Source organism: Podarcis muralis, chromosome 1 (assembly GCF_964188315.1).
Source record: "Podarcis muralis chromosome 1, rPodMur119.hap1.1, whole genome shotgun sequence".
Taxonomy (NCBI): domain Eukaryota; kingdom Metazoa; phylum Chordata; class Lepidosauria; order Squamata; family Lacertidae; genus Podarcis; species Podarcis muralis.
Genome location: NC_135655.1, coordinates 38,545,103 through 38,689,281, shown reverse-complemented (window position 1 = coordinate 38,689,281; position 144,179 = coordinate 38,545,103). Strand labels below are relative to the sequence as shown.

Below are 144,179 nucleotides of genomic sequence, written 5' to 3'. Positions count from 1 at the left end.
ACATTTCCAGTTGCCTTATTGCAATGGTGCTTAGCTGACCTTGAATGAGCACATTGCTGGAAAACATAGACCAAGTTGTTTTAAACATGGAACATGAAGTCCTTTTGACTTCTGAGGCAACTATTGATCTTGGGTTCAGCTCAGTCAATATTCACCTCTTAACATCAACCATTTCCATCTGTTAACCCCTTCCAAGCAATGCAATATCTGCATGAGAAGGCCTTGGGCAATGCTCTAGTCTCGTAAAGCTGTTAAGTAAAATAATAATCACCAGCATCAGCATATCGTCTCTGAATGGCACAGGTTGTTGACAGCTCTGAAATCGTAGGGAAAGAATAACATTTTCTGTATATGTAGCTAAGCTTTGTAATGTTATGAAACACTGCATTACTACAATTGCAGTATTGTAGAATCTGACAATGGGAGACCAGTTGAAAGCCAAATCTAGCATCTTCCCCCCTCCCCAGTGTCCTTCAGATTTGTGCTCTGCTGCACAGAAATAGAAAACATTTTTAGCCACAAAAATGCAACATGGCTTAGTAACTACCACTTTTCTTAAAAGGATGCATTATGACTTGATTAAGAAAAGGAGTGTTTCTTGCAATTACTTTTCCATCATTTTCTTAAATTATTCTCGTACATTATTTGAATGAGCTGGATTTGTGGTAAATCTAATGAAATCTATTAATTAGCCTATGGATCTCAGCATCATGAAACATTGGAGGGGCAGTCATATTTGCCAGCAAATAAATACATTTGTTGAAAAACAGTCTTGAATTGAGTTCTTTTAAAAAAAGTTTATTAAACAATACAAAAAAGAAGCAATACAATATAGCACCTAGTTAACTGTTGACAAAATGACATTTCACATTTCTACACATTTAAGAAACATTCATATTGAGGCTGCAGTGCTATTTGCACTTACAATTAATTCCAATGAGCATTGGGGGTTACTTCTAAACAGGCACATGCCTGCACTGTAAAAAAAGTCTAGGAGGAATTTTTTCCGGAACTCGTCTTATTTCTTTGGATGTGAGTGTTAAAGATAAATCTGCATTATGGTACTGCCTTATTTGCTCCCTCTTCCTTATTAATTACCATATTTTTTGCTCTATAAGACTCACTTTTTCCCTCCTAAAAAGTAAGGGGAAGTGTGTGTGCGTCTTATGGAGCGAATGCAGGCTGCGCAGCTATCACAGAAGCCAGAACAGCAAGAGGGATTGCTGCTTTCACTGCGCAGCGATCCTTCTTGCTGTTCTGGCTTCTGAGATTCAGAATATTTTTTTCCTTGTTTTCCTTCTCCAAAAACTAGGTTCGTCTTGTGGTCTGGTGCGTCTTATAGAGCAAAAAATACGGTAATTGGATACACCACACCTTCATTACTAATCTGCATTCCTTGTATAACTGACAAGAAGAATAAAAATACAAAATTTGTCTCATTCTGAAAACATACACAGCACACCTGAAAACAATGAAACAGCAGAAGATTGCAGAAGATTGCAGAAGAGTGCAGAAGATTTAAAAAAAAACTGCAATCAGAATAAAAACCAAAATCTGCTGGAAAGGGTTTAAAAGCCTAGCAAAATATTTGCCTGCCTCTGAAGTAATAGTATTTGGCCCCTGGTGATGATGAGTGTACCCAGAGAAGAGCCTCGGAAGACGATCTCAGTGCGTGACTGGATTGGTATAGGACAGGGGTCTGCAACCCGCGGCTCCGGAGCCGCATGTGGCTCTTTTACACCTTTGCCGCGGCTCCGGGGCGGATACTAGCAAGGGGAGGAGGCGCATTGTGCGCCCCGACACTCCCCACTGTGGCGGGTGCTGTACTTGCTATGATGTCGCATGGGGGCGGTGCGTGCGTTAGTCACGCACTGTCCCGACGTTACCTTCCCGCCCGCTGTCAGATCTCGGCTCCGGAGATATATTTGTTTTAAATGTCGCAATAGTTTTGCGGCTCCCAGGGGTTTTTTTTTTCTTCGGAAACGGGTCCAAGTGGCTCTTTTTGTCTTAAAGGTTGCAGACCCCTGGTCTAGGAGAACCAGTCTCATAATAAAAGACTTGCACACAAGTATTATCAACATAATCCTAAGCATATAGAAATGCAACATATTTAAAGAAACCAATAATAAACCAGTAAATAAGAACAAAAGCAGAGTACTAAAAATACACAGTACACAAATAGGAGAAAATTCATAAATAAATGCTAGTTGGCATCAAAGCTAGTTGACTGCTTTTGTCTACTGCCAGAGCTCATGTCTCAGTCTCCTGTCCGTGCTTTAAAAAATCAGATGACAAGAACTATAAATGAGGATTGTTTACTTCTACATTAATTACATAAACAGCTTGCATTTGGAGCCAACGTGCAGGTTCCAAGTTGTCTTTATTTTATTATTTATTAAATCACAGTACCATTTGTGTGGTTGAGGCAGTTTCTGTGTATAGCACATTATAGAAAAGAAATACTGGAAATTATGATATTACCAAGTTCCTGGCTTTTCAACCAACAAACTAGGATGAAACTGTGGGGAAAGCTCTCCTGCATTAAGCCGCAATCTGAACTTCTGCATCGAAATGTCAAAGGAGCTGTGCTGAATCATACCAAAGGGATTTCTTTATTTTAATCAGGCTGTTTTTCATTCTTTTTAGACAAATACACTTATTTGCAGCATGTGGTTATGTTGTTTTTGAATGCTTAAATGAGTTGAAAGGTATCAGTGGATCTGTTTATTTATCTTGCAGGACTCCGAGGACATCTCAAAGAGCAAATGGGCAGGAAACCACCAGCTCTAATTATGGTACCTGTGATGGATTTACCCGGTAACAAAATTATTCACATAGTGTGTTGGCTCAGCCAGTAGCTAAACACTGAGCATTGGCCTATTCATTCCACTATAAAAGCAAGAACACATCACGTGACTGTATTGAAAATGATGGCGGCGCATTAACAAGCAAGCCTGTCTGTACCTGAAACTTTTGGCAAAAGATACCGTTTTCCCAACTTTTCACCATGGGAGTTTTGCAATATCATCTGGTATCTGACAGGGAATTTAAATGTCACATCGAAAACTCCATAATCTCTCCTGCCTTGTATCTTTCATAACCAAGATCAGATCATTCTCCATTGCTTTAACATAACCTTTATAGAAGACTGCTAAGTTTACGTGGAAAATCCCTTAATTACATTTATACATCCTTTGATAGTTTTGGGGAAGATTCTCAACATGTTGCCTTTAATGGGTAATTTCCTCATACTGGTGTACCTTCTGTTGATCAGAGTCTTGTTTCAAGGGAATGCACTATTTATGCTGACACAGCCCTGTTAAGCTTAATGTACTGTACTGTCATAAGTACAGTAAATGGCCCCATATTGCCTGAGATCCAGAGTCCTGTACACACATGAGGATCCCATCATTAGCTCTGAGAGGAAAACAGCTGCCAAAGCTCAAGGGGCTCATTCATGCCCCATAGCAGACTGCAGGAAAACCTAACTGAGTACTCAGAATGGATCCACTGCCAATTTGTTGTAAAAAATGAAGCCTCCAGAGAGTGCCTATTAGTATTCATAGCATGCAAATACAAATCCATCACCGCAGCTTCAGCATTACTGGTACAGCCTTCCCTAAATAGACATTTCCGGGGAGGGGCATCTGCAAAAGGTCATCTCCTGCATTGCAGACAAGATGGGAGAGCTTTACCAGGCAGCAGTGGCAGCTTCAACTCAGCCTCCTGGCTTGGTGGCAGATCTCTAGATTGGGATTACCAAATGGAGCCTCTTGACTCGGGGACTTTTCCTCCTCCGCTGCACCCTTTGCCACATGTGGTGGTAGTGGCAGCAAATGCCCAGGCAACAGCTTCTGCCTGGGGGGGCATCATCAGCTAGATGTCTGCCATTGAAACTAGACCTTCCAGCGGCATGCCTTCAGACAGGGATTAACTTCTCAAAAGTCATTTGGACAATTCTGGACTGCAGTTGGTGCAAATGGAGTTACACTTGGTGTGGTTACAGAATATGGAAGCCACTCTGTTCAGTAATTCCACAGAGAAGCATTTTGCTAAACCAAGGTCTGAATTTTGCTCCCATTGCCTTTAATGTATTATTACATGACTTTCTTATGGATCTGGCTGCCAGGATCTTCCTGCAGCCATAAGATAAAACTTTTGCCTTGTGCAAATTTCTGATTAAATTTATCCTGCTTTGAACTGAGCTTCTGGCTGTGTTTTACAGCATTTTACAAGCAACCCTTTCCTCACTCCCAACAGCCAACTGTTGAGGGCTGGATGTTCCCTATAAAATTTATGTGAGTGAATTATACTCGCAGGCTTAATTTGCCAGTATCTGCAACAAGCCCACAGCTGAAAGCCACTTGGTTTCGGTGAGGCTCTGCCCTGCTGCTGTGAATGTATTAAGAGGTTTCTCCATTGCTTCATCCCATATTGATTATGGCATGGGGACATTCCATCTGAAAGCAGCAAAGCAGCTCTTTATACTTCTTTGCATGGAGAAGTTTTCAGCACATCACAGAATTGTAGAGTTAGAAAAGGGTTGTGTGGGCTATCAAGTCCAACCCACTAGTTCAGTGCAGTAAATCTGGAGCTGCAACATTCCCCACATGTCTGCCCAGTTTCTGCCTTATGTCCAATAAGAAAGAGGACCCACCTCTCTAGCTAATTTGTTCCACTGTCAGACTCTGATCCCTTCAAGAATTTTCTCCTAATGTTCAACCCAAATCTACTCTCCTGTAGCTTAGGCCCATTCAATCTAGACTTTGTCCTAGTCTATGTGGCAGAATGTTATCCAGGGCAGAATACAGCTAAACACTTATCCAGGCAGTTTTGCCTGAACAGAGGAACTTCGCCTTCCTATTTACTCCCTCTGTGTTCCTGCTCCAGAAGGCTGGGGGGGGGGGGACCCAGAACTTACTTAGGGGGCTCACTAGGAGACAGGGTTGCACAGCCAAAAGTGCTTGCATTAGTGGAGCTGTTAAGTATTGAAGACCTATGATGAAAGCATTTTTAGGTAGCATAAGACAGATCTCAATGGCTCAATTTCTATTATGAAACTACTTGCCCCACAAGGTATGGCTGCCCCCACTCCCTCACTGTTTTCCATTGTTTACTAAAGACCATTTCATTCTAGCAGACTTTTCTAGTATGTGACAGATAACATTTTTTGCTTCATTTTGACTGCTGGTTTTGTCTCCTTGATCTATGTGTTTTCTATACTTGTTCTCACAGATTTGTAATATTTTAAGTTATGAGCCTGCATGGTGCTGCTGCAGTGGGAGTACAGGACTTCAACATTTTAATAAAATAAATTGTTGTTGTTGTTGTTGTTGTTGTTGTTTAAATTTGTATACCACCCTATACCTGCAGGTCTCAGGGCAGTTCACAGGATAAAATCACAATATAAAAACACAAAATACGTAATCAAAATAAAAGCAAGGACAACCCAATAAAATAAAAATGGTTTCCTTCAGTCCTCTTTTCTTTAGACCAAGCATGCACAGTCCCTTAAGCCTCTTGTATGCCTCGTTCTCTGTTCTATAGCCCATCTTCGTTGTCCTCCTCATAATCTGTTCCAATATGCCTGAAAGTGCAGCACTGGGTCCAGTACTCTATTTCACAGGACTGGAAATCTATGGGTGATATCCAGTGGTGATCATATGCTGATGGAAGGGAATCCATTAGCATAATGGAGAAGAAGGCAATTTTCGGTTTACCCCTCCCTATAGTGCCCTACATACCCCCTAAATCTGCTCTTGGCAACCCCCAGCACTGTGGAACAGATACAGAGGGAATCACAAGGGGGGAGGAAAATTGGCAAAAATTGCCTCCCCACTTCCTCTGACAGATTCCAGCCATAATTGGATACCACTCTACGGTTTTATTAATGGATACCTAAATCGCATTAGACTTTTTTGCAGCCTCATCAGATAGCTGACTCATATTGTAGCTTGTGATTGATTATAATCCCAATATCCTTTTCATGTGTGCTACTGACAAGTCTTTTTGAAAGAGGAAGGCATAGGCGTGCTTAAAAATTGTCCCAGCACAGCCTGAATGTTGGAGGTCATATTTCTTTTTCTTTCTTTTTTTACTGAACAACAAAGTGCTGTCAACCAATGTAATGGCACATCGGTCATAAGCAATATTTATTTTAATCTCTACAACTTTTTCATAACTGGCAAATGACTGGGGTATGTTAGTTAAACTTTTTAACCCTAGCATCTCTCTCTCTCTGTTTATCCCCACCCCACCCCCTTTCATATCTTGTGGCACTGAAATAATTTTGCAAATGATAGAGGCTTTATATTTATCAAGACAGTTTTAATCGCATGTTTTTATCTTTTGTTGCTTCAGAACAAAGAGTGAGCAGGCAATAAGTTAACAAACAGAAAATGGGATGAAGGTCAAAGCTTTCAAGTCTGTCAGTGCTGGCTCACAGGTACTCCTGAAAAACGCAGAACTATGATCTGCACTAGGTCCACATTTAAAGCAGCATTGGTTAAGGGTGCTGAGAGTTGTTAGGAGACTCCTAGTCCCTTCAGAGAGCTGCAGTTCCCAAAATTATCTGAGAAAAGAGATGGATTATTAACTCTTGGTACCTTTAACAAACTACTGCTACACCTGCCGAAAGTCTGAGGGCCCTTCTCCTGCCTCTCTCCACCAGGCCTGGGACTGATAGACTACAAAAGGACAGCTGCTGCGCTGCCCAGCAGAGAATACTGGTTACATTCTTTTAAACTGCTTTTTAATTATCTGTTTTTAAAATAATAATAATAATAATAATAATTGTTTTTAATTGTTTCTAACTTTTTGTGTGTGTGGAGGGCTGTTTCTCTTTATATTTTGATTGTGTATGTTGTGTCTTTATATTGTAATTTTATCTTGTAAACCGCCCTGAGACCTACCGGTGTAGGGCGTTATATAAATTTAATAAATAATGATGATGATAATAATAATACAGCTGCCAGGATTCTTTGGAGGAAGCCGTGGCTGTTTAAGGTGGTATAATACTGCTTTAAATGTATGCTGCAGATGGGGCCTGGTTTTTTTGCACAAGCCAGCTTCATTTCCATCTTGGGGAACCTCCTGCAGATGCAGAACGGCGAATCACCAAAAAGAACAGAGCAGCAACTGCTATCAAAGAGCTCTAGGGTAGCATCATAAAGGAACTGGGAGGAGTTCCTTGCCACAGCAGCTTCAACTCTCCCAGATCTAGGGCATTGCTGATGTGGGAAGAAGCTGCATCATGGGCAACAACGCCCTATGGCCTGGGTGTTACCCCAGTGGTCCAGGAAGAAGCTGCACTTCTGCATCTCCCACATCACTTGAGTAACATCCCTATGTTGGATTGCACCCCATGCGTGTATCTGGATAGCTCAGTGGTTTCCATCACATCCGAGGAGCCTGGAAAGTGTTTCAAGCATATTTTCTCCTCTTACTTGTAATATTGCTTTCATTTTAAGAGAAAGGTATCAACGTACTATTTATTTGTATTACCTGCACAAATGATGCCAGACTTTCAAATATGTCAATATGTGGTGTGGTTTTTGTTGCTGTTTTCAAAATAATAATGCCTACTGTTTGAGTTTCAACTCTTTCCCAACCATTTTTAATGTCCACTTATAATTTTATATTGGATGCCAAAACAACAACAACAAAAAAACAACCTGGTCTAGGCAGGGGTTGGAAGGTTGACAACTGAATAAAAGGAAACTTATAAAGGAAACTTTATGGGAAGCCTTCTGATAACACTGACTTTTTGTCTTTGGGATATTTCACTTTTGTTCCCTGTTGTATATCAGCCAGGTTTGCTGAGTTTTTAAACAGGAACAAGGCAATTTGTTCAATATTGATATGCAAGTTAGGTGCTGCTTCACTTAGAGACCCGGGACTTACACAACAGAAGAAAGCGTCTTAACACCTTTTTATCTTTTTTTAACACTGAAATACTTTCATCATAACTACCTGGCCTGCTGGAAGAGAGAAATTTCAAACAGCACCCCTTTTTCTCTCTCCTGGTCTCTTTGTAACCAGATTGTGTGTTCTGACGTGGGAGGAGAAATGGAGTAAAGAGGTTTAATATTTGAAATTTATAAATGCTAAAAAAACAAAAAGCTACACCAGATTGACAGAGCAATAGATTTTACCTAGACAGGTTTTGATCTCAGGAGTGTAAATACGAATGCCACAGTAAGACATTAGTTTTCAGGGCTTAAAAAAATAGATATACAAACAAAAGAAAATTTTTCGGTTTCCTTGATTTGTATTAAACCCTCAGGAAAATTTACAATTTATTCATGTTATGACTCACAAGGTACGCCAATGCTGCAAATGCAATCTTGAGAGAAAGAGCACTTCAATCCAAAAGGGAATCTGTGTTAACAGTATGCAACCTGGAAATTCTTTCTTTCTTTCTTTCTTTCTTTCTTTCTTTCTTTCTTTCTTTCTTTCTTTCTTTCTTTCTTCTCTCTCTCTCTCTCTGTGTCTCTTTTTCAGTGTATCAAGAGATGAATATCAAGACAATATATTAGTAGTAATAATAACAACCATTACATACAAACAATTTATGTAATCGGTAACCGACCTGAATAAACTTCCTGGATGATTAAAGCTGCAGTGCTATCTATACACACTTACCTGGAAGTGGTTGTTGTTTAGTCCCACTAATATAAATTAGACTTACTTCTGAGTAGACATGCATCAGCATGTGCTACAAAGTCTTTAATTACAGAAAAGGAGATTAAACGGAATGATTAAGCAGGACGACAGGAGGAAAACTAGTGGAATATAACTTTCTGCTTCTCTCTTCCTGAAAGCTGTCGAAATGATAGCCTCGATGCTAGCGAGCCTTTGCAGTACACATGGCTGAGCTGCCATAAAAGCACCAGAGCCGATCTTCCTAGATAGGTTAAAAGATGACACTGTGGTATTTTAAGCAGGGATTATTTGATTCACCCCTCCCCAAGTTTTATAGGGAGGTGAATCAAAATCTGATTTGTTGCACCAGGTATCACTGGTGCATCTTTCTGCCCAAGCTTTGGAATTTGGAAGCGGAATGTCTCCTGAGGAAAAGAGAGGTGATCTGAAGCAAGTGATTCTCCTTCAAGGATGCTCTGTTCAATCCATTATCTCGCGTTGGTGTGCTATAGTCTACTCTATCAAAATACAATGATTGAATAAAACACTTTATCTCAAATAAATGAATGCACTGATTTAATAAAGATTCTACTGTGTGGTATTATAGTTCCCCAGATGAACACTGAAATTTGAAATGTGCAAGGTTTTCAAGTGTCCAAGTTAAATCATGGCGGCCTCTCTAAAATCGAGATTACTTCTACAAACCCAGTTAAAATAAAAACTGCCCTCCGCTTTTTGATTAGACTCTGGCACTTATTTTTAGGTAACCTGCTTTTACTATTATAACTGTGTCTGGCACTGGAGATTCATATTAAGAAGAGTTGACAATTTACTAATTTATGATCTCTTTCCGTGTATTTTAGTGTTTTTGGCAGGCTAGCCAGTGTTGATGTATTAGCTAAGCATTCAAACTACAGACTTGAGATCTTGAAAGCTTTTTTGGAAAAAAATATAACTTACTTTCATCTGAACACTGAATTTTTTACACATATTTAAAATTTTAATTTACAAAAAAAAGACTGGATACCTGAGAAATGAACCCTTATGTTACATGCAAATGCCCCCCTCTTTTTTTTTGTTTTTTTTTTTGTTTGTTAATATACTCCTTCATCTTTTATTCTGGTTTTGGGGTGGATTTTTGTCAATTGTTGTTTTTCAAGTCATTCTTTCTCCATTTCTTTGAATTGTGTAGAACTGCTTATTGGCAATACCTAGAACAGAGGGAAGGTGATGCCTTCCCATTGTTCTTGGCCTCCATAGTCCCTGCTCATTGGCAATGCTGATTAGGGTTGATGGGAATTCTAGACCAAGAACATCTATAGGATACCACATCAACATACCCTCCAACATTTCTCTGGTGAAAATAGGGACGTCCCATTCCATAATAATAATTTTACTATTTATACCCCACACACCTTGCTGGGTTGCCCCAGCCATTCTGGGCACCTTCCAACATATATAAAAACATAATTAAACATTTTAAAAACTTCCCTATACAGGATTGTCTTCAGACGGCTTGGGCGTTGGATAACTTCATACCCTCCAACATTTCTCCAGTGAAAATAGGGACATCCTAAGGAAAAGTGGGACATTCCAAGATCAAATTAGAAACCGGGACGGCTTCTCTAAATCAGGGATGTCCTTGGAAAATGGGGACACTTGGAGGGTCTGCATAAGCTACCCCTGGCCTAGGACCTTCGTTCATTTCCCTGGCCTGTTCAGCAATGCCCTCCATACTTTAAAAAGCCTCCTTAGGCTACCTGCACCACAAGACACCTGTTTGATTTTTATCTATTTTCTAATAATGGGGTTTTCTCTCTTTTGCTTCAGTCCTTCTTCCCTAAAATCTATTTAACAGGCTTTCATAGGCTTCAGACAGTTGTGTATTTTCAAAAAGTGGATATTAACTATCCTATATTAATAATAATAAAAAAAATTTATTTATACCCCGCCCTTCCCGGTTCAAAAACTGTGCTCAGGGCGGCTAACAACAAATTTAAAACACTTTAAAACACTTAATTAGAAAAGCAACATAAAATACAGTATAAAAACATGAATAACAATAAAATTCAAAAATCAATTAGATAATCCCCAGGGCTAGCTGGCTGAAATGGTCCTACTTGGGCCAGCGAGGAGGCCAGGGGAGAATTAGCTGTGGGGTCTCAGAGTGGGCGATCTTCATAAAAGGGGAGGGGGAAGGAAGAGAATGGAAATAAAAGATCAGGCTGAATTCAAATTAAAGGCCAGGCGGAATAGCTCTGTCTTACAGGCCTGACGGAAGGAGGTTAAATCCTGAAGGGCCCTAGTCTCATGGGACAGAGCATTCCACCAGGTCGGAGCCATCACTGAGAAGGCCCTGGCCCCGGTGGAGGATAGTCTGACTTCCTTAGGGCCCGGGACCTCTAAACTATGGTTATTCATGGACCTTAAAGTCCTCTGCGGGGCATACCAGGAGAGGCGGTCCCATAGTTACGAGGGCCCTAAGCCACAAAGGGCTTTAAAGGTCAAAACCAGCACTTTGAACCTTACCCTATACTCCACTGGGAGCCAGTGCAAGATGTGTGATATGAAAAGACAATACTTTGGGGTCAGTCATTCATGGATAGGGGGCCAGTAAACTGAAGCTGAATCCTGATAAGATGGAAGTGCTGTGGGTGGGTGGTTCTCATGTCCAGGAATCCAGTGATCATACAAAATGATGCATAATTTGGTGAAAGTGGGTAGAGAAAAGTTCTTTTCCCTCACAATACTTGCTGAAACAGCTCAATAGGAAGAACACGAGATTCAGGGTTGTGGATTCGAGACCCACATTGGGCAAAAGATTCCTGCTTTGCAGGCAGTGGGACTTGTTGACCCTTGTGAGCCCTTTCAACTTTGCAATTCTACAAATCTAGAACTCAAGGCCATGAAGCCGAGGATTAGAAGATTCGGGACAATCAGAAGAAAGCACTTCTTCACACAACGCACAGCTAAATGCTAGAATTTGCTCCCACAAGAGGTAGCAACAGCCATCAAGTTGGTTGGCTTTAAAAGAGGATCAGACAAATTCACGGAGGACGAGGCTAGCAATAGCTGCTAGCCATGATGGCTGTGCTCTCCCTCCACCCCTGGAAACAGTAAGCCAGGAGCTGTTGCTGGGGATCACAAGTGGGAAGAGTCCTCTTGCCCTCAGATCCTGCTTGTTGGCTTCCCATAGGCATCTGGTTGGCCACTGTGGAAACAGGATGTTTGACTGGATGGGCCAGTGGCCTGATCCAATATGCTTCTCTTATGCCTTTAATGCACTCTATGTAGGGCTGCCTTTGAAGATGATCTGGGAGCTGCACCAAGTGCTGAATGCAGCTCCCAGGATGTTGAGTGTGGCAGTTTGATAGAACCATGTAATGAGAGGACAGTAGAAGAAGAAGAATAGATGAGCCTTCTTGTGTTTTGGCTCATCTTCCTCTTTTTCCTTTTCTTTTTTCTTTTTTTCCCCTCTCACCTCCTCCTCTCCTTTTTCTTTTTTCTTTCCCATAATGGCTTATGTTTTATGCCATGTACTTCGATATTTTTTGTGGTTTTTAAGCTTTTTTCATCATTATTACTATTAAGGAATTTTCTTTTGTAATTTTGGTTGTCTATATTTATATGTATTTGTTTAAAGCAAAATAAAAGTATTTAAAAAAAATTAAAAATGAAGAAGAAGAAGAGTTTGGACTTGATATCCCGCCTTTCACTCCCCTGAAGGAGTCTCAAAGCGGCTAACATTCTCCTTTCCTCCCCCACAACAAACACTCTGTGAGGTGAGTGGGGCTGAGAGACTTCAGAGAAGTGTGACTAGCCTAAAGTCAACCAGTAGCTGCATGTGGAGGAGTGGGGAAGCGAACCCGGTCCACCAGATTACAAGTCTACCACTCTTAACCACTACATCACACTGGCTTTCATTGAGCTCCCATGCCCAATTTAGGGTGTTAGTACAGGGACTTGGGTCCTAGCCACTCAGAGGCTTTGTACTCAGGGACCCAAGTACTTAAAAGATTCCTAACCTCACTATCACCTTATGATCACCAGGGGAGGCCCCATTGGTGGTGGTGGTGGTGCTGATCAGCTGGCATTGACCCATGGCTTTAAACATATATTTGTATTGTTTTTATTGTTCTGCTGCTGTGGCCTTGGGCTCTTTTGGGAAGGGGAGGGGGATAATTTCCCGAATAATTATGGAATGTGTTGTAAGTTTCATATTTAAAGATAAGTTTTTGCGTGGGCTGGGTTATGATTCAATTTGATATCATTGTTGATATCTTGGGCCAGCCTGTGCTGTCATTTTGTGCCAACTTCACCTGAAAGCAGCATGGACCTTCTGACTCCAGGAATACTACTCCAGAAGAAGGACCTGGTGCTTTTTATGGGACTTTCTATGTGTCACTTTTCTGAAAGCGAGAGAAAGGGAGAGAACTGCTTCTTGGATATATTTACCGTATACAATATGGCACGATCAAAAATGCTAATATTGAAGTGGGACTTAAATTGCATTTTCACCTTCCTTTATTCCTCTGAGTTCCTTCTCCATGTCTGATTAACTCGTGTCCTGCTGTTTGCACTTCAAGAACGGGGCCTCCAAATCTGCTGTGTATAGTCACTCTTGAGTGGTTGGCAGGTAACTCGCTGCCATTCCTTTCATTTAACACAATCTCAAGGAATACGTGGGAATATTTACCTTGCAGCCAAATACACTGATCATAATAAATGAAAGTAATCATGGACACCTCAAATGAGTCATTAGAGTGTTTCCTGCCTTTGAAAAGCTGCTTTAATAATGTTGATTGCCTTGCAAGGTAAAAGGCACGGTATAAATTAGCTCATTGATGACAGCATGGAAATCTCCACATGGTGGTCCATGACAGCATCTCTGTTCTTGATGCAGGAATAAAAGATAGTGGCTTTCAGAGCCAGGCGTTTAGCACTAGTCTGCTTTCAGGTGTGTGGGGGTAATTATCTACATAATATAACTATTTCAATAGCTAAACTAGTTACCCCCCATTGGTGTTTGGTTTCCGCAGTGCAAGACACGACACTCTTTATAGCACAATCCCCAGTGCAGACAAAAAGCTTTCCTGGGGTTGAGATCCTGCCACTCACGTAATTATTTCGAGACAGACAGCTCCATTACTTCAGTGCCTGCACTTCAGAAGAGGAATGGAAACATTAGGAAAAGTTTTTTTCTTTGATGTAGAATATGCTGCCACTTTTTTGTTATTAAAATAGGAGCTAACGTTAAATAAATAAAATCTTGCCTGGAGGCTTCTGAAAACTAATGTTGTGTTTTGACAGTGTTGGGTCCCCCCCCCCCCATTCCTGAAAGCATTGTGCGAGTTAACTTAGGACTTCATGATTTTTGCTTCTTGCTACATATACTAAACTCTCTTCTTTTCATCTTCCCCCTCCCCTTTGCATCCTCTCCCAAGCTCATGCACAAACTCTTGGAACTTTTATTTATCAACTCCATTATTAAATGCTTTCTCTCCCCTCCCTCCTGCCTCATATATGTGCAGACTTTTCTTCTCCTAACCAGGGGTACAAGCACTCATACCAAGCGAAGGAAGCAAGGGCTGCTCTCCTTTCTTAGATAAAGGACTCTTGAAAAGATATTGAAGGTTGCAATCGTATACACCAGGAGCAAATTATACACCTGTGGCCAGTGTTAGAAACTCAGATATATAAGCTAGTTCCCAAAATGGAATGTCTAGTTGCCATTTTTGGGCCAGACGGCTCAAAAGTCATATTTTTCAATACGACTCTTTGGTTCCTCAAATTCATTCTGATGGTGCAGATAAAATATAGCAGATAGGATTCTGCAGGATGTGTTGCTAGTGTGTGAAAACAGTCGAGATTCAAGGATCCCCAGGCACGCACCTCCAGGTGATGGAGACGTCAAGCGCCATCCTGGCACCCAGGCATCTTCACTTGGTCACAAGTGGTCAATGGCCAGGTGAAAAATGTGCTTGGCGGATTTCAAACGTAGCCTTCCAAATGTTGTTGGACTTCAACTCCCATCAGCCCTAGCCAGCATGACCAATGGAAAGGAAGAATAAAATTGTCATCCCAAAACATCTGAAGGGCCAGTGTTTCACTGCTCCTGCTATACACACTTGGAAGTAAATCCTGTTGCAGGCATAGAATTGTACTGTACATGAAACAACCTAGAATTACATTTTTTGGGGGGGAGGAACCTACACAAAGAATTTCATCTGTATGTATAATGGATAAGCTGGAACTTTCAGGGTGGAGGCCCTTAAAATTAGCTCTTAATATGCACTGGGTTGAAATTGGAATTCCTCTTTACAATGTGGTATCTTGGCAAATGGCAGCCAGGATCCATAATAAGGCAGAAATTTAATTACCAAATATGGTGTTCAAGCTAGGGTTGCCATACACCCCATTAAGCAGTGTCTGGCCAGACATCACTGAAATGTCCAGGAAAATCGGTGGTGTAGATTTTGGTGATTTTCATAAAAAATAGCTCAAAAACTCATTTTTGTTGGTGAGATCAACAACTTTGGGCAAAAAAAGAAAAGAAGAAAGCTCAACAATCAAAATTCAAGCTTCTGAATCAACACTAAGAGTAGGCAATCTTGTAGTCTAAAAACTTGGAGTCAGTTTGAGATAGGCTTGCCATACGACAGGAAAATTCCTGACAGATTTTTGGGTGTAAAAAATGTCAATGTGGTGTAAAACAGCTAAACAGCTAAAAAAACTTGAATAGAGCTACAAAACAGCTAAAAAAAACTTGAAATCTTTTTTTTTTTAAAAGCTGAACAATTTTGGGGTCTTCCTAAAAAAAGCTCAATAACTTTGTGGGTGTCAGGAATGTTACTTTTTGAAATATAGCAACCCTAGTTTGAGAGAGCAAGGCTGGCACAGGCCTAGGGGCAAGAGACAGAAGAAGGAAGCAAGGGAAATATAGCCGAATAAAGCCGTACATAAATGAGGCAAAGTAGCTTATTCCCTGTGGTGTTCTGGTAAAACATGGATGGAGGTGGCGAAATAAGCTCCCACTTAGTGGGCCATTCAACCACATATCATTTTGACTGTTTCAAGTATGTAACAATATGTGCTAATACACATACACAGGACCTCCATATGTATATATGAAAAAAATACATGCATTCAGAATTTGAAGAACCATAAAGTTTAATGCACTGTGAACAGTGCTAAGGCACATTGGCTCCAATTCAGCTCCGATCTTCTGTAAGAACCGGGTGGGGAAATGCATATCCTGTTTTTCATCTAAATGTGTATATTCAGACTGTTCAGTAGGGGCTGCGTCTGCATTGTGGTTCAGATGTGAAACAGTGACTGTTGAAACCTGCTTCCAATACAGTTCTCCCTTTGCTTTACCAAACACACTTCTTGCAAGTTTGCTGGTTGTTAGCATGTACCCAAATGAGCCTTGGGGATTTAGAGGACAGTTGTTACGATTTCCTTTTCCTTTTGGCCAAGGGTGGTGGTAAGGATACATTCCAAATCATCACCAAAATCTGGAGTCACAATGGCACCATTCTTCTTCGTAAAATCTGATTGCATCCCTTTTTAACTGGAAACAATGGATCTGCAATGTAAGCCGAGGGGTGTACTCTGAACGCTTATGCTGCAGCAATTCTGTTGAAATTTGGGTCTGGCTGATGGGAGATGGTCTGGGAATCCTGTGTACAACCCACTGAGCTTGCTAGAGAAAAGAGCGGGCATAAATATAAATAAATAAAAAAACACATGAGTCCAAATTACCCAATATAAACACAAGGGATGGGATTCAGCTAAGTATTACTCAGAGTAGACCCACTGAAATTAATGAACATGGCTAAGTTACATTGATATCCTATGTTTCCTAGAAGCAGCTCTAGGTGATGTACACCTGTGAGGCAAGTTAGGCCAGAAGTCAGTGCTGGCCCAAGATCACCCAGTGAGCTTCATGGCCGAGTGGGGATCTCAACCCTGGTCTCCCAGGCCCTACTCCAACACTCTAACCCAGGGGTCCTCAAACTTTTTAAACCGGGGGCCGGTTGGGGGCTGGACTATATTTTGAAAAAAATATGAACGAATTCCTATGCAACCCAGTGCGGTGTTTCATTGTCAGAGCCGCCGCCACTTGAGGTGCTTGTTCCCATTCAACGCTTCAGTCAGTCCCCACATGCTGAGGTAAACTCGGCGCGGCGTTTCAGCTGGATTTATGAGCCTGGCGGGCCGGATGTGGCCTGCGGATCATAGTTTGAGGACCCCTGCTCTAACCATTACGCTACACTGGGCCTCAAACTCTGAAATAGTTGGCCTTTATCTAGGTGTCAGACTTAGGAGCAAATAGGAGTTCTGCCCGTGGAGAAGGAGTGCTACACAACTTGACATGTCTGACTAGGCAGTACTTCATAATGGGAATTTGACTGAGCTGCCACACTTGATAGCAGAAAGGAATGAACCCCCCCCCATCCCCCCCCCCATGGCTTCTTATTTCTCTTTCAGGAGAAAAATCACAAGCCCCGCTCTGAAGACACATCAAGGATGGAAAAGATCAGTCATAGAAATTGATCCTCGCGGTGTATTCTTTTTACTCAAATAGAGCTACTGAAATTTCCATAGGTTCCTGTGCTTCGTATGCCTCATAATCTTGGCTTTATTTCCAAATCCTGGGTGTTCTGGTCGCTTTTTGAAGCATTCACTGGGCAATGCTGCCTCCAAGTGTTCAAGGTGAAGAAGGCCATATTTAACAGTTGCTCAGAAAACTTTACCGCATGTCAGCATTCTCTGCCGATTCGGAACGATTAAAATGCTTGTTTCTGGCACCCATGTTATTAAAAGTGCACTTTGTTTTTGCCCTAACAATGTGCCACTCATGTGACCTAGAATAACCCATTTATGATAAGAAACTTTGGATTTTGTGACGTAAGGCAATTCATATTCCATGTAAAAATATCTGCTGTGAGTTACTTAATATACTCGGAAAAACAAGAGTTAAGAACAACATTTACTGTCACAGGCACAACAAAATGAGGAAGACCACTATCTACAACCCAATTATTTTAAAGAATTTCCTTCAATTTTAAGCCAACTAGCTCTAGACCAACTGGATTATGGATTGCATTCTGAAAAAGGAACTAAGTCAGTGCTGGCTAACCTATGAACTTTCAGCTGTTGTTGAACTAAAGCTTCCACCATCCCTAACAACTAACCATTATGCCTGGGGCTGATGGGGTTTGGAGACAAGCAAAATCTGAAGGGCCACCAGTTCCCCATTCCTCATCTAGGTCATTCTCTCATTGTTTTCAGTTGTTTCCTTCATCCTGTAGCTTCTTTCTCTGCCAATTTGTCCTTACCCACAACAACTTCAAATTCGGTGATGACCTGTTCCTTCAGATCAGCGGCACAGCAATGGGCACCCGCATGGCCCCACAGTATGCCAACATCTTCATGGCAGATTTAGAACAACGTTTCCTAAACTCCTACCCACTCAAACCTCTCTTGTACCTGCGATACATTGACGATATTTTTATCATCTGGACACATGGTCAACAGACCCTGGACACCTTCCACCAGAAATTCAATGATTTTCACCCCACAATCAACCTAACAATGAATCAATCTATGCAAGAAATACATTTTTTGGACACTACTATAAAAATACAGGATGGGCGCATAGACACCACCTTATACCGTAAACCAACTGACCGACAAACATATCTACATGCCTCTAGCTACCATCCCAAACATACCAAACAGTCCATTGTATATCTACCTATCTGTAACTTCTTTCTATGTAATTGCATCAGCTGCGCTAGCTTATTCAACATGAGGTCAGATAGTTAGCTATACTGCCGGTGGTGCTAACTGCATCACTTGGAAGTCTGTCAGTTTTCTGGCTTTTTGTTTCTGTTTTGTTTTTGTTTTTTAAAAAGGTAGCAGATGCAGGGGCCTGTGACAGCAATACATCGACACCATGTGCTTTTTCTTACCTGATATAATCTCAAGAAAATGTATGATTTTGCACTGGGAACAATGGAAGGGCAGATAGGGGTTAAACATTATCTTTTCATACCCAGTGAAAATGCTCCTTCCTGGCACTTACTTACTTACTTACTTACTTACTTACTTACTTACTTTATTTGCTTGTTAAATGTGCAGCCCATCTTTCTGCCAAATGGTGCCATAAATAAATAAATAAATAACCAACCAGCCAACCAATGGGCTATCACATGATATGTGATTTGGCTCTACCTTGCATGCTCTCTTTCAAATAAAGCAAAAGAAGAGTTTGGTTTTGCTTTTACAAACCCAACAACAGTTTCCTACTTGGTAAGTATTAGAACTGAAACACCCTGCAGAAGTTGTAATCGCTTTTCTTTGCATCTTTGATTTAGTTAGTTTTAGCAAGACTCAGAACAGCAGAAAAGGCTTATACATAAAATATAAAGAAATAAGTGCATGCTATACTGAATCTTTCAAAAAGGAATTCCTAGTAGATTGCTTGGGCATGGAATGGGAAGTTACCACAATGCTTTATATGGATAAGAACACAGAATTCTTTGACAACTTTTACAAGTTCTCTAAACACTGCTCTGATCTTACTGTTGATGGCGAGAGCGCACACACCAAACTGCAGTTATGAGAAGTGATGAAGGTGGAAGGAAACTTGGGGCTTAACTTCCATTGTGTGTGATTCTGGTAATTAAATTTAAGGCGAGAACAGATGAGAAAGACACAGACCAACTATTTGAAATCTTATCTGAAAGTAATTAAACTGGATGTGCAAAAAGGGTAGAAGTTTTAGAGTTGAAGTGGACTGCTTCCGAGGGCTGTTTCTAACTGAGAAATACTTCTACTTGCAATGTTTCTAATGGTCTGAATCATCATTCAGGTACTGCGTAATGTTGTCTAGTAAGAGAACATTTCTGTCAGCCAGAACACTCTGCTACTGATCTTACGGTGATCACTGCTAGACAAAGGAATTTCGATAGGAGGTTCAGAAGTGGAACTGCTGGAACCAAGAGGTTTCATTCTTTTCATTTTGGCCTGAATAGAGACAATGGGACTCAATGGGACTCACAGGCGGGCATAAAGTTTGAAGTTCCCCTGGGTTACATTTGTGTTTGAAATGATGAAAAACGGCCACAGCACCACCTCTTTCGGATGTGAAAATGGCCAAGTTGTATTCAGTGACTTATTCAATAGCCAAGAATGGTAAGAATCATCTGGAGGAAAACTCTGTGTGTGTGTGTGTGTGTGTGTGTGTGTGTGTGTGTGTAAACTCTTGTGGAAAAGTAGAGAGAGGTGAGTAACAAACTTGTGAACAAGGAAAACTCATTTTTGTACTTTCTGTTCAGAAACCACTGGAGAACTGCTGTTTGTGATCCAGGTTACTGAGGGGTAGCTTGTAAACAAGAGCTTCCCTGTCAGCTCACTCAAGGACAGAAAAGGGAAACCAGGCAGAGAAACAAGCTGCCTTCTGGAACAATGAGAGGCATGGTTTGGCAGCCCCAGGGGCTCTGGGCTCTGATAAGATGTGCTTCCTTCTAAATATTTTAATGAGCTAAGCAGCGGGCATTCCCCGTTGAACACTCTCTTCATGGCTGTTGCTAAGCAAAACCAGTGTAAACATTGTTTTTAAAAAACAAATTCTTCTAAATCTTAAAGCTACTCAGGTAGCTTTTCAGAAACCACCCCGAGCAGGTGTGCAGCTGAGGTGAAGCCATTCTTCAGCAAACACAGGGCCACCTCTTCACCCTGCATCCTTTCTCATCTTCCATCCACGAGGATTTTAAAAACCAACATGGAGGCATCACTATCCAGTCTGCTGCCTTCAGGGCAATCCTACATTTTTCAAACAAGTCTACCCTGTTTAGGGCCTGGTCCACACACATTCCGCAAAACCCTGTGGTGAAATACGTCTGAGAGATCACCATTTCCGACTGTAGGCAGAAGCTCCAGGTCTGAATGTTTCCTCATAGGACACCGTAAAGGAGCACAGCAGGAAGAAGGCTAAACTGGAATTTTACTCCCCTAAATCTTTGTTTTCTACATGCAAGGAAGGTGTTGTTTACTTACTGGTAGTTACTTACTTACCACATTACTATCCTGCCTTTTCTCCATTTGTAGAAATGTTTTTATTGTTTCTAAGTTTCGTAGAAATTTTATTGTATTTTATTTTATACTCGGTGGAATGCTATGCCTTGCTCTTCCAATTATTCCGTCTGAGCATTGCAGCTTGCCAGATGGAACAATGCTCCCCCCTCTCCAACCCCCATGTTCTGGAGCTTCTGCAAACGCCCCCCCCCCTCTTGAGCCCATTTTGCACAGTGCAAGGGGCACATGTTGGAGGAGAGAGGGGTAAAGCCTCATTGTGCAAGGAGACGTCCTCATTCAGGGCTTCCACTGATGGGGCTGGTTAGGCGAGTTCCACTTCTTGTTTTTCAGGCTGGGAAGCAGTTTAAACATTTGTAAAATAAATAAAATATTGACAGCAAACATTGGTTTCTCCTCCTCTTGCCCTCCCCCCCCCCCCATTTTATCCTCATAAAATAACCCTGCAAGGTATGTTGGGCTGAGAGAGCGACTGGCCCAAGGTCACCCAATAACTGTCATGGCCACCTGGAGGTTTGAACCTGGGATTTCCTGGCCTTAGCCTAACACCCTCATCCTATACAACTCTGGCTCTTTAACACGCAGAAGGCATTTCACAACGCAGTTCCTCACAGCAATCTGAACTGGGTTCAACCCTTTCGTCACAGACACAAATGTGGGGAGGATGAGCTGAAAGAATACTTCTGATGTGTGACGATGTGGGCTTCAGGACACATGGTTAATAGGTTATGAAGTTCTCCCCGCCACCCCAGTCCAGTCCCCACTTTTTCTTCAGCCACTTTCTCTCTGCTGGATTCCCACAGCATTTGGAGTGCAGTTAATCGCTTGCACAGGAAAGGGACTTTCATAAATCACAGAGGCAAGCAGTCAAGGATTTTTCATGCATTCCTTTCCTATGTAAATGATCTGTAACTTTCTTGTGAATCAGGCCCATCGATTCTCACTCGCACACACGCTGCCCTTCCCCTCCTCCCCACCAACCTCCCTGCACGATTCGCCCCCCCCTTCTCCCCCCACTTACCGGATTCTCAGAATTGCAATCTAAATGGCCCTGAAACATTTGAAGACGATTAAAGTTTAGCTTTGCATATCAGTGACCTACCAGCAATTCCCACTAAAGCTCTGATGTATATACTGCATTTGATCTACAGCTAGATGATTCAGAAAGAAGTGATTCCAGAAGTGCTTTCTTCCCCCACAGAGTACTGGAAAAATGCCCTCTGGAGACACAGCATAATAGCAGCTATTTCCTATGAGCATCCTACAGGCCAGGGACACTCCAGTAAGTTGCCAGCCATTGCCTTTTGGCTTCCTTCCTGTTTTGCACAACACATAAATCACCAGGACTGATTTCTTCTGTCTTATTAGCAAGATTTAAGAAGCTTAATAAAATACATTTGGCAGGTTATACCATTGCTCCTCTTATATCCAGCCACTATACATTTTTTTTGTTCTTTAAGAAAAAACATAACCCCTATTTCCTCTGGCAGAAAGCAAAGGTTTATAACAGGATCTTTTTTCTTTTCTTTTTTTTGCAAGTAATAATAATGTTATTTCCTTTGCTTAAAAAAAAAAATGGGAAGCAATTTTCTGAAGGCAACGGAAACCAGCTTAAAATCTGTGGTGTCTCTATGGGAGCCAAATCAGGGCAGGGGGAGGGAAGCTGTGTGTTTCGTGGAGGTTCTCCGTGCTTGGACATGGTCAATGCTATCAGTGAAATGCTTGCGGTTGAAATAGCATGTGCATGTTGAATCCTTCATAAGAACATGGGAAGGACTTGCTGCATCAGGCTAGCACACCCTCCAATGTTTCTCTGATGAAAATAGGGACATCCTAATATCATTATCATTATTATTATCATTATCATTATTAGAATTAGAATTATATTTAGACCCCACCCTTCTGACAGGGTTACCCCAGCCACTCTGGGCAGTTTCCAACATATATGAAAACATAATAAAACATTTAACCCCCCCCCAAAAAAACCCTATACACTGGTACCTCAGTTGTCGAACGGAATCCGTTCCGGAAGACCGTTCGACTTCCGAAACGTTCAACAACTGAGGCGCAATGGGCGATTGGCAAATTCCATTGAGGAAAATGGAGAAACGTGTCTCAGAAGCCGTTTCGACTTCCAAGGTGTGTTTGAAAACGGAAGCATTCACTTCCAGGTTTTTGATGTTCAGGTTCCGAATTGTTCAGCTTCCAAGATGCTTGAAAACCGATGTTCCACTGTACAGGGCTGCCTTCAGATGGCTCGGGGGGTGGATAACTCTAATAATAATAATAATAATAATAATAATAATAATAATAATAATAATATTTATACCCCGCCCATCTGGCTGGGTTTCCCCAGCTACTCTCCAACGTTTCTGTGATGAAAATAGGGACGTCCTGAGGAAAACTGGGACATTCTGGGATCAAATCAGAAACCAGGACGTCTTCTGTAAATCCAGGACTGTCCCTGGAAAATAGGGACACTTGGAGGGTCTGGGCTAGTTAGTCCTCAGGTTCAGCATGCTGTTATCACAGAAGTCAATCAGGTGCCTATGGAAAGCCCAAAAGCAGACCCAGAGCTCAGCAGCACTCTTCTGCCCTGCAGTTTGCAGCAACTGGTATTCAAAAACATACTGCCTCTGACCAGACACAGACTTCGGTCTTTCAGATTTCAGTGGTGCCCTGTGCAAAGCCAACATTCAGTGCCTCCTCGCCTCTCGCCTTCCATTCTGCTCAATTCACTATGTCATTGTTCTGACGTCCTGCCGCACCCCCTAGGTTTGGTGCCCGGTGTGGCAGAACTGGCTGTGCTGCCTTAAATCCACCTCTGCTCTGGCAGAAAAGGCAGAACATAACCTTCAGGATTAGTCTTTTCCTCCACAAATTGGCCTGTTCCTCTTTTAAAGCCATCCACATTGGTGGCCATCAGGGCATCTTGTGGGAGCAAATTCCACAATGCACTCTATGAAGAATTACTTTCTTTAGTCTTTCCTGAATCTGCCAATATTCAGCTTCATTGGAGACTAATATTATGAGAACGGGAGAAAAACTTTTCCCTATCCACTTTCTTCATGCCATGCATGGTCTACTATGTCACCTTTTCTCTAAATTGAAAAGCACCTAGGGTGGTATTAAACTAAAGTTTAACTCAGATGAGACAATGAGAGACTGGGATATCACCCTTTCTTAGATTTGGAACATCTTTTTTCCCCCAATATTTGGGTGAAATCTTATTTCTTTTTCCTCTGTGGAGAAAATGTATTATTGTTATTATTTAATTGCTTTAAAAAGATTTCTAGGCAGGTTTTCATTTTAAAAAAAACCCCAAAGCAGTTTGCTACTGTGGATGAATACAATCATGGGGAAAATATATAAATACTATAAAGCAATAATGGTAAGACATATCAGCACAATAAAGCATCAACGAGACAGAAGGCAGTTTAAAATGGTCAGGGGACCACCGGGGTCAAAAGGTATCTTTTTAATGAACGACAGAACACAGCAGTGCCACAGCAGTACCCACCTCTGTTTTGCCACAAGGTGGAATACTGCAAGTCATGGATCCTCTGAAGATCGTAGTGATCTGACAGGTCTACATTTTTCACCTATTTTAGTCTCCAAGAGAGATTCATGTGACCAAATATGGGTGCTCAACTGGATGAAACTGGTTTATACTATTTAAAATTTACTTTGGGACTGTCCGATGAAAGAACCGCAAGGCCCAGTCCTGTTTTGGCTGGAATTGTTCATCTTTCCAAACCAGTCATTTAGAATGATAAATGATGAATGGTGAACAAATTGCATTATATTAATTCCAATGATAAAACCTCAGTGCAAATTGATTCTGCATTACTCAGCATTGTGTCCATTTGAAAACAGATGTAGGTGGTCCCAGCAATGGGAGGGTGAATCCAGACCTGCCCAATGACCTTGTGGGTGTGTTGTTGTTGTTGTCATCCATTTGTCTTGATAGACAATGGAGTGTGTCTCTGGGGATGCAGTCAAACTGCTGCACTAGCAGCACCAAAATGATTTCCTTGGGGTGCAAGCCTGAGCCGTGTGAATGGAAGTCCTGGGCTTCCCAGTAGACAAGACCACCTCCCCCCTCTCTGCCTCACAGATGTGGTCCATAGGAAAGCAGAGCAAGATGTTTGACACCAGCTTGGCTTAAGGAGTTGCCAGGAGGAGGCATACAAGAGAGTTCTTAGGGGCTCCACTCTGGATTTGTGTAGGGCTTACTCCTTAGCCTTTTAGAGCCAGCGTGGTGTAGTGGTTAAGAGCAGTGGACCCCTAATCTGGTGAACCGGGTTCGCGTCCCTGCTCCTCCACATGCAACTGCTGGGTGACCTTGGGCTAGTCACACTTCTTTGAAGTCTCTCAGCCCCACTCACCTCACAGAGTGTTTGTTGTGGGGGAGGAAGGGAAAGGAGATTGTTAGCCGCTTTGAGACTCCTTAGGGTAGTGATAAAGCGGGATATCAAATCCAAACTACTCTTCTTCTTCTTCTTCTTCTCCCGAAGATGTCCCAGGATGATGAGCCCATCTACCCGTCACCTCCCTCTACAACACATGCAGAAACAGTCTTCTTTACCATCGGACCCACTACTGGTCTAGTTTGCTCAATCCACTGGAGCCTGTCTTCACAAATGTCTAAGATTTACCCTCTGGCCCCATGGCTGCAAGTAGCAGCAGAAGCAGAAGCTTTGGAGCAAAACCAAGATGCTGTGTCATCTAGACTGCCAGAAACCTCTCCAACAACCTGTTGTGTGCCAATAACAGCACAGAAGTAGATAAGACATCAGAAGAAGAATATGACCCTGTGGCTGGCTGTAGTATTTATGGGGCTCAAGGGTTCGAACAACAACTGCCCTCCAACCACCACTTGGGAAAATAATTCCCAGTTCCAGAACTTCCAGAATTACCCCAAGGATCAAAGGCACAGTGGCCAGCCTGAGGTCTTCTATCCTTGTTCCTTACTCAAGATGAAGATGCTTTTCTTCTTATGTGCTTTAAGTTAGAAACTTGCTGACATGCCAGAAAGGGGTGTGGCAGCAGAACCAGCTGTAAAACTCCTCAACTGGGGCCTAGCAAGTGCTGTAGCAAGTCTGTACCCTTCTCTGCTCTTTATTGGACAACTTCCCATATTATAGGACTGCCAACCATTTTAGGCCAGCAGGCACGTTTGGTATTTTGAGAGAATGTTCTGCCTGCCAGTCATAAAAAGGATGTCATTGGACGGGTGGCATAATACAAAATGGCTGCAGCAAATAAAGGAGCAAAAAAGAGACAAGACCACAAAATCAAACATAAAAACAGACAGACAGGAATACCCTCCACCCACCCATCAAAGGGGGGGGGGGCACCTAAATCAGCCACTGCCATACTCACTCACAAAGAGAAACTCCTAAGTGAAAACAATTTGAGTGATAGTTTTTCTGCTTTTTGTTGATTGGTGTTCCTAACATAGATCCAATGTGATTGATTTGCATTTTGTGATTTTCCCTCCCTCTTATTTTATATTGTTTAAATCATTTCTTGTACTTTCATAGTATTTATAGTATTTTTGTTTTGTACAGTGGTACCTTGGATTAAGAACTTAATTCGTTATTAACCTGAAACTGTTCTTAACCTGAGGTACCACTTTAGCTAATGGCGCTTCACGCTGCTGCCGCGTGGCCGCACAATTTCTGTTCTCATCCTGAAGCAAAGTTCTTAACCCGAGGTACTATTTTTGGGTTAGCGGAGTCTGTAACCTGAAGCGTCTGTAACCTGAGGTACCACTGTACTAAGAAGTGATTTTGAAAAAAGTTGTTTTTTTATTGTTGTTGTGAGCCGTTTTGAGCTCAGCTGGGTTGCTGGGAAAGTGACAAACCAAATCAAACCTTTCCCCTGCTCCTCTCTCCAGTTTTGGCATCCAGTGAAATGTAGGCCTGTTTATGAGTAGGTGGTGTTCAATACAGGAGAGGCCAAGCCAGCGCAGAAGGGAACTGGGCAAGAAAAGCAAATGGTCTCTAGTGCACTGTGGATTTATGAGGGGACAGTAACCTTTTGTGGACACCATAGAAAGTCTTGGTGGGCACAGTGGCACCTGCAGGTGCTGCCATAGGCAACCCCTGAAAGTATCTTGATCACTGACACCCTGAGAGGTTCCTCAGCCTCTCAGGTAAGACAGAACTTTAAGCCACAAGGCAGAGGCATGACTATGAGTGCTTATCATACCTTACATAGTCTGTCAAAGTGCCCATTTTAGAGGAAGAAAGCAAACAGGTGAGGGATGCAGAATAGTTGCTTATCAGTGCTTGTATTTCTTATAATTCTCAGCTTTGAAGCTTCACCTCGTACTCTTGCGAGTTTCTCCACCACCACCACCACCCAACCATCCCTGTTTGAGGGGGTATCAACATACAGTTGTCATTGGTCCTTTGGATTTTATTGCTTTGGACATTTTCCAATGCAGAAGTTGCCGAAGCTTTCATGTCAGTCATGATTAACCATTCTCTCAACCCTCCCCCCCCCTTTTTCTTTTTTGCTTTCTTGCATGCTGGTAGGTGTAGACAAGGCTCTGCCTGTCAGGATACTGCTGTGTATGATAGGTGAAGAGCCGCGGTAGCCTGACAAACAGAATTATCACAAAGTCATTTTCCACTCCTGAAGACTGGATTCCTCCTATCTCCTCAGGAGATGGAAGACGCTTTGTGATCTTGGGATCAGTTGCTTGATTAAAATGACAGAGCTGGTGCGAGCAGGTGGCATTCTCACCTTATATAAAGAACTTCATATGCCCCTCAGTTATGGGACTCAGCAGCAGTGAGTGTGTTAACCTGCAGCTGCTCCATTTCATATGCTAGTATTTAGAAGAGGAAATTCTCCAGTGTAGTTTATCAATCAAGATAAAATGCTTTTGTCTCTTTATAACTCCATAGGGCATCATTGATACTGAAGACTCAGAAGGCTTGTCCACAACAAAGCAAAATGTGGGTTCTCACCAGCCTGTCTCCTCATTACTGTATGTATGCATTCCACAGTATGTATTCCCTATCCCGGTGTTGTCCCATACATTTCTCCCTTCTAATGAGGAGCTTTTCAAACCTAGGAAAGTCTGAAAAAGAAAAAAAAACACCACACATTTAAAGTGAGAATGGAAAGATCCAGGGCAACACTGAGATGGGGTACATTTTATTCCAGTGTGGGCAATCCCAGGGGTTTATCCAGCAAAGTCTTGCAGAACTCCAGTGGCAGCCAGTGATAGGACAGCTCAAAATTATTATTATTATTATTATTATTATTATTATTATTATTATTATTACTACTACTACTACTATTATTACTATTATTATTACTATTATTACCCCGCCGATCTGGCTGGATTTCCCCAGCCACTCTGGGCAGCTCCCAACTGAATATTAAAAATAGAACCAAACATTAAAAACTTCCCTAAACAGGGCTGCCTTCAGATGTATTCTAAAAGTCAGATAGTCGCTTATTTCCCTGACATCTGATGGGAGGGCGTTCCACAGGGCAGGCGCCACAACCAAGAAGGCCCTCTGCTTGGTTCCCTGTCACCTCACTTCTTGCAGTGAGGGAACCGCCAGAAGGCCCTCGGACGCTCCTTCAGGTATACTGGGCCAAGGCCATTTAGGACTTTAAAGGTCAGCACCAACACTTTGAAATGTGCTCGGAAGCATACTGGGAGCCAATGTAGGTATTTCAGGACCAGTGTTATATGGTCTCGGCAGCCGCTCCCAGTGGATTCCTTCATCAACACTGAAGATTGAGGGTTCTAACTTGCATCCAACAAAGGCATTGCCCTCTCGGAACATCTTCCACTCAAACAATGGAACCTTCTGTCTGGAGGGTTTGGAACCTCCCAGGGTAGATTTAGGGGGAAGGGCACAGGAGAAAGCGAGGGAAGGAAACTTCCATTGCACAAACACAAGTCATTCTAGGATCGCAACACAAGTCATTCTAGGATCACAACAAAAAAAATTCCTTCCAGTAGCACCTTAAAGACCAACTAAGTTAGTTCTAGGTATGAGCTTTCGTGTGCATGCACACGAAAGCTCATACCTAGAACTAACTTAGTTGGTCTTTAAGGTGCTACTGGAAGGAATTTTTTTTGTTTTGACTATGGCAGACCAACACGGCTACCCATCTGTAATAGGATCACAACGGCTTTGTTGGATGCAACCTATATGATCATTGTTGTTCATTAGAGAAGATGGAGGAGAAGTAGGAAAAAAAGACAAATGGGGTCCTTTTGGGGAGAGCCACTCAACAAAAGTTCTTGCAGGCTAAACACACACACACACACACAGAGAGAGAGAGAGAGAGAGAGTATTCTTTTTACACCCTGCAGTCTGTCTGCACTGGTTAATATTGTCAAGGGAGTCCTTGCCTGACAGAATATAATTTAGGATCTATTAAATATGATTACTTGGCCTTGAAAATGATAGATATTGAACAGAATTAGAAGATCACTTTACAAAAGAAAGGTTCCTCTTGCAATCTTTCCTACGGGCATAAAATAAAGCTTGGGGAAAATCCCAACGGAATTGTGGCACTTATGGGTTACATTTATGAATACACGGATTGATCTTCATATTTAAAAAAACTGAGAGGGGGAACCCACAAAAAAATGAGTAGGATGATATAGCAAGTACCTGGACAGCTCTGAGATGCCTGAGACTTGAGTGGCATGTTTGCCATGTTTCACTTGCTTTAATTACAATGGGGATGGAGGAAAGTGCAATTAATTTAAAAGTGAACCTTCACATTCTGCAATGGGAAATTAATCCCTAATGGCATTCTCAAGTTTTCTCTGTTTCCTACTATATTAGATTCTGAGGCTGATTGTACCTCTGTGAGCCATTTGCCTCTTTCCCAGGTGCCCTAATAGTTGCTGCTTCTATCTATCATGGTCCTTGATTAGTACATAAATGATTTCATCTGGGCAGCCCAGGTGGCATTCACACACCGCTTGCATAGTTATGCTGCCATGTGCCCTTTGTGGGGAAGGGTCCATGCCAGCTTTGCCTTGGAGAGCATGGCTCTCAGCCTCCGCTTACACTGAATAAACACCCCAAAATCCTCTTTAATCCACAGGTTGTTCTGGGAGGAGGATTCGCTTTCTCATTGGTTGGCTTCAGTGACTACGTGACTAAGAACAGGACGCAGTACTTTGCACATTGAACCCTATACAGACATTCTGAATGCAAGTGAAATCTACACATGAGCAGGCAGATGGGCTTACTAGGCTCTGTCCACCCCTCTAACCCTGCTCATACTAGGCTCTGTCCACCCCTCTAACCCTGCTCATGAAAGGTCTGATGTGGGGAATTTATTCAAGAGCTTGGAAAGGTCCTTTTTAAAAACATCTGTCCATCGTGTCCAAAAAGGAACTCATTATAGTTCATGTTAGTACAGTCGTACCTCGGCTCCTGAACGCCTTGGGAGTCAAACGTTCCAGCTCCCAAATGATCGAAAACCAGAAGTGAGTGTTCTGGTTTTTGATCGTTCTTTTGGAAGCCGAACATCCAGCGGGGCTTCCACAGCTTCCGATTGGCTTCAGGAGATTCCTGCAGCCAATCAGAAGCCTCACTTTGGAAGTCGAATGTTTCGGAAGTCAAACAGACTTCCGGAACGGATTCTGTTTGACACCCGAGGTACGACTGTAGTTTGGTTCATGTTTGGATCACAGTTCAGTTCAAGTTCATCCAAATGGTCTTTGGCCAAAAAGTAAAAATCCAGCATTCAGAATACTACTAGCTGCTGTGCTGAAGTATGAAATACATACCTAAGAAGACTAAGAAAACAGTAAGACACACATACAATTCAATGTGAATTGCTGGAATTGTTTCCCTCAGCAATCACCATTTTTAAACTTAAAGGCCCAAAGAGTCTGAAGAGAGTGAGCGAGAGAGAGAAAAGTGTACAACACGGGCACTGACGATGAATAAGAAATCGTTGAAAATTTTACCACAAACAATTCGCCTTCAGCCTGCCCAACAATTGTGATAACTACTTTCAGATGTAGTTCAGAGACGTTTGAACTAATTCAGTGACCTTCTAAATGTGGAAGCTCCACACACAGTTGATGACCCTTCACAGTTATTACAGGAGCCGCCTGCTTCATCTCTTTTGCCCTCCAGTATTTGGAGGGTGAGGACAACAGGGGCAACACCTAGCCCAATTGCCTCCACTCTGCATTCTTGAATATTTCTGCAACTTTGTGTAGACACCTCAGGGACTGTCTTCTCGCATATGAAACTTTCTACTCACTTAGATCAGGGGTCAGCAAAGCTTTTGGGTCCCAGGTGCAACATGGACTGGGCATTGCTGGAGCTGGACATACCTAATTTTTTGCTACTGGTGTGGATAGTTTATTTTAACACTATTTGGCTTTTGTTGCTGGATTTTGATGACATTGAAGAAAACTGCCTCTGTGCGTGTGTTTTTAAATGCAAGCGTCCAAGCTATCTTATGAGAAAAGGCAGTGCGAAAACATTTCAGATAAGTAAGTATTAACACAATCTTTGTCACTCTGTTGTAAAGTTTAAGGGGATCGATTTTACTTGCATTAAAAAATTGTCTTTTAGTATCTATATTCCTATTGATGCAGTTTCTATATTTCCCAGCAGTCTCCAGAAACTGTTGTTTGGATGAGATACAGCACAACTGGATTTTCCTATCCTCCATCCTTGAGGCCTAGGTCAGTTAGGTAAGCTGCATACCTCTGAGCTGATTGTCAATTTCAGGAAGGTGTGCAGAGCAGAACCGGGCTCCCTACCTGTCTCCCAAAGCCAAGAATTAGCTAGAAGGGGTGGGGGGAGGAATTAGATTCCACACCTGCCTTATTGAAGCTGATGCTCAGCTGGAAAACATGTTCTGTTTCATAGCGAGTCTTTGAGTATGGGAAAGCCAGCAGGAATCCAGGTTGGTGGTATAATTATGCTCCCCACTGGTTTCCCTGAAAATTTCAGTACCACTCAGCTGAGCATCACTTCAAAGAGGGTTGCAGAAATCCAGATTTTGGTGAGAGCAACACATCCCTCTTTCTCCCCAAGCTACCTACCTGCCTTTGGTCTTAACTAAGCTGGAGGCATTATTTCAGTACAGAAGCAGATTTTTCACAAAGACAGCATCTTGTCACAGGGACCAACACTCCAATGGTCTTTCCTTTGAATGAATCTTGCTTTGGAAAAGCTGATCTGAATATGGAGGAGTGGGGAGATGTTATAGTGAAGACAAAGCGTCTTTTATGATTACAGTCACATTCCCAGTGCAAATCTGTCATGGGAATCTCCCATGCAGCCGTTGTTTCAGACAGCCTTCCTCTGATATACAAATATATATACTCAAACATAAGAAGCTTTATGGTAATGCAGACGGTGTCTAGCCAAGTTGGCAGCTTTGTAGGATATTTCTAACGGAAAAGACAAGACCATGCCATTTAAAAATTAGGTACCATAAACGATACAGATCCTCAGTTTATGTAACCGCTGATATAAAGCTCAGAGAGACTGATGAATGCCGCAAAAGAGACAAGTAAAATGGCCTATGTCACAAAGCTCACTAAAATATTTTTATATGCTAATGGTTTGTATGAGCACTACAAAAGGGCATTCTGTTCATGCAAGAACCCTTTGCACAAGCAACACTAGATTGAGCGATATAACCACTACTAGAGAAATGGGCCTGTTGAGCAGGCCTCTCCAAGTCTTGGCATGCCCAGCAAGAGGGACATCAGAGAAACAAAGGGATATCAGTGCCGTGTGCTCCAGTGAAGTCAATGATTTCCCTCCCATGCATTCTCTGGATAAGAAACCCTGTTTTAGCCTATACATCAGATTTTCATTGCTGACCTCAAACAGGACCTTCCTCAACAACAGCACCTAACCTGAAGTGAAATATGAGCAGCCATGCAGCCAAGCACATGCGTAAGTGTTCTTTCAGACTGATATACCTGAAGGCTGGGCATCTGCAGGACGAACCTGCATCTGTGCAAAGATGGGGTTTCTTCAATATTTGATAGATTTTGAGTGCTCTCATATCAAATACAATCACACAAGTGGAATGGGACGGTGTATGGTAATTTAAGTACAGCATCTCACTAAAAAAAAATACTTCCTTAGACAGTGACCTTCAATACCAAGACTGAGTTTTACACGAGTGACATAAACCTCTTTCAGTAGGAGCTTGTAATGGAAATGCCGGCATAACCTTAGCACTTTAGGTATGAAGGGAGTAATTGAATTTTGTAACAATGTAACTCCTCCATTAAGTCATTAAGTGGATTGCGTCAGTCTGTCTGACACATTTGGTAAGTACTCCACGAGTGGTTAGGAATGTCGTGAAAATAAAATCTTTTTTTCCCTGTGATTAGCAGGTTTTATATTGTTTGCCAAGCTGCATAAAATTATTAAAATTTCCTTCAATGTTGTGTCACTTTCTACATGCTTATCTAAACATGAAGCTAAATTTCTCTTATAAAATTTGATGGCCACTTACCAAACTTTGAAAGTTGTCCTAATTAAGAATCAAAAACATTTATTTATTTTTTAGGTGGGGGGGGAGGTAACAAAGTAAAATCCAGCCCTTTGCTCTTATGATTTGCTACCACGAAGGACCACATATATTTTGCTGTTGCCTATAAAACCTCAATTGTGTCAATAGTCAATAAGAGGCTCTTTCTTCTCACACCGTAAATTTGGGGTCAGGGACCTGTCAAAGGTTGGATGCCAGCCATAGGTAGGGTCACATCCAGTATGGGGCAGGACAGCCCTTCTTTCACTCTTCATCTGCTCCCCTTTTTCCTCCCTCCTCCCCTCTTCTCCTAGGAGAGGGTCAGATCACTGCTGAATTTCCCAGATGCTTGCCTGACCTGAGCACTGTCGGAAACAGAATGCTAGGCTAAATAAACTTTGGACCAATCCAAGAAGGCAGCTTTTATTTTTAGGTTCAAGTTATCTGCACATATCAAATCCTTCCTTTGAAATTGAGTGAGGCAGCCCAAGCACACACAGTTGTTTGGACTGAAAGATGACATCACAAAACACCCCAAATTTCACAGCGGCACAGCACCCAGGACCCCTTCATAGCCGGTAGTAGTTGCAGATCCAGAGCCCTCTCAAATAGAAGAGTTTCTCCTTTTTACATACTACTTGAACAACCATGGGAAATGATTAAAGTACTGAAGCAAAGCAAATGAAAACATAGACTTATGCAGATTTCATGCAAATGATACACTTCAGTTAACAGAATGATGAAACCCCTCCTGGCAAGTCAACTCAGGTATTGTGGTTATTGGGTATAGATAATAAAAAACAGTCCCTTATGTATTAAACACTGACAAATTGGTCTCATTATGAAGTAGGACTGGAACTGATGGCATGGACTAATTAAATTGCTAGAGCTAAAAAGTATTATGAGGAAAGAAAGGTAAAAATAGCTTATTTGATTCTCTAGTGTCAAATGTTGCCCCAGGAATATTTTATATGGAATGTTCTTCAGCTGCTTATATGCTTTGCATTTTTCTGCCAAACTAATTTTGGGGCCATGAGCCCAGTTAACATAGTGATAACGATCAGTGCACACTTACATAAGTCATACATACAATAATTTTTATGATTGACTGGATTACTATCCTGCCCTTCATCAGGAATTATCTCATGAAGTGCTGCAACAATTAAAAAAAAACCAGACCAACAAAATACAACATATAATTAAAATTATCCAGCATAAGAAGGTAAAAGGTATGGCAAAGAACACCTGACTGCGATTGTGGCGCTCATCTCACTTTCAGGCCGAGGGAGCCAGTGTTTGTCCACAGACAGCTTTCTGGGTCATGTGGCCAGCATGACTCAACCACTTCTGGTGCAACGGAACACCAGAGCGCACAGAAATGCTGTTTACCTTCCCGCCACAGTGCTACTTATTTATCTGCTTGCACTGGTGTGCTTTCAAACTGCTAGGTTGGCAGGAGCTGGGACTGAGCAACGGGAGCTCACTCCATCATGGGGATTCAGACCGCTGACCTTCTGATCGGTAAGCCCAAGAGGCTCAGTGGTTCAGACCACAGCACCATTTGCATCCCTGATCCAGCATAATACAATCAATCCATTCAACTGTCCCACCCTAGATGCCTATGACTAGGAGGCACTTTAGAAGGCAGTGATAACAAGTGGCTTCCAAAAAGGATTAGTCAAATTCATGGAGGATAAGCCTATCAGCGGCTGCTCACCATGATAGCTATGATTGGCCTCCATGGTTGGAGATAGTAGGCTTCGAAATACCATTTGCTGGGAACCACAGGAGGGGAGAGTGCCATTGTACGGAATGCCGTTGCACTCAGAGCCTCGTGTGAGCTTCCCATGGGCATCCATTTGGCCACCCCGATATTCGTTCCGGAGGTCCGTTCTTAAGCTGAAACCGTTCTTAACCTTAGGTACCACTTTAGCTAATGGGGCCTCCCGCTGCCGCCGCACGATTTCTGTTCTCATCCTGAGGTAAAGTTCTTAACCTGAGGTACTACTTCCAGTTTAGCGGAGTTGTAACCTGAAGTGTCTGTAACCCAAGGTGTTTGTAACCCAAGGTACCACTGTACTTACTTGTTGTTATACTTCCCCCAAAAAATAAGCAATACGAGATGCTGATGTGTTATGCTAGACAAATGACTGCCAAAATAAGGGCATGTTGTTCTGTGCTGAGTAACACAGAACTGTTCATCAGGCAGAATCCAAGCAGAGAATTCTTCAACAAGCAAAAAGTGTGGCCAGGCACCAGGCAGGAATATAAGATATCCTCTCTTGGGGCAAAGGGCTACCACTGGATCCCTTCCAGCTCAATGATTCTAGGGCCACATAGTACTCTCTATTTGTTTTAAGCAGAAAACAATGGATGCAGGAGAAGAGCGCTAGAGAAACTTATCACATTTACTGCCAATGGGAGATTAATTAATACACTCATTACACTTGAAAGCCTGGATGTACCTGGGAACACTGAGATACCCACAGTACCATCAGTGGTAATTTAAAAATCAATTTCTCTTCTGTAGTAATTAAATGTGTCCATTTAAACAGATATAATTGATAGTGCCTGCAACTAATTTCAAAGCAGGAACCCTTCAGGGATTCTAGCGATTAACGGATACGGCTTCTGCTTTTTCCTTCAAGAACGGAACAGACATGGCAACTAAATTGTTGATTGTGGACTGTTAGTTGAACTGTCTGTGACAGATGCCACACATTAAAATGCATCAGGTACTATAGACCTCCTTCTGGAAATAGACTTCCATTAGAGCAAAATGCAACAGACTAAACAGGCTACCCAGTGCTCCTATCCATCACAGGCAACGTGCTCCTCTTTCAGGCAGTATTTACTGCATTGATATCCTGCCTTTCCTCCAAGGATCTCAAAGCAGTGCTCCTGGCATTCCTAACCTCCATTTGATCCTAGTGAGTGGGCCATGACTGAGTGGGGATTTGAACCTTGGTCTCCTCTGTCTCAGTACAACTGCGTAAACATCTTCCAAGACAACAATGCCCATTTACACCACAAAGAACTCATAACCCACCTACTTTCAGCAGCCAGAAACACCATAACCAGACACTGGAGAGACCTGTCAGGAGTAAGCATGGACCAATGGTACCAAATAGTATGGGAAACAGCCCTACTAGAAAAATTAACCAATAAACTGAAACTGACACGGGGACAAACAGAAGAAGACGCCTTAACCCTGGTATGGCTCCCCTTTATCGCGTACACAGCCCAACAAGACAATGACAATAATCCACCAACAGCATACAAATCAATATGGCTAACCTGTTCCAAAACACACACACACTCCACTCACACACGAAAACAAAGATCACCCCAGCCAATCACAAACAAACAACCACACCCAAGGCCAACCCCAACCTCTCTCACCACCAAAGGAACACAAATGAACAGCACGAGCAACGCTGACACCAAACCCTACATACATTAAGCAAAATAGAAACATCACCACCCGAGCCCCCCCATCTCTCCCCCCCCCCAATGTCTCAATAAATGAAACTGATTTGTAAAAATGTTACATGGAAAAAATACGAGAGACGTTACACATACTTCTGTAAAACAAGAAAATCTTTAATAAAAAAAATAGAAGTTAAAAAAAAAAAACGCACACAAAAAAACCTGTGTAACCAAGGTGTGGGGAACCTGTGGGCTAAATCTGTTCCCCCAGAAACAAATGCCCACCTGCCCAACCTGGTGCCAGATCTCATCTCAAGCAGTTGTGATTCCTGCATTGCAGGGGGTTGGACTAGATGACCCTCGGGTCCCTTCCAACTCTACAATTCTGTGACTCTATGATCCCTTTGTGGGATTTTAGCTTATGTAGTGAATAAATTATTGACTCTGTCTCTGTTTATTTCAAACATTTATTTCTCACCTTCAGAGTGCTCAGGGCAACTAATGACCAAAATAAAACCATAAATTAACAATTAAAACTAAGCCTAGTTTGGCACAGCATAACCAAGACAAGGGATGAGTAAAGAAGGCATGATCTCCTCTCTGGGAGCCTGCACGCTCATGCTAACAAACATTGTGTGACATGTGTGACATGTGAACTGAGTCAGCATCATCAATATATAATAGTGTAGAGATGTCAACCTGGCGTTGCTAGCAACCAGCTGGCAGAAAAACTTAAGCATCTTCCAGAACAGTATTTGTATTTACCCAACAACTCTTTTTATAGTCTCATATTTGCTATATTTGCTCCATACGTTCTCCTACTGACATCTGTTATCTCATAGGGCAGGGGTCAGCAAGGTTTACCTCGCCTGGGCCGATTCACTCCACTGGAGATCCCTCCATGGGTCAGATCGTGCGCATGCGTGAGCATGCACGGCCGCAATTTTCGGTGTCTCCATCTGCACAGACACAATTTCCAGCATCTGCGTAGATGCAATTTCCGACATCTGAGCATGCGCAGACGTGATTTCCAGCACTGTGGAAGCGAGTCCCCACACCACACCGCACCACACCTGTTTAGTACAGCGGGCGGGGACTCACCGAGCGGGCGGCTCAGTTTGGGGGCAGCTCGTGGGCCGGTTAAACAACCCCTGTGGCTCACTTGTGGCCCATGGGCCTTAGGTTGCCTACCCCGGTCACAGGGGCTTGAATTCATCCCCTAAACCTTGTTGAAAGATGTCACCACAATGCATAGGTGTGGTTTGTGCAAGAAGTTGGCATGATCACCATCTTTTGATCTAGCTGCCTCCATACTGCATGAAATAAATCACTGCATCTTGTAGCATGGCCAAAACTATTTAGGTTCCCTGTGCCACTCCACTGCTCCCATCAAACTCTCCATCACAGGCTTATATCATTTGATCAGAGTGCTTAAATTTTCCCATGGTAAGCTGCATGGTAATTCATCAGTTCACTATTTGGATAGGGATTCTAGCTCTCATTGATTTTCCTCCCTCTAAATCCCTGTGCTTCTGGCAGCGGAATAAGTAAAAAAGAAAAAAAGAAAAAGCCAAACAAAAAACACTCCCTATATTTAGTGCTCATAAATATTTTTTGGCTGTGTTTCTTGCTAATTTAAATTCTTCTGCAAATAAATTTGGGGTGGCAGTGTTGTCGCTTGATGTATGTTCTGCTACCTTGCACTACCCGTTATTTAGGATATCTGCAAACAAGAGGATCTGACTTGATTTCCAGCACTGTCAAACTAAAGAATGGTGGATACGCATAGGCAATAAATTCCATGCTTTCCGAACACCTGCTAAGGACAGTCCTCGGGAGATGTGACTTCTGAATTTTTTTGAAGATGATTATCATATGCTTAGGCCTGTAAATTATGCCTGCAGGATTTCCTGTTCCCTTTCTTACTGTGAATTTTCACACACTAGCTGCAAACAGCACACCTGTGCCCTCTTAACAAAGGGCAGAGAATAACTGGGAGTACAGTTGCTGTATTTTCAGCTATTTCTTTGTTGCAAGGTATTTGAGCAAGCTCTCAAATGGATAACCTGATTTCATGGGAATCAAACTATGCGTTGCTTCTGATTGATTAATCCTTTGCTGCCGGACAAGATGCTACTCCTCTTAATACTTCCTCTTGCAGATGGTTGGCATCAATAAAGGGTAAGTGATGCTGCACAGGTGAGACATACGCTATGGGTCAGACCCTGCAGTCCTTCTGTAGGAGAATCTTCACTGGATCAGCAAGGGATCTGCTGTTTAAGTAAGAGATTTAAGTTCAAGCCACAGTGTAATAAATAACAGTTGAAAGAGCTAATAGGGTTTCATAATCCACTTGTTAGAGCATATCTATTCTATATTTCACAGCAATTTCAAAAAGGCATCAAAAGTGCACTTGTGTTGAGCTGTCACATATCTTAAGATTGGATTTCCCCTCCCCCCAAAAGTGCTCCTCTTATTTATTTCTTTAAAAGACACTTCAATCATAAGTTTTCAGGCACTGCAAATTATTTCACTGTCCCAACTAGCAGGGTGGGAGGCTTAGTTTGGTCAGAACTGAATATATGCTTCCAGAGTTAACGCTAAATTCATTACTTCTGGTAAATGAGCCACCATAGCGGCTACAGGGCTGTGAAAATTTGTGTCCTGGGCTCTTTAGATTCATCTACCCATGTACTATCTGAAACCCAAGATTGGTTGCCAGATGTTTATTATTATTATTATTATTATTATTATTATTATTATTATTATTATTACCCTGCCCATCTGGCTGGGTTTCCCCAGCCACTCTGGACGGCTCCCAACAGAATATTAAAAGCACAATAAACATCAAACATTAAAAACTTCCCTAAACAGGGTTGCCTTCAGATGTCTTCTAAAAGTCAGATAGTTGTTTCTTTCCTTGACATCTGATGAGAGGGCATTCCACAGGGCGGGCGCCACTACCGAGAAGGCACTACCGAGAAGGCCTGGTTCCCTGTAGCTTCACTTCTCGCAGTGTGGGAACTGCCAGAAGGCCCTCGGAGCTGGACCTCATCTGAGCGATGGGGGTGGAGATGCTCCTTCAGGTATACTGGGTCATTTAGGGCTTTAAAGGTCAGCACCAACACTTTGAATTGTGCTCAGAAATGTAGTGGGAGCCAATGTAAGTCTTTCAGGACCGGTGTTATATGTCCTCAGCGGCCACTCCCAGTCACCAGTCTAGCTGCCACATTCTGGATTATTTGTAGTTCTGGATTAGATGTTCCTGGAGTACAACTTCCACAATCCCTGACCATTGTCCACAGGCTGATAGGAGTCCAAGAACACTTGCATTAAGCTGCCTTTGAAAGCCGATATGGTAGACAAGTCCTACCAACACCGTCTGCCTTGGGAGCAAGCTGCACTGAAACAGGGAAGGGAGGACTTTCTCTCTGACGAAACACGCACCAAGCTCCACAAGACTGAGCCTTGCAGTAGGAAGTGCTGAGGCGCATGGGCAGGCTTGTACTGCACAAGCGCACAATGAAGCAGCGCCCTGGAAGAGACCATGTTCTGCTTCCCGTAGGGCCTGGGGCCTTTGGTGCAGAAGGAAAGACTAGTCCAGTAAGCATGTGACTGGTGCTTCCTTCTCTTTCTAGGAGTGGAGTGTAGAAGCTTTATGTGTTTCCTTGCTTTTCTGCATGCGCACTGCTGCATACACATCTAGAAATGGGCACTTGGATATGTGGGTTTCACAACGGGAAGAGAGCTGAAGGAACAATTTGTTGCCTTTTCCAGTTTTGGGGCCAGCAGGTTAAAAAAACCACATATTTGGTGCATCTGCAAAGGTACATGAAACAATTTTTGTTGTTGTTGTTGTTATTTATTGGGCTTGTTAGTAGCTTGTTGCTTAAGAAGGTCTCCCAGCGACTTACATTTAAAAATACAAATATAAATGCATTATACTATAAAGGAAAAAGTCATACGAAACATCAGTTAACATGGTTATAATTCAAAGCACCCATAACACTGGTAAAAAGGGAACGGGCCCCCTGACCATTAGGTCCAGTCGTGGCCGACTCTGGGATTGCGGTGCTCATCTTGCTTTATTGGCCGAGGGAGCCGGCGTACAGCTTCCGGGTCATGTGGCCAGCAGGACTAAGCCGCTTCTGGCAAACCAGAGCAGCGCACGGAAACACCTTTTACCTTCCCGCCGGAGCGGTACCTATTTATCTACTTGGACTTTGTGCTTTCGAACTGCTAGGTTGGCAGGAGCTGGGACCGAGCAACGGGAGCTCACCCCGTCGCGGGATAAAGGTAAAGGTACCCCTGCCCGTACGGGCCAGTCGTGTCCGACTCTAGGGTTGCGTGCTCATCTCGCTCTAGAGGCCGTGAGCCGGCGCCGTCTGAAGACACTTCCGGGTCACGTGGCCAGCGTGACGAAGCTGCAGCTGGCGAGCCAGCACCAGCGCAGCACACGGAAACGCCGTTTACCTTCCCACTATAAAGCGGTCCCTATTTATTTACTTGCACTTAAGAGTGCTTTCGAACTGCTAGGTGGGCAGGAGCTGGGACCGAATGATGGGAGCTCACCCCGCCGTGGGGATTCGAACCGCCGACCATACGATCAGCAAGTCCTAGACACTGAGGTTTTACCCACAGCGCCACCCGCGTCCCATCGCGGGATAGCATCTCACAAAACCACAGGTCATTTTATTCATGGGTCCTGCCATAAGCTGTCTTATTTCTGCTCATGTTACAGCAAATACCAGGGAGAGGGCGCAGAAAAAAGGCATTGTTTTTTCTGTCTTTCCACCCCTGTGGCAGACTAACATGTCACAATTTTAAAGAAAACAAAGCATATATTTAAAACATTTTCTTTGCACTGTTTAGAAAGACCCGGTGGAGTGTTGGTGGTTCCAGCTGAAAGGCTTTATTTTTGCCAAAGATTTTGACAAAATATGAATCATATAGCTTGATGTACAAAATGCTAAAATTTCACCAGGGTGTAAAAACCAGCCAAATATCTGGGGGAAGGCCATATATATATGTGACATCTGCTACAAACAGTTTGAAACGTTATCCAAACTATCTAGGTGTTATCTTATAGACACTGGCCCAAAGCCATAGGAATGTCATGCTAGTTGCAAAACTTACAGGCAGTTTGTCCATCTGGAGAGACATTGGCTCACCCATAAGGCCCCTTTCAAGTGTAACATTTGTCACAAAAACTTCAAACATTTAATTGCACTCCAAAGACATCAACAGCTTCACAGTGAGAACATCTAGGGTGAGGCTGAGCAAGCTGAAAGATCAAAGAGTGCCAAGCAAGAGACAAAAGAGACTTGGGTCATGGGATGTTCTCTTTGCCCAAAACATTTTACAGAGAAAGAGAAGGGTGTGCAGCATCTGCGCACCAGATCTGATTATCTGCATGATGCCAGAAAGGGGATGAGCATGCATATGTGTGAGACTCTCGGCGATATAGTTCATGCGCCATCTAAGCTGAATAGACATCCACACTATTGCACATCCACACTGCCCAAAAGCCATTTAAGTATGTGTTAAATCTTTTTGCCAGTTGACACACCAGAAAATATCAAGAGATGAAACCCAATGAAGAGAATACTTCTGAATGTTCTCTTTGTCATCAGGGTTTTAAACCCCAGAACAAACTTCTGGAGCACAAACAGTTTTATGCTCCGAACATTACTCTGGGTACTGTACTGGAGAGAGAGTCTTAGGAGCCAAATGCTACAGTCAGCATTGGAAAGTGCACAGAAATGTATTGAAACTGTTACTCCATATGACATCCATTAGGGAGACCAACTGGGTCGTCATCACTGCATTTATGTCGTAGCAGTGCTCTGAGTGCAAACAACGTTCTGAAACAGGACAGATGTGCAGTTTGCACAAATGTGAAGGAAGTATTGTTGTTGTTGTTGTTTAGTTGTTTAGTCATGTCCGACTCTTCTTGACCCCAGGGACCAGAGCACGCCAGGCTCTCCTGTCTTCTACTGCCTCCCGCAGTTTGCTGGTAGCTTTGAGAACACTGTCCAACCATCTCGTCCTCTGTCGTCCCCTTCTCCTTGTGCCCTCCATCTTTCCCAACATCAGGGTCTTTTCCAGGGAGTCTTCTCTTCTCATGAGGTGGCCAAAGTACTAGAGCTTCGGGATCTGTCCTTCCAGTGAGCACTCAGGCCTGATTTCCTTAAGAATGGATAGGTTTGATCTTCTTGCAGTCCATGGGACTCTCAAGAGTCTCCTCCAGACCATAATTCATCAATTCTTCGGCAATCAGCCTTCTTTATGGTCCAGCTCTCACTTCCATACATCACTACTAGGAAAACCATAGCTTTGACTCTAAGAACTCACAAGTATCAACAGCAGGTGAGTGGCTTTACCACTGCGAAGCCCACATTAAGAAGAAAACAGCCTTTGAGGAAACTCAAACATGGTGGAGAAAATGTCTCCGAGTTTCCCTTTTCATACAAGAAAAAAATGGGGAAATGCAGCACTTTAGAAGTCACAATTTGGCTCCATCAAGCAAGCAGAGTTCTGGACCCAGGAAGCTTGGACATTTGCAAGAACAATCCAAAGGAAAAGATGTTTGCTCTGGCATTATCCTAGCAAGACCCTCAAGAAACCCATTATTTAGAAATTAATCAGAAAGGTATGCTGTGAAAGTCCACCATGGATGATTCTATGAATTATAAAGATGACTCACTTTGTGGCTCATGAGATGATAGTTTCTTTGATAACCAGAAGCACTTCAATGCACTCTTTTAGCATTCAGTAAAAATATACATAATAGACATAAAGTATGCCAATGCGACAGATGTGGAAAAACCTTTCCTCCTTCTTCCAAGCTTCAAAGACATTATCGCACACAGGAGAGAAGCCCTTTGGCTGTACTCGTTACAGAAAGGCATTTAGACAGTCGGCCCATTTTAAAAGACATCAGCTCACCCACACTGAAAAGAGCCTAGGTAGAAGCTGTGAAAATTTGAATTTGCTTGCCTGGGAGATTGAATTTGAATCTTCAGCTTATTTTCAGACATCCTCCTTGGTCCTCTAACTTTTGAGAGTCACAGTCAAACCATGTAACTGAAATCAAATTGGAGACAGAACTTTGTGGATGGACTCTGATAGCAAAGATAACTTAATTCTATTTGCATAATAAAGGGTTGGAAAGGAAGCAAAATGCTAGTGATGATTTCTCCACCAGTGAAGTCCAAGATAAACCAGCGAAGCCGAAAAGTTAAAGAGGCTTTAATACCATTTAAGACATTTAAAGCACCCTTTAAACTTGAAATACGCCATTAAAGTCTGCCAAGCAGAATCATTTTGAATGTTGTTTCTGACAAAATATTCAGGCAAGTCTCTTACTTGAGAAGGCATCACTTTATCTAGAAGAAGAAGAAGAAGAAGAAGAAGAAGAAGAAGAAGAAGGAAGAAGACAACAACAATTCAGATATGTCAGAGAGTCAAACAATTCTTGGAAATGTAATTGTACAAAATTAGTTCCTTATACAATTGTGCATTCTTCAATGATGGATGTAGCTGTGGAATGAAACATATCATTTACTATGCCAGGAGAGGAGAAGAGGCTGAATTGGCTTGATGGTTAGAGAAAGGTCAAGCTGTTCTATGGCTAGTGACTGGTACATTGGTAGGGACTGTGGGAAAATGATTGCTTGTACATGAGAGCATGAGCAAAGTTCTTATTGTTACAGGGTGATCTCATAGCTAGAAGCATCCTTGGAGCATGAACAGCGCGTGAACAGCTCGTGCTGTCCCATATGATTGGCTAATGTGGCATGGCCTGATGCTCGCATAAGTCTAGTGCGAAGGTCCTTGTACTTTGTATCTTTCTGATTTCACACAATAAAAGCTGTGCTGCTTTAGCCCTAAAAGCAGCCATATTTCGGAACCTAATAAGGTGTGAGACTGATTTTTCCCTGGATGCCGAGCTGCAACTCGACAATTGGTGCCCCGTGTGACTGACTTCGGATTTCACGTTGCTTCTCATTATTCAGCACTCACCAACACGTCGTTCATCCACGTAGTGGATCCCTGGTGAGTGCTCCCGTGTGATTTCTTTCGGACTTCATGCTGTTTTGCAACGTTCAGCCTCACCTCGCCCGGCAGGGCTGCAGACGCGTCGTTCATCCACGTAGTGGATCCCCGGTGAGAGCTCCCGTGTGAATGTGATTCTGGACTACGTTACGGACTTATCAGCACTTACCTCGCCCGGCAAGGGCTTCAGGCGCCATTCATCCTTCCGAGGATCCCTGGTAAGTGCTCCCTGCTCTTTTTGCAACTCTTGCAATCATGGGAAAGTCTCTCTCTGCACCACAGAAAAATTTTTTTAAAGACCTTAAATTCCTTTTGGCCAGTAACAACCTTACTGTTCGGAAAGCTGACCTTAAGTCCCTTATAAAAGCCCTGGACACTCACTGTCCCTGGTTTCCCCAGGACGGAAATTGGGAGTTAGATGATTGGAAAAAAATTGGACACTTCTTTCAAAATCATCCTCAGATTGATGTCAAGGTTTTGCATGCCTGGGGTAACGTCTACAAAGCTATGTCATGCTTAACTCCTTCAAACATTCTTCTGGCTGCTGAAACAGCTTCTTCGCCCGCCCTCCCAGCTCCCGCTTTGCCTGCCTCAAACCTACCTCCTAAACCGCCGGACATTCTCCCTTCGCCTACTCCTGTCTCTCCCCTGCATTCTTCAAATTCTGCAGCACCCCCCGCTCTTCCACCTCCTCCGCCCAAGGCATTTGGCACTGCTTCTACTACTCCTCTCCAAGAATCTCTCCGTGCCGCTGCTCCGTTGCTAGCTTTTGATTCTACAACTCCTAATCTTTTTCCTGTGATTGCTCCTGCCACCCCGGAGGGAGGCCCAGCCCGGCACGAACAGTTTGATTTGAGATTCATAAAGGAACTGTATTCTTCTGTCAAGGACAATGGCCCTGCACCCCCAGCCCCTGTTATGCTGAACCAAACTGATGTTCTTGATGGCTTACATGGCGAAGGCAATTTTCTTACTATTGCCCAACAGTTGGCCCTTGATTCCATGTATTGGACAGCTACTACTGCTGCCGCCCAAGAAGCCCTGTCCTCTGTTCCTGATGACAAGAATGAGCGCGGTGGCAGCATCAGACAGGGCCCTACAAAGCCCTATGGACAATTTGTTGATCGCTTGTATGACACTCTTAAGCGGCAAGTTCAGGACGTAGCAGCCCAAGAACTGATTGTCCGCCAGCTTGCGTTTGACACTGAGACACATAAAGCTTGCCTGCTAGCCACAGCTTTGTCTTCCACCGTGTCCCAGAATCCTGCAAAGGATAAAACCTGCTTTGGATGTGGCAAAGTGGACTATTTTCGTGCGCAGTGCAGATCTACCGCACAGCAATGTCACTCCAGCACAAAGTGCCCCATCTTTGATACAGGCCAGGACTTGTCAATTTTCTGAAGCACATCTTAGATTGGTCACCCTGGTTATTTGGCAAAAAGAATTTTACGCCTGCTGAACTTCATTTCTGGAAGGAAGAAATATTGCAGCGTCCTTTAGTGTCTTACAGGTTGCTTCCAGATCCACAGTGGAAGGGTCCAACTCCCTTGATTTCCTGAGGACCTCCCACTTAATCTCAACCTGCACTGCAGTTGGAGACATCGCCATATTGATGTGCCCTGGATAAAGTCACCTTCCACAGCTGTTGTAGTGTTTCCTGTCACGTTGAAAGACCATCTTCATCTCCACCGCATTGGCCCCCCTTTTTTCTGGGAAGCCACTTCAACCATCAAATATCGTTACAGTTTTGCTGCCTCTTGTTTGGGAACTGAGCCTGGCTTTGAAGGATGCCCTCGCCGGACCGGCATCGCTTGGATTTTATCCCCCAGATCTCTTCTTCTTTTCTCCCCCCTCAGGAGTCCTGCCCTATGATGTGTTCCCCTGAGCATGTACAGAAAGCTGTCTTGGGACTATTGTGGACTCTTGGCAGGGGAGGGGGTGAGGGGATTTCAGTGTGTTCCAGTTGTTTCATTCTTGTGCTTTGGCATGGTTCCCGGACAGAGGGCAGGTTGTGTGTGTTTCTTTATCAAGGCCTGAGAAGACAATGGGCTCTGTTCTCTACCTTGTTGCAATTTTTTTTAGTTACAGCAAGCAGTATATGCTTAGCTACTGCCTTTTAGCTGCTGAGAAAAATGATTTTGAAAAGCTTCTAAAAGTTTTGAGCTTGTTTTGGTGGTGGTATTCCTATAAATGCTTCATATAAGATTAGCAATAATATGAAAGACAATCGCATAAGTTTACCTCCTGTATCTCTATCGCTTGTAGAATTAGCTCCGTATTGTTTTCATTTTAATCACAATAGCAAAAAATTTTTAGGTCATTATCCATATTATAATTGGACCTATGAGTATTTTAATGGATCTTCTTGTTTTTTGTTTTGTTTTTTAAATGTTACCGCTTCTGCCTTCTTTAGGTGCAGCCATGAATTACCGTGATTTGCATAAATTGGCAAACTGGACAGAAAATTTGTTTAATTCCACCATTTTGGCTTTAAAAATGATTAACAAAGAAATATCAGAAATAAGAAATGTAGTTCTTCAACATCATTATGCTTTAGATGTGATCCTTGCTTCTAAAGGTGGAATTTGTGCCTTAATTTATTCTCATTGCTGCATGTATATAACTGATCAATCGACCAATATCTCTGCTACTATTGATCATATGGAACAAATGATAGCCCATAATCCTTTGAATCCACCTGAAGTTTTTGATCCATGGGAGTGGTTGTCTTCTTGGCTACCTAATGGATTATGGTTAAGAAAAATATTATTGATTGTAATTGCATGTATTGCTGGCTTCATTATGGTGTGTTGTTGCATTCAATGCATACCCTCTTTGATTTCCCAATGCACTGCATGGTGGTACCGACCACGGCCCACCACAGGGGTTACAAGAGGAATTTATGTTGCAAAGTGTAGACGCTTAGGCAATGAAGTGTACGATTTGGACTAATGGTCCCTCTTTTCCTCTAATAATATAAACAAGAAAAGGGGATATGTGGGAAAATGATTGCTTGTACATGAGAGCATGAGCAAAGTTCTTATTGTTACAGGGTGATCTCATAGCTAGAAGCATCCTTGGAGCATGAACAGCGCGTGAACAGCTCGTGCTGTCCCATATGATTGGCTAATGTGGCATGGCCTGATGCTCGCATAAGTCTAGTGCGAAGGTCCTTGTACTTTGTATCTTTCTGATTTCACACAATAAAAGCTGTGCTGCTTTAGCCCTAAAAGCAGCCATATTTCGGAACCTAATAAGGTGTGAGACTGACTTTTCTTTGAATGCCGAGCTGCAACTCGACAAGGGACAAATAAATTCCTGGGCTAATTAGCAGCAGTGCTAATTCTGCATCAGGATCCTATAGAGAACAACTGGATCCCAATGATGTTTCTGCTAGCTTGCACAATTTAGGTTTTCTCTGCAGTCAAACTGAAGATGGGCCTTCAAATCCTCAAACTCTGATGAAACATCATATTCCAAAGGCTAAAGTTGGGTTCCTGGCTACCAGGAGAACATGTGTCATTAACTCCCTTGATGAAACATCAACCTTTCATTCTGGATTATTAGTGAACCATCAATTTACAAATTATGGTCTTCCAGCATTTGTAGTGAGATGTTTCCTGCCTATCAGTCAAATTATTATTCCTTGGGATTTACAGATTAGTGGCAACCTTCCTACTGTTAACATCAAGAGATCATTTCAATTTTGAGTTTAACAAATCTCTCAAAAGCATACCCCCAATTTACTTCTATGAGCCAGAGATGAGTATGTTTTTATGGGTGTCAGAAAAATACCTAGGTAATCCTGTTGAAAATTTACTTACATGTATTAGTATTTTTTCATAATGTTTTCAAGCGCCTCTGCATCACATATCTGCCTAATCTCGGATTATTAAAGAAGGTTTATATTTAACCCCCCCCCCCAAAAAATCACATTTTCTTCACTGGAGTTAAATATTTTACTGCTGAATGAAGCTTCTATACAGTGGTACCTTGGGTTAAGAACTTAATTCGTTCTGGAGGTCCGTTCTTAACCTGAAACTGTTCTTAACCTGAGGTACCACTTTAGCTAATGGGGCCTCCTGCCACCGCGGCACCACCACCATGCGATTTCTGTTCTCATCCTGACTCAAAGTTCTTAACCTGAGGTACTATTTCTGGGTTAGTGGAGTCTGTAACCTGAAGCATCTGTAAGTGGAGGTACCACTGTATTTCCTTTTATAATGAGTAGTTTTTGAACTTTGTGTGTCTTTAGTTTCACTTTGAAAACTAAATCCAAGCCTTCACTGATGCCAGCCCAACCATGTTGAAAGATTGTGGTGCAGATACACTAGTGCATCTATCCTGACCTACATGTTACCACTGGGTACGAGTCTTCCCCAAGCTCTTCCAATATGCTTTCAAGCTTAGCCGAATTATCTTAGTCCTAAATCTCACCTCTTCTTTGTTTATGCAGCTGCCATCACTGTTCTTCCACCAACTGTAGCCCACCTTTGGACTAGTGTGCTTGTAACTGTTCCATGTCAGTCTGTTGACCACTTGCAACATGCTGGCAGATTAACCTAATCTGAGCTGGACATTTTAAATTCAAAATACAGCCCTCAGCCTATTAATCAGGCTTCCTCAAACTTGGCCCTCCAGATGTTTTGAGACTACAGTCCCATCATCCCTGACCCTTGGTCCTGCTAACTGGGGATCATGGGAGTTGTTGACCAAAAACATCTGGAGGGCCACGTTTGAGGAAGCCTGCTATTAATGGATGGCTCCCTCTAGGGATGGGGAACCTGGAGCCCTCAAGATGTTGCTTGGACTATGACCCCATCATCCCTGGGCGGTTGGTGGCTGATGGGAATGGGGAGACCGACAATGTCTGCAGAGCCACATGTTTCCCCAGTCCTGAGGTAAAGAAAGGAGCAGGGGAAGTGCATGTAGAACTTTGCCTTTTTATTCCCACAGCATGGTAGCAGTCTTGCTCCTCTTGGCATGGTATTATGGGGAGAATTCTCACATGCCAGATAGAGTGCTGGCTTGGTTAGGGGTGGGATGTTGGCTTCCCTTCTATGAATATAGTTTGGACATTGGACCTATGTGCTGGGAGGTCCTTTGGATGGTGTGAAGAAAAATGGTGCGGGAACCACCTTTGACACTCAGCCCACCGTATAAGCATGGGCTCAAATGAGGTAGCTGGTTCGCCTGAGAATATGGCCTGCAGAGTCCTACTTAGTCCAAGATAAATCGTCCACAAAGTTTACTGTGCATTTTACTTACAGACATAGACAGTAGAACATTTTTCAGAAGTTGTCCTGAATAAATATTTATACACAAACCAGAACAGCACAGAAGGCTCCTTTTAAAGTCCTGAATATTTCAGAAAGCATCTGTTACTAAACTGAGGCATCATGTACAGCCAATCATTACTGTTTAATGAGATAAACAAAGAAAGGAACTTCTGCTATGTAAAAAAAGAAAAAGAAAGAAATACACACCATTACATTCGACAAATCCAATTCATCTGAGGAGGCTGAATCCAAGAAACAGAGCCAACTAGCATAATAGTTTGCTAATGAAAACAAAACAGACATATCCAGTCTTTACAATCAAGAAAAAGATCTGCTGATGTTCTGGTTAGATAGACAACTTCCACATACCTGGTCTATTTTACCTAAGGCCCTTTTGGCTTGCAGTGGGAACTTTCAGTTGAGCATTTCCAGAGTCATAAATGGTAAAATATACTCAAGCTGGATTGGAAAGACTTGAATTACTGACTTGGTAATGGCCTTCAATCCTTTAACACAAACATATGCAGAGTTGTGGATGCACTCGTGCATGACTACTGGCTGGTTTGATGCAACAATAAACAGATTATTTCCCATGGTTCTTGGCAGGACTAGATCCTGGCAGCTGCCTGCAAAATTGGGATCAGGGTGGCTATTCTTCTTGCCACTAATTTCCCTCTGGAATATGAAGGAAAGGGAACCATAAAAGGTTGGTCTGGATAACTCAAGCATCTTTAAACCCTTTCTGATCAGAATGGAAGTTACAGAACAGCCTGTAGAGCACATGCTCTAAATGCAAAAGATCCCAGGTTGGGTCCCAGGCATCTTTGGTTAAACAGGGACCAGGGACCTTCAGATTGTGCTGGCCTCCAACTCCAAGCCAGCATTGGCCAGTGGTCTGAGGCGATGCAGGGAGCAAGGTTGTCCAGTGATGGGTACTTCCAGACTATGGCAATTTTCGGGTGGAATTCAAGCCCATGGCATCAAAATTCAATTTGCACAGTTATAGCTGATTGGGAGGCCTTGTGCAACAAACCCATTTCCCCAAAGGATTGGACTTTTTGCAATAAGGCAAGTGATGGGGGAAATGCACTGGGGTTACACTTGCTGTGATGCAGTGCCATCAGACCTTCCTGCAAACAGATCAGAGGGAATGCTCAATAAGCTAGGGTTACCAGACGTCCCCGTTGGATTTGCGAATAAGTCCCCGGACAAATTCCATCCCCGGAATGTCCCCAGATTTCCTCTAATGTCCCCGGGAAATGCAACAGTGGCAGTCTCAGCAGCCCAGAGCAGTTGGCTCTGGCTGGCTTCAGGAGCTGCTCGGAAGTCCCCATATGATGGTGGTGCAGGGGCTCTAAGATGCAGCTTCTGGGCTGCTTCCACCTTCCCTGACCCCAGCAACTAAGCTATGAAGGGAGGCTTCATGCTGCCTATCGGAGCAGCCTCCCAACTCCTACTTGCGTGCAAGCAGGAGCGGGGCGGGGATCTCTCAGCTGTGAAGGGAGGATTCACGCTGCCTATCAGGGCTTGTGTGCGCTCTCCTTCTCTGCCTTCCATGCCTGACCCACCGTGCATCGCTTCCCCACCCCCACCACTGAAGAACCAACAACTCAGGGGCTGCCCAGGCTCATGGAGAAAGGAGATAGAAGCCTCGAAGGAAGGGGAAACATGGCGGTTGAGGTCAAGGTGGTGGCCGCTCCTCTGCCACCGCCATCGCTGCAGCATCAACATCCCGAACGTGTGATAAATAATTAATTAATTAAAGTGTCCCCAGATTCATTGAAAAAAATCTGGTAACCTTACAATAAGCAGCTTGTCTGGAAGCATCCAGCCTCTGGAGGGCCACAAGTCTGCTATCTCTGAAAATGGATTGGACTAGCAGGTGACGAGGAAGACCTCTGCCTGACCAAGCCGAGCCAGTAGCAAGGGGCCAAATAAGGTCATTTCCTATGTTCCCATCACATTCCAGGCAAGCAGAGGAAGTGTTTACCAATGCAGTAGATGTTTGTGGAGTCAAGGAATGTCCCAGCCTGACAAGAGAATGCCAGCATACGATTAAGTGCTGCCTGAAGGTGTCATGGTCAATAACAACTATGCAAAGATAATACTGTATTCCAGTTGGGCTCTTTTTGTATATGTTTAATTACATTTTAAATAAATAAATAGAGCCTTATATCCCACACAATCCAGTTCCAGGGATAGCAGACATATATGGCCTGGTCCCAAAGATATCCTGCAAGCATTGCCGCAGGTTCATATGATGGGGGGGGGGGGTTCATTACAATATACAAGCACTGGCAAATACTGTGCTGGATGTAAAGTAGGAAATTATATACAGTAATGACTGAATAAAGCATGGGTAGGCAAACTAAGGCCCGGGGGCTGGATCTGGCCTAATCACCTTCTCAATCTGGCCGGAATCAGTGTGTTTTTACATGAGTAGAATGTGTCCTTTTATTTCAAATGCATCTCTGAGTTATTTGTGTGTTTTTATTTAAAATGCATCTCTGGGTTATTTGTGGGGCATAGGAATTCGTTCATTCCCGCCCCCCCAAAAAATGTAGTCCTGCCTCCCACAAGGTCTGAGGGACAGTGGACCCCGCTGAAAAAGTTTGCTGACGAAATAAAATCCGTACTAATATTGCTGTTACATCCAACGTCCAGCAGAGGGGAGCAGCGAGCACTCCTGTTTAAATCATTTAGGCTGAAGCCATTGCACGCTGTGGCTCAAAGCTCCTATTGTGATGATCTCCACATTTTTTGGGGATGGGGCTGGTAGAGCGAAGTTAAGGGCATTGGGAGCTGCCGCACAATACCACACCGTACACACGTTATGAAGATGCGCTTAAGTCATGCAGATGAAGCGAGCTACCTTACAGCTCTTAGCAGTCTACTGTTTACATAAAGCAGTATAGAAGTCATACCAACAGTGTACAGTAATGTGTGCATGTGTGTATACATGCGCACGCGCGCACACTTTGGTCAGCTGTGGATAACACTTCTTGCACCGGAGGAAGTGGGCTGCAGTCGAAGAAAGCTATCCTAACAAAGCTGCAATCCTAACCCCACTTCCCTGGGAGTAAGCCCCACTAAATTCACTGGGACTTACTTCTGAGTAGAGAGGTTATGGATTGCGCTGTAACTCTTGTCACAGCAGAAACTTTCACCCTAACTTCACGTTAAACGTGAGTTATTGTCAGGTAACCGCGCGCAGGATCGCTGCTGTCATTAAATTAAATTAATTCGGGTTTGCTTCCAGATCAGGGTTGCACTCTTATTGAAAACAAGCCTCTTCCTCGTTTTTGACGCGGCCACTTCTCCTCCGAAAGCGGAAATCAAGACACAAAACAAAACCTCCCTCCACTCTGTTTGCAGCAAAAATAAAAAATAAATTAGATAAATCCCTTCTCAACTCTTCGGTTGCACGCGGACACCTTGCGCTTCCAACCTTTCCAAGTGTATAACGCAGATCCTTAACACAGGGCAGCGCTGCGCCTGTCCACTCAGAAGTAAACCCCGTTGAGTGTAATGGGACTTCCTCCTTGCTAAGTGTGCATGGAATGGAACCCTCAAGGAGTCACTCGAGGGAGTGGACGTCATGCTAACATTTCTATCTCTATGTGCCCCAGCTTCTCAACCTGAAAGGAAAGGGAAGAGGCGAACGGAATCTGTAAAGGAAGCGGAAGTAGCGTGTGCGGCGGCAGCAGCGGCTTCGGCTTCAGTCCGGGCGGGCGAAACCATACTACGGGGGGGGGGGGGCGCGGAGAGAACAGGCGATACCAAACGTGGTTCTCAAGAGAGAGAGGGCGGGGAGGCTGGCCTCGTGGGAGAGGCGTGGAAGGGGCTGCTGCGCGGAAGCAACATGGCAGCAGCGCCGGCGATCTCCTCGGCGGGAGCCCAGCAGGAGCCGCCTGCGCCCAAGAAGATCGTGGCTCCCACCGTGTCGCAGATCAACGCGGAGTTCGTGACGCAGGTGAGCCCCCCATGCCCCCCCACCTCAGACCCGAAGGGAGCAAAGGGATCTGGAAGATGCTGGGCTCAGGTGGAGAGAGATCTGGGGCTCGTCCCCCTTTGAAGGGGCACATGAGGGAAGCCCCCACCCCCACTAGGGGGGATCCCTTTATCTATTGATTGCACTTGTCTCCCACCTTCTCTCCCCCCCCCAAAAAAAACCCCAACCCTGCGAGGTAGGCTAAGGTGGGAGGTCCAGGGTCGCCCAGTGAGCTTTTAATGCCCAGGAAAGTATTTGAACTTCTCCCAGGTTTTCGGTCTGTCACTAACCACTAGGCCACCGTTAGGATTATAGAGGCACTGCGTCTCTGGGTAATCAATGGCCAAGGATGCTGTCCTTTTGTTTGTTTGTTTCATGAAGTTTGTTGGTTGCAAGAAGAAAACACCTCAAAAGCCGTTTACGAAAAGATAAAACCGGGAAAAGTTTACAGTGCGTTGAAATACAGTGGTACCTCAGGTTACATACGCTTCAGGTTACAGACTCCGCTAACCCAGAAATAGTACCTCAGGTTAAGAACTTTGCTTCAGGATGAGAATAGAAATCGGCAGCAGGAGGCCCCATTAGCTAAAGTGGTACCTCAGGTTAAGAACAGTTTCAGGTTAAGAACGGACCTCCGGAATGAATTAAGTACTTAACCCGAGGTACCACTGTATACAAGAAGTTAAAACATTAAAATAGATTAGAATTCGCACCTTCATTTCTAAACATCTGGATTGTTGTGGTTGTTGTTGTATTTCATTATACCCTGCTTTCTCCCCTGACAGGGACTCAAGGAGGCTTACAGATAAAAATAAGAACAACGAGAAACCATTAAAAGCAGTTAAACACTGGTCAAATTAAAACTTTGTCCTGCTCGTGGGTTTTCCATAAGGCGCCTACCCGGTTGACCACAGTGAGAACAGGATGTTGGGTTATATTGGCCTTTTTGGTCTGATCCAGCAGCACTCCATTTATGCTGTCATGGGAACAGTGCTGCTGAATCAGACCAACATTTCATATTTTAATCCAGCACCTGTTTTCTGCAAAAGCTGGATAGATGCCTCTGGGACAGCCTTGGTAAAATATGGAATCAGTAGTACAGTTAGACTAGGTGCACTGCCCCGGAACATGGAGGTTTCGTTGATGATCACACTAAGGCAGGATACCTCAACAATGTTTCATGCAAAACGTCATGCTTCCAAAAGACTTTCTGTCTTCAGTGTCAAAAGTATTGTATTTGTAGGTGTATTGGCCATTAGGCACATATGACTTGTTTCTCCCAACACTGAACTTTGTATTTAATAATAAAGGAAAGGAATTGTTCCAAATACCCACGGACAACAATTAACACCATGAAGAATGGTCATTATTATGATCTGTTGATTGCGGTTGCATATAGTTGCACTAAGCCTTTTGACAGGCACCTTCATTTTGCTGACTGATAAAATGAATGGCTGGACCACACACAGAGGATATACTCACTGTACTAACTGGGGAGGGATTAGGACTGTGCCCCCAAAGCAAACCATTGTACTTGTAAGATATTTTGCTTTATAAATCAGGGCTCAAAATAAGAATCTCTGCCAGTCCTTTTTCATTATTAAAAAAAAAAAGCTTTCAACAAACTGGTGTGCCTGCCATTCACCCAGAGGAAACAACTTGCTTACTGCAATCTGGCCCTATAATGAGTAGCTAACTCAGCCTTTACCCACCTGGTGCCTTTGACATTGAACTGCAATGTCCATCAGCCCCAGCTAGCACTGGCCAAACAGCTAGAGGGCAAAGGCTGAGCAGTGTTTGAATATTCAAGTTATTAAACTATTATTTATAAACGTTTGGAAACCAAAGCACGGCTTCTGATTGGTTGCAGGAAGCAGCCAAGCTGTAGCCCTGTCAGACGATTGGCTTCCATATATAGTTCGCAAACCGGAACAGTCACTTCCGGGTTTGCGCTGTTCCAGAGCCAAAATGTTTGAGAACTAAGCTGTTTGAAAACCAATCTATGACTGTATAAAACCTTGCATCCTTACTCTTTTTGTACACAGAGGGAAAGTGTGGAAATATTCTCATGTTGTCCTATAGAATGGAGGTTTGGTTATAGTAGGCTAGGACTTCTGATTGTATATTTTAATGAAATGACCTTTTATCTTACAGTTGGCAAACAAGTACTGGGCACCACATGTCAAGAAAAGGCTACCTTTTGAGTCGAAGGTAAATGCTTAAAACATTGTTAGTTCTATTTTAAATTGGTAGTGCAATAAATCCTAGAAACTCGTATTTAAAGTAAAAAAAAATTACTTTGGATTACAGAACAGGAAGAATGTTGATTTGATTTCAGCACTTTGTTTAAAACTGTACAAATAAGCCACCCTGACAGCAGCTTTTACATTCTGTTCTATATTTGCTGCTTATATAATGGAATATTTTGTCAAACCTCCAAAGGTTCCTTGAAGTTTATTTTAAAAACCAGTTTGATTTCAGTACATAGATTATTATTCCTTCCCTGCACAGTCTTCTTAATACTTCTGATTTCATTTGTTGAAAACATGAAGCATTATTGTAGTTTGAAAACCGTGCTACTGTGTTGATGGTGTTAAAGAATTCATCTCTGAAAATGCATGTTACTGGAAAGAGGAGATAAAGGAGAGCAAGAATTGTGCTGCATATCTTTTTCTTTTTTCAAAAAACCCTCTCTCTCCCTTTGTTGTAGGTTATTGAAGATGTGTATGGAAAAGAAATTGTTAGGTCCAAGTATGTATACTGCATTTTCTCTGTTATCCGTTATCAGTATCATAATAGACACATTTTTGACTTTTCAAACAGTGAAGTCTCCATAAAATAAGTGTCCGAATTTTGTGTATGTATATGCTTTTCTTGCATAAATTGTCTTGCAAGGACAATTTTTTATTATTCCTTAGAAGAAATACAGGCCACAGACCAGTGCATCTCACCACTGATTATGGCCACTTGTCTAGAATTTTTATTTAATTATAAGATTTATAGTCTTTTTCTGTCTTTATGAGTACAGTGGCACCTCTACTTGCGTTCACCTCTGGTTACGTATCCTTCGGGATACATACGTGGCAAACCTGGAAGTATTTTTCCGGGTTTAGCCGTGCCCATATGCCCAGAAATGGTCCCTCCAGTTGCAGAAACCTTGGGATCCGACCGGAGCTCCGGAATGAATCCCGTCCGCAACGGAGGTACCACTGTAAAACTCGTTCAAGGTGGCTTATACACTAAGAGAGAGAAATACAATTTAAAACCATAATATAAGACTTGCAACCTTCATATATCCCAATGCCATCTGGACTGAATGAAAAAGAGAAATGCAGCTGGGAGTTGTTATTGTTCTGATGACATCTCTGATGGCAGTTTCATGTTAACAGTGAAAGCTGGTGACCATCACAACTGGTAGGGGAGAAGGGAAGGAGGTCACCAGCCATAGACAATGATATTCAGAACCAACTAATTCAGGTTTTGTCCCCATCCTTCTCCCTGTAACACTGAAACTAAGGAGGAGAAGGTTGATAGCCAGTGCCCCCCGCTGAACTATTTGTAAATGGGGACAGACAGGTGGGAGCTGGTTGAGGCAGACTGATATTGATGGTCCATTCATTCTAATAGACCAGCCTCTGCTGGATGTTACATAGCATGGGAGACAGCAGAGAACCCAACAGTGCTTTATATCACAAGAGATGTGGAGCAATCAAGAGTCTATCATCAGCACCATATGGAATCTGCCATCCAAAGCACAGTACCCCTTGAGTTCAAATATACAACATAAGGTAAACTAATTTAGGCAAGAGTTGAAATGTTAATTTCCCCCCCCTGCCTGTGATTTCAGATTTGCGATTAGAAAAATCATGCTTCTGGAATTTAGGTAAGTGTTTTTGGAGAAAGAAATGCACTTTAAAATGATAATCTGACCTGTGTGGGGTAGTGTCTTACTGGTTCAAAAATCTCCTTTGCCGTAAATTTACTAATTGGCTATTAGCAATCCACTATATCCCAGCTTAATCTTCACACCCTCCATCTGCAAGATGGAGATGATAATTTTGTTTGTTTTTTTGATACATATATAGCCCACCTTTTCTCCAGAAAACTCAAGGCATTGTCACAACGACCCTGTAAGGTAGGACAGACTGAGAGACAGTGACTGATCCAAGATCACCCCCGAGCTTCATGGTTGAGTGGGGATTTGAACATAGCTCCCTAGTCCAATACTAACCACTGTGCAATGCTGGCTCTATCTCTGAACATATCTTACAGGGTTGTTATGAGGATTGCTTCGAACATTCTAATTTCTGTAGAAATAATATTTGTATTTACTATTACTAAGGCAATGATGAAATACCATTTCTGTTTGGAAAGATAATATAGCTCATTCCTTCACCTGGCCATATCCCAGTGTGTCATAAGCTGTATAGTTGAAACTACAGGAAATACAATGTTATGCCAGCTAAAGTATAGGTTTTGTTTAACTCTTCCAAACTTTTAGAGAAAACAAAGCTTCCTCCTGCTTCGTTTTTTTGCTGTAAGCAGTGATGACACTCTGGGTGTTTTATGTAACTCTGTTGAAACCTTTGTTTTTGCACTGAGCCTGTAATGTATAAACTTTTAATGGGTTGTGATCCTTGCCCAATTAGATTGAAAAACCTCTGAGCCTTTGCTGGAAGAATGGAGATGGGTTGGGTAAATAGGTCTTTGGATGGAACACAAATAAATTTTCATAATGGGGCTTGGGGGAGCCTCGACATGGGCTAGATGTATTTGTTGTTTTGGCTAGGGCAGTGGTTCCCAAACTTACCCCTCTCCCATGGACTAATAGAAAATTGTTGATGGTGCTGGTGGATCACTTAAATATTTTTCTGCTGGTAGTGGCAAGCGTAATGCAGAGGGATTGAGGCAGTGTTATTGTTATTGCTTCTTCTGTTTATTATATTATAATTCAATTTATTACAACTTGCATTCCAAAGAATTCAAATTGTAACACAATAAGATACAATATAGGAAATTTTAAAACCCCAATATGAATAAAATTGAAAAATCAGTATGAATATTTAAGGGGGACCTGCTGCAGACCAGCTGAATGGCACTTGAAGATCACTGGTGGTCCACAGACCACAGTTTAGCAAACCCTGAGGAGTGCATGGAAGTTACTTGTGGCCACTCTAGGTTAAATATCCTCAACTCCCAAATAGTTTTTTCCCCCTCTTATGCTTGTGAAACCATGTTGTCCTGCTTTTTAGCACATCTGCAAGTGTCCATGCTGTTGATTCAATTTTTTCCACAATTCATGTTTTATTTGGTGTAGTAATGACTTTCCTAAAGCCTTTCTATGTTAGGCTGATGGCTTTTATTTCAAGAGACAGGAGGCATTTGCCTTTGAGTACTAAAGCAAGTTTCTGCTGAAGTGCGTGTCGCAAGTAGGAGGGATGCTTATTCTTATTCTCCTTACAAAATCAGCATGAATTAGTGTTCAGACTAATGTAGTGCTTGTACCAAGTACATGTAAAACTTATTTAATGAACAGAGTGTTCCAGAGGGCTAATTCATGTGCTGTCTTCACACAGATTGATTTAAATGGCCCTGGTAACTTTTATTGCAGTGACCTGTGTTGGAGGCGACATTGGAAGCTACATACAAATCATATAGATGACTTTTTTAGTTTTTAAAAAAGATCATTATGTTTCTTGCCCCCCGATGAATGACATATTAGATGGGTGGTAACTCTCTTGTCTTTTCACTTTTCACAGCCAGTACCTTGAAAATTACCTGTGGATGAATTATTCTCCCGAGGTGTCCAGCAAGGCTTATTTGATGTCAATCTGTTGTATGGTGAATGAAAAGTTCAGGGAGAATGTTCCCGCATGGGAGGTAATAGACTTCAATTATAGCCTGCAGTAACTTTGAGCCACAATTTGCAACTTTCACATTGCCCACTTAAAGTGTCGTCGCATGTCAGAAAGCGCAATACCGGCTGTCACTTTGCCTCGTCTGAAGTCGTCTGCCTTTTAAAACAACAGCAGGCTTCTCTTAGAGAATAGCAAGGGACAGTTGAAAGGTTTCACAGTGGAAGCAGGAGAAATGTGAAAAGAATTGTTTCAGTGATTGGAGGTGTTTTCTCTGCGTTGTGACTTGACAAAGTCTGGCACTTAATGGCGAAGTTTTTTGTGCTGTCAAAAGATAATGGCAAGAGAAATGTTCGTTTCTGTAGGACAGCTTTATTGGAAACTGGAGAACAAGTTTGCTTGGGGGCCATTTTACATTATCAGTAGTTTCCAGTCTCCATGGCTCCATCTTCCAGTCATGCTAAGAGACATCCTTATACTAAGAGGCATGCCTGTGGTAACGCAATGAAGTGCTCTTTGGGCAGGGGATGGGAGCAAAGTGACCTTGGTGGAGGCAGAGGAAGGAAGCAGCAATACTGCTATGATTTTAGGAATGGGGTGTTGGTTTCCATTTGAAGCCAAAGGAGATGAAGTTGGATAATGCACATTTTTGTTATGTAAGTAACAGCCTTAAGAATTCCAGAGGGGAAGTAATAAGTTTTAACTAATTATTTCCCTGTCATATTCCTGATTTTTTAAAATTAAAAAATGCCTCTCTGAAGCTGCATTTCAAGGAAAGCTTCTGTCAGCACATCTTGTTTGGGTTTCAGATTATTTATTTATTATAAAAAGCCTTCAATTTTCTGTACACGGTCTATTTCTACTTTTACTTTTTGAGTTTTCACTGATAACCCGATTTCTATCATGTTGCAGGACACAGGTCTGTTGGGAGTGAATCACTTCTGTTATTTGCTAGTTTGCCCCCATTGTCCTCCTTTGTACATTCAGAAAAAAGATGTTGTGCTTACCCCTCAGCTGGGTATAGAAGTGTGGGTACTGCCCAACTATTTCTCCTCAAGAAGATAGAAGTGATTGGTCTGACTCCTGATTCTGTCCCTTAACACTCTTCAGCAATGTAGTCACTTCATGATATCTAGTGTTTAATAAGAGGAAACCCATTAACGGACCTAAATAATTTTAGTCCATTGATTTCAGTGGATCTACTCTGAGTATAACTAATATTGAATATCACTCATTGTCTTTTGCATTGTTCAAAGAATACAGCTGTTCTGTTGGTGTTCATCACCAAATTGCTTACTGTGAAGCACAAATGCTACAATGCTACGATTCCTACTACATAGCTCGTTCCAGCAGTAAACCTACGAGCAAATGGCCAGTCTGTGCTTACCAACAGCTTACAGTTGTCATGTCCAGTGAGTGCAATCCCCCACTATGCATCCACTCAGCACAGAAATATGAAAAAGATGCTCCGTGTGAGCTCACTGCTGACTTTTATGTTCCCCTTAGACATTCAAAAAGAAGCCAGAGCACTTTCCGTTCTTTTTCAAACGTGTGCTGGATGCTTCCTTGGCTGAGAGTGACAGCGAGTTCACTCTGCAGGAGCAGACCATACTCCTGCTCTTCCTTGACCACTGCTTCAACAGTCTGGTAAGCTTTATTCTTCAGAGATTTATCGTTGTTGTTATTTATGGTGTGTTTGGCAAATATGGCAGTAGTGTCCATAGTCCTGTCTACTCAGAGCAGCCTCCTCTTGTTAGCATGCTGTGCCTCTCCACATTCAGTTGTCACAGTTTTCTTCTGAAGGAGCCCTCTTAAGTGGCATTTATTACGCTAGGATTCCAAAGATCCATTTAGAGCCATTCCCATGCCTGCTCCTCAACTAGAGATTGTATTTCTCTTAAGGACAAATCAGAGCCTATGTTTGAGCAGGTTCTGCAGGTGTTCCAAGACCTCTTTCACTGGGCAAATATTCAGTAGCTAAGCCCTAGGATTTAGTAAGTGGGACTTGCATGAAAGTGTCATATAGCAGAGTAACTTTTGATCAGTGTTCCTGCTAGTCTTGTCCTCTTTCAGCCTACTCCAGCCTCCCTCTTCCCCACCTTCCCCACAGATGTTTTCTTTCTCAGTAGCCACATTGGGCTACATAGCCGATAGAAATCTGCATCTTTGTTTGCTCTTAGTATATATGATACTAATGGACAGTTAAGTTTTCCTTTTGGTTAGCATTTGGCTTTGTAGAGGCTTTATATAGCCTGGGCCTCTCCAGAGTAGGGGGGTTATGACTCGGAAGCCACTCCATGCACAGAAAATTCAATAGACCCAGTTGATAACCCCTTAACATCAGATCTGCAAAAAAATTGACCCACTAAATGAAGTACATTAGCGGGGATTTTTCTTCTTTTTCCTGCTTTTGGAGAACTGACATGCCATGATTCGTGGCTCACGGGCCATGTTTGGTTTATGGAATACTAGTGATCATGGCCAGCTGTAGATTATTTATTCCCCTTTCCTCATGGAATAGAGCTTTCCTGACTTACCACTACACTCTTCCAAAAGCCATTCTGGAGGGTTTGGAGGCCCTCCCAGTAGAGCATGGGAGGTGGCATGTTGAGGCTGTAGTGGGAAGGGAATTGCCAAATTGACGCCCCTTCCTCCTTTTGCAACTAGAAGTTCCTTACATTTGTGCAACTGTAGTTTTGAATCCAAGCCTCACAGCCATACTAATAGCCTGTTCTGTTTCTTGCAACAGGAAGTAGATTTGATCAGAGGGCAAGTCCAGCAGCTTATCTCCCTGCCCATGTGGATGGGCCTGCAGCCTGTAAGTGTTTCATAAAGAATTCAGGGAACCTTTGAAGCATCATGTGGACATGGAGGTTCACTGAACTATTTCTGCTGCATTCTAATGAACCATTGCATGACAGCTTCTGCTGTCAGAGATTTATTGCTATTTTAATCAGCGGTTTTGGAGACTTTTAAAATCTTCTGCCTTTACAATGGGCAAGCATAAGTTCTTGTTCAGTTTGGGGTTTTGAAATTACCTTTGGGGCACCCAAATTAGATGGATGGATATACTAGAGATCTAGCTCATCATACTATTAAGAATTCATCGTCTCACCCTTTTAGGCTCGTCTGGCACTCGAATTGAAAAAGACATCAAAGCTTAGAAAATTTTGGAATTTGATCAAGAAGAATGACGAGAAAATGGATGAAAATACTCGGGCACAGTAAGTATTGCTTTTTAAAAAATCATTTGTGGGGATTGTAATTTGCTGTCTGTGAAGAAAAGCTGTTTTGGCAAAGGCCCATTTGTACCTCATGCTGTTTGGGGAAAGCAGGAGTTGGGCTGACTAAGACCCCACATCTGCTTGCCATCTGGGTATAGTGCATAGTGGATGTGATACAGTGCAGCTGTACTACAATATGTTCCTGCATATTATACTGGCATATTTGGTTTATTCATCCAGTACTGACACATGAAATAGACTGACCAGGAACCTTCCCCAAGTAAGCCAGGTTGAAAGACATGCAGTAAGACAACTGCTTATGTGAGAACATAAGATGAACCTTGCTGAGTCAGAACAGAAGCTTATCTAGTCCAACGTTCTGAGAGAATAACATTAATTGCCATCAATGGAGGCTACTATGAGGCCTGGGATTGCTACCGTGGAGGGGCGAGGGAGGTATGGCGGTGGGGGCAGATGTTATAGGCGAAGGGGATCGAGATATGGATACGCTCGTACCCCTTCCAATCTGCGCCCCATCCCGAGGGACGAGGGTAGGGTGAGCAAGGATTACTCACCTCCGTCACTGGTGCTGTGCAATGCCAGGTCTATAGGCAATAAAACCGCCACCCTGCGAGATTTCTTCATCTCGCAGGGGGTCGACCTGGCTTGTGTGATGGAGACCTGGGTGCGCGAAGGGGCAACAGTTACCTTACGAGAGATGGCGCCCCCGGGTTTCTCCATCCTCCACCAGTCGTGGACTGTGGGCCGGGGGGGAGGGGTGGCATTATTAATCCGGGAAGATTGTCCTTTCAGGGCTCTACCATCGCCATCGATTCCCGGCATTGAATGTGTTGGCCTAGTGTGGGGCTCCGAGGAGAGCTTGGCTGTCTGGCCAAAGATGCAGACCGGCCACCTAGCGCACCAGCAGCCACCCTGTCAGGCCTATTGGAGGCGGTGGCCGGCTGGGCCTTGGAGTTCCCTAACCTATTGGTATTGGGGAACTTTAACATCCATGCTGATGCCACTCCCTCCTCACAGGCTCTGGACCTGGTTTCTTCCATGGCGACACTAGGGCTCTCCCAGTTTGTTTCGGGCCCCACACATCAAGCAGGCCACACGCTGGATTTGATCTTTGGCGTAGGTATAGATGTGATCATGTCTCCTTCGATGAAGGTGCCATGGTCTGATCACTACGCTCTGAAAGCCAGGATTGACGTTCCACCCCCACCCTGCTTAGGTGGTGAGCCGATTTGGGCTCGCCCGCAGAGGCTGATGGACCCTGATAGATTCCGCCAAGCCTTGCGGGACCTTGCTCCCCCTGGCGACTCATTGACTGAGCTTGTTGAGGGCTGGAATACCCAGCTCCTGGCAGCCATCGATGAGATCGCACCTAAGCACCCTCTGCGACCCCGCAGAAACCAGGCTCCCTGGTTTACCGAGGAGCTCCAGAAAATGAAGCTCTCGCCCAGCGCAATTATTTAGTATAATCAGGTCTTTAATGTCCCTTGAGGGACAGCCAAATTTAAAAAACAATTTGACACACAGCTGTGAGGCATTTGCGAGCTTTTTTGCGGAGAAGGTCTTGTTGCTCCGCCATGACCTCCCTGCCAATTTGGATACAATAAAGGAACTGGAGGCCCCTCGACTGTCCTCGGGTCCAGTATTGGACCATTTCGACCGGATATCCCCAGCCGATGTGGACAGACTCCTCCGAGCTGGAAAGCCCACCACCTGTCCTCTTGACCCGTGCCCGTCTTGGCTGATTAGAGCGTGTCGAGACGAGGTGCGGGCTCTCCTGGGGGATATCATCAATTTGTCCCTTGGCACGGGGACATTCCCGGGGAACTGAAGGAGGCAGTGGTGCGCCCGCTCTTAAAGAAAACATCATTAGATCCTTTAGATCTATCCAATTACCGCCCAGTTTCGAATCTTCCGTTTCTGGGTAAGGTGATTGAGAGAGCGGTTGCTGAACAGCTTGGTGGGTTTCTGGATGAAACATCGGCTCTGGAGCCATTCTAGTCCGGCTTCCGCGCTGGTCATGGGACCGAGACGGCTCTGGTTGCCCTAACAGATGATCTTCATAGACAGCTGGATCGAGGCGGGTCGGGGCTGCTGATTCTTCTAGATCTGTCAGCAGCTTTCGACATGGTCGATCACGAACTTCTGGACCACCGCCTTGCCAACGTGGGGATCCAGGGCACAGTCCTTCAATGGCTGCGCTCGTTTCTCTCTGGTCGGGGACAGAGGGTGGCGCTTGGGGGGGGGGAATTGCCATCGCGCCACTCCTTGGTGTGTGGAGTACCTCAGGGTGCGATACTCTCCCCGATGCTTTTCAACATCTTTATGCGCCCCCTTGCCCAGCTTGTTCGGAGTTTTGGGCTGGGTTGCCATCAGTACGCCGATGACACCCAACTCTATCTGTTGATGGATGGCCATCCTGACTCGGCCCCAGACACACTGACCAGATGTTTGGAAGCTGTGGCTGGATGGTTACGTGGGAGCCGGTTGAAGCTAAATCCTTCGAAGACAGATGTCCTGTGGCTGGGACGGGGCGATATGGGATTGGGGGGGCAACTCCCATCTCTTGTGGGGGCGCAATTAGTGCCAGCACCGTCCGTTAAGAGTTTGGGTGTAATCTTCGACACCTCCCTTTCCATGGAGGCGCAGATTGCAGCTATAACAAAGGCGGCATTTTTCCATCTCCGCCAAGCTAAGCAGTTGGCTCCTTATCTCTCTTGCCCTGACCTAGCCACTGTGATCCACGTGGCGGTCACCTCCAGACTGGATTATTGTAACTCGCTCTACGTGGGGCTGCCCTTGAGACTGACCCAGAAACTCCAGCAGGTGCAGAATGCTGCAGCGAGACTCCTTATGAGGTCTTCGCTGCGAGATCACATTCACCCGGTGCTATACCAGCTGCACTGGCTCCCGGTGGAGTACAGGATCAGGTTTAAGGTGCTGGTTTTAACCTTTAAAGCCCTATACGGCCTAGGACCCTCGTACCTACGGGACCGCCTCTCCTGGTATGCCCCACAGAGAAACTTACGGTCTTCAAATAAAAACATCTTGAAGGTCCCAGGCCACAGAGAAGTTAGGCTGGCCTCAACTAGAGCCAGGGCTTTTTCGGCTGTGGCTCCGATCTGGTGGAACACTCTGTCACAAGAGACCAGGGCCCTGCGGGACTTGACATCTTTCCGCAGGGCCTGCAAGACAGAGCTGTTCCACCAGGCGTTTGGCCAGGGCACAGCCTGACTCCCTCCCTCGGCAATCTTCGCGGAGCTCTGGCCCAATGGTTGCCAGTGGCTTGAATTAATTAATTTTATAATGAATGATTTTAGAATGTTGTTTATGCTGTACTTTTTGTACTGTTTTATTGTTGTTAGCCGCCCTGAGCCCGGCTTCGGCTGGGGAGGGCGGGATATAAATAAATTATTATTATTATTATTATTATTATTATTATTATTATTATTATTCCTGCCATGGTCAACCAGATCCATCTGGGAAGTTCATAAGCAGGATGTGGAATCATGTGTTGTTGTTTTTTAGGACATTTCAAGAAAGAAGATTCCTTTCGCAACTGATCCAGAAATTCATCTCTGTATTAAAATCAATACCCATTTCAGGTATGTAGTGCAAACTGTAAGTGTATGGGCTTATGCAAGAGACCCTCTTCTCTTTTACCTTGCCCTTTCCCCAAATTTAGGCATCCCAGATGAAAATGTGATTTGTCCTGTTTCAGCCTATTGCAGCTTATAGTATCTTGGAGGGAGGGCATGCAAGTACATTCCTGCCTTGAGAATGGGAGCAAAATCACCATGCTATTAAATGCACAGGAGTTCTATTCTGTAGAACACATTATTTGAAAAATTCTCCTCGTTACACGACTTTGTTTCTCTGATGCAAAACAAAGGGAAATTTCTCTGAACCCTTTTGTGGGGAGTTTTTGTTCTTGTTGCACTGCCTAGAATTTGCTAGACTGACGTAGTGACTTTACTTTTGAAGTGATTCAGTTGAAAAGCAGTCAAACAGATTTGCTAAATATCGAAAGGGAACTGTCTTTTTTAAAACTAGCTTCAGTTCTTCAAATGAATAGGTCACTTGTAAATTCTCAGAAAACTACTTTCAAATTCAGCGTCGCATTGTAAGTTTGAAGTAATGGCAAGTCTTATTCATGCATAACTTAAGAGTCTGTGCTTGCCCAACTGCAAATTAGCTCTCTACTTTAAACATACTTGGCTTCGCATTAAAAATTATTTGGTGATTATTTTTTAATATCCACCAGGATTTCTCTCCCTGCTGAAAGACCCAACACCTCAAGGATATCTCTCCACTGAGGGTTTATTTTTAGAATAGACAAACTTGGCCTGAATATTTTCTGCTTATACAGGGAATAATAATTCATCTTTTTTGTGTCCGCTGCCACCTCCTAAGCTTTTGAGTTGGAAGTAAGGTAGGAGAATGAAAGGGACCTCTTTGGCTGAGGAGCCCTAAGAAACCTCTCTTCACTGCCTGCCCAGCCTTTCAGCTTCACAGCATGAAAATCATGTGGGAAAAGTATTGGAAGCTGTCGCCTGAAGGTGATTTGTGCACCTTCAGATACCTGCTTCCAACCTTGCATATTCTCACCCTGTCTGACCTTCCCTTCTGGAAATACCAGGTCACTTGGAACATTGGGTACCGTTGTCTTAAGGTGCTCTGTTCAGCTTCAGGCTCCCCATTTGTGGAATGCTCTCTCCAGGGAGGTTTGCCTGGCACCTTCATTATACACCAGGGCTTTCCAAACTTGGGTCTCAAGCTGTTTTTGTACTACAGTTCCCATCATCCCTGACCACTGGTCCTGCTAGCTAGGCATGATGGTAGTTGTAGTCCAGAAACAGCTGGAGACACCTTTAGGCACCTGGCAAAAACATTCCTCTTCAGCCAGGCCTTTGGCTGACCAACACCCTATATCCTTTTAAATGTGTTTGTGGGGGAGGGGTGGTTTTTGCTTTCTTCTGTTTTTATTATGTATTTTGTGGTTTTGTCTTTTATTTTTATGCTGTGAACTGTCCTGAGATCTGCGGATGAAGAGCGGTATACAAATTCAATGAAAAAAGTAAAATAAAAAATAGTTGTGGCAGTCCCTGATGTGCCAGAACAAGGGGAAAAAAGGCATTTTCCTTGCCAAACTGGACTGCAGTTGGGGTACAAAAATAGAAATTGTTTGGCCATCTCTGCCTAGAACCCAGGGTCCTGAAATAACTCTTAAGCATCAGCAAAATTTGATTTGGATGCATTATACATCAGTTCCAGGATTACTTTTTTAATTACCTGTATTTACTTCTAGGTCCTCTCTCTATGGATAAAGTGCATTACTGTGAAAGATTCATTGAACTCATGATAGATCTAGAGGTATGCCAAATATGGGATAAATATAGTGATCTACTGTAGCGTCTAAGCCTCTTGAATAACTAAAATATGTGCTGTGTTAGTCCTAGTGTTGAAGCAGCTGACTGAAGTATGTTTAACTCGCACATAGAGCATAGGAAGTCCTCTTCTACTGAATCAAATCTTACACTGAATCAGATCATCGTTCTGTATAGCTCAGGTTTGACTACACGCTGACTGGAAGCAGACTTCCTATAGTATCTATATTGTGAGAAGGTCCTAACAAGGCTTTCAAAATTGTTATTATTTTTTAAAATGCCTAGCAGCATTCTTCTGGATTTCCTGGAAATTTCTGTTTTGAATAGTGAGCTAGTTCATTCATTGGTAACTGACAAGAATCATATCACATATGACTGCCTTTCTTTTATTTTAAGATGTGTGAAATTATTTCAGAAGGAGAGACTCTGTAAAAAAGTGTGGCTGTGTCACCCACTCTGGATGCAGTTAGCAATGAAGCTCCACGGCTTTAATCTTCAATAGAAATGTGATATGTTTTCATATTAGTTTGCTCTGCTAAAAACTCAACGTTTCCAAGGAGGGACATGGTTGGTTTCACTGAGCCTATCCACTCTGAACAGGATTCTGGCCCCAGAGAGAGGGTATGCAAGATATTCAGCTGGGTTGCTGCTGGATTGTAGCCAAAATGCCAAGCATCAGAACATTTCATGTAGGTTCATTCTGCGCTAAGGGCATTACAGAAGAGTTAAAGGAGTTCAGATAGTTTCTGAAGCCTGTTGTGCTGATTGGAACTGGCAAACCAGAAATCGGCTATAAAAAGCCATCACATTTGTTCTCCTGTAGCTTGTCCCATCTGAACGGAGTGTCTTTACCTATACTTAAGATCCCTTTTCTTCCCCCAGGGCGTTTCAGGGTTTTGTATTCTGTTACATCTATATTGTGATTGAGGCTAAACTGCCGGAGCATTTCAGCGATTAGCATGACTTTGGTGGAAGTGAGCCATGTGCTCCCACCAGTTCATTTTTTATTGGCAATAAATATGCCCCCCCCTTTAATCAGTTCAGGCTTCTCATTGCCATTAACTGTGCTCTGTCTGTCTAAAACCTTTTGACAGTTATGGCCATATAAGGTATTTTGCATTTCTTATTTCATGTATTTCTGTAGTATGGAGCTGTAATGATCAAAATAGCTGTATTGCAATAGTCTATTGACCCCCAGTTTCTGTTGCGGTTTTTGACATCTGATAATGAGATATTTTAGGAGGATTTTAAAGGGGAAAAAAACATTTTTGTAATATTTTATTAATGAAGAATTTAGAAATTTTTGTTTAAATTAGAAGGAAAGGGCTTAATTCTTCACATGGCTGCTCAGGAGTAAATCCCACTGAGTTCAATGGGACTTCTGTGTTTTTGGTTTTGTTTTGTTTCTGATCTTTTTTAAAATTAGATAGCCCACTGGGCAAGACCTGTGGGCACTGCACAGATGCTACTATCAAAATGGATATGGCAAGGACCTCATGACACCTGATCACTACCACCACCAACTTTTTTTTAAGAAAGCACTGAATTCTAACCATTCTTCTAGTTACTAACAGCCTCCCAAATGTTGACATATATGTGGTTGTTTTTTTTTATTATTATTATAGGCCCTACTTCCAACACGACGCTGGTTTAACACAATACTTGATGATTCCCACCTTGTTGTGCATTGTTACTTATCCAGCCTAGCCAAAAGGGGCAAGGAGGGTCATCTTTTCTGCCAGGTACGACTCGCTTTGATTTTGCAGAGCATTTCAGCTAGCCAAGGCAACACTACATTATTACCAAAAAAATTACAGCATCACAGCTGGACAGTGATGGTTGGCAACCATTACTTGCTGTTGGCCCCTGTTGTGTTGCTTAATGACTACAATGGCTAAACATAGCTGACTTTGAGGCGGGGGGGGGAAGACACTAGATGGAGAGCAACTATGGCTGAAGCAATTTTGTTAAGTCTGCTTATATTTGGATTTTTCATGCCAAAGCCAATTTTAAAAGTATGGATGAGCTTTAGGGAACTGCACCTAGACTAGGGGCAAGTATTGGCACAGCTCTCGATACTACTTGCAAGGCCATCTTCCTCAAACCATGGCCACCTGCCCACACCTGAGATCATAAGGAGCAGGTACAGATGTGGCTGGATCAGCTGCATCACTGAGTTCCTCTTGGGGAATTTGATTGTGCAGCTGATTCCTGCACAAAGCAGCTTTGCCAGCTCTATAAGTGTTGGGCCGGCAAAGCCCCTCATGCTACACTTTCAGTGCCTGACAACCAGCCTCCTTTTGAACACTTGAGAAGCACTGTGCAAGGGACTTTAGCAGGGGCAACGGGCAACCCACCTGTCCATCTTCTGGTGCTTTAATGTTGTCAGGTCAGGGTTGCCCTGCAGGGGTGGGGACAGATAACAATCTGGCCTGCTGGGCCTCATCTAACACACACAGAAGCGTAATGTCAGAATACATTTAAACAAATGTTTACTGTATGTATGACTAATGTTGGATGTTGGCTCACTGTCATGAGGTGTGTGCATATTCTGGATGTGATAATACATCCTTTACTTCCCCTTTGGTAGTGGGAGACTAATAATGGAAGGGTGAGAGAAAACATAAGGAGCAAGGGTCCAGCATCTCACTATGTTCTCTTACAGCTGGCTTGTAATGGAATGGAAAATGAAATTGCCTTCTCTAAGCAATGGAATGATACAACTTGTTTTGCATTTTGGAAATTAGTATAGTATACTATTGGGCCCCATGTGGTGGTTGAAGACCCTGCTTTTCTGTATATTATGTATATCTGATTTGTCATCATTTTGTTTCAGCTTTTAGACATGCTCAAATTCTACACTGGTTTTGAAATTAATGACCAGACTGGAAATGCATTGACAGAGAATGAGATGACTACTATTCATTATGACAGAATTACTTCCCTCCAGGTATTTAACAGCCTCCGGTGTAACTGAAGGCTTTGACATAGGTGTAAGATTGCTTGTCAGAAAAGGGGTGACGACAGACTTGGGGGGGGGGGAAACCACCTCATTTGTAAGCCTGGAAATAGTGCCAGTTTCATGGGTGGATATGTCTGTTCTTAATATGAATAAAGTACTGTTGGTAAATAAGTGATCGTTTGATGTTTGGGGGCATGTCCTTGGTTAAGTAAGTGGATAGTACTGAAAGTCAGCTGCCAAAGCCCTGTGCAGATAGCCAGTCTGTCCAGGCAGGGTGGAATTTGAATCATGCTGGCATTCCCCAACTCCCACAGTGTGGTGTGCTGTTCCTCTCCTGATGTTTGCATTAAGCTTCATGTTAACATAGCAGGCAGCCCATACATACAGATACAGTAGGGTTTGAAATGTTTGGCCCCTCTCCCTTGTAATCTTTGCAGCTTCTGTTAGAATTAAAATAGCTGCCGTGTCTTTTTTGTTCCGACTGTTTTCTTATCAACCACCCTATCCTAACCAGTATTCAGAAAAAAATGGAAATCATTGAGTTGCATCTAACAAAGTTGCCCCATTCATGCCTATATATCGGGATATCATCTCCACTTCCTGCATGCCGCTTCCCGAAGTCTGTTCTGGGGATTCCCCCAGCCCTCTAAGGCAGATTTGGAGGCCACACACAGAAAGCAGAGAGAGGGGAGGGGAAGAAGTCTTGTTGTGCAAGTGGAAGTCCTTGTGCTAATGGGACAGCTTTGTTGGTTACAGCCCATTATATGGAAGTGTGACACAGTTCTCATGTGTGAACTCAGATCCCCTAACAATGTACCCCCCTACCAAAAAAATCTGGTAGACCTTGCTGTGAACTAGCCTTATGCTGTTTGTAGGGGTTTGTACTTGGCCTGTTAAATTGCAGAGTGTTGCATAAGTCACGTTGCCGAGTAAAGACAGCATTTGATTTCTCATCCTGGTTCTTGGTTGGATTCTAGAGAGCTGCTTTCGCACATTTCCCAGAACTCTACAATTTTGCCCTCTCAAATGTATCTGCCGTAGACACACGTGACTCCCTCATAAAACTTTTTGGGCCTCTAAGGTAAGTTACATTTTAATTTATTTTATTCTCATCATTTCCTGCTTCTGGGTGTGAATGATTTGGTGCGGGGAGTAGGAAATCCCACAAGTTCACAGTGAGTTGCAGATTGTTTGAGTAACAGTTAGTATTGGAAGCCCCCTTTAACAACAACAACACACCACAGCTTGGTTATTCTAGTAAATGTTTTGCCTAAATAAACCCTGAAATGTTTGCCTAAATAGAAATAGTGGCCACCTGTAGTAACCAAGCAGTAGATAAATTTAAAACTATGATTCAGAGAATCATGAGTGATATCTTGTTTACTTTATCCAAATAATAACTCCCCAACAGAGTTTTAAGAGGGGTGAAGGGAGGGAGAGCAAAGGCAGCTTCTGAAAGGCAATGTCTTTTCTTGTTGTTTAGTCGTTTAGTTGTGTCCGACTCTTTGTGACCCCATGGACCAGAGCACGCCAGGCACTTCTGTCTTCCACTGCCTCCCACAGTTTGGTCAAACTCATGCTGGTAGCTTCGAGAACACTGTCCAACCATCTCATCCTCTGTCGTCCCCTTCTCCTTGTGCCCTCCATCTTTCCCAACATCAGGGACTTTTCCAGGGAGTCTTCTCTTCTCATGAGGTGGCCAAAGTATTGGAGCCTCATCTTCACAATCTGTCCTTCCAGTGAGCACTCAGGGCTGATTTCCTTAAGAATGGATAGGTTTGATCTTCTTTCAGTCCATGGTACTGTCTGTAACTGGTTTACAGCCTTAACACCACTGTTTGAGGGTTTCATATGTCAAAAGAAGTTGTTGAATTTGTCTGATTGTAGGTTGTTTTTTTAATTTAAAAAAATATGAATAATAATCTCTGTCAAGAATCCTTTCAGTGTTAAGTTCCTTGCGTAAGAGCAAAGAGTGTTAGCTAAAATGCAGAATGGCCTAGATCAAAATCTTGGTCAGTAGGCCACACAAATAGTTATTGTACTTTTTGGGGGGAGGACACTGACAGAAATTCAAAGCAAACAGCTCCATTTATTAAGCTCAAGCGCTATGTGACTTTTGCTTTATTCTTTATCCTTCAGTCCAGAAACACTCCACCAGGTGGCATCCTATCTCTGCTTATTGCCAGCCCTACCTGAAGGGGAAGATACAAGCTATGACAAAGAGTTTCTGCTCGAACTGCTGGTAAGCAGCCTTATGTCTGTCTTTGCTGGGTCAAGCTGTTTTCCTTCTGTACAATGATATCTATGATGTTGAATAGGACACCATGATTCTTTATCAAGGCATTAGAGGGCAGGCAGGGGTTTCCTCCCCTTCTGCCCTTGGGTTACCTCAAATTCTGCACCAGAGACTCAATCATAGTCTGGGTTGGGCTGCAAATCCCTGGGGTGCACTCCAAACCCTGTGCACTGTGTTTTCACATCCTGCCAGTAGCACAAAGAATTGTCAAGAGTACATGTATTCAAGGTTTCAATAAGTTATATATTAGGATCTAAAAGGAGAAAGGGGAAAACTTCTTTTTATCACAGTAGATGTCAAATGTGACTAAAAAGAATTAGCAGAATTAGGGTTGGGTATAGGCAGTGCTTTTTTAGGGGTATGTATACGCATACCCCTAAACATTTTGTGAATCTAGGTTTGGCCTCATTTCAAGGGGCAGTATTTCAACATGAGTAGGAAAATGAGAGTACCCCAAAACATTTTTTTAGAAAAAAAAAGCACTGGGTATAGGCATGCATAGGCCTCCTGGGTTAAGATTTATGCCTAACTTTGCTGTTTTGTGTTCACATCTATTAAAATGTAGTAATTGGGGGGAAAACATAAATGTAGAGCAGGGATTTGGGGGGAGTGAAACTTAATTCCTATGGACCATTTTAAAATTTTAACTGACCCATTTCCTTCGATTCAGCCCCCCCCCTTTACCCCTCAAAAATCTCCCATTTAGGAAGGATTTTTTTCTGATATTATTAAAGGAGTCATAACCTCATGGTCAAGAGTTGGGCACTGTTGGAGTGAATGGGGCTTTAGTTGACACATTAACGCAGTGTTTCTCAAACTTGGGTCTCTCGCTGGTTTTTGTACTACAGTTCCCATCATCCCTGACCACTGGCCCTGCTTGCTAGCTGGGGATGATGGGAGTTGTAGTCCAAAAACAGCTGGAGACCCAAGTTTGAGAAACACTGCATTAAAGATTTATATTTGTGGCATAGCATGGATATTTAAGCTATTTAATAAATTCTTCCTTCTAACTGAATGGTCATTAAGACCGTTTTAGTATGAAGGGTATTAATTATTATATGATCTTACCCAAGCATCTTAAATATCAGTCTTGTGAGCTTTTAAAAATGCACTTGCTTGGGAAAAATTGTTCAGTGATGTTGTGCTGATCACACTTCTTAATTTGTCAACATTATTCCAGCAGTGCTTGTGTATTTTCAAGTCTTTACATTCTGTTTTAGTTGCCCGCTCAGCTAGCGCTACTGAACTTTAATTTGCAGTTACATTTATTTATTCATGTGTGTCTCTCTCTCAAGAGACTCACAAACAGATGACATGTCTGGTTTGAACTTTGCATTTTGTGTCACAACGAGGTCACGCTGCTAACTATTGTGTGATGCCATGAAGATTTACTTGTGTTGGGTGGTGGTTCAAGCTCTCTGCAATGTTGCTAATGCGTCGCTGGACGTGTGCCATGTGCTCTGAGGCTCTGTTCAAAACTGTATTCAAAGCTGTGTAGTCTTTCAGCCGACCAGTGGACTGCTGGGGAAGAAAGACATTTTAAAATTGTTATTCAGGACTCCCTTCCTCTTCCCCTCCTCCAAATATGTAATATGCAGCCTAGATAGGCTTTTGTTAATTCTGTGAATGTCCCAAATACATCACAACTTTTTAGACTTGCATAACTGGATGCTGGCAGTCGCGTAAAGCAATGTATCTGGGGTTTTTTTATATTCCACAAGTTTTGGGACTTAGGTTGTAGAATGTGTGTGTAGCCTGGTGCAAATGTCACATTGCCCAACTGCCTAACCATAGTTAGACAACTTAGAATGCATTGTAGACTTCCGTGCTGCTCACACAGTCTCCTATCCCATAAACATCACCCTCCTTTCAGTTTCAAATCTCCCTAAACTGGGTTGTATGTATCCTAACATTTTCAATAACCATGGTTAGCAAACAACCTAATGCACATATAATGCTAACCGTTGTTGGATCCAAAATTAAGAGAGAAGAGGGAATGCCTCCATCAAGGTAAAACAATTCATGAACCTACAGCAGAGAGGGGGAACTTTGTCCCTCCAGATGGTGCTGAACTACAGCTTGTATGAGCCCCACAAGCATGGCCAACGTCCAGGAATGATGGGAGTTGTAGTTCAGCAATATCTGGAGGGCCAAAGGTTCCTCACCCGCCAACAGGGTGTTTTTTTATGAGTGTGGTGATCGGGCACAATTTTTCATTTTGTTGTGTGTCCTGGCGAAAATTGAAAACTAAACAATACAACAAATAGGAGCGGCTTCAACAAACTTATAAAAATATATTCAGAGCTAGATATTGGCAATGTGGCCACATAATACTAAAACATGATTTGGTGCTGTATGGATGAAGCTGAGCCAACCCAAGCTAAGTGACGGGCTGATATGCTCTCCCCTTGTTCCCCTTGAACCACTGGGGTTCCTAGTTTAAAACAAACTGGTTAGTTTAGCAAGCCAGCAGCTTCATAATCCATGATTTGAAGTTACAGTGGTGCCCCGCAAGACGAATGCCTCGCAAGACGGAAAACCCGCTAGACGAAAGGGTTTTCTGTTTTGGAGGTGCTTCGCAAAACAAATTTCCTATGGGCCTGCTTCGCAAGACGAAAATGTCTTGCGAGTTCCTGCAGGTTTTTTTTCCTCCCCCCCCCTTTTCCCCAAGCCTCTAAGCCGCTAAGCCGCTTAACAGCTGAGCCGCTAAGCCGCTTAACAGCTGATCGCTAAGCCGCTTATCAGCTGATCCGCTAAGCCGCTTAACAGCTGATCAGCTGATCCGCTAAGCCGCTAATAGCGCTAAGCCGCTAATGGGCTTGCTTCGCAAGACGAAAAAACCGCAAGACGAAGAGACTCGCGGAACGGATTCTTTTCGTCTTGCGAGGCACCACTGTATAGAGTATGTTTTAAACCATGATCATTGGTTTGACTGTAAAGCTCACCCAGGATCCTTTAAAAGTGAGACTAAATTCTGATGAAGAGTGTCTTCCTAGTTGCATCAGAGGAGGAGATGGGACAGGATTGCGCAAGCCCAATGCTCATTTAGGATTGTCCACATTTGTTCTTGTTTGGCTTATCATGTCACGTAAACCAAGCCTGCATGTTCAGCATAAAATAAAAAGGTTAACTTTCTCTTTGCAATTTACCTCTTAAACCAGTTGGCGAGAAATAGTCTTTTCAGTCTTCTTGAGTATCCTTCTATAAATATTTGTAATTTTGTTTAGGGCACATGACAAGATGTTTTTGTCTTTTCTAGGTGTCCCGGCATGAATGTCGAATTTCTCAAATTCAACAGCTCAATCAAATGCCTCTGTATCCCACCGAGAAGATTATTTGGGATGAAAATATAGTCCCAACCGAGTACTATTCTGGTGAAGGTATGTTTTCTGGAAAATGCTTAAATTTTAAATGTTTCTGGTCTGCCACTCTGCCTAATCATGGATTGGTGCAGTTGACGTGATTGGAGTAGTTGTGATGATGCTTTCTAAAACCTCCCATGGAGGCTGCACTCTGTCTATATACAAATCCAGGATTGTGATGTGGTGCTAAAAAAAACTCTCCAGTGGGGGCTGCACAGTGATGGACTAGTGCAAATATTGTATAGAGAGATGGCTTCCCCAAGTTCCCATACTGATGCAGAAGAACAGCACGGGGCTTAACCAACCAGCTCCTGCTAGCTATGTAATTTTTGATTGGGGCTGGCGGTCTGAAAAGGAAAGCTTGTGTAGAGTAGGCTCCCCTCTACACAAGTGCCCTTTAATGAAGTGTGGCCCTGCTCCATGTGATTGTAATTGCATAAAACTAATGGCTGAACAAGTCTGACGTGATAAATAAACAAACCATTCCTCCTCTCCCCTTTTTCTTTCCTTAGGCTGCCTTGCCCTCCCGAAATTGAATCTACAGTTTCTTACTCTCCATGACTACCTCCTGAGAAATTTCAACCTCTTCCGCCTAGAGTCTACTTATGAAATCAGGCAGGACATTGAGGATAGTGTCAGTAGGATGAAACCATGGTAATGAATGCAACTATAACCTTGAAGCTGTTGGATCAAGAAAAACTTTCCTCTGTGTGTGATTTCTCTACTCCTTCCCTACCCTGGTTTTTCTGGGGCCATTAGAAAGGTGTTGGGTTTAATAGAGCATTCCCTAGGGTGAGTTATAATCTCAAACAGGCTCTGGACAGATTATTTGCTAACTTGCTAATGGCAAACAATTTCCCTTGGGCTGAATTTCCTGGATAAATTGCAATTCCCAGCTGTAGGATTGGCAGTCCCTTGGTCCCTTCCAATGGTATAATTTTGTATATATTTGCAGTGATGTCATTAGCTTTGGTGTGTGTTAGAGATCTGAATGCAAAAGTCTCTTGTTTTGATCTTGCTCTTCAGGCAGTCTGAATATGGAGGCGTTGTCTTTGGTGGGTGGGCTCGAATGGCACAGCCCATTGTCTCTTTCACAGTCATAGAGGTGGCAAAGCCCAACATTGGAGAAAACTGGCCCATGAGAGTCCGAGCGGATGTCACAATTAACTTGAATGTTAGAGACAACATCAAAGATGAATGGGAAGGTATGTATATGTGTGTAGCTACAGCAGTGTGATGTCGCATCCCCGGTTATTTGGGGTGAATGTTAAGTGTATGTATGCTTGTTGTGTTTAAAACGCATCTTTTCCCTATTAAGTCCTGCTGCTTAAAGAAAGAACGCTAGTGCTCTCAGTAACACATAGTTTGGGATCATCAGTTCTTCCTAGTTCCATATTTTTGAAAGGGGGAAGAAAGCATTCTTTTATTGGTATAGCTGTTCTATGACAGGAGTGATTAAAGGTTGATATGGGGATAGCTAATTCCCCTTTGTGAGACTGATCTGGAACTGTTGTAACAATATGCAATATTCATGCTGTGTCACCATCCACCGCGTTTTCCTATATCTACAAAATGCCAGTCATTTAAAATGGGAATATTACTTAGAGCTGCGGTTCTGTAAATCAATGGGCATCAGTAAATAAATAGTCTGATCCTGCTAAGTCTACTTGGGTAGTAGATATGAAAGGTGAGAAAGATTCTGACTTAATTGAAATGACCATTTCTCTGATGGGGTTTCTGTGTGTTGTCAGGACTCGCATGCCACTACAGTCTTCTCTGTGTTCCCTAGTCTCAAGGCAATGCTTTGCTGCTTGGGGGATTATACTTGGATTGACCTTTTTGGCAAGATGCATAGGAACAACTATTCATGCTCTGGGGGGACACTGATGGCTAGTTCAGAAATTCAGCAACAGACGTGTTTAAAATATGATGGGATTGTGTAATCCTTTTGGTTGCATGTCCTGATTCAAAATGCAGAGCCTGCACTAAAATGCACTAAAGTATTGTGAATTTTTATATTTTTAAAACATTTGTTTGGATTGGGATCCTGGCTTCAAGCCTCAGATAAGCTTCTCTTCCTACGTTCCTACATTCCTAGTGGAGATCTTTGTCTTGGAAAAGGTCTACAAATGTATATGAATAAGATAATCACATATTAATGATAGCACAGGGAACAGAGATAAAGCTGCTACTGGCTTAACTATATGCATGTCCTTCAAAAACTATTTCTGTACAATCTCCCTTTTGCTTTTTGCTGACCTAAATTGTTCATTTATTCAAGACATTTATATACCACCTAATTATTTGCATTTCTAACCTGTGTACATAAAAGCAATACACAGAAAATGGCACAGTAAAACAGTAAAAATGTATCCTAAAACCAAACACTTCTTTAAATTGCCTGCTGAAACAAGGCAGTATTGATCATATCTCTGAACTTCAGCAAGGAGGGTGGCTGTCTAATCTCAATTGGTAGGGGGTTCCCCAGGCTTGGACCCACTACACTGATTACACAGCTTCTAATTGTTACAAGCTCTGGATATGAGCCATGTGGGGGACCAACTTTATGAAGCCACAGCATAAAATAAACACTACACCTGCAAATGATCAGATCGCACTGACGTTCTCTCCCCCCCCCCCCTTTTTAGGTCTGCGCAAGCACGATGTTTGCTTTTTAATTACTGTCCGACCCACACAGCCTTATGGTACGAAGTTTGACAGAAGGCAGCCATTCGTTGAGCAGACAGGCCTGGTATATGTGAGAGGATGCGAAATCCAGGGAATGCTGGATGATAAGGGGCGCGTCATTGAAGAAGGTATGTTGATAATATCTCCTTCCCTGCAGACCCTCCTGACTATTAAGATCAGCAGAGAAGGCCCTCTTGGTAGTTCCAGCTGCCTCAGAAGTTTGGGGGGAGGGAATTTGCTGTGGTGGTAAATGTTTCAGCCTTGTTAGGCAGGGGCAAGGAGAGGAGAAAGGGGTAAGGAAAGTTGGAATCAGTTGGAGAGGATTGGTCGTGGTGTGAACAGATTACTCAAAAGTTGTTGTCGTTGTTGTTGTTTTGCAAGGCATTTTCTGTTTAGTTTATCTTTCAACAACTTTGAACTTTATTTGCCTTTCAATGCAAACAGGACCAGAACCGAAACCAAGACTTAAAGGTGATTCCAGAACGTTTAGAGTGTTCTTGGATCCCAATCAGTATCAACAGGACATGACCAATACCATCCAAAGTGGAAGAGAAGATGTCTATGAGACATTTAACATAATTATGAGGAGAAAGCCAAAAGAAAACAACTTTAAAGTAAGTCACAGTGCAATTTTCTGCTTAAAAAGAAATGTTGAAAGCAGTGTATTTTTTGTGGGCCATATTTCCATTAAAAAATGTGTGGTCCTCGTCGTCCTCCCACTGTTTAGTTGTTTGTCTTAAATCTTAAACCCATTCATGGTGAAACTTCATGCACCTAAAGAGGTAAATTTCCAAATGAATCTACTGGATCTTGGACTCACCAAGTTTCAGATGGAATCCACAGCGTAGGTCACCTTATTATCAAAAAAACATTAAATTTGGACAAAAGATGGTTAGTGCATCAGCTTTCAGAATTGCAAGCAAGGTGGTTCTGCTTTATAAGCTATAATGTAGTAATGGTTAAATTAAGAATCTGCCACCAGGGCATCTGCCTCTGTTGCTAGCAGTGTAGGAATCATGCTGGTATTTGGGGTTTTCCCCTTGAGTGAAACAGTTTAAATCTGTATCAAATGCTGAAAAGATTGCTCAGTGTTCTGCTGAAAACAAAAGTTTTGCCTTCCAAGTTTTTCAAAGGTTATTTGCAAGCAAAGGACAGTCAGACAACCAGATAATACAGAAATGATTTGGCAGTGTCTCTTTAATTTCACATTTTCCTCATGTTAAAAGTTAAACCAATTGATGAGGCTCAGCCTGCTTCTTGGGATTGCTCTATCCCGGAGGATAGGTTATCCCTATCTGCTCTATGCCTCCTTGCTCACATAACAGAAAAGAAGGTAAGTCATTCTCACTAATGACAAATGTTGGTAGTGTGTCAAGCAGATAGCAGACAGCTTGATTTCTCCGCTGAGCCTGTAGGGAGAAAGATGCAAAAATCTTATGTAGTCTCCTAAATTAAGCAAACATGACAGCTGTAGAAGCACAAACATAAAGCGATAGCTAAATATGACAGTCGGCACTTCGCCATGGTAGGTCTGCCCTCTTGCCTTTTATTGCTTGTGGCCACTACATCAAAGAAATATTAGTATTTTGGAGTTTGTTTCCCTTTATACTAGTCATCTGTTGAATAAATACATTTTTCAAAGACGGAATGTTGCCATTTTTAACCGATCACCTCAAATAACCTTGTGTGTCATAAATACAGCTGCTGCTTCATCGATTGGCAAGATCAGGTATTATGCAAATCCATGCAAAACTCCACTCTTCCTGTCTGATCATGAGGTGATGTCCATCTGCTACAGCACTTACAAGAGTTTTATCAGCTGAGCAGATAACCTGTTTTACTGTTGGAGTTGCCAGTTGTCCTGAATTGGTGAAACGAAGATAAATGCCTAGTGCTTTTTTAAAAATGGATTGGACTTTCTAGAAAGAAGAAGAAGCAGGGAAATTGCAATTATTGGTGCAATTTTTAGAAACCTGGTTGCTTTGGCTTACCTGTAATCTCCTTTTGTGCCGAGTACCTTTACATGTACTCGGCCAATATTAATTAGTTTATAATTGGCAGCACAGTTGCATTTAGTCTCGGAAAAGATAAGGTGATATATTTGGATCTGTACATGTAAGAGCCTGGAAGCTTTCAAATTTCACCGAGGTCTTTATGAGATAAAGGGTGTCTAAGTCTGAAACGATTTGGAGATCAAGGTTACTGGGAAGGACTTCTGTCCTAAACTCTGGAGAGCTGCTGTCTGCTAGTATACAATACTGAGTTAGATGGACAAGTGACCTGATGTGGTGTAAGATAGCTTCTTATGTTTCTAATGCCCAGGACAATTTTTGTGTCTTACTACTTGCAAGGCTGTCATCCAGAGTTGAGCATTTCCCAATGGCCCAGGCCTTTAGGAGCAGCCCATCACTGATCCAAAATGTTGGCTGGAGCCCAGACAGATGTGGCTGATGCTAGCTGCTGCCATTTTTTATTTCCCCACAATATCTCGTTGGCATTCCTTAGGAGGGATATGGCCTCGGGGCTCCAGAAGTATTGTGAGGAAATGGCAGGAGCCAGCAGTAATGCTGGCTAGCTAGACTGACTGCTTTTCTTTTTGCTGTTTTTGCTGCTCCCCTTGGCTGCCAGTGTCACTGCTGTAGCAAAGGTGAAAACATCAACAAAGCCCTGCCAGGGCACACATACTAGTCACATCCACGGTAAGAGGAGAGATGCCCACCCTGAAGGTGCCAGGTGCCCTGACAAACCTGGCACCGGTCTTGACTTCAGGATCAAGCTTAACTGTATGTTGATCAGCAAGAGATCAGGTGGACATTATTTTTTATGTCCTGCTCTTCGCTTACACATTAGAACTAGTAAATATCCTCAATGCAGAGGAATAAGTAAAGGAGCCATCCTTCAGATGCGAGGCCACATATTTTGTTTTAAGAGAAATTTCACAACTTAATCCAGTTAGGAAGGGAGACAGGGAACTAAGCTGTTTTTAAGTATGAAGATCCCAAACTATTGTTTATTAGATAGAACAGTGCCATTCTGTACATATCTAAAGAGATATTTCCAGAATATTATGAGGTAAAAAATAATTCATAGGAGGCCACAAATTTTGCCTCTGCTTACTAGACGGCTACAGTCTGGGATCACCTACTGACTTCTGCCATATGCAGGAGACTTCAGACTGAGGGGGTTTCCTAGCATATTGGATAATCTCCATGCAGCTGGGTGGAAGAGAGCTTCTTGTTGAGTTTAGGAGCAGGCAGAAGCAGTTTGCATTGCTTTTGCCTGCTTCAGAGCTCTGCATGGTATAAGAAGACCCCTTCCTGAGAGAGGCTTCTCATGTCATGCTGAGCAGGGACTGTCACCAGGGAAGGAGGGATGCTAGCTGCTGTCAAGCAGGTAAATGGATTTTTTTAAAGAGTATGTACACACATTTTTATTTTTTTTTAATTTATTTATTTGATTTTTCAACTTATAATTTTACAGAGATATAACAAACATAGATCATAAAAACAAGACTCCAAGGAATCTCCTGGACTTCCATCCTCCCCTATGTGGGTCCTATTATTAATCAGTTCCTCCCACATCTTTTATGATAATCCAAACCCTTTAATTAAATTGTATTAATCTAGCAAATCTACCATCTAGCCACTGGAGGACAAGGGGGCATGGCCAAACATAAGGCTCACCTAGGCTCATTCTCATAACAGTAAACCATAGTTTATTATTATGTCTGACTCTTTGATTGAGGAGGGGCCGAATTGGTTTAATAGAACTATTTTATGTGGATTAACCTTGAAGTTAAATTGGGGCTTGATCGGTAATGGCACTTAAGCTTGTTAGATAAGCAATCCTTTAAAAGCCCCCTCCTGCGTCTTATTCCCCACACCTTGTGTTTTCTCACTGTTTTTTACATTGTAATCTGGCCATGAATGCCCTGAAGAATTCAGCTACCAGTACTGCGCAGGATGAAGAAGATAGAATATAATCTATTTTGTCCACCTCTGTTACAGAATATTCACTCTGCAGTGAATAGCATGTTTGTTGTGATTCCATGTTTACAGCAACGTCCCTTTTCTGGCTAATGTTCCTGCAGATGATATAAAGATCAGCATCATAATTTTTTTTTTTTTTTTTGTTTGTCAACTGCACTGAATTTGCTCATTCTAATGGGATAGTTTGGTAGTTAGAGGCTGTCCATAAATACTTCTTGTCTTGCTGAACTAGCTCTTTGTGGGCTGACGTCAGCTGAAAATCTAGTTACTGATTCAGTCTGACCAAACACCTGTCATGGGAAGAAAACTTATTTTCTCTGAAGCACACAGAAAGGCTGAAATAGCTTGTGGAGTTGAGTGCAAATCTGTTTGAAACCAGAGTACAAAACTGGCATTAAATCATGTCCTGTTTTATTGCAGGCTGTTCTGGAGACTATAAGGAATTTGATGAACACCGACTGTGTGGTTCCTGATTGGCTACATGACATTATCCTCGGTTATGGAGACCCAAGTAGTGCTCACTATTCAAAAATGCCAAATCAGATCGCCTCCCTGGATTTTAATGATACTTTCCTCTCCATTGATCACTTAAGAGCCAGCTTTCCTGGATACAGCATTAAAGTTACAGTTGAAGACCCTGCAATGCAGATTCCTCCGTTCAGGTGAATTAAGAAACACCACCTCTCAAATACAGCTCATGTTCATTCCGAGTCAGGCCTGCTCCCATCTGATTCTCATTTTCTTATGCATGGGCATGCCTGTCATAGAAAAGCATGCTAATGGTGGACAGCTTACGTTTCCGTGGAATTTCCATGTGTTGCACTTTTGGAGAACCACACAGAATTTTCCAGAGGGACTCTTTCACACTGCTAATTCATAAGGTGCCATCTTCTGTCTGACTGAATTCCTGACTTTGGTAGCTTTACAACTGTGTTACCAAAACTTGTGTCTCTCGCTATTTTTGTACTACAGTTCCCATCATCCCTGACCACTGATCCTGCTCGCTAGGGATGATGTGAGTTTTAGTCCAAAAACAGCTGGAGACCCAAGTTTGGGAAACACTGTAAAGCACTGTTTCTTCCATCTTCCATCTCTTCCCTCATGATTTTAAGAATGCTGTTTAACAGCAATTTCCTTCTTTGCAATTTTTAAAGTATTGTATGTAGTCTGTTTTTATTTTATTTTTTTGCCTTAGTCTCATGGCTCTAGAAATCTACTTTATTGATATCTTGATGCCTGTCCTGCCATTGCCTGCAGCAACTGCTGTCCTGTATATCAAATGGTCTCCTTATCTAGTCTCTCTCCTAAAAAACAACAACTCTTAAATTAAGAAAAGGAAAGCACACACACCATACTGTGTTCTCATGGGTTTCAGTCATCTCAGATTTAATCTTCCCTGCATCATGCTGTCATCTTCATTTTGTTATAAAGGTCAAGGTTTGAGGGTACCGGGGCTAGCTAGTCTGTGGCGGAAAATAGTTCATTGGAAGAACAGTCTCATGTAAGAAATAACATGAAGCTGAAGAATAATGATTTCCCTCAATAGGATAACATTTCCAGTCAGAAGTGAAGCAGGAAAGAAACGGAAAGAGTGTGATGAAGAAAAAGCTGATGGCTCAAAAACATTGATTGTTGAGCCCCATGTCATCCCCAACAGAGGACCTTACCCATATAATCAACCCAAACGGTAATATCCATGTACATCTTTCTAAAGGGATCAGTGTTGAGCACATTTCCGTTACAAAATGTCTGTCAGTGAAACAATTTTTTAAAACATGAAATCATGTTTATAGGTCTGGATTTGTTTTCTCTGTAAGTCATTCTTTCCATATGTTTCAGATGTCATTATTTAGTTTATAAATATATATATATTCAAATGAGGAGAATTATTTTCTTGGGGTAATTGTCAAGTGGGTTATCACAATTTACTGCTTACAGAGTATTAAAATGATCTTCAGATGTGCAAATCATATTTATATAGCTAAGTCAGTTTTGTTGGTAAAGAGTATGTTCTTATCATTGTTGCATTGTTGAGTGAGCAGCTCCTCAACATATTGTTGGTGTATTTTTGCTTTGTATGGAGTCATGCATGTTAAAATGACATTTAGCAGTAAGTATCTAGTCTTTTCAAGCTCGGTGATAAAATAGGACTTCTGACGTTGATCAAATTAGCTGTTTTGGTCAATGGCTTTGCAATATCTAAATTACACGTGATGAACCGTTACTTAATAGTTTCAGAACAGTCATGTAATGACTTGGAGTACTGTAGTGTTATCTCAGCCCTAAAGGCAGAAATTGATTTCTCTTGATATTTGTGAATTCCTTCATCTACCCAAATAATGTAAAAAGCATATTTTCTTTAAGCAAGTTCTGGTCTCCTTGACTGCAAAGAAAAATAACATGAAGGAAAATATTCATGAAGACTATATTGAATAAATTCATATAACTTCAGTTTATTGTCTCATGCTCTGGATTAACTGAATTTACTTTAATTCAATTTTCAGCAATACAATTCAATTTACCCATACACAGATTGAAGCTATACGTGCAGGAATGCAACCTGGATTGACAATGGTAATGATGCATATTATTACATGTTTCCTCTTTTATTAACAAATTATGTTTTTTAATATTGGCTAATCTCTGAAGTACATGCAATTCTTATTTCTTCTGCCCACTGTGTAAAATTAAATGGTGCCAAAAGCTTGGTGTGCTCCTTAACATTGAGTAGATTTGTATTTTTCACTAGACACTTAAAGTGGGGAAGGAGAGGGGGAAAATGGATTTTTTCTCATAAAAAATAAAGCTTTACCAGCTGACCAAAACATTTCCTTTGACTGGAAATTTTTGTTTCATGTGGCGGAGCCAATATGAGTTTCAGTAATCAGAGTAATAGCTTTATTAGATCAAAAGCATTTTTAATGGCTTTTATGGGAGCAAATTCCTCCCTTTGGTTTTTCTATGGGGTTTTTGGAGATTCAGGTAATAATAATAATAATAATAATAATAATAATAATAATAATAATAATATTTATACCCCTCCCATCAGTCTGGGTTTCCCCAGCCACTCTGGGCAGCTTCCAACAAAATATTGAAATACAATAGTCTGTTAAACATTAAAAGCTTCTCTAAACAGGGCTGCCTTCAGATGTCTTCTAAAAGTCTGGTAGTTGTTTTTCTCTTTGACATCTGGTGGGAGGGCGTTCCACAGGGCGGGTGCCACCACCAGGAAGGCCCTCTGCCTGGTTCCCTGTCACTTGGCTTCTTGCAGCGAGGGAACCGCCAGAAGGCTCTCGGCGTTGGACCTCAGTGTCCGGGCAGAACAATGGGGGTGGAGATGCTCCTTCAGATATACTGGACCAAGGCCGTTTAGGGCTTTAAAGGTCAGCACCAACACTTTGAATTGTGCTCGGAAACGTACTGGGAGCCAGGTTCACAATAGAACCGTTAAATCAGATGTTGGGGACCTCCAGCCTACTGGCCAAATTTGCCCTAGGAGGCTGTTTTCCCTAAGCCACACCCTGCCATATTATGCCAGCTTTTGGGCAAGTAAAGACAAATGTAGAACCGGCAGTTTTAAAAGTATACTCCTGATTGTTTTTGGCTATTGGGTACACTAAGGAGTTCTGCCAATGCCTGCTGAAAGCCAGGGCTTGCATGGCCCAGCCAACTGTCCAGGTGGCCCATTGGGGATGCTCAGGATCCAGCCAGTGGGCTGTATGCTGTTTGCCACCCCTGCATTAAACTCTTTAAATGTGTCTTCAACATGATAATGTATACAGCCCATGCCCAGCTGGCCAGGATCTACTTAATTATCATTCCCTTGCCAGTTATTTCTTCTCACCTTCACATGCATTAACATGTATGTTTGTATTTACTCCCATTTACCTATGGTAGTGTTGTTGTTGGTTGTTGCTGTTTTAAAAAAACCACTTACAGCTCTGTTCTTGCCTAATATATACTTTCTCAGCAGTTTGTCCCCCAATGAGAAATTCCTTTTCTTTTTGTAGGTGGTGGGGCCTCCTGGTACAGGCAAAACTGACGTGGCAGTGCAGATAATCTCTAATCTCTATCACAATTTCCCTGAACAGAGGACCCTGATTGTTACACATTCCAATCAGGTAAATGAACGTTGTGCCCTGTTATTCCTATGACTGTTCATCACTTCAGTTTCAGAACATATAATGCAGCTTGCAGGCGGTCCTTCAAAGAAAGAAAGAGTTTTATCTCACTAAAAAGAAAAAGAAAAAGGTTAAGTCCAGTCAAAGGCGACTATGAGGTTGCGGTGCTCATCTCACTTTCAGGCTGGGGGAGCCGGAGTTTATCCACAGAAAATTGTCCGGGTCATGTAGCCAGCATGACTAAACTGCTTCTGGCCCAACAGAACACTGTGACAGAAACCAGAGCGCACAGAAACACCATTTGCCTTCCTGAAGCAGTGGTACCTATTTATCTACTTGCACTGGTGTGCTTTCGAACTGCTAGGTTGGCAGGAGCTGGGACCGAGCGACGGGAGCTCACCCCATCGCAGGGATCCGAACCACCGACCTTCTGATCGGCAAGCCCAAGAGGCTCAGTGGTTTAGACCACAGCGCCACCCGCGTCCCTGCATTTACCTTTTTATCTGGCTATCCTTCTGTGCCACTGTGGAATGGGAGGCTTTAGGCTCTGGTGAAGCTGAGCAAAGTCTCAGCAAGCACCATGTGGTACTGCATTTTAGACTCAAGATTTTAGCCTTAAGACAGCATCTCCATGCCACATAGAGATGCTGCCATCATGTTGTATGGTGTCTTCACATGTATTCTGCATCATTGACTTGGGGGAAACACACCAGAGGCCCAGTTTGCATATATCACTTAGTCATAGTTTGCTTTTTTAAACAAACAAACAGACAAACAAAACATGAGTCAACCACAAATTGTCCCACTCCTGTGGTTAGGTGGTCAAAACAAACTGTGATAAAGAAAGGGTCCTGTTTTTACATTTAATCATTAAAACAAACCAAGGTTTGTAAGCCAACAACAAACCATAGCTTCAGCTCAGCTCATGGTTTGTTGGCAGTAAATGAACCATAGTTAAGCCACTTAGCAGGGTTTTGGCATTATGTGTGAACTCTGCTAAGTGGCTTAACTATCGTTTTATATGATACATAATAATAAATCACAGATAAAATAAATAGCTAAATTATGTATCTGAGTAGGCTTGCTGAAATAAATAAAACAGCAGGTGTCTAAAAACAATATAGTGAGGGTACTGGTCTAATGTCAATAGGCATTGGACTAGAGAGGAACATTGCTCTTTTCTAGAAGGGTTTTTATCAGCAGGTTTAAATCTTATACAGTCATACCTCCGGTTGCGAACGTGATCCGTGTGGGAGGCACATTCGCAACCCGCAGCCTTCGTAACCTGAAGCGCCGCGTCTGTGCATGCACGCACGTGATGCGATTCGGCGTTTCTGCGCATGCACGTGATATCATTTTGCGCTTCTGCACATGCGCGAACGCCAAAACCCAGAAGTAACCTGTTCTGGTACTTCCAGGTTTGGCGCAGTCCATAACCCGCAGCGTTCGTAACCCGAGGTATGACTGTACATAGGTTATGCTTGGCCCAGGTTGGATTGAAAGAGGGGTTGGGTCCTTTGGAATCAAACAGCAAGCTTTCCTTAGGGTTCCCAAGTGCAAATAGCTTCTTCATATTTGTTTCATTTCAATTTCTACCAAAATAGGAATGGTTTTTCTAACATCCAGGGTTTCCCCGTAATAGCATCTGGATTCCTAAAATCTACTTTCCTGTTGCTCTTGTCACTCTCCAGGCCTTGAACCAGCTGTTTGAGAAAATCATGGCTCTCGACATTGATGAGCGCCACCTCCTGCGCCTTGGTCATGGGGAGGAAGCACTGGAGACAGAGAAAGATTTCAGCAGGTGAGCTGATAGCTCATAAGAAGCAGAACCATGTAAAATGTATGCACATAAGGAAGAAGGGTAGAGAAGACCTGATAATCGTTTGTTTTTATGGGGGTGGTTTTCTGTTGGGTGGCTTGATTTCTCTGAACAGCTGAAGGGTACTTTATTTCTGAGTCCTGCAACCTGTCCAAAAGCTCCAGGAGTAATGGAAGCAGAGGGACTCCTATAGACTGTTTCCCTTGAATATATAAGGGAAGTTGCTGTGAATAATTGTAAAAAAACCAAATACAAAACCATTTCACAAAAGGGATTTAATCCCTGCCCGCCCGACTTTACAATAATAGAACCCAGGGTCATCCAGTGAAACTGAGTGGTGGGAGATTGAAATGGAGGAAGAAACTGTTTCACCCAATGCTTAGTTAAACTGCAGAATTTACTACCCCAAGAATGAGTGGTGGTAATTGACTTGCATAGCTTTAAAAGATTAGACAAATTTATGTTGGAATTTTAGTGGCAACCAGTCACAATAGCTATATTGCTTCCAGCATCAGAGGCAGTGTGCTTCTATAATACCAGTTGTTGGTAATCACAACAAGCAGGAGTATGCTGTTGTACTCAAGTAGCTGGGGTAGCTCTGTTGGAAGAGCACGAGACTCTTAATCTCAGAGTCGTGAGTCTGAGCCCCATGTTAGGCAGAAAGATTCCTGCATTGCAGGGGGTTGGATTAGATGACCCTCATTGTTCAGTCGTGTAGTCATGTCCGACTCTTCGTGACCCCATGGACCAGAGCACACCAGGCACTCCTGTCTTCCACTGCCTCCCACAGTTTGGTCAGACTCATGTTTGTAGCTTCGAGAACACTGTCCAACCATCTCGTCCTCTGTCGTCCCCTTCTCCTTGTGCCCTCCATCTTTCCCAACATCAGGGTCTTTTCCAGGGAGTCTTCTCTTCTCATGAGGTGGCCAAAGTACTGGAGCCTCAGCTTCAGGATCTGTCCTTCCAGTGAGCACTCAGGGCTGATTTCCTTAAGAATGGATCGGTTTGATCTTCTTGCAGTCCATGGGACTCTCAAGGGTCTCCTCCAGCACCATAATTCAAAAGCATCAATTCTTCGGCGATCAGCCTTCTTTATGGTCCAGCTCTCACTTCCATACATCACTACTGGGAAAACCATAGCTTTAACTATATGGACCTTTGTCGGCAAGGTGATGTCTCTGCTTTTTAAGATGACCCTCATGGTACCTTCCAGTCCTATAGTTCTGTGATTCATGTCCCATTGTGGGCTTCCCATTGGCATCTGGTTGGCCACTATGAGAACAGGATGCTGACTTGATGGGCCTTTGGCTCTTCTTGTGTTCTTAAACTGCAATGCAACTTTGAAAACTATGAAGGAACTCCCTTGTTCAGAAGTGACTTGCCATTCACTTTGGAAGGTGGTTGTTTGTGAAACAAAAGTTCAAATCTTCCTCAGGTGCTTAACACTAATCACATGATTCTTTGTGTGTTTGCGTCCATGCAGCTTTTTTCACAGTCCAGAATCAAATTGGTAGTCAGCAAAACTGAATCAACCATGTACCTCATTCTTCACTGTATTAATCTGATTTGCAGGTATGGAAGAGTAAACTATGTTCTAGCACGGAGATTGGAGCTTCTGCGGGAAGTTGGCCGATTACAGGAGAGTTTGGGGGTCCCTGGTGATGTTTCCTATACTTGTGAAACAGCTGGCCACTTCTTCTTATATCAAGTAAGAAATTAAATAAAGATTAGGCGTGAACATAGCATTCTAAGGAACTTAGATGGGGAATTGGGATGAAGTTCTCAGAACTTGGTCTGAAGAACCCGTTGTTTCACTCTCAAATGCAAATGGCAACTGAAGCTATAATTATGCTGTTACTTCTTTTTCTTCCTATTGTTTCCACCCTGTGTGCAATGAGTCATAATTAGAAAGGCCAATGTTCTTGCTTTGTGTGACTTTTGGCAAGGAGTCTGAACTGGCGTACCCTCTCTGCCTTGATTATATATTATATAAGCAGTAACCTACCTTGAATGTTGAGAGAAGCATTCTAAAAGAAAAGAAAATACTCTTTATTATTTGCAGGGGATCTCGGTGAGATGTTTCATATTTCCTAAAGAAAAAAGTTATTTCAGTGTATTTGTAGATATGTTACAATATGGACTTACAATGGTAATTTAAAATGTTGATCTTGTGTTCATAGACTTGGGTCCAGGGATGCACAAGTGAAAGGTACTTTCACATGTCCATAATGGATTTGCTTGTTTCTGTCTTCCAGCTACATCTCCTTGGATGTCTTGAGTCCCACGCTAGAGAGGGGAGACTTTAGAGCAGGCATGGCCAAACTCGGTCCTCCAGATGTTTTGGGACTACAGTTCCCATCATCCCTGACCACTGGTCCTGTTAGCTTTGGAAGATGGGAGTTGTAGTTCCAAAACATCTGGAGGGCCAAGTTTGGCCATGCCTGCTTTAGATGATCCAGCAGAGCATGGAGAAAAAGGCCTAATGCTCTCCTAGTGTTCTGTGCAAAACGCTTCGGATTCTGGCCATAGTAAATACGAGATTGCAAAATAGCAATGTTAATGTGATCACTTTTTTCCAGGTAATGTCTCGTTGGGAAGAATATATGAGCAAAGTGAAAGTTAAAGGTAGCAAACCTTCAGATGTTGCTGATATCTGCAGCTTCTTTCCTTTCCATCAGTATTTTGCAAATGCCCCTCAGCCAATTTTTAAAGGCAGGTCTTACAATGAAGATATGGAAATCGCCGAAGGATGTTTTAGACATATTAAAAAGATATTCACTCAGCTCGAGGTAAGGTTTATAAGAAGTTAACTGTGGCATTCCTTTTTCTGTTATAGAGAGGGAAAGAAAGTTCTGATAATGAAATGAGTAGCACTTCACATACTATACACACTATGTATACTGAATTTTCATAAGGTCCTGTAAATTGAAACTTGTCAAACAGTAAACAGGAAACTTTCTTGGGGTTGCAATTTTTTGAAGAGAAAGGGTTGTACAAAAGATCCAGCTGCATTTGTGTGTTTTAAATTCTATTACTATAAAGTATCCTATCAGGAGTGTTTTAACACCTGAAATGATAAGAAATATTTATTTTAAAAAATGTAAGTCATTGGAGATATAGCAGTAGCAAAGTAGATTTTTTTTTTACTTTGATGAGATTGTCCTAAAAAATAAAGACTATTTGAAGAATAGGGTTGAACGAAGGGAAGATGGAGCCTAAAACAGTAATCTTGGAAATACTAAAAACTGTACGCAAAAATAGAATCAACAATTGGTGGGATGCTTGCTTCTAAAAGCAAATATCTTTTTTCATTAAATGATTATGCTGTTCAGTTAAATGAATGAAATTAGAAACATATATACAAAGTAGGCAGAGCTTAATAAGAGGCTATAACTTTTCTAAGATCCTTTTGTAAGATGTAGGTTAGAAAGCATATATCAAGCAATATTTAAATCCATTTATGATGAAATGTTACTGGAACATCCTGCATGTTTGCGTATTTTGTCTTATGTTATTGTTTTCATAGGCATTCAAAAAGCCTGTCGTGGTATTGTGATTATGATACTTGTTTTTAATGTATCTCAAAATTAATAATAAAACCTGGGGGGAGGGGGGAGAAAATTGATCTGCTCGTCCTTGTGCTTAGAGGTGTTTTTCTGTTGATCAGGGATCAATAGATCATTGTTGATTAGGGATTCTCCTAATTTTCCCAAATGTGCCAATTTTGAAATTCTGCATAAAGACAAATATACAGGAAGACAGATTTGTTGTCTATGCCCATCTGTTGGTACCCTGCGATTGATTTTAAAGTCGGGAAGAACTTTATGCCCAAACATCTGTCTCTGACATTCAAATGAATGGGAAAATATGTGTGTGTGAGTTCCACCTGCGCTTCAGAGCACCCACAGACCCCTGGATTTTGCAACTGTTTTCTTTGGTGGCAAGTTGAAAGTCATACAGTTTTATTGTAAGCGTGAGTATTCTGCATTGTTTCACAGAAGTGTGGCTGTCGCCTATTTTCTGTAGGAATTCCGAGCGTTTGAACTGCTTCGCAGTGGACTGGACAGATCCAAATACCTGCTTGTGAAGGAAGCAAAGATCATTGCCATGACCTGCACGCATGCTGCTTTGAAACGCCATGACTTGGTTGAGTTGGGTTTCAAGGTAACACCACTGTGGACAAAATGTTAAGGCTTCCTTGTATTAATTGTGTGTCATCTGCTGCTGTTAAGAGGGTTATAAAGGCAACAGGTAGGAGAAGGAATGTGTTGCAAATTGGCAAAAAGGATGGATGCTGGATTCAATTGGCCACAGCTTTATTTAGTTACTTAGCTATGTCATACACATAGGAACACCGTGGCAGAAGATCAGTACTATTCTACCTGATATGGACTGTGGAACTGGTTTGCCTGTCCAGCCTCTTCTGTCCCTTGGGTACCATGGCTCAAGCCTCAGCCATGAAGCTCTGTACTACACCATATGGATAGGTAAAGAGCTGGTCGTAGACCCAGAAGCCACCCAGATCTCCCGGATGTCTCACACCTTCACCATCCTGGAGGGAAACTTACCAGAGCAGCCCAACTCTGAAATGTTCTCTTGTGCCAAGATACCTTCTAATAGTCGCCAATTTATGAGCCTGCTCCTCTTCCCTAGCTAATTGCTTTCAGGATCTGTTAGCAGGTACCACACACATTGTGAAGTCTAATTGCAGGCATACCAAGCCAAGAACGTACGTGTCAAAGACATAGAAAATGCATTCAAATGTTGGTTGCATTCAGCATCCTGTCAGGTTTGAGTTTGGTGTAGCTTCACTATATCTTGACTAGACATGTTCATATCTTTCAGGTAGCTCTGTTTATGCAAGCAAAAAAATGAGAAACCACTACTCAGAAAGTCAAATTATACAAGTTTTACTATAAGCAAAATACATTATGCACATACTATATTATTTAATAAATTACCAGATGCTGTGTGCACACCAGTAAGCAAATGGCTTCCGATATGAACTAATCATTCCCCCATGAAAACAAAAACTTAACATATTTCTCTTTAACCTTCTAGTATGATAACATCTTAATGGAAGAGGCTGCTCAGATACTGGAGATTGAAACTTTTATACCACTCCTCTTACAGGTAAGAACACTTGCAGCACTTCAGTTTATGACCATTATTTCAATGTAATTATTTTACTATTTGTCCTTAAGATTGTATTGGTTAATAACATTAATTTTTTTACCATGCGTGAAAAAAGAAACATTCCAATTGACACTTTTGTTCTGAACGTTGGAAAGCCTTACGAATAAGGAACAATATCAGGAACCTAACAATGTAGCTGGGCTCATCTGGATTTAAATAAGATTTATGTCAAGAATTTGCCTTATGTAGGAATGATTTGCACAGGGAAGAAGACCACATTACTTGCTTCTTAACACACAGTGGCCATAGAAGAAAAGACTGCAAGTGACAAGTGTTGTAGTACAGAAGAATCTATTCTTCCTAACAGGTGTTTTTTTGCACCTCTTCATTTATGAATACAGAATAAAGATGAAGCTATACATTTTTCTAGCTTTGAAAGTAATGTTTACCACAGTACAGTAAATGTAGAGCTCAAAAATAGTGGTCCCTAATAGTTCTAGCATTTCAACCCTAGAATCTTGCTTGTTTTCGATAGAATCCCCAGGATGGATTCAGTCGACTGAAGCGGTGGATTATGATTGGGGACCATCATCAGTTGCCACCAGTCATTAAAAACATGGCTTTTCAAAAATACTCAAACATGGAGCAGTCTCTTTTTACGCGCTTTGTCCGTGTGGGAGTGCCAACTGTGGACTTGGACGCTCAAGGAAGAGCAAGAGCAAGGTAAGGCAACAGGAAAAATAAAAATTATAGGAGGTCTTGTATGAAGGAAAACTATCCACACAGATATTGAAGCCTGTCTCTTGAAGGCTATGTATGCCTAATGATTACTATAACAAGTTTTTCGTAGCGGTGGACTTTTCTCTCTTGTCAGTTTCATAACAGTAGCCACTCCACCTTTTACAGTGTTCAGATTGTAATGCTAAGGTTATTGAATGAACTGAAATAAGCCTTTTCAGATCATGCATTACTTCTCTAGGCTATAATGATGGAGGAGGAGCATGCTGTGAATTGTGCTCAGTGAACATTGTTTCTGGGTGAATAATGACTATCAGTTCTGTTCTTTAAAGACCCCTGAAACATTGAAAGGAATTTTGTATCAGTACCCAGTGCACTCAACCCATTATTGCAAAGATTCATGCTTGTGCAATGGAGCATTCTCTCCTCATCCTGAAACCTTCTGGTTTGGAGGGTCGTGTGAACCCCCCAGAACAGAATTGGGGGGGGGGGTATGGGGGAGGATAGAGTGAGCAAGCATAAATCCTTGCACTCGCACAGGGGCCAGATTTTGACCGTTGGGCAGGGTCACCCACCTATCAATCCCATGGTGTCACAAATGAAATTGAGGGATTTGGTACTTTGAAATCCCAAAGTCAGGACTTCAAAGCACAAGCAGGCAAGATGCTGCTTAAAGGAAGGTCCCCTCCTTTGTTTCAGCTGTTTCACTGCAAACCCCTTTAAGTGCTTTGAAATCTGTGTTGCATCTCATTCTGCTTATTGGTACAATTCCAAGTGTAGGCGATTACCTATAGCAATTTAAATATTTCAGAGCTTACAGGAGTCTGGTTGTTCTAAATGTGTTCTCCTTTTATTGTGATTCTCATTTTGCAGAATTGTTCTCCTTCCTTGCTCCTCACTGTGGTCCAGTAAACATGTTTTGTAATAATGTATTTGCTTTTCATGCATGAAATTTAATTTTAAAGGTGACATGGAGAAATAGTAAAGGAATATATTCGCTCATGTTGTCAAATTGACAATAATTGTCTTCAACTCTATTTCCCATAAAGCTTATGCAATCTCTACAACTGGCGTTACAAGAACCTGGGTAACTTGCCACATGTGCAGCTCTTGCCAGAATTCAGAACAGCAAATGCTGGTTTCCTGTATGACTTCCAGCTCATAAATGTAGAAGATTTCCATGGCGTAGGAGAATCTGAACCCAATCCTTACTTTTATCAGGTAAGGGGAAAACAATTCATAATAGTTTTGATACTCACATCAGGGTGTGTATTTACGATGAAAACAGAATGCAAGTTTTAGTTTTGTAATATTAAGTTAAATTGCAAGCACTGAGCAATAGAAATCTTCCCTCCATCACTACCACCCCATTGTACAGAAAAAATATATCTTATGGGTTGCGGGTGATGGAGACCAGTTGCAGTTCGTGCCACTTGGCTGGAAGTGGGAATGTTCCTTTCTGAGAGGTATATGTAAATATGTGTGCATATACATCTGTATACTACCATAGCGTCTTAAAAAATTGTCGCTGTACAGATGCCAATAGCATTTAAATTTCATTTTTTTTGCTCTCAGGAAGTCATAGCAAGGAAATGTCTTTAATAGGCAGGAGTCATGTTCTCCCAAGTGGTGGTTTTGCTCTATCCTAGCTGCATGAATATTATCTGACCAAGTGCATAAAACAAGTTCCTCTCCTTTGCAGAATCTTGGTGAGGCAGAATATGTTGTTGCACTGTTCATGTACATGTGCCTGCTAGGATACCCTGCAGAGAAGATAAGTATCTTGACAACCTATAATGGCCAGAAACACCTCATTCGGGATATTATTAATCAGCGTTGTGGGAATAACCCAATGATTGGAAGACCAAACAAGGTAACGTTCCAGATACTATTCACTTGCATCTTCCTTCCTTCCTTCCTTTCATATATTTATAAACAAGCCTACTAGTAGGATTTTAAGTTTGTTCACTGGTTGAGCTGATTGCTGCCTGTGCCACTATGTGCCACTATGTCATTTGTTGTTTTCCTGTCTAATGTTGAGCCTAAAAAGCAAATTAGGCACAGAGATCCTAGCTGGTGAATTGCAGGAGATAATCTAGCAAATTATAATTAGATGTCAGATTTATATGCAAATGGATTTTTGAGTCATTAGTTCACAAAAGGCATAGCTTTGTATCTTGAAGGAGAATATTTTAATTATTCAAGACTTGTTCAAAAGCAAAAATAAGCCCGGAAATAGAGCACAAGATGTTATAATGGCTAATTACATTGCATAGGCTTTTGCCAAGGCTTGCCCCATAGCGGTATTTATAAGCAACATCAATTAAGATTAGGAAAACTGTAACCATTAGTAGCTACATTTCAGGAATCACATTACTATGCAAGAACATGATATACGGCGCCTCTTAAATTTTGCACAGATGTTTTTTGATGAAAACATTAAATTTTAAATAAGCAAAGTATGCATTTTCTTTGTATTCCGAAAACAGTGTAGTTAAGGCACACATCTCTGGTTTTAGTGCATATTTCATCATTTTTATTGCATAAATGGCCTTTGGTGCATATATTCCAGGAATAAAACAGTACCAGGTACTGCATATGTCACCAACTAAAAGCTCCAGTTTATCAGGCGTAGTTTTGGAAACATTGGATCTAACAATGGTGACAGTGTTCTCAAGCAACCCTTTGATCCCCAGGAAGGCCACTGAGAGACTGTAGGATACTGTGGACCTCCCTCTGCACATGCTTTCTGGTAATATGTTGTGGTTCGAGAATCCACAGGGACCACAGCTTCCTTGATTCCCAGACATGCACATTTGTTTATTCATAAATCTTTTACATCTACATCCCATTTCCTCATTAATATGTGGATTTTTAAAATAAATAAACAAGATTTGTATTGAAGTACATACAGTGGTGCCTCGCAAGACGAAATTAATTCATTCCGCAAGTTTTGTCGTCTTGTGATTTTTTTCGTCTTGCGATGCACGGTGTCGGGAAAGTTTTGGAAAAGCTTCAAAAATCACCAAAGTCTTCAAAAACCTCAAAAAAGGCTACCACACCGCGTTCTATGAGTTGCTCCTTGAAGTCAAGTCACAACTGTATTAACGGTGTTAAGAAAAAGGAAACAAACTTGCAAGACGTTTCCGTCTTGCGAAGCAAGCCCATAGGGAAAATCGTCTTGCGAAGCAGCTCAAAAAACAAAAAACCCTTTCGTCTTGCGAGTTTTTTGTCTTGCGAGGCATTCGTCTTGTGAGGTACCACTGTACTTAAATATGTATTTTGTCCCAGTGTACACATTTCTTGAGGAATCTATCCCAAAATAGACATTTTGGAAAAATTCAGAAAAGTGAGAAATAATTATATTCTAATTTGTATCTTAGTCTGGAAGGTATGTCAGGTCAGTTTGGTTAAAAATGCAGACGAACAAAATTTTCCTCCATCCCTAACTCAGAAGCTGTGTTTGTGCATGCACAGTCATCTGGGTTTCTCCAATTATGTCTGGGAGTTTCCATTACGAAGATGGGTGTTTTCCCCGTTGCCCCGTTCCTGTTTGCAATGGAGTAAATTTCCACCATCTTCTCAGAAAGAAGCCTTTCAGCTTAGCACCAAAAGGCCAGCTTGCTTTCACTAGCCTATGAAGCTGTACTTCATAGTTAATTTTCCAAATGTTCTTTGGAATGCCAGTGAATTAACACTCTCCATGTTTCTGCTAGGTGACAACTGTGGACCGGTTTCAAGGTCAGCAAAATGATTATATCATCCTTTCACTTGTGCGAACTAAAGCGGTTGGCCACTTGAGGTAAGTAATGACGTATTTTTGCAAAGGGCAGAGTCCAAGTAGTGTCGTGTAGTAGTCATAAAGATGGCTCGGGCAGAGCTCAGTAGAGCCTTGCTTATCTCTCACCCATTCATTATTCAGAATGCATTTTCCTGCATGTAGAATCCTCCAAACTGCATCCGCTACATTTGTGAGTTTCGTTAATCAGCACACCATCTTGTGATAAATTTAATTGGGTATCATTGGTGCTAAACCTCAACTGGAATTAACTCTTGCAAGGATGACTGATCAACCTACGCCTTAGTGAGATGTGGATTACGATAATCCCCATAACGGTAAATTATCATTCCTGTGGTATTTGAATATGCATAGGGATCCGCAAATAATAATTGGAGTTGTTGATATTGTATCTAAAAGGTGAGGTCATTGTCATCAATGGCATCTCCAGAGCTTCGTAGGAGAAAGTGTGCAGTGGTGGGGAGGCAGACCATTAAGTACCTTTAACAGTTGAAGAGGAAATAAAATGTTTTGCAGATTTTCCTATGTCACATCAATCTGCAACCTAATGGTGCTTAAAATATTATCCCCATGACCTCAGGAGTAGAGCACAAGCCATGCATGCAGGAGATCCTAGCTTTAATTCTCAGCATTCAGGGAGCTCTGCAAAGTTTGTAGCAATTGTAGTTGATTCTAACAGTGTGTCAATTTCATTCTTATTTCTTGAAGGGATGTTCGGCGTTTGGTGGTTGCTATGTCAAGAGCAAGACTTGGGCTTTATATTTTTGCCCGAGTATCACTATTCCAGAACTGTTTTGAGCTGACTCCAGCTTTCAGCCAGCTCACTGCTCGCCCTCTTCAACTGCATATAATCCCTACGGAGTATTTTCCAGCAGCCCGGCAGGTATGGAGAGCTGTCTTGAATTACGTAAATACACTCCAGTTGAAACAGTGGGTTGTATCCGAGCAGAGTCGCACTCGCACAACAAGACTTCCCCTCCTTCTGCTCCCGCAAAATCTCCAATCCTTTGGAGCAATTTTTGAGCATCCACCGGTGGCGGGAGGGGGAGGAGAAAAAGATGAATTTTCATTGCACAAGTGGAAGTCTGGTTGTCTGAACAGCACAGGGGGTTGCATGCTACCAAAGGAGTATAGCTCAGTGGTAGAGCATGTGCTTTGCATGCAGACCACGTTTCATTGTTCAGCTATCTTCATCTTTTGAATGTGTTTGAATACCTGTTCTTAACTTCTTCAAGAGTTTTAATAGTTTGTTTTATATTTTTGTGAAATGCTTAGAGGTTTTCTTACAGTTAAGTGGTATATATATTTTTATTAAGTAAGGTGGCACTAGGAATGCCTGTTGCCTAAACTCATAGGGATCAGTGTAAACAATCTTGAGTTAGATGGACCAGTGGTCTCCCTCAGTATAAGGGAGCTTCGCCTTTTCCTTCCTAAGGCATAACTTTCATTGGTTGGATTTTGAATATTTTATCTTACTACAAAAGTGCTCTTATGTTCATTTTTTTTGCTTTAAATATCTCAATAGTACTTTTCCCCCTCCTCTAGAATGGAGAACACCCATCTCACCAAGTCCATGTTATAAAGAATATGCCTCAGATGGCCAACTTTGTGTACAACATGTATATGCACATGATACAGAATACACGCCAGCACAGACAGGTAAATATTACTGAAAGTCGAGAAAATGTACTTTTTAAAATTGGGACTGCTTTGAGTGAAAGCACTTAACAAATTTTTGATAACATGTAAGTTAGTAAACGTCTGACCTCTTCCTTTGAACTTGCAAAAACAGTGTTTCTGAAATCTGCCATACGATTGGTTTCATACCTTCAGCATTAATTTGAGTCTTCATGAAGCATAACAATTTCAAACCTATTTTTATAAAACAGGATGATAAGGCCTTACCACGGCCTTGATGTCCTTGTGTTTAGCAAAACAAAACAAAAAAACATTCATTTGGAAGTCTGGCTGATTATGTTGATATAAATCTGGATAGTTTTTTGAGGTGGGGGGCGGTCTTAAAATATTCTCTTGGGAGAAAAATAAACCACTTGATGCCCTTGATCATCCTGTGACATGAAAAACACCTTTTGCATATTGACTCTACTGTTCTGCTAGAACAGGCTTGTTGATATGAGCAGGAGTTGCACTGGCTACATTCTCTGAAGAACAGTCTGCATGCTCAGTTTATGTTCGAACACTTACAGGCTATAGTGCAATGACTGGATAACCTTGTAAGTCCATAACTCATGCAGACTTGCAGCAAATGCTCTGGTATGTATTCTCTGTAGCACTACTGAGATGTTATTTTTACCATCACATTAGTCCATACTTACAAAAAGAATCGAATAACCGTTGTCATGCATGGCTACCAGCTGCATCGCAGAAGGAGTCTCATTTTGTATCCGGCAGCATGAAATATATATTTTTCCAGGGACAAAGGAATCCCTTATTTGAGAGATTCAGCTTTCCTTAATCCCTATAATTAGTCTCCCCAAAATAGCATTTTGGCCACATATTAAGAGATCCAGATATAGTAATTTCAAAGTTTGAGTGTCGTTCTTGAAATCTCTCCTCTCCATGACATGGCTGTCAGAAACATGAGTTAATAGCAGATGCAATTTCAGTTTAATAGTGTGCGGAAATGCTAGTGTGAAAGAGCTCATTGGAAGAACGAAATGGAATAGTGGAAGAGATGTGGAGGAAGGTGGGTGGGGTTCTCTGCTATCTTTCCAGAGTTGGAAATGGATTTTTTTATTTAAAAAAGTTCCATTGTTATTTCATAAATACATGCAACACATATACGACAATCCAGACAAACAACAATAACAGTGAGTGTTTTAATACTAGAATTCTACTGGATATGTCTGTTCTTAGTTGGCCAGAGCAATTCTAACTCAAATTTATACCAGGGTCAGGGGATAAGACCCTGGCAATCAGCCTACAGAATGAGTGCCACATCCACTGCCATGCTGTTTCATTGTGGCACCATTTTTCTTTTGACTACTATGAGAAGAAATTAGTTGTGCCAACTCCAGAGCTAGCATACAACTTCCTACATACAATGAAAGGAGGCAGCAGGAACTGTGAACTCCAGGACTTTCCCCCAGTCAGTGTACTGATGTAAGGGGGAGGGTTAACATCTCTGGAGTCTCACAGTGGTGGGATTCCTGCTGCAAAAGCACAATTCAGGGAGAAAGTCTAACTCAATGGGAGATAATGTAAACTCTCAGGCCATGCATTCTCTTCACAAAAGTACTATAAGTAAAATAAAATAACACAATTCTTTACACCATTCTCACCCCCCACATAGAGTCATTGATTTGTAGAGTTGGAAGGTACTCCAAGTGTCATCTAGTAGTCCACACCCTGCAATGTTGGAATCGCAACTAAAGCATCCATGACAGATGGCCACCCAAACTCTGCTAAAAAATCTCCAAGTAAGGAGGTTTCCCAAGGGAGTCCATTCCACTGTCGAACAGCTCTTACTGTCAGAAAGCTATTCCTAATGTTTAGCCAGACTCTCCTTTCTTGTAAATTGAAGCCATTGGTTCAGGACCTACCCTCTGGAGCATGAGAAAACAAGCATGCTCCCTCCTCCATGTGACAGCCCTTAAGATATTTGAACGTGGCTGTCATATCTGCTCTCAGTCTCCTTTTTACCTGGCTAAACATACCCAATTCCCTTATAAGATTTGATTTCCAGACTGTTTATAATATTGGTCGCCCTCCTCTGCACACGTTCCAGCTTGTCAATATCCTTCTTCAATGTAGTACCCAGTAACACAGTACTATGGGCATGGTTTGACCAAGGCAAAATAGAGCAGGAGTATTACTCAATCAGTAGGGACGCGAGTAGCGCTGTGGGTAAAAGTCTCAGCGCCTAGGGCTTGCCAATCGAAAGGTCGGCGGTTCGAATCCCCGCTGCGGGGTGCGCTCCCGCTGCTCGGTCCCAGCGCCTGCCAACCTAGCAGTTCGAAAGCACCCCCAGGTGCAAGTAGATAAATAGGGACCGCTTACCAGCGGGAAGGTAAACAGCGTTTCCGTGTGCGGCTCTGGCTCACCAGAGCAGGGATGTCACGCTGGCCACGTGACCCGGAAGTGTCTCCGGACAGCGCTGGCCCCCGGCCTCTTGAGTGAGATGGGCGCACAACCCCAGAGTCTGTCAAGACTGGCCCGTATGGGCAGGGGTACCTTTACCTTTATTACTCAATCAAGACACTATACATCTGTTGATATAGCCTAGAATAACATCCACTTGTTTTTTTGCTGCTGCATCACACTATTGACATGTTAAGCTTGTGATCTACTAAGACCCATGGATCCTGTGCAGCTGGTTCTTCCTGCCTAAGTGTAGAACGTTACATTTGTCCCTATTGAAATTCATTTTGTTAGTTTTGACCCAGTTCTCAAATCTGTTAAACTAATATAGAATCCCGATTCTGTCTACTGTGGCATTAGCTACCCATCCCAGTTTGGCGTCATCTGAAAATCCGATGATTTCTTCATCAAAGTCATTTATTAAAATGCTGAACAGCAATAGGCCCAGGACAGAACCCTGCAGCACCTGACTTGTCACTTCTTCCTAGACCCATGCTGAGTCTTTGTAATCACAGCATCCTTTCTTTCTAAGTGCTCACAAACCAACCATTTAATTATCCATTCTAGGACCAGTCAGTAGTTACCTAGGTGTTCCCCCCCCCTTTTTTTAAAAGATGGGGACAACATTTTCCTACCTCCAGACTGCAGGGACATCATCTGTTCTCCAATAATTCTTAAATATTCTTTTAATAATCAGATTCCTTTATAAGACTTCTGTGAATCACCTCATTTGTAGCTAGCCTTTTTGAAATTGCATCTCTCACTTGTAGAATCTCACTGCAAAGAATATTTTATTACATATCTTATAACCAATGTCAGTACACTATTAAGTAGATTAATTGTAATTACAGTCAGCAAGCAGTACACATGGAATTCTTGAGCAGCAACACCTGTATTCACATTATTGAATTGTATTGAAGTCTTCTGATTTAGGATGCCTAGGTTGTCCTGCATTGCATTCAAATATGGGTCTGTTCATAAAACAAAAAGCAGGCATTTTCATAATGAATTGTTTATTTTTCTTACTAGCAAAACTTGCTGCCTCCTCCAACACTTGTTGAAGAAATCGAAACACTTCAATCTCAGGAAAGTGAAGAAGTTCAGAGCAAAGATCTTGAAATGGAAACAGAAACTGAAATCAAACCCACACCAATGGAAACTGCAGAAGAGAAAGTTTTCAATGAGAAACAAAAGGTAGCAGAGGAAATTGAGGAGGAGCATCGGAAAATGCCTGAGCATCCTGGAAGAGACAGTGATAGTGAAGACAGTGAAACTGAAGAAGGCACAGAGAAATGAACTTTTCTTTTTCAAGCGGACACACAGAGATGACTAATCATATGTATATCCACAAAACATGTTAGTCGGTAAAACAAGCAACTGTTAACCAAGAGTAAATATTAATGATACTTTTAAGTATCATTTATGACTAACATATCGTTAGCAAAGGAGGTTTTTTTTTACTTGTATTGTGTATTTAGTAAAGTGGAGTTTTTTATCAATCCTTTGTGTAACTCCCCTTTTTTGATACTATAAAGTTCAATTTGGAGAGATTTCCAGTCAAGTATTTTCTTTAATCAAATACAATGCAGATAGCTGGGGTGAGCATAGACCACAATATTTGGTCCTTATCCTGATTTGAAGCTTTGGAAAAGAACACTCAGAGATTGTACAACTTAGCTCAGGGTTTCCCCATTTTTCTGCTAGCAATGGAGTCTTTTATTTGGAAGAGCTTGCAGTCATGTCCTGTACAGTATTTTCATCTGAAGTGGTACACTTCAGGAAGTTTTATCACATGATCTGTTTATAATTTAAGACATATTAATTGTTACTTTAGCTTGAGGGAGGGATGACGTTATAAGAACATAAACCCTGTTGGGTAAGGCTCTTGGCCCATCCAGTGCAGCATCTTGCCAGCCATAAGCTCATAGTTATATGCTTTATTGACTCAGCTATTTAAAAACAAACAAACACTATTTGCAGTTTTTTATTGGATTTTCTAGATAGCTGGTGATAGTTCTGCTACATCAAAAGAAAACTAAACCAAAAAAATAATAATCCAAAATCTAATAATTACATATGCCTTGTGAGGTTCATGACTCTATTCACAACATGGTGTCTTGCAACACTTTGGTTTGTAGCTAGTGGGAGTAACGGTAGAATAAATTTGAAAAAAGCAAATATGCCTTTGATTTTGATTTCACAGGCAAAATGTTAAATAGATCAGTAAAATTCTACCAGAGTAGGTGTTCTAGAATCATTTTCGATTGAGCACCCTTCTTTAAATTTCCAAATTTACAACTGAGAGAAATCATCTTGGCAGATCATTTTACATCTATAAATCCTTTGGACAAGCAGTATGTTTCAAAGTTAACTATCATCCGAATTTCATGTTCTTTGCTGCCAATGTTGTATATTTGCTTGTAAAATTGCCAATAGGATTGCTTTACAAAAAGATATAGATCATTAAAATAGCATTCAATCTTCAAGCTATATTAGATATATTCCATTAGCCTTGCCTCTGGTGGTGCAGTTTATCCGCATACAAAAATAAGCATAATATTTTTTTCCCTCACAGCGTCAGATATAGGATAGAGATATCTTCAGCTAATGAGAATCAATTTGTTCTCAGTCTTCCTTGCATTGTAAATTGCACAGAATCTACACTTGCTAATTTAGACACTTATTCATTTACATTCTTGAATTGCCTTGCCAGAAGAAAATAAAATTGCTTTGGAAATATGTGGTTCCATAGGTTCCACCATGCACAAAAATAAACTGCAGCTTTTTAACCTGTCACTGAGAGAGACCTAATGGTGCACAGCTTAGAGACACTGTGATACAGTTTCATAAACTAACATTCATATGTTTAATCAGGGATGAATGGTACAAGGCCTTCAGGCAACATGTGACCAGCTCAGCTAAGGATCGTCTGCTTTCTAACCTATTTTCTAAAAATATTCTAGTATCTAACAACTTATTTCTGCTGGTTTTTTTTTTTTTAATAAATCCCAACACTGGCAGGAACAGCTGCTGGTAGTTTGTATGTATTTAATGAAGCAACTTGAGATATTTTTGCTCATACTTTAACCTGGTGCCGGGATAAGAGTCTCAATAGCAAGAGTACATGGCCCAAATGAGTGCAATAAGCAACTGGTGATATTTTGCAGATTCCTTTGGCAATTGGTACCTCTTAAAGTGTGGGGGCCAGCTCTTGGACTGAGCTGTGTGAAGGTGCCTGCACTGGCATTTGTCAAGCTGGTAAAGTGGGCATATCTTGTGAGGGATATGGGAAAAGTGCCCAAAGGCACCGCTTGGAAACAGGAAATTTTATTAAGTGTTTTATAGGTACATCATCTGCTATATAGAATATCCAAAGATGGATCCTAAAATTGAAAACTGGCCCGGTCATCGATGTTCTATCAACCATGGTATTCAGATTACGGGGAACTATGCACCATCCAGGTGGGAAACTGATAATAAAAGTCTTGGCACGTCAATCTTTACTGGAGATAAATGTGACAGGGCCCATTTATCAGCTATAAATTCCTGAATTACCAAGCAGCCGCGTTGGAGCAGTCCTGTTATGCGTCGCAAGGCGCTTCAGCATCCTGCTGCTTAAATTTGACATCTCTGTTGTCAGGAGAGCTATTTTTAGATTGATAGTCTGGGGACATGGAATGTTTACTAATTACTGTACAGGGAAAGGAATGGACTGTGAGGAGGGAGTGCTCCTTTTTAGCATTTCTAAGAGTGTTCTGGTGGCAGGGCAAACTCTGTTTAAAAGAGACTTTCTTAAAGTGAAGTGTTAACAGCAACAGATATCCTAACTAAAGTTGCCTTGTTGGCATGAGAGGTTAAGAAATTTTAAATAAAGTAAATATACCCGAGGACTGGTGCACTGCATCGGTGATATTTTCTTTTTTGCCAAGTTTCCATTGTGAACAAGGAAGAGAGCCAAAGAGAGTGCACAATCCTATTCGGAATAAGGGAATTTCCCTTAAAAAAAGGGGGAACATTGACAGCTATGCAGTGTGCAGATGGCCACATCCTTGCTTCTTGGTGGATAAGAAGCAAATGTAGTTTTCACCCCAGAGGGGTCCCTTTTACTGCTGCTTTACTTTCTTGTATGTAAGTGAATGGCTGCTGTTTAAGAAATGCTACCCTGAGGCTGTGCCTCATGGAGGTGATGCACCCTGCTGGATCCCTTGAAAAGCTTCCTTTAAACATGCACTTCTCAGCACAATGCTAGATGTTCTCCTAGTCCACAATAGTGATAACCCACCTACTTTCAGCAGCCAGAAACACCATAACCAGACACTGGAGAGACCTGTCAGGAGTAAGCATGGACCAATGGTACCAAATAGTATGGGAAACAGCCCTACTAGAAAAATTAACCAATAAACTGAAACTGACACAGAGACAAACAGAAGAAGATGCCTTTACCCCGTTATGGCTCCCCTTTATCACGTACACAGCCCAACAAGACAATGACAATAATCCAGCAACAGCATACAAATCAATATGGCTAACCTGATCCCAAACAAACAACCACACCCAAATCACAAACAAACAGCCACACCCAAGGCCAACCCCAACCTCTCTCACCACCAAAGGAACACAAGTGAACAACACAAGGAACACTGACACCAAACCCTACATACATTAAGCAAAATAGAAACATCACCACCCGACCCCACCCCCACCCATCTTCCCTCCCTACACCCCTTCTTTTTTTTCCCTCTCCCCCTAATGTCTCAACAAATGAAACGGATTTGTAAAAATGTTACATGGAAAAAATATGAGAGACATTACACTTACTTCTGTAAAACAAGAAAATCTTTAATAAAAAAATAATTAAAAAAATAGTGCTGACGTATGTAATTGGCCTTTTGAGCTCCCTTTACTCCAGTTCTGAACATGCTTGGGTATTGCGGGTTGTATTTAACTAGCTCCTACTCAGAAGAGATCTGCTGAAATTAATGAACCTAAGTTAGTTGTGTTCATTAACTTTAATGGGCCTACTCTGAGTAGGCCTAATGTTGACTATCATGCTATATATTTTACTTATCTATTTTAATAATAAAAATATGTGAACAACAGCCTCCATCATCCCAGCCAGCATGGGCAATAGTCAAGGATTCTGGAAGTTGTAGTCCAACATGTGGAGGACCCAAGGCTGGGGAAGAATAACTTCTCCACTGTCCCTTTTCAAGATAGAACATCAATGGTGTGTGTTCTTTCCACATATACGGCATATATAATACCAGTGGACAGTGCCCGGTGCTGTCTGGGAATTTGTAGACACCAATAAAGTTTTGTGATTTTTAAATGGATGGTGTAATTTTTGAGTTTGGACTGTTCACTCCAAAACCCAGGTGAAGTCACACCAAAGTCAAACTTCGGTCCACCATCTTGATTCAAACTGGCACCTGGCTTCCAAATGGCAACAAAGTCTGCCACTCCAACCTCAGGAACCCTCATGCTGAGTTTGACAGTGATATCTGGAGAGGTGACCAAACCTATGCCCCAAAATGGGCAAAGTCACACCAAAATGATTTTTTTAGATTGCCTTCTTGATACAAAATGGTGGATAGTGTCCAATCATTGATGAAGGCTGCTGCCCCAACCTCACAAACCCTCATGCTGAGTTTGGCAATGCTATCTTGAGCGGGGTCCACACACACAGAAGGCAGACAGACCATTTTCTAAAATATAAAGTAGGTAGATGGGTATGCATCCTTATGTGCACCACATATTAGCACCGGAGAGGTATTCTTAATGGGTATTTCTAGAGCGTCACAAGCAGTTTTTATCTGGGAATGTAATTAGCAGGTAAGCATTAGCATGACTAATAACTGAATTTGCATGAAAAAAATCTGTTAAGTGCTATGCATGCATGGGATAGATGGTAATTGTTTTGCCTGTTAGCCATGTTTTGCCAAAACTAATTCCTGTCAATATGACGTATGTCTCTATCTTTAATTCCTTCCATAGTTTTCCTCATTCTAATGGCAGAAAGCTTAACTGAATTCCACACAACCTTCAGCTAGAGCAGCAGCCTTCGTCTTTTGGTCCTGTTGCAGCCTGTGTAACTTACAGATGGCTGAAAATCAAGGGATTGTAAAAATGGTTTAATGACTGTTCACTCTCCTGTGACCCTTTAAAGAGAAGTCAAATTGTCACAGTGGGAGAACTTGCCCTTTTAACTGCTGCCATGTTGCATTATAACCTGAAAAAGTGCAGCCAGGTTGACAATAATCTCTGCTGTTGCTATCTATTTTTTTCTTTTTTTGTGGGACTCCTAACTATAATATTCATCCTTGATAACTACTCACTGAACTATATTCATTCAGTTGTAGATACTAATGGACCTAAACAGATTAATTTGGGGGAGATTCTGGTCTTCCCTGTTGTATTTCCACCTTACCTTTTAATATTTTTAGTAATGTGTATACTATGCCTTCATCTCGGCTCAATTATAAATGCAGGTCAAATTTCATTGGTGAGCCATTTGTCCTAAATTACTCCCTACTCATACAACATTCACCCACTGGCATCCTGTCAGCCTAAACTATGCAATAAAAGGAGGCGTTGACAACAGCTGCTCCTTCTGACTCATCTCTCTCCCAGCCTTACTATAAAAGAATGTTACTATAATTTTTTAGATGAAGCGAGTAAGTTTGCTGATGTAGACTTATTAGTAAGAAAACCCGAGGAACAGTGGGTGGCTTCCTATGGGCATGCAAATGTGCTTATCTCCCCACCCCCATTGTGTATGCCTACATGTTTTAAAGAAGGTGGCATTTTTGCTGGAGTTAATGCTGAAGCCTCTTGCACGCACAGTTTGGAATATATCCAGTTGTTACCTTAACACCTGTATGTTGTTCCAATGGCGTAACAGGCTATTTATTGGGGGGGGGGGGCAATGATGAGGTTGGCATGACATCAGGCCCAGCCAGCATGCTTTTAGATGACCCATTGAATCCATTCGCTTCTAAGAGAATGAGAAATTCAATTTCGTTCTCCCTTCAAATAGCTAACCAATGACACCTTCAAGATCCACCCCCTGTTCCTTTGCATTTTTGTAATTGCCTCCCTCATGCCTCCTCTTTGGTACAATTGGCTTCCTGCCTGTTTCCTTTCAGGTTGTTCCTAAAAAACAGTTATTGCAGTTTGCTTTTAATTAGGAGTTAATGGTTCTGTTAATGTATGTTGTTTTTAATGGCTGTGAGTTAGGGTTTTGTATTTTATAATGGGATTCCTGGCTTAAGATCAAATGGTTATACAGAGCTTTCTATTTTAGTACCTTAAAATGACATTATTTCATATTTTTACACCACTTTGGAATTTTTTGTGCTTTGAAAGGTGGCTAAGAAGTTTCCAAAAGTAAATAAATAACATATTACCAAATTACACATTTAACATAACTTGTAGTAATATACCAGTTTTTAAGCATTTTGTGAATACAGAACTGTAGTAAAGTCTTATTGAGAAGCAAAGCAGCAAATCTTCATTTAATCCATCACTTAGAATCTGATAAGGCATATAGCTTCTTTTAAGAGTTTAAAGGTAAAGGTACCCCTGACTATTAGGTCCAGTGGTGGACAACTCGGGTTGCACGCTCATCTCGCTCTATAGGCCAAGGGAGCATCTATTGAATTTCCTGTTCGTACATGTATTTTATTTATTTGTGTATTTATTCAATTTCTGGTATTTCTTACCCACCCTTCACTCTCAGGTACCAGTATGGGTTAGATACCAGTATGGGTTAGATAAACTAAAATACAACCACAAAATAATGAATCCTCGAAAACCCAAAAAATAATGACAAAATCATAACAACATTCTTGCTTCACTTCCAAAGGCCAGGGTAAACAGGTGCATCTTAAGTAGCTAATGGAAAATGTAAAGTGTTGTGATTAGTGCACCTCTATGGGGATGGAGTTGCACAGTTTTGGAGCCACAAAAGCCACCATTCCCTGGACCTCTGAAGGTGATGGTGCTAACAGTAAGGCATCATCTGCAGATCTGAGTACATGAGCTGATACCTATGGAAAGCAGCAGCACTCATCCAGATATTAGAGACACTTAGGGCTTTATAGACTAACAATTTGGGTAGAAACTTCAGAATAAGTGCAGTAAGAGTACTTGCAGTCATATTGTAGCAAGGGGTCAAACCCTATAAAAACTCCTAAGTCTTTGGCCAACGAGACTCAGGATCTGGGAGAAGATAGAGTTCAGCCAATACAGTATTTTATTACTTAGGAAGCAATAGGTTACAGTCGGATCGTTCTGCAAGAACTGTAATCCCCCAGCTAGCGGTCTAGGGGGGTTATTTATAAGTTTCTACACAAAGCCTTTTAATTTCATCCAATCATATGTATAGAAATATTTCACATTACCGCATCCTAATTGTTGGATACATTTCAGGTTAGTATGCTTGCGCAATAAGCACCGGCTGTTTCTGCTGACTAGGCTTTGATTCCCACCGTGTCTGCTATGGCCTTCATACAGGAATACATTGTGTTACACAGAGCTATTGTGCTTTGTAAACCTGTGTGTTTAGCTGCGTGTGTTCTGTGATAAAAATGTTAGCTTCTTCTCTTCCCATGGGAAAGGCCTTTTGCATTCTCAGCAATTTCAAAGCTTTCGCATTAACAGTTTCATAGCTTTTTCTTAAAGCGAGATAGCATTTTCTTAAAGCGATATACTATCAATTTTTGTGGCCCTTGGGGTCCTCCCTCAATATCAGACATTATCCTGGCTTCCATATTCTGCACTTCTAAATAGTCTGATCCAGGGGTTAACAAAGCATGGGGTAAGTGTCCAAGACAGCTCTGAACAGGAGGTAACACAGTGGTGAACCAGTCATAGCTGGAAAGTAGGCACTCTACTAAGGCAGCATGGGGTCTTTCCTGTTAAGTGCAGCTCCATACAGAACAGGCTGCCTCATCACATAACAGCCTTAGGAACTTGAAACACACAGCCAGTCCATTTCTACCCCAGGCACAAGTCTAGCACCTCATCTTCCTCCTAATTCAGATCATATGGGGGTGACAGATAGTATATGCCTCCACAAGAAGCACAGAAGATGTAGACAAGCCACCCACATTTAAAACAGGACACTATCATTGCCATGTCAACATATTACCGTTAAAGTACTATGAAATTTAGAATTTGGAACCCCTTTGATATTCAAATGGATTGTGATGTGCTCACTAGAATAAGGAGCACCTGGGAATTCTAGTGGGTGTGATAATCTGGGGAAACCCAACCAGATGGGTGGGGTACACATAATAAATTAACAACAACAACAACAACAACAACAACAACAATTGTATTTTGCTTTGCACTCTGTTTATGTTCTGGATCTGCTTTACACAAACTCACCCTCCCAGTTTAGATTTAGGAGACATTATTTCATCCAGGAGCAGAACAGAGTCAGGCACTTCATATGTTCAAAGTCTTGGTCTTTGCCATTCCCAATATGTACCTGACATAGGATATGTAATGAGTGGCGGACCTGAGTCTGTAAATTTCTGAGATTGAATTTGGTGGAAGCATCTCATAAAAAACAGGTGTGGTAAAAGAGTTAATTAAAAGAAATGGATTCTTAATTTGGGGTCCCTCCTGAGGCACAAATTGAGGATATTTGAACACACTGCCAGATGTGAGGGTGCAAATTGCCTTTCAGAAATATTCTATTCTATTCTCTATTCATACCACAGTCCTTTTTAGGAGTGCTTTGGAAAATATTTCCACACCTTTCTCTTGCATGCCTTTATAAAGAACTTCTGGAGTCAAGACTTTGTCAATGACATTGCAGCAAAACCTTCCTGGAACTCAGCCATGCTGACAAACACAAGCTGCGTTCTAGGATCTTTAAAGAGAGAGCACTAGAATATCATTCTACAGTGCCTTTTCATTCCAGCTTCTCTGTGGTAGAATGAGAGCAGGTTTAAAACACTAAACTGGAATGTTACTGCCAAGGTGTGAGTGCATTTTCTGACTGAAATGTGCAGTTCTGCAACCATCTTATGCTATTCTGTAATAGAAGGATAGTGAAGCTGCAAGTTTGAGCTTGCCCTGACTGCTGACAAATCTGTTGTCGGTATGGTTGGACTCTCTCTTGACTTTCTTCCCAGTGTAGGTGACCTCTGGCAGTTTAACAACTTCCTGGAAAGATACTGCAAATAAGCATAGAGTAAAGCAGTTTTTAACTTTCAGCTGCTGAGGGCTGTTCAAAGAGGGGGACAGTGAACGCTAAACAGCAATTTTTCAAACAGAAAAAATGTTTTAGGTGGCAGAGTTCTCTCTCCCCTATTGCAATAGAAGTATTATTTTAGATTTCACATTATTTCCCCCTCTCTGTTCTTTGATACTAATATCATCATTTGCAGCAGCAGCATAGAAACACTAGGAATCGGAGAATGAAGTGGGTTTCAAAAAAATGAAACAAGGAATTCATACTGTTTTTCATAATGTATAACACCCCAATCCTGAATCTTCTTTGGAGGAAGCCAAATTTGTTTCAGTGGGGTTGCCTTCTATAGTATTAGCACCATAGCCCAACAGTGCAATCCTATGCATAATTTCTCATAAGTATATCCTATCATCAACAGTTCTTACTCAAGTAAGTGTGCAAAGGATTGCAGTCTGAATCAAATCACTGAGGGCCTAATTTGTACACAAGGGCCAGTGTGGTGTAGTGGTTAAGAGCGGTAGACTCCTAATCTGATGAACCCGGTTCGTGTCTCCGCTCCTCCATATGCAGCTGCTGGGTGACCTTGGGCCAGTCACACTTCTGTGAAGTCTCTCAGCCCCACTCACCTCACAGTGTTTGTTGTGGGGGAGGAAGGGAAAGGAGAATGTTAGCTGCTTTGAGACTCCTTCGGGTAGTGATAAAGCGGGATATCAAATCCAAACTCCTCCACTCCTCCTCCACAATTGATATAAATGATGTGGCCTGTTCCTGCATATATGTTTGTGAGCCTAAATTTCATTTCCCTTTCACTTTTGGAGAGGTATTCTATATACTCTATGACATTGAGTGTGTGTGTGTGTGTGTGTGTGTGTGTGTGTGTGTGTGTGTGGAATTACAAAGCTATTTTTGGCAACCATTTCCCCTGAAAAAAACTGAGCAAACCGGAGGGGGTAGGAAGAGAGTAGTTGTTCTTAAAATTGCACCATGTGGCCTGAACCAAAACTATGAGGAGACTGCAGAGAGGAAGAGAGAATTAAAAAGCTAAATTCTTGGTTCAAATTCTAGCCTTGTATCCAGGATCAGCCAAATGGTTAGGAATATTTCCAAAACAAGGATATTTAGCTGAGGCCTAAGATAAGTGAGTGGGGCAGGGCCTGTGGCCTGCTTCAGTCTAGTCTGAGGGGAGGCCTCTTGTTTCTTCAGGGTAACGGCAGCAGCCTGTGTATTGACTCTAAATGCCGGCCTGTGTTTGATTTAGCAACAAATACTAATGTCCTCCTGCACCAGCTTAATAAGCTTTACTGTGGAGGATAGGCAACCCAGTCTCCATTGTCCCTGCAGCCCTTTGTATTTATAGCCACAAACTTTTGAATTGGCAGAGCCAAGAGAAACTGCACCATTGTGAGTCTGTGAGGGGTGAACGACAGGGCCCAGCATCTTTTGAGGGAAGGAACGTCCTTCATAGCTATAGCCTGTACACAGCCTGCCACATGTTCTCTTTGAGGGCAGGAATTCTCTACAGAATCAGCTTCTTTGTGTGTTTACCTGAGGTAAAAAATAATAATAAATAAAGCAAAAGCTGTGTAACAGGCTCGTTACAAAAGCGCCTGACTTTCACACAAGCTTTGGACAGGTAAGGTGGAGGATGCCTTGACAGGTATGATTTGTGAGAGACTCCTCGGTTGCCGGGCAAGAGGAGAATTAAACAAAGGCCTGTCTTTGAGGTAATGGGATTTGAAGAGAAGGGAGAAGGCAACACAAAATAATTGACTCGGGGAAGAGAGCTGTTTGCAAAAATATGATATAAACAAAAATATAAGCAGTTAACCAGGATGGCACAGACTCTTTATTATTCAGTGTACTTGCTCTTTACATTGTTGAGCACAGGAGTCCAGTAGTACTTTATTTTCCTCTGGAACATCTCGATATCTCAGCGTACAGAGGCTCCTTCATGAGAGAAATAACGGGCCCTGCTTCTGTAATAGTGCAAGTATCGGGGAATTAAGCCTTTAAACAGAGGAGGGGAGGGAAGTATTCCTTTTCTTCCTTTGCTTTTGCTTCTTGTGAACATGATGGGGACTGAATTCGGGATTTGTCCTGCGTTCAATTCAGCTGCAGCTACTAACTTCTAGAGCATGAAAATGACGGCAAGGGAGAATGAGATGGATATGGGGTGTTACTGAGAAATAAGAGCAAGCTAACAAGACCCAAATGTGCTAAGAATGGAGAAAAGAGATGTGTATTTTTACATGAATACGGGAGACAAACTCAAATAACTAAGAACAATGCTTGTGTGTGTGTGTGTGTGTGTGTGTGTGTGTGTGTGTACCTACGGTAATTCTTACGTAGTTGCCAGCATTTTCCCAGACATTTCCATAACATTTCTTACAACTAGAAATGCTTGAAAACTACAGTGTATGACCTCATTTTGCTTAGCATAGCCTTGCTGATCAAATCAGCTGACTTGCAAGAGGAGAAAGAAACATATTTGTAAGATACTTCTGGTATTTTGCTTGTGGGTGTTGCCTTAGCTTGCTTGTTTACTTCTATTTTAGTAACTGCTTGGAAAAATAAGGCAGATTTTCAAAGACATTATAATCAACAATTCCATACAACGTAAAGGTAAGTTTGGGGTGATCATTATTATTTGCACTTAACAGCTAAGCAGAATACTTTATTTTATTACTGGACCATTTAACTTTATCTGCTGGTTATCTTTTTTCCTATTTTAATAAATAAATCACGTTTTCCTTACTAAGTACATATTTCAGTCATCACCAGCAGTGGTAGTAATTTTTTCTTTTTTGAGACAAGTGTCATCTGTGCTGAATCAGATATTCTCAGAGAGCAAAGAAGTGAGTTGGTAGTGGGATTCGTTAGGAAGAACAGAGACATTTATATAATAAATAATAAAAAAGTTAGTGATTGTTGAGAGCCCACTACAGTTTATGCCTTCTTGCAACAAATGTATTAAAAAAATTATGCTTGATCTTATCTGTTAGCGTATACACACACACACACACACACACACACACACACACACCCCTTCTGGCCTCTATCCCCCCCCCCCCCGACCTTTCATATCTCCATAGGAGACAACCAGGTTAACTTACTCAGACTTTCCAGAATGTATCTTTCATTGAAGTAAATACATTCTTATGAATATATCCTTGGATTTCTGGCTTAGGTTCATGATGATAAAGCTGCCTAAAGATTTCATTCATGTATATTATTCTTTAAAATAATTGTATCTAAACCTGGCCTTTTCATCCAGATTGGAATCTTCAAGTTAATTAATAATCTTGACACCACATCCACATTCACTGAAGTCTCAAATGAGGTGTACAGTGCAACATCTGCTGTAACACCATGGAATCTGTTTCCATAGATTTGGCTTGAAGATATGGATGAGGTGCTTGCAACAGTGTGGCCAACCATTTGTTTCCTCAACCCTTGACTCTCTTATTAAAGTTTGCCAAGGAGGTATGACCAGATGGATCAAGGGTGTGGTCAACACATCCTTGCAGTAGGGTGTGGTCCTGGCCACCTTGAAAGTGGCAGTGATCTAACCACGCCTGAAAATACAAGCACACCTGGACCTATCAGTTTGTGACAACTACCACAAAGTCACAGATACCCCCTTTTAAGAAAGGTGATTGAGAAGATTTCAGTGCAGCAATTGCAAGTGCTCTTGGATGAAACAGATTATTTTGACCTACTTGAGTTTGGGTTCAGGCCTAAATAAGCCTTGGTTGCCCTGATGAAAAAACAGTGCAGATTGTCAATTAACTTCCAGGCCTGTTTCAAAGATAGCCAAACATTGGATATAATGTTCCATAGTTGCAAAAGTTAATGTTGTTCCTGGACTGAAGTAACACTTTTTGGATTCTGTTATTAGATATCTGAGCTGGCATCAAGAAGAGTTTGTTAAATTGACTCCTTCTAAAAAGGTAACTCTAGGATTACTGTATTTTAATATATTGTTGGAAGCCACCCAGAGTGGCTGGGGAAGCCCAGCCAGATGGGCGGGGTATAAATAAATTATTATTATTATTATTATTATTATTATTATTATTATTATTATTATTATTATTAAAAGGTATAGTTATATATAGTTTATATATATGAGACCACTAAAAATAAAATCAATAAACTCCAGGAGTGGCCAAGGGTAGAAGAAGAGGAAATTAGAGAGATAGTTAAAAATTTCAAATCGGGGAAATCTCCTGGGCCAGACGGTCTACCAATAGAATTATTCAAGACCTATATAGATTGGTGGGCAGAACCCTTAGCTCAATTGTTTACTCTCATAGATAAATATGGGATCATACCTGAGATATGGTTAAGATCAATAATTATCCCAATCTTTAAAAATGGCGACCCAAAAGAACCAAGGAATTATAGACCGATAAGCCTATTATCAGTGATAGGGAAAATCTGCGCTAAGCACCTTTTATCTAAACTCCTTACCTGGATGAAAAATCTAAATTTACCAGGGAAAGAACAAATAGGTTTCTCCAAAGGTTGCTCTACATTAGACCACTGCCTTATACTTATGCATTTGGTTGAAAAATACAGATCCCAAAGGCAATCTAAGATATATGCTGCTTTTGTAGATTTTCGTGGTGCATTCGACTCAATTGACCGCCCAAAGCTGTGGAGGAAACTCGCAGAATTAAAAATTGATCAGCGCTTATTGATTCTAATACAAAATCTATACTCTTCCAATACCTGTCAAGTCAAACTTAACACCAAAGGTCACCTTTCATCAGACATTTTAAACTCGAAAGGGGTAAAACAAGGGTGTATTCTTGCCCCCTTTCTATTTAATTTATTTTTATCAGACTTGCCAGATCACCTTCAAAAAATAGAATCACATGCCCCTAAACTTAATCAGAAACCAGTTCCTCTCTTATTATACGCAGACGATGCTGTCCTACTATCATTAACGAGCTTGGGTCTGAAACGTCTTATATCTTCTCTGATCCTTTACTGTGAATGTAACAAACTCTCTATAAATTATGAGAAGACAAAAATTTTGGTCTTCTCGAATGGTTGGAAATTAGAGAAATGGAAAATAAGAGGGCAAGAAACCCAACAAGTGAAAATCTATAGGTACCTGGGAATCTTATTCCAGAGCAATTTAGGGTGGGCAAATCATCGCACAAATGCCATAAAACAGGCAAAGTGCACCTCATCAGCAGTTGCCCGTTTTTATTACCAGAAAGGCAATCAATTTATTCCTGCGGCCAATCAGATATTTCAAACAAAAGTGCAATCCCATATATTCTATGGAATCCCGCTATGGGTCCAAGCATATAACAGTGATCTAAAAAAGATTCACTCAAGCTTTCTGAGACGTACCCTTGGACTCCCAGCTGTGATCAAATATGAAACAATGTGTGCAGAAATAGGCATACACACAATGGAATATTGGGCCTGGTCCACCTCAATAAAGTACTGGTTACGCTGCCGTTTTCGCTGCCCCCCATCAAGTCTGCTCGCTGATTTGCTCAAGGACTCCTATAAATCAAGATGGTATCAGTACCTCGAAAAAAAGATTGAATCTTTAGGCATCGAGCTGGAGCCCTTGTACAATTCTAACGAGCAATACATTTTCCATAATATCCTAACTAGACTAAAGGATGTCGAGAGACAAAATATTATGGCAGCTGTAAACAAAATTTGCTCCCCCATATTCTATGATTTAAATATCTTAGATAGCAGAGCCAATTACGTCACTAAATTAATAATTCCAGCCCAACGTAGGGCTTTTATGCTGGCCCGTTTGAATGTTTTTCCCTCAGCATTTGTCAGGGGAAGATATCAAAACATTCCTAGAAACAAGAGATTCTGCAGATGTTCTATGAATGTCCCGGACACGGTAGAGCATATTCTCTTTCATTGCCCATTGTACAGTACGCTCCGTCAACACGTGCTGTCCCCTCTTTTGGGTGGTCTGGAACCCCAGCAAGGTGAATGTGTGGGATTCTGCCTATCCGACGTTGACCAAAGGGTAACGGCAGGGGTAGCCGAGTTTTTGGTAGCAGTTCTCCAAGGAGCAGGTTAACAAGGAAAACCACTGATTCTATATGTATATATATATATATGTATGTAGCCAACTGCTGCCTCTCTGTATATATTTCAAGGCTTTTATATGTTATTTTCTCTTTTATTGTTTTATTTGTATAATGCCTAATAAAGGTTTGATAAGTAAGTAAGTATAAACCACAGAGCCTAGGGCTTACCGATCAGAAGGTCGGCGGTTTGAATCCCCGCGATGGGTTGAGCTCCCGTTGCTCGGTTCCTGCTCCTGCCAACCTAGCAGTTTGAAAGCACGTCAAAGTGCAAGTAGATAAATAGGTACCGCTCTGGCGTTTCCATGCACTACTCTGGTTTGCCAGAAGTGGCTTAGTCATGTTGGCCACATGACCCGGAAACTGTCTGCGGACAAACGCTGGCTCCCTCGGCCAGTAAAATGAGATAAGTGCCGCAACCCCAGAGTCGTCTGCGACTGGACTTAATGGTCAGGGGTCCCTTTACCTTTACCTTTATAGTTATATATGCTTGCTTTCGAAATGCTTTCATAATTATGGGTCTTCCTATGCAGTAATCATTTCTAAATGTGGTCTTATGTATAATCACAGGTGTACTAAGAAAATATAAATTTATGCACCACAACACTGAAGTATTTTGAGAGCAGGGTTGTCATATTTCCAGAGGTAAAAATCCGGACAGCAATTGCCCGCTCATCCCCCAGCTATCTGCCGAGCCTGAGCAATCTGAGCCAAAGCCAGAGTCTGGGTTGCCTGCGCCAGAGCCCAAGACAGGCCCACACCCAAGACTGAGCCTGAGCCCGAGCTGCCAGCATGCACACACAAAAATTAACCCCCCCCAAACAAGCACATTTGCTTTAAATTGTAAAAATCCCCCAGATTGGCATGTAGCCCCCCCCAAAAGAGTACATGTTTGAGATTCCTAGACATATGGCAATCCTGCATGATACCAGACCCCAAAGGCATAATCAATGGAATACTGTAATAACACAGCTATCTATAGAAGCCCATTTTAAACCGGAAGCCCACCCACACTGCATTTGAAACTTGTAGGAATCAAGTTGTGTTGAGCTGTGGAGTGAAATGCTTTTATTTTCGTCCCTTGGAAAGAGCTTGTATATCACTTCTTAGACAAGTTGTATTATGCCTAGTATTATTCAAATGCAATCTTGTATTTTGAAAATAAAAGTAAAAATAAATATGAGGAGGAGTCTTTGTTCTCCTTTAACCAGCTAATAAACAGCATAAAAGTGGTTTTAGGTACTATTGCCTATTGGTGATGTATGCCCTCCTAATGTGAGTGTATACAAAAAAATCCCTATTTTATAATATCCTAGCTTTATTAAAGTAGATGACTGTCTACATGCCAATTTCCATTCTGTCCATATACAAAAACTATATATTTACACATTCAATTTTCATATTTTGATAACTGGATTTTATTTGTAACACATTCCTTTATAGTTCTGTGTATTTTTGTAGAGATGCTGAAATATTAAAGGAAATTTAATCTGTAATCTGACAGTCTAGTAAATAAAATGCCTTTGTATCAAAACTTATTCAATTAACTCAACTAATTGTATTACTAGGGTGAAGATGGATTGTCTCTGTATCATCTGGGGAATAATTTGGTTCATCATACTGTACTTTATTGGATGGCCCATAAGCATATTCTTAGGAGGACTGTATGGATTTATAGTTCCTTTAACTACTTTGATAGGTCTAGATGATGTTGGGGAAGTTTTGTTGAAGGGGGTGCATGTGGGGAAAGTGTGTGCTTCTAATGTACGCAGTGGAAAACCTCTCTGTTAACAACGAGACTACCATAATTACACAGCATGTATTGTTGTCCAGTGGCAATGAGGTTTTATATGAATATTTGGTTTTCATCCGTAAAGTATAAAGTTCCCAAATTGTATTTGAAACGCAATTCCTATGTATGTTGCATTTGTGTGTAATGCACTGCAAGTGGAGAGATCTGAATCAGAACCTCAGATTCTCAAACTGTGAATGTTCAGAAACTTGGATGCAAACAGCTTGCAAATATCTAATCAGAAAGAGGGAGAGTTATGAGATTTGTATTTCTCTGGTTTTGTGTTTTTTGCTTCGTGCCATAAATTATCTACGGTTTAAAACTGAGTCTCTCACTAAAGTGAATTTTGCATCTCTGTATACAGTTAATAATGTATAAATCAATCTGTATTAATTGTTGTTTATTATACTTGATTGTGAATATGCTTTAGAAACCATTGTTTTTGTTTCGGTTCTCTATAATGTAATTATTTAGGTATGTTAACACCATAAGACATAATAAAGCTACCTGAACTTTCTGTTTGTGCACACTGCATTTTAAATTCATATTACTGTTGTTGCTGATAAACCTTTACAGTATTTACTAAATAATATGAAAGGCCTACATTCTATTTATCTTGGAGGAACACATTAAACACAAGATGATCAGCTCAGAAGCCATTATCTATGTCAGATCATGGTTAATGTTATCAGATTGTCTCTTATATTTTCTGTGTCCCTTGCTAAGCTGCAGAGGAGAGTTTCTTCCTTATTTGTCACCCAGTCTGTTGACCTTTTAGAACAAACAATGGTTATTCTAGCTTATGCTCCTGCTAAAATAGGAATTGGGACATTTCATAACATATTGTATCTTATTTATAATATTTCGATAAAGCAAAATTGCAATGCTCAAGGTAGCACCCAACATAGTTTAAAAGCAATTATATAAATTCTTATATAAAAACTATAATCACAAAGGGGGTGGGATGAGGAATCTGTGGCTGTCCAGGTTTCACCGGACTCCAGCTCCCATTTCCCCTGATCATTGACGATGCTGGCTGGGGCTGATGGGAGTTGCATGTCAGGCACCAGCTGGAGGGCTCCCTATCACCAGAACAGCACAACAAAAAGAAGAACCTGAAACAATATAACCACCAAACCTCCACAAGATTCTCCAATCCATACGCCTTCACAAAAATGTGAGGCTTATGCAAATTTCTAAAGCTGGAGATAAACTTACATATACAATCTGCAGGAATTGTTCCTTAATATAACATTAATGCAATACAGACAAAGCTCTGCTTCTTGTTGCAGAAGTTCTAATACTCCAAACTAATAACCAAACTAAGGGGACCTGAAGCAGAATTTTTTGAAGTTGACCTCAGCAGATAGATGGGCCTATATGGGGAGAGGTGATATTTGGTGTAGTCTTCAGATGACAGTGGGGTTTAAAGTTCTCAACATCACTTTGAATATTGTCTGAAAACGTATGAGTAGCTAGCACAGTTGAGCAGCAGTGTGTTTTCATTTGCCTATGCTTGCCAAAAGCCAGGCTAGGGCTTTTTGGACATTGCTGCAGGTTTTGGACTGCAGCCTCCAGACTATCTTCAAGGAGAGCCCCACATGACAGAACACATAATTTGAAATTGTAAAGCATGGTTAACTTTTGCAAGCTTCTGATTGTCTAGGAAAAGGTATCACATATAAGCTGATAAACTATATTATTGGACCCTATCAAAGCCTGCTTATCCAACGGTAGTGTTCCAGGTTATGCATCCTGAGAGTATAACATGCTTACCATAGAGGTAGTTCTATTACATTTGACCTCCTGTCAGGCATCACTCCAGTCTGCATGTGCATTCCAGTATTAATGCAGCTGTTCTTAAAACAATGTCATTAATTCTACCTCCATGCTAACACTTTTTGCAGTGCTAACACAGGGGAACTGTATATACTACCTTTATACTTTATCCTTTATATGAAAGTGCAGTTTATAAAAAATTAAATACTTAACAACTTTTCTCCTTTCTCTGCCCTGTCACTGAAAAGCACAATTAAAGCACTGTACAATTACAGCACTATCATACCACTTTAAACTCATGACTTCCCCACAAAGAATCCTGGGAACTAGTTAATGGTGCTGAGAGTTTTTAGGATGCTCCTATTCCTCTCACTGAGCTACAGTTCCCAGAGTTTCCTGGGAAGAGGGATTGACTGATAAACCACTATGGGGATTATAACTGAGTGAAGGAAATAAGATTCTCCTCCTAAATCTTAACACCCTTAACAAACTACAGCTCCCAGGATTCTTTGTGGGGAGCCACGACTGTTGAAAGTAGTATACCACTATTTTTAAAGTATAGTGTAGATACTGAAGTTGCAAGAGGAAGGCATAGTGCAACCATTCCAGTAGTCTTAACCCTCTTCTGATTGTTCTCAAAAAGAAACATCAAAAGGTTAGACAGATAATAGATTGCATGTAGCAGTATATTTCTTCTTTTGGACAATAGGCGTGATCTCTGAGTATTAGAAAAAACATTTACTCTGGGTGCAATTCACATTCCTTTGGAAATAAAAGCACGTATTCTCGTTTTAATTGGTCTGATATTCATCAATAAGCTTTAGGTAAAAAAAAAGATTATTTGAAATGACAAATGCAACTCGGAAAAAAAACTTATTAAATAAATAAATGTGAAAGTATATCATTATAAACGAACCATTAGGGAAACAGAATTTCAGGACAGCTTAAGAGAGCATGAAGTCTTAATGTCTTAATGGACTGTGTTCATCTAATTTACAGAAGTCAAATGACATACTGAAATTTCCACTACATATTTTTATTTATTTATTGTTCAATTTATATCACACTTTCCCTCTGAATTACTCCAGGCTCTGTACATGTCTCTCCCGCTCCCCACTCTACCCTCACAGCAACTATGAGTAGGTTAAGCTGAGAGATGGGGACTGGCCCAAAGTCACCCATGACTGGAGGTTTGTCCAAGCGCCCCTGGAAAAGAGACACAGCCCACTCTAAAAAGTCAATGACATTGCAGAGTAAGGCACAGATAGGAAACCTTTGGCCCTCCAGATGTTGGACTACAACTCCAATTATCCCCAGTCATTGGTTGTGCTGGCAGGGGCTGATGAGAGTTGAGTCCAACAACATCCAGTGTTCATGTGAATAAAATAACTCTCAAGACCGTGCTTAGATTATAGAGAAGACAGAGGGCTCCAGACATCCTTTCTTTTTGTACCAGCTTCCCTCAGCTACTGTGTTGATTTGGCTAAAATTGGGGGATGGTTGGGGAAGGAGAAAGAGGGGTTATAAGGCCTGCCCCCTACCTTAACCCACTCCAAATATTTGGCAGCAGAAAGATGTTTAGGTAACATAATGCACATATACACACCACACCTCAGTTACACACATTACTCTCGGTTTTAGTCCCCATCTTACATAATTACCTATTCTGATCTGTCATGAGCAGGTGCCCTAGTAAGGCTGAACAGGAGAAGTGGAGTGGTACTCTAGTCTTTTAGATTTCCCTAAGTGTGACATCATACTGGTTACTTAGAAACAATGATGCTTTGAGCAACCTGTAAGCATTCTATGAGGGGATGCCTGGATTTTTTTTGTAAAGTCCTTCTCTTCAAAAGCCTGCTGATGTCTTCAGATCACAGTGAACACCTGAAAACTAAATGAGCCATTTTAAAAGAGAATTGTGGGATATTTATATATATACGAGGTAAGCCATTTATTTATTTGGTGGGAAATGTACTTTGAGTTAAATGGGTGAGTAAAGAATAAGAACAAATAGTGGCAAAGTGGTTTGCAAGTCTGTTGTGCCCTTCAGAATAGATATAGTAACCCTGTTTCCAGCAGTGACCTGGTGAGATTTAGTAACCTGGTAAACTGTAAAGACCAGCAAGCATGAATGTTATAGTTGCTTAGGGAACCATAAGCTTGAAGGAACATGATAGTCCCAACATTTTATTTCAACGTTAGCAAGGCAGAGAGGTAACACAGAAAGATGTGAAGCCCTATAACAACAACTCTGCCATTTTGTGTGTGTATCCTTTCCCCCCCATAAGGACCTAAATGGAAAAATGGAAAAGGCTGGGGGGTGGGGGACAGGGAACCCCCCAAAATTACTAAACTTGGGTTTTCATAGGGAATGAAACATCATTTAAAGCCAATTGCAAACCACTGCCTAAATTGGCATGCCAACCCACATACCTCCATCATACCTGGCTCAGGTTTCAACTTCTTTGCCCTCATGATCCATCCCAAAATGCCTCCATTCAGAATTTTCAGTCTCCTGGATTTGGTAGATGTAAATGAACGGCAGAGTTATGTGTCATCCACATGGTTGACATTTTAACCCAAGGCTCCAGATGACTTCTTACAGCATTTTCACAGGGATGTCAAAAGAAATCTGGTCAAAAAGATGTCAGGGGACAAAATAGAACCCTAAGTGATCCCAAAGGTCAAGTCCCCCGACCATTCAAAAAGGATCCAAGCAAAGTTAACTCCATGCCTCTTGAGTCCCATCTTGGCAAGACAGCCCAGAAAGATTGTTTAGGAGTATAATCTGGGAGTTTTTCAAGTGCCTTAATCCTGCAGAAGGATGGCTTCCCCCTTACCTAGGGTCAGACTTGATGTGGCATTGTTCATGTGACCATCATGGTCCTGAACTGGAGTGACCCAGGCGCAGCCAGCTTTTATTCCGAGGCGGGCCATAGTAAAGACTTCCTGACTCCAATCTGCCAGCCAGGATCCACCCCATGATTAAGCAGTTCGAAATTCCAGGGTGGGTGGGTATCCTGCCAGCCCAAGCTGCTGGCTGTGAGAGGTCTGGTTGGCTTTCACCCCTTGGGGACAGTGGGGGGCCACAACCAACCACCCCTGCCCACCCCCAAGCAGGGCAAGCGGTCCTCTCCAAACCATTGCCAAAAGCAGCCTCTTGTACAAAACATTGCAATAGCCCAGATATAATGCCAGTTACAAGAATTCACTGGCTATCAAACTATGCAGTGTCAATTCTTTCCACTCCATAATTCACATTAACTAACCCCCCCCAAAAGAAAACTATCAAGAAATAGTGTGGGTCACTTGGTCAAGAAGGATAGTGTCTATTTATCATGAAGCAATGCTAAGCAGGGAAAGGGGACAGAAAGGATGCAGATAACATGGTTGATGTGTTTGTATAAACCACAACTACATGAGCCCTCTCACAATATAATTTCATTTGCAGGAATGTTCTGACGGATAGCAATAGTATGTTTTTAAAGGTTTGACACCTTATTTTCATCTGGAACTAACGCTGCTTTAAATTTGGTTTCACTAATAGCATATTTGAAAGGAGCGTGCTTGATAAGCAATGTCTGCTTATGATGAAGGAGAAGAGGAAGGAGACCCATATGAGGACATTACCGAGCCAAAATCAGCTGCTGCTGAATCACTCCTGCCTAAGGAACCTGAACCTGCTCCAAGGTATAGGCTCTTAGTTTTGGTACAGAATCTCCACATTTCATGCATTCCATTTCATGTACAGAACGATGTGTTAATCCTAATCTAACGATATATTTCAGGCAAGAAGGTAAGTACCATATTCAAAACATTTTAAAGACAAATCAGAATGCCATGTCTTCAGGATTTACAGTGCCAATTTATGCATGTTTATTCAGGAGTAAGCTCTACTAATACCTCCTGGCAAAGAGCTATATATGGCAAATGTGCCTTAAACTGCAATTCTATCCATATGTACCTGGGGTAAGTCCCATTGAACTCAGTGAGGTTTATTTCTGAGTAGACATATATCAGATTGCACTGATGGAAACCTAAGCAGCTGGAGAGGAAAACGAGTTTCTCATTTTTAGCTGACTTCCGTGGGGGTTCAAAACATTTTGAGACTGTATAATTTGCAAGGTATATACTGTAGAATATAAATAAAGTTCTTATCTTAGTACTTCTAGACAAGTTACAGTGGTACCTCTGGTTACGTACTTAATTCATTCCGGAGGTCTGTTCTTAACCTGAAACTGTTCTTAACCTGAAGCACCTCTTTAGCTAATGGGGCCTCCCACTGCTGCCACACCGCCGGAGCACGATTTCTGTTCTCATCCTGAAGCAAAGTTCTTAACCTGAGGTAATATTTCTGGGTTAGCAGAGTCTGTAACCTGAAGCGTATGTAACCTGAAGCGTATATAACCCGAGGTACCACTGTACATATTACATGTTACCTGGATTACTAGAGGAAATGGCAGAATGTGATATAAACTGTGGATCAAAATCTGCAATCCTATGAGCTGGGAGAAAGCATCAGTGAAGTGAGTAGACCAATACATGGAGGGTAATGCTAGCAATGCCTACTAGTCATGATGGCTGTGCTCAGCCTCCACAGTTGGCAACAGCCTTCTGAATACCAGTTGCTGGAAACTGCAGACGGGGAGAGTGTTCTTGTGCTTGAGTCCTGTGTGTGGGTTTGCCACAGGCATCTGATAAGTCACTGTGACGACAGGATGGGGTACTGGCTTGATCCAGCAGAGGTTTTTCTTACATTCTTAATTACCTTCAGCAAGCATAGAATTGGGCTATGACTCTCATTACCTGGATCCCATTTCTGAACTATGTTTGAGCAAAGGGAGAAATAATGAGTAGTCTATATAAAGCTGTGCATGTCTACTAAGAAATGAGTCTCACTGTGTTCAGTTAGTCAATAGAGCATGAGACTCTTTTTCTCAGGATTGTGGGTTTGATCTTCATGTTGTGCAAAAGATTCCTGCGACACAAAGGGTTGGACTAGGTGATCCCTCGCAGTCCCTCTCCCAACTCTACAATTCTATGATTCTATGAAAATGTGCTATGAAAAGAGCAGCAGCAAAAATCTTCTAAATGCATAATGATTGTGTGTGTATGCTGAGCATAGTGTCCAAGATGTAAAAGGAACATAACTTGAAGAATGGTCAAGACGATAAAATACTAGTTAAAACTATTTAGTATCTTCCAGTATTTTGTGTGCCTTTCTTCGTTCGATGATAGAAAAGGTTATTTTGGCTTAATATTGATAAAATTCAAGGAAATGGCTTTAATAAATAAATAAATCCTGCACAAAGCAACTTGCTCATAATAGCAGCATTTCTTGTTAGATTTACCCTTGTACATTTGAATTCCATTCATGGGAAAGATATTGGAAGAGTGCTGCTATGCTCAAGTCTTTCTTGCAGGTTTCCCATAGTCATCTGGTTGGACACTGTGAGAAGAGGATGCTGCAGTAGGTGGGCAGCTAGCCACAGTTGTCCCACAGAGAGAGATTCGGACTGAGTCTCATGGTCACATCTGCCACCCCTCCTTTTCAATCCCCTCACTGCCATGATCCAAGCATCATTTTGGAGGGCTGAGTACACAATTGTAATGTGGGTCCCCTCCTATACACACACACACAATGATTCCATCCAATACATAGAATTTCGTTACTCACAGGAAAGAAAAGTTTGTATTTAAAAATTCTAAAATTACACCTTCCGCATATCAGAAAGTAAACCATGTCCCAGAAAACACCACACTCTTTTTGCTTAATTAAAAAAAGAAAGAAAACCTGGCTTGAAGAAGAGTTCAACAACTCTTTGCTGGCTATTTTGTAACTTTTGGCTGGTCCAAAATAAATAAATAAATAAATATCCTGTCAATGTTTCATCAAGGATGATGGCAAAAGGTATATCTGCTTGGAAAACTTTGCTTGATTGGTTCTTCTTTGTTATATGTTCCACAAGGAAATATCTTTTGTGATATTATTAAGCGGTTTTTTTAAAAGAAAATATTGTGTAGCTGTAATGAAAACATTAATATTTATATATTTAAAACAGTTAGGCTTTTATTTTGTTTTGTTCTAATGAACCAATATGAACAGAAGCATTTTCCCACTGCACAATCATGAAATATCTAAAAACAAAACAAAATAGGTGGTTTAGCCATTCTTGCCCCCCTTGCAGAATGATGGCAGGCTATAGCAGCACTGGCTCTTATGGTCTTTTTGATGAGTGACCCTTATTGTTATGGCACTTTGTCCTGCCTTTCTGTCTGTGCTCAAGGAACACTGTAGAGTGGCCTTCTGCCCTACTTTCCAGTCCTTTAGTGACTTCTTTCTGAAGGACTGTCATGTCCAAAGAACTACATCAAGGGAAAGCAGCAGAGACCTTGAACTTATATACAACACACTCACCGTCTTGCCCACTTGGGTAAGATGTACTCTTTTTCTGTTTAAATGATTGCAATTATTTAAGAATTTGCATCTGTAAATATATATCACCATATGCAATTTTGGTGCAAATAAGTGTCCTCTTTTTTGTGGGGGATGGGTGGGGTTAAAGTATCTAGTGGCCACCTTTGAATTCTTGAACTGGTAGGTCTTGAGAGATCATGTCACCTGGGGAAGCACACATTTCTGTCTCTCAAAAGACAAGGGCTGGTTTAACTGCACAAACATACTTTCTCTAGGACAACAATTCACTGTTCAGAATGTTGCCTGCACTGCTTCTTAGCACTCCAGCAAATCCAGACAGTGGGGACATAAAGGGAAATCAGTTCCTAGAAACATCTTCAAGCATAATAATCAATTTAGCCTTTATTCCCCCCCCCCACCTTAGTAATGATATTGCACCCTTAGCCAGACTCCTCTCCACACCTTACCCTGCCAACATGGTAGGACCCTGCTCACTTCAAGGAGCAGTAGACAAGTGAACATAGTTATCTGAATGTGGGGTCTTCCCTGATGTTGCTGGATTATGCCCTCCTTAAAATGGAAAAGGAACAATCTAGGCCCATCTTTTTTTATGGAGATAATCCTCTGCACAGCCCTTTTATTATCACGAGCCAAACTCTGAAGCTTGTCAGAGTCTCTGCCAGAACTGACCCTTATAAGCAGACATTCTGCAACCCTGAGCTACATTCAGCTTGGTGGCATTCCTAGATAATGTGTCCAGGGCATGGCCTTACAGAGGCTCTTTAAACTTTTCCTCGACCTTGCCAAATAGGACAGGTGCCCTGATCCGGAAGAAGATGGAGCCACCAAGAAACAGAGATGGGAAGGAGCTACTGCGACAGCTGAGCGCAGTCCCTGGTTGCCTTGGCAATGCAGAACTGAACTTTACCTGAGACAGCCCAGGAAGCATTATAAGAGTTGGGAAGACACCTGGGCCCAAACACAGTTTACCACTTGTGTCAAGTGAATGCCGCTAGTCCTCTTCCTAGCCCATATATTTCACATATACCTGTGTGATGCAGTGGTTAGAGTATCAGAGAAGGATTGCTGAGGCTGTGGCTTCACATTTCCCCTCAGCTATGAAGATCACATGGCAATGATGACCACTTTGTCTCAGCCTAACTGTTCTCACAGGATTGGTCTGAGGGTAATACGGAAGGAAGGAAAAATCATAGGAAGAAATGATGGATAGAAATATAATTAAAATAAAACATGGAGGGAGGGACAAGGCAGTTGGAATTCATGGAGGCAAAACACTGATGATCTATCAAGAAGTCGCTTTAAATCAGATTATTGCAGACTACAAAAGGAATCCTAGCTTTGAATCGTCTGAATCTGCTGGAAAAGCAGTTCATCTGCTTGATAATATGTTTGCGTATTCTTGGCTAGAAAACTTGTTTTCCCCTATGTGAAATCACAGTAGAAATGTACTTTAAAATGCTTCAAACTGAAATCTTTTTGTTTCTTTATTGTGTCAGCACCCCACAGCCACCAGCTGGTAGAATGGACTGCTGCTGCCTTCTGTGGAGTATCATCTGGTTGGTGGTGCTGGTGGCTTTTGCTTGGCCCTTGAGTGTGGCTATGGCAGCCCTTTATGGATTTGTATCACCCATGATTACCCTAATAGGACTTGATGATATCAGTGAGTCTCTGCTACAAGCAGTACATGTGGGACGAGAGTGTGCTCAGAACGTCAGAATGGGCAGGCCTATTGCTTGAAGAAAAGATCTCGCAGCATTAGGTGTCCCTTCCCTTTACCTGTATCTTATCACGAGTGCTGATCTGTAATTCTTCTTTTTCAACCATCTATATTAAAAAGTTCTTATTTCACTATAAATTTGGTTTCATGATATTTTTACCTATCCGCCATTTTAGCCATCGCCACTATATAAATAATCTAACCACTGCAACTTAAACTCTTGCAAAGACATCATCAGTTGAGATGGGCAATTTGCTTATTGATGCTTTAACTGATCAATACCAAAGTGGATTTTAGTGTGTGCATAAGAGGACATATTTTACAATACATTATAGTATTGTGTGGACTGTGCCAAAAGCAACAAGATTTGGCTCCACACTGGTAATAGATTTGGCTCCACACTGGTAAAAGGGGAGGGTTGATATCTTTTTGTAGAACCAGCTTCTGTTGGAGACATTGAGCATTTCCACATGGCAGATTCTGGTAGGTTTGGTGCTGCTTGGTGGATGCAAGCTTTGTGCAGTGTCTATGTGACATTGTCATCATCAAAATGCCATCCTACATTATTTTCCCATTTAATCCAGATTTACCAATTCTGCAGAAAATCCAGGAAGTGAGAAACACAAGAAGAGAACCTGCCATTTTCATGCCAACTAGTGAAACATGTTTAAGTGGCATGGGTGGGGAAGAAATTACATTTAGTTTACATTTTAATACAGAGCTTCCTAATTCGTACTTCCTAAAGCAATAAGCAAACCAAAACACAATTATCCCTCGAAGTTTGTGGTTGTCTGAATTTGGGGTTACAGTTCTTCAACCAAATAATGTCTATACAAATGTTATATTAGGGACAGTGTGTATAGAAATGCACATATTTTTGAAAGTGACATTCAAAGATGCATTATATTTTGGGAAATTGGTTGCAAAAACATATATATCAGGAAAAATTGCACACAAAAATGTGCATAGCAGGACGAATTTGAACTAAAATTGTGAAAAAAATTAATGAGGACTTTTAATGAAGAAAAATAATTTGCCAGCTGACATAGAAATGTGGAGGACTGAGCTCAAAACTAGAAAAAGGAGACACTGAGATTGACAGATTTGTCCATCCCTGGGAAATAGTAAAGCCAGATTAAATGGGAAGGAAATATGGGATGGCATTTTGATAGGGATGGGTATTGTGTGGACCCTGAGAAAAACTTCATTGCTGGAGCATTTTAAGAAAAAAGAAAAAAATGCTACATGATTTCAGTGTAGAAATGTATTTTAAAATGCTTCTGACTGAAATCTTTTTGTTTCTTTATTATGCCAGCCCAGCACCACCACCCACAACTCACTACTGCTGTCTTCTGTGGAGTATCATCTGGTTGGCTGTGTTGGTTTCTTTTGCTTGGCCCCTGAGTGTGGCTCTGGCAGCCCTTTATGGATTTGCATCACCAATGGTTACCCTGTTAGGATTTGATGATGCCACTGGATCTTTGCTGCAAGCAGTAAATTTGGGAAGAGAGTGTGCTCAGAACATCAGAACTGGCAAGCCCATCATTTGAAGAAAAGATCTCACAGCATTTTAGCATTCCATTCTTTCACAAGCATCCTTTATATGTATTTAGCACTAACAGTCCACCTGTATCTCTTCTTTTGACCATTCACATTAAAAAGTACTTAATTCATTATAAAAGTGGCGTTATGATATTTTTACCTGACCCATCCTTTTAGCTTTTGGCATGTAAATATACTAACCAGTATAACTTAAAAACTAGGACCCTACCTAGTGAAAGGTCTTCACAAGCACACATGCCGGCTGTGAAGTGTAACTTGTTTACTGGTTGTTGGTGTTGCAATTAACCAGTTCTATTGCGCTTGAGTCCCCTTTAGTAATTTAGAGACAAGGGTAAATGTTGGTCCAAATCCTGAAAATTCAATGTCCCTAAATTGTACAAGTCCCCAGTTATGGGGACTGGAAAGCCCTATTTTGCCAATCCAACTCACAATTACAAATGCATGATGCAAACACATTTCCTGATGCCTCTCAGGTGCATCATTGGTGCCCGATCAGTACACCTCTCCATGACTTTTAAGGAAACCACCTGCAGTGGAGAGTTTGCTTTAAGCACAAAAGCTCATAGAATCATAGAATTGTAGAGCTGGATTGTAGACCTCGGCGCCCATGTACTCCAACCCCCTGCAATGCAGGAGTCTCAACTAAGGCTCTTAGATCCCTGGAAGCTTGCAATCATGCGAGGGGAAATGCCTGAACTGGGCTAGAGATTATGCCAGTATCTAGAAGAATTTGTGCATTCCTATATTTTATAGGGGGACCATTTCAGGGAGAGAGACATCCCTGTGTTCCAGACTGTGGGTCAAGCATTGGCAATCTGTTGCCCATCCAGGTGTTATTGGACTTCAACAGCCTTCAGCCCCAGCCAGTGTAGCCAATGGTCAGAGAAGAAGGGAGTTGTAGTCCAGCAACATCTGGAGGATCACAGATTCCCCATCCCTGCCATAACAACAAGTCATCTTAAAATACACCATTTCCTCCTATTTGATCTTATTTATACATGAGAGTAGGCCCTTTTGAATCATGCTGTGAGTCTTTACTCTGCCTTCAGTCTTGAAATAATGTCCCAGATGGCAAGGATGAGAACTAGAGGCAGGGAAAATCCAAGCCAGATGTGGTGTCTCTTTGAAGTTGGTCTAACAAGAAATTTATTTAGATAGAAGTTGTGGGTGTCTTGCAGTAGTGCAGTGAACTCCTAACTCTTAGTCAAGGTAGCTGATCTGGAGAAGATGAGAGAGGTTTGTGGAGGGCACCTCCGGGAACCCTGCTCCCAAGATGACAACTCATCTAATGTCTCATAGAATGAAAGTCTCATAGAAGGAGAGTGTCGCTCTAAAGAAGAGGGGAATAATCCCTTATAAGGGACAGTGAGTCTCATGCTTAGAATAGGCTTCTGAGGGTGGGTAGGTGGAGATTTAGGGGCTCCTGGAAGTGAGTGATTGGATCATTAGAAGAATCAATTTATTTGCATCTATTTGTTATTAATTTAATTTATACTCCACCATTTTCCACAAAGGAGTCCGGGGTGGCAAATAGCTTTATGTGAGATAAAAGGTAAAGGTACCCCTGCCCGTACGGGCCAGTCGTGTCCGACTCTAGGGTTGTGCGCCCATCTCACTCAAGAGGCCGGGGGCCAGCGCTGTCCAGAGACACTTCCGGGTCACGTGACCAGCGTGACGAAGCTGCAGCTGGCGAGCCAGCACCAATGCAGCACACGGAAACGCTGTTTACCTTCCCGCTAGAAAGCGGTACCTATTTATCTACTTGCACTTTAGGGGTGCTTTCGAACTGCTAGGTGGGCAGGAGCTGGGACCGAAAGACGGGAGCTCACCCCGCCGCAGGGATTCGAACCGCCGACCATGCGATCGGCAAGCCCTAGGCGCTGAGGATTTACCCACAGCACCACCCGCGTCCTTTGTTATGTGAGATAGGGGGATGTAAACTGCATTGCTGACTTGCCTGCTTGAGGTTCAAGATGCCATGCTCCATCAAGGTAGGCCGAGCAGTAGTCAACAGTCATGGTGCACATTAGCAATGACAGGGCAGGGTAATTTAGATCTACAGTCCTGGAAACAAAATTTAGGTGGCTAGGTAGGAAGTTGAAAGTCAGAACCCCCAAGATAGCTTTCTTAGAAATGCTATCTGTGCCAGGTGATTAGCTGAACTAATGCAGAGCTATGGGGCCTCAACATGTAGAAGGTGTCAGGAAAAGGGGGCTGGATTTGTTAGGCACTGGAGAACTTTTGGGCACGACATGTGGCTGCTTTATCCAATATGGACAATACAACACTCTCATACTGATATCCAAGTGGAAATGCCCCAAAGTGTCCCTTGGAGACAAAACCCCATGACCTCATCATGTACTCTTGAATACAGACATGTCAAAGCAGTTGGTTTGAATATGTATGCCGTCAGCTTTTCCGCATTTCCCATGGAACAGAAGATTTGCTTCTGGTAGCACCTGAGGCCCTATGGCTCCATAAATAAAACAGCTGTCTTTGTGGATATCTGTCACTTCAGAACTCACAGGAAGAAGGGAAGCTGTACATTAGTTGTACACTTTAGTTACAAATGCCTAGCAGCTCTTTTGGGAGATGTTCCAGGCCATTCCAATCTCTAATCATTCACCTCCTTATGATCAGGTTAACTTCTTCTGTGCTGAATTGGCAAGAGCTGAGCTGGTATTTTTGAAAACAAAGGGTGGAATTCAACGTAGTGCTAAATGGGGTATGCTCTAGGGGAACAAGATCTGCTTGCACGACAGGACTTTCTCCTCCCCCTGAGTGCACCCTAAATGTTTTCTGGGTTTTTCCCAACCCTCCTGAGAAAATTTAGGGGGGCCCTGGGGGTGGTAAGGAGAGGAAAGAGGGGAAAGCCCTGTTGTGTGAGAGGAACTATGCAACAACGTAGTTGAAAAACCTGACTCTTCCAGTGTCTTTTTGATCCCAACATTATATAACCCTCAAGTAATGTTTTTGTTTGTTTGTTTCCTGTTCACCAGCTACTGTAACATCACTTTATGGCAGGAAGCAGTAGGATTTTGGCCATAGGAATGAGTTTTATTTGGGTCCTTTGGGAAAGGCTGTAATGGGGCAGATGCCATTTTTTTATTTACACACATTAACTTACCATTCTACTCAACAGAGCTTTTATAATGAATGGTTCAATAAGTGGATACTTCCAAGGGTTTGAAGGTAATAAATGGATAGTTTTGATTTCTGCTGTCCTTTCAGTAAAGTTCAAATTCACCATCTCCATCCATAACACACCCACAGAAATGCCTTTGTGTGCAGTGGAAAGGCTCCATTGCTTATATTCTCTTGGGGTGAGAGGAAGTTTGGTATCTATATATTTCTAGAGACAGAAAACATTTCTCCATACAATTCTGTTTTGAGGGGGAGCCAGTGTGCTTGGGGTTTTGTTACAACTTCTCTAATACTTTGCAAATTTTTATTAGCTCCAACACTGAGGATAGGCTGAGGAGAAAACCAAAGCAGGATTAGCATCCTGAGCTAAATTCCTCATTGACTATTTACACACCCAGTGTTTCATCTGTTATAAGGTCAAAGAACACCTAATTCCTCTATTTGGTTACAATACCACAAAAACAATGTTGTTAAGGTTCCCAGTAAGATTGTATTTCAGAGAAAATAATCTGAAAAAGGTGCAAGTTTTGTAATTTCTTTTATGACAGCACACGCCGCTTTGCAACATCTGGTGTGTACATAAGATTTTTGTGTGGGAAATGCTGATAAAACAGCAAAATACAAGTGCATTGTGGCATACACCTTTAATTAGAAGTAGCTAGCAGAGTCCTCCTCTCCCCCTTCCTGATGCTTGCTTTCCAAATATCTCACATAGACATGCACATGTCTGGATAATTTAAAGTCTGAGTTCCCAAAGGACATTGTACTCTGCCATATAATGAAGTTCCTCTAGGATACACATTGACAATCTGGGCCATTGCATACCAAGCGAAGCCCACTCAACAACTGCCTCTCCGGTCTTTCTATTTTTAACTAAAGAACAACAAAAAATCCTTAAATTGTTGGGATGAATCTTTGAGATTCCACCGCTGGAGCAAATTATGAATGTAGATGTTTCAACAACTGAGCAGGGAAGCAACTGCCACATTTCATTAATACCAGAGCTCGCTTTTTGGTTTGTTTGTTTGTTTGTTTGTTTGTTTGTTTGTTTGTTTGTGGTTCAAGCTGTTTCATCTTCCTTGTGTGCATTACTATGCAGTAACAATCAAACGTGCACAAAAAAGGACAAAAACTGGAAGGTTAAATGAACATGTGCTAATGCAATCCATCAGAAAGATGCCCCCGCCACACACATCTTGCCTATTTGCCAAATTACAGGAGGCAAGCATTTTTCTTCCCATGTTTATCAAAGCTTAAAGACACTTCTAGTGCACTCTGTGTCAGAAACATATGCTGCTTTCTCTCTTAGTTAGGTACTTTTTCATGACAGTCTCAGTAATCAGCCTGCTCACCTGCTGTTATTGAATAAGAGCTGGCTATGAAAGAAAGAGGAAAAAAGAAAGAAATTGATGAGTTCCAAAACACAGTTTCTTTCTTTCTTTCTTTTTAAAAGAACCCCATGAAAGGTTATTTGATGTGGATGGTACTGTCCTGTGTAAATTTCTGTGTAAACGTCCTGTGTAAATTTCTGAAATCTAGCAATACATTTAAAAAAAAATTATTAGATGTATCTCCTGTTCTGTCCCCTGGGTTCAGAGCAGCTTACAGCAGTTTCTCCAAATGTGGACACTTCTGTCCTCAAGGGACTCACAGTCCAAATACATTATGATTTTGCTGAGACCTTCTCTCTGTGTGCATAATAAGCAGATGGATAAGAGGGGACTCTGGCCATGCTACTGGCACCACCTCTGACATCATATGCCACCCTGATGACCTTTTCACAGGTCTGGAAAAAATCACCTATGTCCACACCACTTTTCAGATCTTTCACTCTGTGCATGAAGGTCAGAGGCAGCACCAAGGAGCGCATGACATTGGGGACCAGGCTAGTGAAACAGTTCTGTTCTCCCTTCCTCATGAATTCCTTGTACACATTGTGAAATTGCGATGAATGAGCTTGTTGCTTAGATTATGGACTTCCTAGCTCCAAGAGCTGCTGCACATAAGACAGAATTTCCTGTATGGAACTCTACTCTGGCATGACAAAACTTTCAATTAACGTTATCAATTCATGCCTTCATCTGTCCCCTTTGACAAACTACATGCAGCTTCCTGTATGGATGTGATCGCTGAATAGGAAATTGGTCTAGATAAGAAGCCAATGAAGCCTTTTACTCCATTAACCACCCTAATCATCATCCTCATCAACTTTATAACAAGGTAAAGCAATATGATGATCACTCCCCTATTACAGACCTGGATCTGAGACATCCTAGTTTGCACAAAGCCAGCCTCTGGATCTGTGGCTGACCTAAAGTTTCAAGCAGGGGCTTTTCAACCAATGAACCATGCACTCAAAAGCCATGGCCCTACATCAGCTCTCAAATATGTACTTACCATTGGCTCTAATGGCCACCGCATGATGTCACAAAATCCCTTCCCTGGGTGGGTCATTGCCACAATGCCAGGAATGCCCAGCACCATGAGGTAAAATGTTGCACCGACAGGAAAATATTTAATAGCAAGGGAACACAGATGGTCATGGAAATAACTCACCTGCATTTTAGCCACTTGTGATTCATCACTTTTTATTTACTTTTTTATTCATAGAATTTCTATACCACCCTTCATCCAAGGATCACAGGACAGTTTACAATACAAAATCAAAATAAAATACTCAATTGCACTTATTTAACATTTTGTTAATGGGTCAATATGTTTCAAATGTTCAGGATGTGAGGGCCATTCCTTGTGTAGCTAGCAGGGCTGGGGGAATCCCCAAAATTTGCAAATGTACAAATAAAAGTGCTTTGGGGGGGGACCCAAAGGGAGAGGGAACCCTGAAAACAGCCCAATGGGAACAAACCTTGCTCAGTGCCATGTAGTCAGGGCCGTCTTACCCATAGGCACTAGGGGTGCAGGGCACCTGGGGGCTGGGTCTCAGGGGCGCCAGGCCAAGAGTCTGGGGCCCAAGAGTTAAGTCCGGGGAAGAGCCCATCCATCGGTTGGAGTGCCGCGGCATGCTCTTCTGCTGTGGGCGGCTCTGCGTTGCGAATTCAGGGGCGACCGAGCCAACGAGACGCTGAGGCGGCCAGCCAACTCCACTCTCCTGCACGCCTGGGACTGGGCAACCTGGAGGGGGCACTGGACAGATCTTTGCATCCTGTTGCTGCATATGCTTAAGACAGCCCTGCATGGGGTACTGGTTGGTTGTTTGGGGGCTGGCTGGGGACAATGACAGAAAGTAGAGTAGGAATGGGACGGAGCAATCTCAGAGAAATGGAAACGCTGAAAACATTCAGCTGCAGAACCCACTTATTCATTCCTTATAGGTATTTATTCAATTTCTACCCCACCCTTCCTTACAAAGGAACGCAGGGCAGCAAAAACATAAATAATAAAACTTTCCCCAAAGCATTTTGAAAACAGTGCAAATAGTCTAAGAGACAGTTTGAAACATTCTCTCCCCGGCTGATCACCCCAAGTGCAGAAACTGATTTTGGTGAAACCTCCTTTCGCCTTAAGGAATGTTATAGATTAACAACCCCTTATGGGGTGGGGTTGTGCAGTGGGGACAAAAATCGGGGTGGGGGGGAGAGATGATGTGTGGTCTCGGAACCCACACAGAAGGCAATGGGGCCTGGGCTGGGGGAAGGGAAGCTCCTCGCATCTTGCTGAAGGAATCCATCCCTGCCCTTTGAAAGCTTCTCCCTCCCCTGTCTAGTTGCCGACACCCCCACCCCCTGCAGTGACACATGCCAGACACTGTGGCAGCGAGAGCTTAATTCATTGATCTTTCCACAGCTTTGAGATTCTTTAAGCGCACCAAGATGGAGAAAGCCACTTCCATTCATTGAGGAGGCATATGTGTTTTAACTTGCCTCCAGAAGTGGGTTGGCATGAGTCTCCCACCCCCACCCCCCACCCCCACCCCCCACCCACATACACACAGACTCGCCCCCCTCCCCTTCAAAAGGGTTCCCTATTTGGCCATCCCCCTTAGCAGCTGGACTACAAACCCCCTCGGCTTACCTTACATGGGCTGTGGGGCCCCGAGTGTTTCGCCCGGGCTGTGACTTTTGCCTTCCCTACTCCATTAATGGCCTCGCTGCTCCTCAATGGCGTGAAGGCGACCAAATAAGGACAAGGTGCCTGGCCGGTCCCTCAGGAGCCGGAGAGTGACACCGCCACTCTGCCGAGTATAAATGGGTGGCGCTCCCTGCGAGTCGGGACCCAGCCTGGTGCTCAGGACCCCCGCGCAGTTTTAAGTGTTGAGCTGGTGAGTAGCGCAGCTGACCAAGCCCGGCCGTCTAAGCCTGGATGCGCCAAGGCAGGAGCCGCGCTTGGCATCCTCAGGGCAGCCTCCCTGCCAAGCACCTCGGTTGCCTTCGACGGGACGTGTGTTTGCGCGACTGTGCGATCCAGAGAGGTTGGGTGGGCTACGAAGCAGTGAATTGGATCCGCTGCGCAACCCTGCAAGTCACACTTTGTTCGATGGGGCTGTGCGCACTTGCAGCCTCGCGCTGCGATCCTAGCCCCGCTTTACCTGGGGGTAAGCCCCATCCAATAGGACTTACTTACGGTTAGGATCGCGCTGTTTCAGCCAATGAAGCGCCAGGCAAGACCGGTTTAAATTTACTCTTCCCATCCGGATTGTGGATCGCCTTTGGGGTGCGCTGCGCGGCTTGCGCGCAGGGAAGAGATGGCTAGAGAGTAACAGGTTTAAGTTCAACTACTCTCAGAGTTAACTGTGTAGGATTGAGCTATTTGGTCTCCCTCGGAAAATTCACCGGTGGTTTTGTTTTGCTTGCAGCGCGCTGCCCGAGACATAACAAAGAAATGTTGTGTTTGCTCTCTTAGCCGCCACATTAGCGCTATTTCTAACTTTACATTTCACCCTCTCCACTTTTACAGTTGCGGGGAGGGGAATCCCAAGAAATAACGACTTTTGAAAGTACTGACACCCCAAAAAAACCTTACTGGGATTCCAAATTTGCGTTCAGTCAAAAATATGAGGGTCCCGGGATTAGAAACAGGGCAATACAAGAAAATAGGAGAGCGCTGCGATCCACAAATTGCTTGAGGCGGGCGGTGTTGAATTCGAGAGGGGCTAACTCCCTAAAGCGATCCAAACACGACACCTGCTTAAGCAATGTGTAGACCGCGCCAACTACAGTCGGGTCTCGCGTGGCGCGAAGGCATTCTGACCTGTTGTAACTGGAGCCCCGCCGGATGAATTAGAGGAGCGCAGCCAAGGAATATCATGGGTGGCATGTGGAGAAGGGAGCCCGTTGCCTGGAGCCTGGAACCGGCCCGAGCGGGAAACTTTCGGTTGGCTGGAGTTTTGTTGTTGTTTGTTTTGTCTCTTCGTGCTTAGACGTGAAGGGTCTTTTGAGATCGGGAGGGGCGAAGCGACCCAGCCTCGGGGGCTCTCTGCTTAGCGCTGCCGCCGCTTTCGGTCTGGCCCCCGGCCCCGACGGCGCGCCCTACTTGCCGATCTTGTGTCTTTCAGCTCCCTGATTCCTTCCCGAGATGTGTGACGACGAGGAGACCACCGCCCTGGTGTGCGACAACGGATCGGGCTTGGTCAAGGCAGGCTTCGCCGGAGACGATGCCCCTCGCGCCGTCTTCCCTTCCATCGTCGGCCGCCCCAGGCACCAGGTAAACTTTCCACCCCCGACGACACCCAAGAACAAGGAGAGACCAGTCTTTTCCTTTGCCTAGCCCGGGGGACTGTCAAACTAATGCATACAAGTGCAGTGTACGCGAACACGCGTCCTTTTTTCTTTTTCCTTTAAAACCCGTCCTAGCTCCACTGTATACTCCGATCTTTCCCTCTCCAGATTTTCCTCTCCCTCAGCAATCCTCTCTTCTCTAACTTTCTCTTCTTCAGCCTGCTGCAGTGAATCTCCCCCTCCCCTTGCCGCAAACTTTTCTCTTCGTTATCTGTTTGGCAGATCAGTTTGTGTGTCTCCACAAATCATAAACTTGTAGCATTGGGCATAGAGAGACACAACGCTCCTCAAACTCGTTTTCTACAGTACTTTGTCATTGACCGCAATAGATTGATTGAATTCATCTTCCAGTTTTTGACATTCCAATCCCCGCCCCGTCTTCATTTACTTGCTAGTGACACTTCAATTCCTTGCCCCCCCCCCTTTGCTTTGATCTTCTATTCCTCTTCCCCATTGGCGAGTTCCACCTTTTTAAACTGGAAGTGATTTGAAAACTAATATAAATCGGTCTTCCCGTTCCTGTCTTGTACATAGTTGCTGCACATAACTAAACTTTCCCGTCTGGCACAATGCCACTTCCACAGTGCCTCATGTTGTAGGAGTTACAATGTACAGTTGGCACCTTATATAAATGCTCATTAATAGCAACCTTCTCCCTCAGTAGTTTGCAGCTGCAAAGCAATTTTGCATGCCCTGCTTCTATAATCCTATTTTCCTCACTTGCATTCCAGTCACCTTCCAAGGAATTTAGGTCAATGTCAATGGGGTTGTTCCATATCTCACAACAGACTTGTGAGATGGACTAGGATCAGAAATAGTGACTTTTTCCATATCACCCATATCATCGTCCTCTTACTACTCCATGGCCCCTTAAGCTTCCATTCTATTGCTTCTTTTGCTTTTAATCCTCTGCTCCATTTCTCCCCTTTTCTATCCTGTATTTACTTCTCACTTGTATCTTATTCTCTTGCTTACTTTCCTTTTTGCGTTACCTCCCAGGCTGTTACTTTCTCTTATTCACTTTCCGTTGAAAAATAGTTTTAAAGTTTTGTATGTTGATTGGCAACAATCTCATACCTATGATAAATACATGACTTTTGGGTCTCCTCAAATAAGTAGTAGCAGTGCCAATCCTTATTCTATACTCACCCAACATTGTTGAACTACAGATCCCATCATCCCTGGCTACTGGCCATGCTGAATGGGGATGATGGGAGTTGTAGTCCATCGTCCTCTGAAGGGCTACTCTTGATCTGCAAATTTTGTAAAAGTCTTTAAAAACCCATTTTCCCCATAACCATAGAAAGGGATCACCTTTAACTTTTTAAACTTTAACTTGGCATGATTTCTGGAACATAACATTGGATGTATTTGCTAACAAATGTGATGTGTTGAACTATGCTGACCCATTCAGGTTCATGGATGCAATGAAAAACAGGCATGGCCCAGACCCATCTATCCAGTTCAAGTGGAAGAACTTGAAGCATGCCATCAGTATAACTTCAAAATGCTTTAACACTGTTCCTTAAATTTCTGAGGCTGCATTTGCCAAACAGCAGTAGTTTACTTCAACAGTAACCAACCATCAATTACTTCATCTTGGGAAGTATGTGGGAATATTGTACAGGAGTAATGTCCATGTTGTACTGCCAGTGAGGAAACTAGAGAAGTTGTTGTTGTTGTTGTTGTTGTTGTTGTTGTTGTTGTTGTTGTTGTTGTTGTTGTTGTTGTTGTTGTTGTTGTTATACTGTGGCAGTTAGTGCTGGAACAAACTAGTAAACTACTACTAAATGACAGGTGATGCAAATGCACCCTAAATACATTTTATATTTTAGCTTTCATTCACCCACATTTTATACCTGTTCCATAACCAAGCGAAAGAAGAAAATGACCTTTTAATAACATGAATTAAATGATGAATTGTTGACACCATCTTTCATCAACTTTCCTCCGCTTGTCTTACACTGAAGTCAATCATTTTATCCTTTAAGCTACAATGTCTCACAATGCCTGGCATTGTTTTCTTGTCTCTTCTGCCCTCTAGGGTGTCATGGTTGGTATGGGCCAGAAGGACTCCTATGTAGGTGATGAAGCTCAGAGCAAGAGAGGTATCCTGACCCTGAAATATCCCATTGAACATGGCATTATCACTAACTGGGATGACATGGAAAAAATCTGGCACCATACTTTCTATAATGAACTGCGTGTTG

General features: G+C 42.2%; 4 protein-coding genes and 1 long non-coding RNA gene across 7 annotated transcripts in view; all 5 read left to right on the top strand.

Moving 5' to 3' along the window:
* DPH6 (diphthamine biosynthesis 6) overlaps positions 1-5,329 on the top strand; it is a 232,469-nt gene extending 227,140 nt beyond the window's left edge. For all 3 annotated transcript variants that reach the window (XM_028721664.2, XM_028721671.2, XM_028721651.2), the window contains one exon: positions 2,740-5,329. In XM_028721664.2, coding sequence (XP_028577497.2) covers positions 2,740-2,858 — 119 coding nt within the window. In that variant the 3' untranslated portion in view covers positions 2,859-5,329. The remainder of the gene's footprint in view (positions 1-2,739) is intronic.
* A 34,722-nt stretch (positions 5,330-40,051) lies between these two features.
* On the top strand, positions 40,052-43,753 carry ZNF770 (zinc finger protein 770). Its single transcript, XM_077919726.1, is given in 7 exon segments — positions 40,052-40,169; positions 41,681-41,950; positions 42,062-42,198; positions 42,201-42,236; positions 43,363-43,435; positions 43,438-43,557; positions 43,560-43,753. Coding segments are annotated over 7 exon segments (948 nt in total).
* A 10,055-nt stretch (positions 43,754-53,808) lies between these two features.
* On the top strand, positions 53,809-105,069 carry AQR (aquarius intron-binding spliceosomal factor). Its single transcript, XM_028721625.2, has 35 exons — positions 53,809-54,006; positions 56,179-56,235; positions 56,735-56,775; positions 57,872-57,907; positions 59,784-59,904; positions 61,386-61,526; positions 62,629-62,697; positions 63,003-63,103; positions 66,650-66,726; positions 68,430-68,494; positions 70,134-70,250; positions 71,345-71,458; positions 72,448-72,551; positions 73,610-73,712; positions 77,026-77,146; positions 77,641-77,782; positions 78,155-78,333; positions 79,777-79,944; positions 80,261-80,430; positions 84,226-84,467; positions 85,352-85,492; positions 86,310-86,379; positions 87,816-87,926; positions 89,618-89,727; positions 91,318-91,453; positions 92,325-92,534; positions 93,772-93,909; positions 94,807-94,878; positions 95,417-95,604; positions 96,669-96,840; positions 97,322-97,492; positions 99,336-99,421; positions 100,127-100,301; positions 100,964-101,077; positions 104,549-105,069. The coding sequence occupies exons 1-35, from the start codon at positions 53,896-53,898 to the stop codon at positions 104,813-104,815; spliced, it is 4,440 nt and encodes a 1,479-aa protein (XP_028577458.2). The 5' UTR covers positions 53,809-53,895; the 3' UTR covers positions 104,816-105,069.
* Positions 105,070-114,989: 9,920 nt separating this feature from the next.
* On the top strand, positions 114,990-122,109 carry LOC114593258 (uncharacterized). The gene is made up of 3 exons (XR_003705621.2): positions 114,990-115,273; positions 116,279-116,345; positions 121,369-122,109. It is a non-coding gene; the product is annotated as an uncharacterized LOC114593258 (long non-coding RNA).
* Positions 122,110-140,373: 18,264 nt separating this feature from the next.
* ACTC1 (actin alpha cardiac muscle 1) overlaps positions 140,374-144,179 on the top strand; it is a 10,569-nt gene continuing 6,763 nt past the window's right edge. The window contains exons 1-3 of the mRNA XM_028721626.2: positions 140,374-140,513; positions 141,747-141,895; positions 144,014-144,179. The exon at positions 144,014-144,179 is cut by the window's right edge and continues 159 nt beyond it. Of these exons, the coding sequence (XP_028577459.1) occupies positions 141,767-141,895; positions 144,014-144,179 (295 nt within the window). The 5' untranslated portion in view covers positions 140,374-140,513; positions 141,747-141,766. The remainder of the gene's footprint in view (positions 140,514-141,746; positions 141,896-144,013) is intronic.

Bases quoted from the DNA above. Each gene is read 5' to 3' on its own strand.
- AQR (XM_028721625.2), top strand. From the start codon at position 53,896: ATGGCAGCAGCGCCGGCGATCTCCTCGGCGGGAGCCCAGCAGGAGCCG. The intron at 71,459-72,447 runs GTATTTAACAGC...GTTGGATTCTAG, and splicing joins ACAGAATTACTTCCCTCCAG to AGAGCTGCTTTCGCACATTT. The intron at 97,493-99,335 runs GTAACGTTCCAG...TGTTTCTGCTAG, and splicing joins TGATTGGAAGACCAAACAAG to GTGACAACTGTGGACCGGTT.